Source organism: Salmo salar, chromosome 24 (assembly GCF_965601325.2).
Source record: "Salmo salar chromosome 24, fSalSal1, whole genome shotgun sequence".
Classification (NCBI taxonomy): Eukaryota; Metazoa; Chordata; class Actinopteri; order Salmoniformes; family Salmonidae; genus Salmo; species Salmo salar.
The window spans coordinates 12,195,887-12,322,857 of record NC_138314.1 but is presented as its reverse complement, the minus strand read 5'-3'; the positions used below and the strand labels follow the sequence as shown (position 1 = coordinate 12,322,857).

Genomic DNA, 126,971 nt, shown 5'->3' with positions numbered 1-126,971 from the left:
ACAGAGTTTGAAGGTAGGCCATGAAATACATCCACAGGTACACCTCCAATAGGCTAATTAACATCATTTGAGTCAATCAGAAGCCTCTAAAGCCATGACATCATTTTCTGGAATTTTCCAAGCTATTTAAAGGCACAGTCAACTTAGTTACCTGAACTTATGACCCTCTGGAATTGTGATACAGTGAATTATAAGTGAAATAATCTGTCTGTAAACAATTGTTGGAGAAATTACTTGTGTCATGCACAAAGTAGATGTCCTAACCGACTTGCCAAAACTATAGTTTGTTAACAAGAAATTTGTGGAGTGGTTGAAAAACGTTTTTTAATGACTCCAACCTAAGTGTATGTCAACTTCCGACTTCAACTGTACCTGCTATGTTTGGCTGTTCACACATCGCATATACCCCTCCTGTGGGTATTGTTTTGCTTTTGCTGTGATAGATATTGATATTTTATGATTTATATGTTTTGTTATTATTATTGTATATTGTGCAATGATTTGTGTTAAATTGTATTTGATTTAGGAAACCGTTTGAAGTTGTACATTCTTGATAATGCCAGAAAATGTGCTTTGCCTTTCAGTAAATACCCTGTTCATGTTAGATGGCATGATCTGTGTGCGTGTGTTCTTCCCTGTATCTCTGAACTTCCCTGTTTTCTTATCTGCTAACAGTTCCAGTTATTATTAGCCCTCTAGAGTCGATTGACGCATTGGTGCATCAATCTAAGTAACATAATAAAAGAATCTCCCCCATCAAAATCCGTCATTTTATGCTGGAGATATCTGGGGGGGGGGGGTTCGTTGGATGCGTCTCAATCCACTGCATCCACCGATGTCGCACTTCCGCATCTCCGGTGAAAGGAGGCAGAGCTAGAGCGGTGTTTGTCAGACCATGAGACATCCCGAAAAATATATTATTATCTACTACTATTATGACCACTCTATGGAAAGGGGAAACACTCCCGAACACGATGACAGGTGTCACGGGACTCTTCTGAAGGTAACCGGTACCAGTTAAAAACATGATGGAAGTATGACGGTAGTTTTGTGCCTACCCAAAAACGGGGTTCAATATTTGTTAACAAATTATATATATACAGTACCAGTAAAAAGTTTGGACCAACCTACTCATTCAAGGGTTTTTCTTTATTTTTTACTAACTTCTACATTGTAGAGTAATAGTGAAGACATCAAAACTATGAAATAAAACATTGAATCATGTAGTAACCAAAAAAGTGTTAAACAAATCAAAATATATTTTATATTTGAGATTCTTCAAAGTAGCCACCCTTTGCCTTGATGACAGCTTTGCACACTCTTGACATTTTCTCAACCAGCTTCATGAGGTAGTGACCTGGAATGCATTTCAATTAACAGGTGTGCCTTGTTAAAATGTAATTTGTGGAATTTCTTTCCTTTTTAATGCGTTTCAGCCAATCAGTTGTGATGTGACAAGGTAGGGGTGGTATACAGAAGATAGCCCTCTTTGGTACAAGACCAAGTCTATATTATGGCAATAACAGCTCAAATAAGCAAAGAGAAACGATAGGCCAACATTAGTTTAAGACATGAAGATCAGTCAATGTGGAAAATTTCAAGGACTTTGGAAGTTTCTTCAAGTGCAGTCACAGAAAACATCAAGCGCTATGAAACTGGCTCTCATGAGGACCGCCACAAGAAACAAAGACCCAGAGTTACCTCTGCTGCAGAGGATAAGTTCATTAGAGTTACCAGGCTTAAAAATTGCAGCCCAAATAAATGCTTCACAGAGTTCAAGTAACAGACACATCTCAACATCAACTGTTCAGAGGAGACTGCGTGAATCAGTCTTTTATGGTCGAATTGTTGCAAAGAAACCACTACTAAAGGACACCAATAAGAAGATGAGACTTGCTTGGGCCAAGAAACATGAGCAATGGACATTAGACTAGTGGAAATCTGTCCTTTGGTCTGATGAGTCCAAATTGGAGATTTTCGGTTCCAACCGCCCTGTCTTTGTGAGATGCAGAGTATGTCAAATCAAATCAAATGTATTTATATAGCCCTTCTTACATCAGCTGATATCTCAAAGTGCTATACAGAAACCCAGCCTAAAACCCCAAACAGCAAGTAATGCAGGTGTAGAAGCATGGTGGCAAGGAAAAACTCCCTAGAAAGGCCAAAACTTAGGAAGAAACCTAGAGAGGGACCAGGCTATGAGGGGTGGCCAGTCCTCTTCTGGCTGTGCCGGGTGGAGATTATAACAGAACATGGCCAAGATGTTCAAATGTTCATAAATGACCAGCATGGTCAAATAATAATATTCACAGTAGTTGTCGAGGGTGCAACAAGTCAGCACCTCAAGAGTAAATGTCAGTTGACTTTTCATAGCCGATCATTGAGAATATCTCTAAGACAGGAGAAATACTCCAGATATAACAGACTGACCCTAGCCCCCTGACACATAAACTACTGCAGCATAAATACTGGAGGCTGAGACAGGAGGGGTCAGGAGACACTTTGGCCCCATCCAATGATACCCCTGGACAGGGCCAAACAGGCAGGATATAACCCCACCCACTTTGCCAAAGCACAGCCCCCACACCACTAGAGGGATAACTTCAACCACCAACTTACCATCCTGAGACAAGGCCGAGTATAGCCCACAAAGATCTCCGCCACGGCACAACCCAAGGGGGGGCGCCAACCCAGACAGGAAGACCACATCAGTGACTCAACCCAATCAAATGACGCACCCCTCCTAGGGACGGCATGGAAGAACTCCATTAAGCCAGTGACTCAGCCCCTGTAATAGGGTTAGAGGCAGAGAATCCCAGTGGAGAAAAGGGAACCGGCCAGGCAGAGACAGCAAGGGCGGTTCGTTGCTCCAGTGCCTTTCCGTTCACCTTCACACTCCTGGACCAGACTACACTCAATCATAGGACCTACTGAAGAGATGAGTCTTCAGTAAAGACTTAAGGTTGAGACCGAGTCAGCGTCTCCCACATGGGTAGGCAGACCATTCCATAAAAATGGAGCTCTATAGGAGAAAGCCCTGCCTCCAGCTGTTTGCTTAGAAATTCTAGGGACAATTAGAAGGCCTGCGTCTTGTGACCGTAGCGTACGTGTATGCATGTATGGCAGGACCAAATATGTGAATGGATGATCTTCGCATGTGTGGTTCCCACCGTGAAGCATGGAGGAGGAGGTGTGATAGTGTGGGGGTGCTCTGCTGGTGAGATTGTCTGTGATTTATTTAGAATTCAAGGCACACTTAACCAGCATGTCTACCACAGCAATCTGCAGCAATACACCATCCAATCTGGTTTGCGCTTAGTGGGACTATCATTTGTTTTTCAACAGGACAATGACCCAACACACCTCCAGGCTGTGTAAAGGCTATTTGACCAACAAGGAGAGTGATGGAGTGCTGCATCAGATGACCTGTCCTCCACAATCACCCAACCTCAACCCAATTGAGATGGTTTGGGATGAGTTGGACTGCAGAGGGATGGAAGAGCAGCCAACAAATCAAATCAAACTTGATTTGCCACATGTGCCGAATACAACAAGTGTAGACTTTACCGTGAAATGCTTACTTACAAGCCCTTAACTATCAGTGCAGTTCAAGAAGAAGAAAATATTTACCAAGTAGGCTAAAATAAAAAGTAATAATAAAAATGAACACAATAAGAATAAAAATAATGAGGCTATATACAGGGGGCACCGGTACCGAGTCAGTGTGCAGGGGTACAGGCTAGTTGAGGTAATCTGTACATGGAGGTGGGGGCGAAGTGACTATGCATAGTTAACAAACAAACAGCAAGTAGCAGCAGTGTACGGGGGGGTCAATGTAAATTGTCCGGTGGGGGTTTTTATGAGTTGTTCAGCAGTCTAATGGCTTGGGGGTAGAAGCTGTTGAGGAGCCTTTTGGTCCTAGACTTGGCGCTCCGGTACCGCTTGCCGTGCAGTAGCAGAGAAAACAGTCTATAACTTGGGTGACTGGAGTCTCTGACAATTTTATGGGCTTTCTTCTGACACTGCCTATTATATAGGTCCTGGATGGCAGGAATCTTGGCCCCAAACTTAATGATGGTGTTGGAGTCGTGTTTGGCCACGCAGTCGTGGGTGAACAGGGAATACAGGAGGGGACTAAGTACACACCCCTGAGGGGCCCCAGTGTTAAGGATCAGTGTGGCAGACGTATTGTTGCCTACTCTTACCACCTGGGGGTCGGCCCGTCAGGAAGTACAGGATTCAGTTGTAGAGGGAGGTGTTTAGTTCCAGAGTCCTTAGCTAAGTGATGAGCTTCGTGGACACTATGGTGTTGAACACTGAGCTGTAGTCGATGAACAGCATTCTCACATAGGTGTTCCTTTTGTCCAGGTGAGAAAGGGCGGTGTGGAGTGCGATTATGATTGCGTCATCTGTGGATCTGTCGTGGCGGTATGCGAACAACTGCTTAGCATATGTGGGGAACTCCTTCAAGACTGTTGGAAAAGCATTCCAGGTGAAGCTGGTTGAGTGAATGCCAAGAGTGTGCAAAGCTGTCATCGAGGCAAAGGTTGGCTACTTTGAAGAATCTAAAATCTAAAATATATTTTGATTTGTTTAACACTTTTTTGATTACTACATGATTCCATATGTGTTATTTCATAGTTTTACTCTACAATGTAGAAAATAGTAAAAATAAAGAAAAACCCTTGAATGAGTAGGTGCGTCCAAACTTTTGACTGGTACTGTGTATATATATATTATTATTATATATATTTATTTTCTTGAGCTTTCTTAAATCTCCTAGATATAGGACAAAAACTTCAAAACCGTGTTTCTTATTATGTATTTTCTGACTGTCTTTTGCCATTAATGAATATGTTATTTAATGAGTTTCTCTGGGCTACAGTAGTAAAGGCCAAATTCAATATTTTATCAAATCCTTTTATATATATTTTTTTATACATAAATGGGTCCTAAAATGTCAAATCAAATAGCTAAATGATTTATAGTATGACCATCTTAAAACAATTCTATATGTCAACTTGGAACCGCAATAGCTTAGACTTTTAAGAATGAATACTGTATCTTTGAATGAGGCAGGAACATTATAGCCTACTTTCACCCCTGCCTATAGTTTTCCTCAGAGTGTGTTGGGCTGTGGTTCTCATTTGGGCAGTTTTGTAATATATTAATCAGTGCATAAATTCTAAAATAAATCACCAACGCTATAACAGCAAGCCACAATGTTACAATTTTAGATGCAAAAAATCTAGTTGAAATGTATGGCTGTGAACACATACCGTAGGCTGCATGTTGCCGGTAAGCGACATTGCCACAGCTTGAAGAGACTGCAACCCAGAAACGAAACCCACTTCCTCCTGAGAGAGAATAAAGGGAGACCAGTGGTTAAGTGACACTGGTGAATGGTTCGTCATTTGAAACCTTCTATCGTAGAGCACTTGCTATGATATACCTACCTGGAGAGGGGAGTATTTACAGTGCGGTGCAGTATTAGAATAGCAGAACATGTATCTAGAGGGAAGTAGAGGGAACATGAAAGAACGTGTTTTGACATGTTGAAAAAGATAGATTAGTAGCTATACAGGAAGTAGGAAGTCAGATACAGAAAGGTTTAGTGTGACAGACAGACTGGAGATCTACAGCAAAACCCCTCATACATGTGTGTGTGCTGTGTGTACATATGTGAGTGTGTGTGCGTGAGTGTGTGTGTATGTGTGCGTGTGTTGTGAAGTGAGATACTGATCTTTTCTATGAAGGAGGAATAATGTCTCTCAAGCTACCTCGGAACTGGGACTTCAGCACCCTCAAAGCTGAAACAGCTAGAATAGGTAAGTTACTGGATGTTATCCTAAACATTAAGCTATTCTTGGGAGTCATTGCGTTTGCGTAAATAGGAAAATGTGTTGTTGTATCATCAGTAGCATTGTACACTAGTGCATGTGTGTTACATGCGTCTATGAAGAGGTATAGAGACTGGACCTGTGGGTTTAACGGCCCAGTGCAGTCAAAAATTGGATTTTCTAAAGTTATATTTCCACACTTTGCGGTTGGAATAATAACAATTACTGTGAAATTGTGAAAATGTAGATAAAAACGCTTAAAATTTCAGCCTGTTTTGGTGGGATGGAGTTTTGGCTTGCCTGGTGACATCACCAGGCAGTACATTAGCTACTAGACCAATAAGAGAGTTCTAAACCTCTCTGCCAATAACAGCAAATGTTCCGTTTTCCCCTCCCCACTCAGACCATTCCCAGAGTCCGTGCAAAATTCTTGCTTGAGAAATTGCTCTTTCCTAAGAAGCTACTTTTGTTTCTTTTTGACCAGTTTAATTTAAAACAGACAATCACATTAAGGTGCTTAATTGTTACTCAGAAATGATTTGATATTGAGATAAAAATGGCTGCATTGGACCTTTAAATTTGTTCCATCTGAGTGGGTAAGACCACAAGTCATGAGGACACACCAAATGCACTTGATGGATCCTTTCTGTCTTCTTCTAAAGCTTCTTAAAAGGAAAGTAATCCAATATAACTGAAAGTAATCAGATTACGTTACTGAGTTTGGGTATTCCAAAAGTTAAGGCTCTAATTACAATTTTGGACAGCTAACTAGAAACTATAATGGATTACATTTACAAAGTAACCCAGCCATCCCTAGACATGAGGTTGACTGTGGCACTGTGTGTGCCAGCAGCATACTGAGAGTGTTTTATATAGACTGTTGTTCTTATACTTGGTTATATTTCTGTGTTAAGCTGTGTTTGTGGTCCAGGGCCATGGCTTACAGAAGGATCATGCACCTGATTACAGCAGGTGTGGTGCACCTATAACTTAACAAAACAGTGCATGAGTGCATGTGAATACATATATAGCCGACATAGCCTTATATGGGGCGGCAGGGTAGCCTAGTGGTTAGAGTGTTGGACTAGTAACTGAAAGGTTGCAAGTTCAAATCCCTGAGCTGACAAGGTACAAATCTGTCGTTCTGCCCCTGAACAGGCAATTAACCCACTGTTTGTTCCTAGGCGTCATTGAAAATAAGAATTTGTTCTAAACTGACTTGCCTACTAAAATAAAAAAATGGCAATGTCAAGACTTCATACTAAAACTATTAGTGGAATGGTGCAGTTGTCATTGAAAACAGTGTGGATACTTCTATTTATGATGACAGGTTTATGTAGTTTAGTGGGTACACATCAGCATGGCTGGGAAACAAGTTCCTTATTATTTCTATGAAAAGAAGTGACTTCTTATGCTACGAGGGCCACTCCTCATAGCCTGGTTCCTCTCTAGGTTTCTTCCTAGGTTTCCGGCCTTTCTAGGGAGTTTTTCCTAGCCACTGTGCTTCTACACCTGCATTACTTGCTGTCTGGGGTTTTAGGCTGGGTTTCTGTACAGCCGTTTGTGACATCAGCTGATGTAAGAAGGGCTTTATAAATACATTTGATTGATTGATTGACTTCTATGATTGTTTAATTTATCGCACAGTATACTTTACCAGTCAGTTACTCACAACCCTGAGAACTTAACCCCAGTCCTCATCTCAAGAAAATGTAGTGCTATAGTTCAGGCAGCAAGGCGTTTCTCATTTTCTCTGTGCCCTTTGGGTACTTTCAGCAGGAAGTTGATGAAATGTCAGAACAGTAGCTGTGACTCTGCAGACTCGTGTGTGTGTGTGTGTGTGTGTGTGTGTGTTTGGGTGTGAGAGCGACTGTGTGAGAAGGCCTGATGACTTCTATAATTTCCCTTACACCAGTACACTGTACACACATTTTATCTACGGCATGGCTACCTTCGATTGTTCATCAGAGATTCAAAAGCCATACATGTCAATGACATTATATCGGGATAGGAAATATGTACACAGAATTAATATGTATAGTCACACAACTGAATGGGGCCAGTGTGTTCTGTCATTTCAACTGCTGAAGTTAGAACACTATTCCCTATTTAGTACCCTACTTTTGATCAGGGCCCATAAAGCTCTGGTCAAAAGTAGTGTACTACATAGGGAATAGGGTGCCATTTAGGACTGGTCTCTAGGGGTTAAATATTCACGTAATTGAGATCCTTATTTGGAACTACATCTATTCTGCTGGCTCTTTGTACACTCAATAGGATTGTGCCACGGCCACGCACTTTCAACCCCTCACTATTCCCACTGATGTGAAAGAGCTGGCGTTCTTTCAACAAGCTCTGTTTGATTGAGAAGTTGAACATTTTCATTCATGCTTCCATTGGGACTCCTTAGTCTAGAAGGTCCTGGGTCCAGTTGAAAAGTTCCTCAAGGGTCTGTGTCCGTCTTTCCTTTTTTTGTGGCGTCTCATACTTCACTGTGTGTGGGCCAGAGGTTCGTCCAGAGTCCTTTGACATGGCCCTCTTCAAGGGATGACGCTATTAAAACAGACCAAAGGGTCTGCGTTTTAGGTGGGGGGCCTTCAAAGTGTTTCTCCCGTCGATGCAGCCACTTCCTGTTTATATAGCCGGGCTCATCTTCTTCTCTTCTTTCATCTGGCCTGGGAGGTCACGGTGAATTACACAACAAGTGAGCGAACGCTCTCAATCACAATCACACCATCTGTCCGGCAAGCTACAGTACCACCCTGCGTGCCAATCCATGCATGGTTTTCTCTCTCCATCGTGTGCCACGTAGCATACAACTCTACCCCCATCTCCATCCTTTCGTCATACTCTTCCGTTTATCTCTCTCATGCTCTCTTCTGAGATCATCCACAGACAACTTAGACATTAAGTCATCATGTTGTTGAGCAATGACTGGCCTGTTAGCAAAGGACAAATAACTCAACTTTGTTTACATTTAGGCCTAGTTGAGACCAAGTACTGTATTATTATTCCTGTGTTGCCCTTCCCTGTAGTCTATTGTACATGATTGTTGAAAGCACATTGTGTTTGTAGGTCAATATTTTCCTACCATTGAACAATCACGACTAGAATCTAGAAGCATGCACCTTAAACAGGAAGCTTGGCAGGTCAGACAGTGGCGGCCTGTTTCCTGCCAGGCCACCACTTCTATCTACTGCAAGTCAGATTGATGCATGTTCAAATTAATAAAAGAGGAAGACCTGACTTGACGGATGTTGAGAGCCTTGTTTACATCCTGGCTGTGTTTAGTGAAGTGTCTCTTAATAAGGCTCTCTTTAACAGCACGGCTGTTCTGTTTGTTTCCACTCTGCGGCAGCGCGGTCTAAGAGTGTGATGCCTGGAGAGGGCAGCCCAGGGTTAGGCTCGCCTGGCTCCACCAGGAGGTCCATGGACAGGCCTCTGAAGGCTGGCTGGCTGAAGAAACAGAGGTCCATCGTAAAGAACTGGCAGCTGCGCTACTTTGTGCTGAGAGGAAGCACACTGACCTACCATAAAGACGAAAAGGAGGGGACTGTCCAGGTGAGAGATGGGGTAGAGAAGAATGCAGATAGGTCTGAGCTCTAGTTATAGCCTTTAACTTTGGCTTTTCCTGATCTGGTCATGTGGTTAGGAAAACCTTTAAGCATCCAAACAACACTACTGCTGTCAATATTCAGTTTCCATCTTTATTGAAGTCCTTCCCTGTGTTTCCTGTAGCCTAGACATGTATGCGTTGTTTACTAAGATGTTAGTGACAGTCTGTCTCTCTGTCCCCAGGGTGTAATCCAGCTGAGGTTCAGTAAAGTCAACGAGCTCCCACAGAATCAAGATGACCCAGGGAAATTCCTCTTTGAGATTATACCACGTAAGCAGAAGACAGTCTGTCTGTCTGTCTGTCTGTCTGTCTGTCTGTCTGTCTGTCTGTCTGTCTGTGTCTGTCTGTCTGTCTGTCTGTCTGTCTGTCTGTCTGTCTGTCTGTCTGTCTGTCTGTCTGTCTCTGACTCTGAGTCTGTCTCTGACTCTGACTCTGACTCTGTCTCTGTCTCTGACTCTGACTCTGTCTCTGTCTCTGTCTCTCTGTCTCTCTCTCTCTCTCTCTCTCATTCTCTCTCTCTTTCCCTCCATCTCACCATCTCTCTCTTGTCCTCCATCTCACCATGTCTCTCTCTCTTGTCCTCCATCTCACCATGTCTCTCTCTTGCCCTCCATCTCACCATGTCTCTCTCTTGCCCTCCATCTCACCATGTCTCTCTCTTGCCCTCCATCTCACCATGTCTCTCTCTTGCCCTCCATCTCACCATGTCTCTCTCTTGCCCTCCATCTCACCATGTCTCTCTCTCTTGCCCTCCATCTCACCATGTCTCTCTCTTGCCCTCCATCTCACCATGACTCTCTCTCAGCCTCTATCTCACCATGTCTCTCTCTCAGCCTCCATCTCACCATGTCTCTCTCTCTTGCCCTCCATCTCACCATGTCTCTCTCTCTCCCTCCATCTCACCATGTCTCTCTCTCTTGCCCTCCATCTCACCATGTCTCTCTCTTGCCCTCCATCTCACCATGTCTCTCTCTCTTGCCCTCCATCTCACCATGTCTCTCTCTCAGCCTCCATCTCACCATGTCTCTCTCTTGTCTCTCTATTGAGAGAGGAATTAAAGATATACCTTTCAATCTATGTATGATGTATCCCAGTATGTTGGAGAGTCATACCCTCTCTGTATTCCAGGCAGCAGTGGTGATAGGGAGCGGTACCCGTACGTCCTCATGGCCAACTCCCACAGTGAGATGGAGGAGTGGGTCCGCACGTTGCGCAGGGTGGTTGGATCACCCTCTAGTGGAGGTACAGATAGTCTTCTGACATTAAAGGACAAGAGTTTTCCCTGACCAAGAGACATGACCAGGAAAAAAACATAGAACTAGGACCCAGAATATGTTTTTCCTGGTCAGGTCACATGGTCAGGAAAAAGCGGGTCTCTAGTCATCTGAACTTATTTTCTTGACTTTTGGTTCAAGGACTCTTTTTGGAATTGTCTTCGGGCCCATGACATAAAGCCGCAACCCATGAGGAACTAGCCACAAACTTGAAAAACCCTGTCTCTGATTCTCCAGTTTGGGCTGTGACTTACTCTAACCGCTCTCCTTCCCTCTCAGCGATATTTGGCAAGAGCCTGGGTGATACGGTAACCTACGAGCAGCGGTTCGGCCCCCACATGGTGCCCATCCTGGTGCAGAAGTGTGCGGAGTTCATCAGAGAACACGGACTAAGCGAGGAAGGCATCTTCAGACTGCCGGGACAAGACAACACAGTCAAACAGTTTAGGGACGCGTTCAACGCCGGAGAGAGACCTTCCTTCCCAATGTGAGACGCCTCAGCGCTAAACTAAGCTAAGCTAACTTACATAAGAGCGTTTGAAGGAACGTTCAAGGGCGCCAACGTACAAACAGACAATTATTACGCCCTTTTTATACAAACTGAAATCCCGTTGGCTTCTTTTCTAAAGGTTGTATAGTAAGATGAGAGAGATGCAGTGAGGATGATAGTACAGAGATGCCTGATACACTTTTCTGCTGTTAGTGCTCTGTGGCTTACACCACATCCTGTCCTAGTAGACAGAGAAAGACAGTTTTATAAGAACCTTCTGCCCATGCTGAACTCTCTATTGTGACAAATTTGTTGAAAAGGGGGACAAACTGATTTGTAGCTGGATTCAACACAAAATAGAAATATACTCAGCACAACTGTATGTTTTTGTTTGTGTGTGTGTGCGTGTGTGTGTGCATGTGTATGCATGTGTGCATGCACGCGTGTGCGCGTGCGACTGTGTGGGTGTGCTCGTGCACTGTTTCTGACAGTTTTGTGCCCTGCAGTGACACAGATGTCCACACAGTGGCGTCGTTGCTCAAGCTGTACCTGCGGGAGCTGCCTGAGCCGGTGGTTCCTTGGACACAGTACCAAGACTTCCTGGACTGCAGCCCCATGCTGGACCCCAACAGTGCTGCAGTAGGAACTAATATTTACTTCAATAACGAAGTTAGCCAAATATTCTTATAAATAAACATGTCCTCTAGGCTACAATTTGTGATTTAGCTCTATATCTGTCAACTGTGCCAAAATGAGTATGTACTGGATCAAAGGGTTTTGACTTCCTTTAATGATGACCATAACCAAATGTTCTTGGACATATTTTTTTTCACAATCATTTGAAATGTAGCTTTATTTCTATCAACTGTGCCAAAATGACTACATGCAGGCCTGCTGAGTACATTTACATTTACATTTACGTCATTTGAGTAAGAGTGTGTTAGTTGAACTTTGTATATTCCAACTCACTTTCCACCCAGGGTCGTGAGAGACTGGAGGAGCAGATCAGTCTCCTTCCTAGAACCAACTACAACCTCCTCAGCTACATATGCAGGTGAGCTGACACTTACCCAATCACAGATCAGGGTAGTGAATATTCAATTGAATGACATATCATAGAACCTATTGACGAAACGAGCTTCTATTGAAACATTTGAAAAGCAATTTGATTACTACCCTGTAATGATTAGTCTACAGCTTGCTCATACAGCATTTTGTGTTTGATTAAAAAATAAATAAAATAATCTGCATGGTGAGGGATTCTAAGTCCTATAAATAGGGAACGTTATAAGGTATAATTTGGTACTCACCCTGTGTGACTTTGCTGTCTAAACGTTCTGTCTGTGAAGGTTCTTATTTGAAGTGCAGCAGAACTCCAAGGTGAACAAGATGAGTGTTGAAAACCTGGCCACGGTCATTGGGATCAACCTGCTCAAGCCCCAGATTGAGGACCCCATCACTATGATGAAGGGTGAGACCAGACCATTGCCTGTCAGGATCATCTTAAGCCATGTTAAGGATAGCCCTGGGCTAAGAAATTGCAGTGTGAAACCGGGTTGACGTTAATTCCATTTCAATTCCAGTCAATTCAGAAAGTAAACCAAATTCCAATTCCAAAATCTCCGTCATTGAAAACAATTGAAAATAATTTGAATTTCAGTGGACTTCCTGAATTGACTGGAATTCAAATGGTTTTGACCCCAACCCTGGTGTGAAAAGGCCTTTAGTGCATACTGTAACAGGGTGGTATTGTCATTATCAGCAGTAGGCCTATGCTTTTATTTTGAAAGTCATACCTTTATTTTGACATACTGTTGCAGTGACAAACTGACCTTACTGTACAGTTTGATTATTTATGAAATGAAGATGCATAGATACAGTATAATTTATATCAACAAATTGTTTCTGTATCCTCATTCCCTTCCAGATCTGTCTTTTGTGTGAACAGACTGTGCGCTTGGCTTTGTCTCTCCTCACAGGTACTCCTCAGATTCAGAAGCTGATGACAGTGATGATCAGACAACATGAGGCTCTGTTTCCTCCGTCTAAAGACGTGGCTCCTTCGTCCCCCGTCGGGAAGAGTGACAGCAGGAAGAACAGCGCTCCACGCAGCTTTGTGGGCTGGGAGTCTGCTGAGGTAACAACATCACACAGTTATTTTCAACGCAGCCCATAGGGCTCTGGTCAAATGCAGTGCGCTATAAAGGGAATAGGGTACTATTTGGGACGCAACCTTAAAGTGGTTCTTCTCTTATTTCCTACCGTGAACGTGGTATAATACATGCGCAATTAAAGGAGTAATACATTGAGTACACCAAACATTAGGAACACCTTCTTGATACACACGGGGAAATTTGAGCGTGAAAAACCCAACAGCGTTGCAGTTCTTGACACATACTGGTGCATCTGACACCTACTACCATGCCCTGCTCAAAGGCACTTAGATCTTGTGTCTTGCCCATTCACCCTCTGAATGGCCCACATACACAATCCATGTCTCAATTGTCTCACGGCTTAAAAATCCTTTAACCTGTCTCCTCCCCTTCATCTACACTGATTGAAGTGGATTTAACAAGTGACATCAATAAGTGTTCATAGCTTTCACCTGGATTCAACTGGTTAGTCATGTTTTGTATACTCAGTGTATATTATGATACATTATTATATCAGTAAGCATTGCATAGCTACACTTCTGTAAATGTTCATGTGTGTTGCAGTTTGTAAGAACACTTTAAGCAAAGCTTGATTCGATTTCAGAATGTTTTGGAGAAGAAATTGATATCTCTCTCTCATTTTAGTTCTGTGGTCTAAATCCCCATTCTGTCTGTCCCTGCAGTGTGAGGGGTCTCTGTCAGAGTCTCCAGAGGAGGAAGAGGACACAGGCACTCTGGGGCCAGATCCAGTGACCATCTCCATCCCCCAGGTAGGGCCCCAGCAGCCCCACGCCCCCTCCTCATCCTCAGCCATGGACCCCTGGTCCGGGAGCCCCCGCAAACGCACCCAGACCCTGCCCACCCTGAACTGCCCAGTCCCCGGGATGGCCGGCAAGCTGGAGGCCATAAAGTGCTGGAGCCACATCAAAGAGTGCAGCGAGGAGAAAAGGGAGAAGGGGGAGAAGACTCTCTCAGAGGACATCTTTAAGATCCTGGACCTACAGAGGACCTCTCTGTTCGGAGAGGTCCAGAAGAAGGACTGGGGGGACAGAGGGACGGCCAGGAGCGGAAGTGACATCACAGTCACCTATGATGACATCACAGCCCCCTCTTCCAAACCCAGCAGTGACCCCCAGCAGAAGTCTCAGCCAGCGACCCATGAGAAGAAGACAGAGGCCAGTAGAGCTGGGGTTTCACCTTCAGCCCAGCAACCAGACAGTAAGGTTGAACAGCAGGAGGACAGCCGAGGAGACACAGAGCACCTCGTTACCAGGTCTGTATTATGGAATACTGTCTGTGTCCCAAATGACACCCTATTCCCTATATTGTGCACTACTTTGACTAGGGCTATAGGGAATAGGGTGTCATTTAGGATGCGGAATACTCTTTTATTGGAAAGGACACCACGTCAACACTAGTGTACTGTACTCTGCATTCATAAATGCAATCTCTCTCCCTCTCCCCTCCCATGCAGCCTGCAGCAGAGGAACAGAGAGCTGAGTGCCACAGTAGCGGAGCTGCAGTCAGCCCTGGATACAGAGAAGCGCTGTGTGTCCGCTCTGGAGATCCGGCTGAGGAACGCAGAACGCAGCCGAGACGAGGCCCAGAGACGCAACCAGGAGCTGGACCAGGAGATAAAGCAGTTCCTCACCAGAGAACCACGAAGGCCAACTTAGAACCACAAGGGGGCCAACCTAGATCCAGTAGTTCCCCACCAGAGAACCACGAGGGCCAACCTAGAACCTAGAACTGCCTTTACTCTTAAGTTATCAAAGAGATCCCTCAATACAGTATATGGATATTTAACATAGAGATCTCTAAACAAGGGAGAGAGGTAGAGAGTCAGTGTCTTGGCCAGAGCTGTAACCCTGGCTGGGACCTGTAAAATGTTGCTAGCTTGTCAGTTTGTTTGGTGGGAAAACCCATGTAGAAACTCTTTATCTAAAGCAGGTGTTGACTACACTTCACATGCATAGACATAAAATGAGGAATGCTGCAACTGTATGTGAATGGCCTTTGCTTGGTGTAGCTGATTATGGATGTGATGTGTGTATTATCCTATAAAATGTTGATGGTATGTGACCATGCAGGTGCTGTTACATTTCTATTGTTGGATAACATACAGCATGTAAATGCAATAGCTACTGGTGCATAGTGTCCAGGACACTTGGACTATAATGGACTGTATTAGTATTTTGGCTGTGATTCAATTCATAGCGCAGCGCGCTGGACAGCCAACAATACGGCTTTTAAAGGCATTTTGCCAACGTTCGCCGAGATCACATTCATGGTAAAACGCTGCGCATGTCGGTTCAATTGTTAAGGTTCCAATCATGTTTATATTTGTTTGATCAGCAAATGAATAAAGAAGAACAGGTTAAGTTGACTGACCAACGATCTGCACAGTTTGTCATTGTTATGGTTGAACTACAACCTTTTAAGAGGGATTGCATGTGATATGTGTAGTATGCACGTGAGATAGAGTGAGAGAGACAGAAAGAATGAATGAGATCAGGGCCAAAGAGAATGTCGTCACACACTGAAGGGGTCAGAAGAAAGATAGTGTAAGGCCAGGGGGAAAAATGGCTGGAATGTGTGCGTATGTGTGCGTATGTGCGTGCGTGTGCAAGTCTGTTTGGGCATTCGTGTGTGTGGGAGCACGTTTGAGCGGGCATGTCTGTGCTTGTGAGAAAAACAGGGAGCGAGTGAAAGTGGGACACTGGTGTTATCAAGCATTCTTCAGCATTGCAGGAAGATTGAAGAGAGATGGGGACTGGCAGTGCACAAAGGAGGCATTGCGTAAAAGGGACCGTAGGGGAGATAACAGCACGTCTGTCAACTGTCACCCCGGAGGATGAGGAACAGGGGGGGGGGGAGGAAGATCCTGTTCCTTCCCATGTCATCTCCTCCTCACTATCAAGAATGTCTCTTTGCAGGTCACTGTCAGAGACTCAGGAGTGAGGACCCCTGAATGAATGTGGAAACAAACAGTAGCAGCCATACAGATTCTAAAAGTGCAGTTAAATTATACGTCCGAATTGAGAATCTGCAACTGACGGTAACATGAATTCATCTAGCGGAGTCCATCTTTAAAGGCAAATCTGAGATGACGAGGTGTTGTGATGAGGTATTGAGGGGATGCCCAGGTTCTGGAATCACTCATTAAAATACCGTTCATGCGTTCATCTTAAAAAGAGAGAGTGGGCACGTGACTTTAAATGGGAGGTTAGTGTAGATTACTCCTCTGGTCATTGGTCAGTGGAGATGTGTTCTAGCTTGAGTCATCCATCCAGGTTCTAGTTCCATTGTCACCTTTGACTCCATGCTGTCTCCCTAATCACAGTGGAATGCAAGGAGACTAGTCTGCCCTTACAAAGCATGGAGTCTGCTGTTGCAAAGCCCTCTCCCTCCTGCACTCCATTCTGGGCTGTGGAATCTGGACTAAAGCTGACCTCAGAACCACTGTACTGATGTCTGACGGACATGTGAGGGCACAGCGCAGAGCACACTGGAAACTGTACGTCTTGACTCCTGTGCATTCAATAGGCAGTTGGGCCTCTTAGTCAGACATTCAGACAGAGATAACCCATTTCCAACACTCCAGTGAGATCCGCAACGTGTTCGCCAACTAAAAGAGGAAGTGCACTTAAGTGCTGCAAACTTTGAAACACAAGTGGGTAATAAGGAGATTATGGAAAAGTTGTGTTGTGTAGTCGACTTTGTTTCCACAACAGACGAAGAAACAACTTTTTATTCTTGCTCTCATAATATAACTTTTTCTCTCCAACTGAAATATATGCTTTCCAAGTTTTTAGTTTTTAAATATTACAACTTATGTCATAAAATACTAATGAAATGCACGGTCATCTGCGCAGTGCTGTTCTCATCAGCTGATCTCAGTCGGTTTGTTATGTGTTCTTCAGACTTGCAGAAGTCCATCATTTGTCATCGCTGCCCATTACATCTCACACCTCATTACATTTCAATTTCATTTGGGAAGGCACTGCCCAACAGACATATCATGTAGCATTCAACATCAATAGACCCTTTATGGATTTGTCAAAAATAAATGGTCAATGGAGCAAATTCCTGTTTCTGCAGCTCCCCCATTTACCAAACAAATAAACACATGAACAATCTCATCCTTGCCTAGTGCTCCGACACAAAACAAAATATCCATTTTACAAGGAACAGGCTACAGGACAATGTTTACAAAGTCCTCATTAAGGAAGTGGTGAGATAACACACACAGACACACACACACACTCACACGCACACAGGGACACACAAACACAGGGACACAAACACTGAGAAATGCAGAGCTTACCATATCATAGATAACAGACAGAAAGAAAGAGAGCTAGAGAGAGAGAGAGAGAGAGAGAGAGAGAGAGAGAGAGAGAGAGAGAGAGAACAGAGGGAGAAACTGAGAGAAAAAACACAAGGGATGCCTCCTTTGGACACAGCAAAGCCACCCTCTAGCTGGAACTTCAACTCTTTAGAAAACAACATCAAAAGGTGTGCATTAGGATAAATGGCATGAGATCTGGAATGAGAGTCGTTTATCAGGGTTCCACACACAGCAAGAGGAACACACAGGGAGAGCTACAGAACACAGACCTCCTCACTGGTCAACTCCAAGGGTCAACAGAACCTTTTGAGTCACCAGAGAAGCGACAAGATAAAACAAGATAAAGCAAGATAAAAACACGGTTGTTGTTTCTCACCCTTCATCAAGCTGAATCCAACCTCCAGTGGACTATTTGATAGATACAATTCTGTTCAATCTCAACACTGGATAGTCCCTGTGGATTTACCATACAACACAAGAACAGTAGCACTCCTCTCCATGGCGGACAATGGGCTCTCCAGGTTAGAGGCTACCTCTATCACCAGAACTCCCTTCCCCCTGCTCCCCTTGCTGCTCCTGATGTGGCCCCTGTCTGGGCAGGGCAGCCCCATCTCCCTGGCCCCAGAGAGACATCGCCCTGCTCCAGGTCTGGGGGACGGCCACGGGGGCGTCATAGACCCATCTCTGTTGGAGCAGGACAGGGATGTGGACATGCAGAGCCTGCTGGAGAGCCTCCGGACCTTCAATTTGTCTGGCCTGGGCCCTCCTGCCCAGGCACCTGGCAGTGTCCGTGTGGAGCCGCCCGAGTACATGATGGAGCTGTACAACCGCTTCGCCAACGACCACACCGCCATGCCCACCGCCAACATCATCCGCAGCTTCAAGAACGAAGGTAGAGAGCCACTATACTGTACTCTGTGTCCTTATGCCGTACTAGCTTCACATTATGCTGTGGTGTTCTTTGCTTTGGAATTTTTTTAATTAATGTACTGTAAGCCCTTTATCCCTGTGTAATGAGAGTATTAATTTCAGAACTGTTCATCAGAAATGTATTACGTATCAAAATGTACCTGTAGAAGGTCAACATACATAGTGTAAAAACAAGTATAAGTATAATTTATGCATTTTCATTTACGTTTGTTTTTCATCTTACAAATACTGTAGCACCTTACATTTTTGAGAGTCAGCACTGTGCAAATAACAAAAAAACGTTTTTTTCTTTATTTGGACGAGAATATGAAACTGTGAATTTCTCATTATTCATTTAGATTTTTTACAATGATATATTCATTCAACTTGATCTAGTTTAATGTTAATTTGGATGCTACAATTGCCTCGGAAGTGTTTTGGACAAAGTCTTGGCTTTTGCTGTACTATCAATTCTGCAGTGTAGTACACTGGCAATCTATTTAAAACATCAAAATGGAGAGCTACTGATGAATTAACAGCCTTTATCTCTGTGTATTCCTCTCCCCCAGACTCGTCTCCCTGCAGTTTGGGTAGTAGAGGGGTGAGACAACACCCTCTGCTCTTCAACGTATCCATACCCCACAATGAGCGTATCACCGCCGCAGAGCTGCGTCTCTATACTTTGGTCCAGACAGATCGCAACCTCTACGCTGGGGTCGACCGCAAGGTGACCATCTACGAGCTGGAGCAGCACGACGGAACAGGAGAGGACAACAGAACAGCGAAGGACACCGAGAGAGGAGGAGCAGGAGGAAGAGGTGGAGGACGGGAGGAGTTAGTAGAGCTGGCATCACGGCAGGTCTATGGTACTGATAACAGCTGGGAGGCCTTTGACCTAACTACTGCTGTCCAACACTGGCGCAAGTCAGAGTACAGCACCACCCACAGGCTGGAGGTCCACATAGCAAGCCTGGCCTCCGAGGGGGAAAGAGGGCAGACACTAGCAGACGGTGAGGGAGAAGGAGAGGGGAGGAGGATATTCAGGGGAGACATGGAGATAGACACCAGCCCAGATGACAAACACAAACCCCTGATGATTATCTTCTCCGACGACCAGAGCGGTGATCACCGCGATGACAAGCGGGAGCTGAACGAGATGATTGGACACGAGACCTCGGAAGCGGTGCTTCAGGGTGACCTGGAGCTGAATAGGCTGTGGGGGGAGCTGGGCCGGGCGGGGGGCGTGGAAGAGGAGGAAGAGGAGGAGGAGCAGGACGAAGAGGCCCTGCTCCAGATGCGCTCCAATCTGATCTATGACACGGCCTCCAGAATCCGCCGCAACGCCAAGGTCAACCAGTGTAAGAAGCAGTCGCTGTACGTGGAGTTTAAAGACATCGGCTGGGACAGCTGGATCCTAGCGCCTGCCGGGTACGAGGCCTTTGAGTGCAGTGGCATCTGCACATACCCGCTGACCAAACACGTGACGCCCACCAAGCACGCCATCGTCCAGACACTGGTGAGCATGAAGAGCCCACAGAAGGTGACACGGGCCTGCTGCGTGCCAACCAAACTGGATCCCATCTCCCTGCTTTACATGGATGACACCGGAGTAGTCACGTACAAGTATAAGTTTGAGGGCATGGTGGTGGCAGAGTGTGGCTGCAGATAGCTCGTCCACCCTGCTGGTTATATGGACATGGAGAGACACATTCGTGAAGAGAAATGACAGGGTGCGGATGGAACAAAGCAAAGACTTCATTTTTTTTTCAAGCAGGATTGGTTTTAGAATAGATGGACTCTGAAATGAATCTAGAATCACCGTTGAGAACAGTTGACAAGAAAAACAGCTATGACATGTATGTGTATATAAGATGAATCTAAACTAAACAGTTTGTACATTGTGTATGTATATTTTGTATTTCAGGAAAATGTAGATTTTATTTTGTACAGTAAAATATCTATGATACCAATTCATAATTCTGTAATAGAAGCAGTTGGATGCCATTTGAAGCTAAATAACACATTTGGAATTTGCAAAAAAATTGAGGAAAAAAGTTTGGACCTTTAAAAATAAACTATCCTTAGGTCTCTCAAAGGGTTCCGGCAATACAGTAACCAGCCATACAGTGATGTCCAATAGGCCTAGCTGGTGGGACCACATAGGGCTCTCCACAGTTAGCTCTCCACTGACATTGATCTCCTGTCTTCCTCTCCACTTATCTCTGTTTTCCCCCTCACTGGACGCTAACACTAATCCACACCTCATTTAGCATGTCTCCCAAACAGCAACAGGCCTCCCAAGGAAACACAAACCTGACTGGACTGGACTTCTGGTAGGGGCCTGCCCTCATCTTCATCCCCACCACCTCCCCCTGGCATTTAGGACAGTGGGCTGAGGTCAGGGCAGCAGTTAGGGTGGGCTGGGTTATCTCCCTCGAGCCCTCACCCACCTTCCCACATCGGCCTCAGAGTCAGTCACATGCCGTGCGAGCCGCTTTCTCCCACTCCTCCGCACCGTGCCGATAAGGAGGTGTTGGCGGTGAGAAACATGTGCTCCACCACTCAGGGCTGGAGGTGCTGGGGGAGCGGAGGGGGGAGTAGAGGGGGGGGGGATGGCCTGTCAAGATTCCATGGGTACTAATAGAAACAGATTCTACTGGCTCAACTCACTGACCTACCCCATCACGTGCCCCCTCCAACCTCCTCTCCCTCCCTTTGTTTCTTTACCTTCCATACATCCTTCTCCCCCTGGCCCTGAAATCCTTCACGTTTAAGGAAAAGATTTCCATATATTTGGCCTGTTATCATGAACAGGCTGAGAAGATGAGTGGAGAGTATGGCACTTCATGTCTCTCCTCCCCTCCTCTGAGAGTTCTGTGTGGAGTCCTCTCTTGTTGTTCTGTGTTCTTGTGATACAAATGTAATACAGTTCTCTGCTGCTTGGGTAACGTGAAAGCCTATTTATTGATTAATTTATTGATTTTACTATGACAAGTAGGTGATTATGTAAAATTGTACAACATGGATATGCATACAGAGGGTGAACATACAGTACATACCCTGACCATATTGTAGAATATGTCTTTAATTTATAAATATTTTATGAATATTATATTTTGTTACCTGTTGTTGTGGTTCCTTTGTGAATCCTTTTGTAAAATACTGAAGCAGCGAAACTTAAACTTAGTGTGCATAAAAGGCTTAACAAATCATTATATTTTCATACAATGAATACTTTAAAAAAGGACTATTGTACATATATTATCATAATAACATCTGTATCAGAAACCATAATCCATTTCTCTCCTGGCCCGACAACTATAAACAGGTTGCAAAACTGAACCTCCCTACTAGGCCTAATTATCTTTAGAAAAGAGCCCAGTTAGCACATTTGGTTCCTTGTAAGTTGTGGGAATGTATGTTTTTGGTTTCCTGACCAGTAAAACTGAAAGATTTTTAAACGTTCTGAGAACAGAAGTTAAAATTTTGCCTGTTCTGGGAACTTTTATTTTTATGTTGCAGGGAGGTTCTGATAATATTTGACTCTGGTTATTTGAACGTTTTCCTGGGAGGTTTTATTAGCGTTCTGAGAACGGAAATTATAGGTTATTCAGAGGCTTTTGAATAATTTCCTTAACGTTTCTCACTTTTAATAACACTGGTAACTTATTTTGGGTTAACTTTTTAGAACTCCAAGCACAGATAGGACACATGGAAATGAATTTCCTGAGGTATTAATCATTATTATAATGTTTTATTGTGACACGTCATCAGTGCGATTCAAACCTATAATCTTCTGATCTCTATCCATGGAATTATGAAGTGCGCTGCGGCACCAGGCTGGAGCTAGCATGCCATGTTTGAACTTTTAGGAAACGTTCTATTGAAATACCAAGAAAAAAAAAGTTTTCTTATGTTACGTTTTTTATATGTGCTGAGAATGTGCTAAAGCCAAGGAATTATTCTGCATCATTCTCAGAAAGTTGTGGGAAGGTTGTATGCAAAATAACCATATGACAACCACGCTCTCAGCAGGCTTTAATAAACATATGGTTCTCAGAACGTTATGTGCTAGCAGGGGGGCTTTCAGGGCTGGGGGTATGACTAGGATGCATAACTCTGAGGTTGGGACTGTTGTGTACCATAGTATCAGCTCACGGGCCATAGTTTACACATGTCACACAAACACAGTGGGAAACTGACTGGAAGCCCAGCTAATGAACACAATGGATGGTCTTCCTGATGATCTGCCTGCCGTTCGCTATAACAAACTGCAGATGCGGACAGCTGGTTTGGATGGAAAACCTGTTCTTTACCTTTTTTTTGAGCGCTTAAAAAAAGAGAGAAAAATGAACTATAAACATGTTTCCTTCGCTTCCAATGCTCTTCCAAAAACATGCCTGATGGACTTATATCAACAACAGCAACAGTGCCAAGGAGTGTTGACACTACACAAAGTGAATGTAAATAAAAAGCATGTGCTCCAAAACACTGTGTAAAGATGCATGACTTTTACTTGGTAGACTGTAGTAGTAGGATGTAGTAGCAGGATGTAGAAGTAGGATGTAGCAGTTGGATACAGTAGTGGGATGTAGTAGTATGATGTAGTAGTAGGCTGTAGTAGTAGGACATAGTAATAGGATGTAGTAGTAGGATGTAGTAGTAGGATGTGGTAGTAGGCTGTAGTAGTAGGCTGTAGTAGTAGCATGTAGCAGTAGCCTGTAGTAGTAGGATGTAGCAGTAGGATATAGTAGTAGGCTGTAGTAGTTGGATGTAGTAGTAGACTGTAGTAGTAGGATTTATTAGTAGGATGTAGCAGTAGGATGTAGCAGTGGGATGTAGTAGTGGGATGTAGTAGTAAACTGTAGTAGTAGGATGTAGTAGTAGGATGTGGTAGTAGGCTGTAGTAGTAGGCTGTAGTAGTAGGATGTAGTAGTATTATGTAGTAGTAGGTTGTAGTAGTAGGATGTAGTAGTAGGCTGTAGTAGTATGATGTAGTGGTAGGCTGTAGTAGTAGGATGTAGTAGTAGGACGTAGTAGTAGGCTGTAGTAGTAGGCTGTAGTAGTAGAATTTTGCAGTAGGATATAGTAGTAGGCTGTAGTAGTAGGCTGTAGTAGTAGGATGAAGTAGTAGACTGTAGTAGTAGGCTGTAGTAGTAGGAATATGTAGTAGTAGGATGTAATAGTAGGGTGTAGCAGCAGGACGTAACAGTCGGCTGTAGTAGTAGGGTGTACTAGTAGGATGTAGTAGTAGACTGTCGTAGTAGGATGTAGTAGTAGCCTGTAGTAGTAGGCTGTAGTAGTAGGATGTAGCAGTAGGATATAGTAGTAGGCTATAGTAATAGGATGTAGTAGTAGGCTGTAGCAGTTGGATGTAGTAGTAGGCTGTAGTAGGCTGTAGTAGTAGGCTGTAGTAGTAGGATGTAGTAGTATTATGTAGTAGTAGGTTGTAGTAGTAGGATGTAGTAGTAGGCTGTAGTAGTATGATGTAGTGGTAGGCTGTAGTAGTAGGATGTAGTAGTAGGACGTAGTAGTAGGCTGTAGTAGTAGGCTGTAGTAGTAGAATTTTGCAGTAGGATATAGTAGTAGGCTGTAGTAGTAGGCTGTAGTAGTAGGATGAAGTAGTAGACTGTAGTAGTAGGCTGTAGTAGTAGGAATATGTAGTAGTAGGATGTAATAGTAGGGTGTAGCAGCAGGACGTAACAGTCGGCTGTAGTAGTAGGGTGTACTAGTAGGATGTAGTAGTAGACTGTCGTAGTAGGATGTAGTAGTAGCCTGTAGTAGTAGGCTGTAGTAGTAGGATGTAGCAGTAGGATATAGTAGTAGGCTATAGTAATAGGATGTAGTAGTAGGCTGTAGCAGTTGGATGTAGCAGTAGGCTGTAGTAGTAGGCTGTAGTTGTAGGCTGTAGTAGTAGGATGTAGTAGTATGATATAGTAGTAGGCTGTAGTAGTGGGATGTAGCAGTAGCCTGTAATAATAGGATGTAGTAGTAGGCTGTAGTAGTAGGACTTATTAGTAGGACGTAGCAGTAGGCTGTAGTAGTATTATGTAGTAGTAGGCTGTAGTAGTAGGATGTAGTAGTGGGATGTAGTAGTATGCTGTAGTAGTATGCTGTAGTAGTATGCTGTAGTAGTCAATCAAATCAAATCAAATGTTATTTGTCACATGCACCGAATACAACAGGTGTAGACCTTACTGTGAAACAGGGCCGTAATTATAATATATATTACTACAGGTCAACATTAAAATATGCTATAAATGTCCCCCACAATATATTGATATAAAAAATAGAAATCTATATATTTTGTGCTATGCTACTACAGGCAACCACGCACCGCCGTCCGAAATAATCATTAGCAAATGTTCATAATCATAACTAAACTTAACAAATTGCCATTATTATTACTACCGGTTCTAGTATTACGGTGTACTGCAGTTCTGCGTGTAGTTTGTCCAAGTGAAGTTGCCATACCCCAGCAGAAGCCGTTGCTCGACTGTTGTGGGTATGTACAATCAGTGTCAAACACTGTACTGTCACTCTATTTCATTACTTTCAAATGTATTAAAAAGTAGAAAACTCGAATGTAATATGAGTGTTGCGTAGGCTATATCACTGTCGATTGTGATAGTTTTAACGTCAACACGCAATTTTGCGCCGGAACTGTAATTGTAGAAATAAAGAATATTTTGCTAAAAAGTGTCAGTAAATGCATGTAGTGGAAACAAACGTTTTTGGTGAAAACGGGCCGATTTGCGAGTGCCAATCAAACAACCATCACTAACGTTAGCTATCATAGTTGAAGTTACCTCGAAAGTTAACTAGCCACACATTCACCCAGCGACCATCAATGGTGGAGTCAATCACTACCTTCCGGAGACACCTGAAACCCCACCTCTCTAAGGAATACCTGGGATAGGATAAAGTAATCCTTCTAACCCCCCCTTAAAAGATTTAGATGCACTATTGTAAAGTGGTTGTTCCACTGGATATTATAAGGTGAATACACCAATTTGTAAGTCGCTCTGGATAAGAGCGTCTGCTAAATGACTTAAATGTAAAATGTAAATGTGCCCACCGGCGTATTCAACTAATGTTAATGTCTTTATCAGGTTATTTTGTCAGAAAGCCCAGGTGAAGTCTGAGTAAAGTGTCAATCATTTATGTTGCGCTGCATGTGTAATTTATGTAAACAGTAGTAGCTTTAATTTATTGCTTATTCGTATAGTATACTGTACTTTATTATGATAAATAGCATTATTAGTGTTTGTTTGATTAAAGTGCAAGTGTAACAGTGTAGGTTCCGTCCCTCTCTTCGCCCCAACCTGGGCTCGAACCAGGGACCCTTGCACACATCAACAACTGACGCCCACGAAGCATCGTTACCCATCGCGCCACAAAAGCCGCGGGTCCTTGCAACGCAAGGGGAATAACCACTTCAGGTCTCAGGGCGAGTGACGTCACTGATTGAAATGATATTAGCGCGCACCACCGCTGACTAACTAGCCATTTCACATCGGTTACACAAGCGGTTTTATTAGTCAGCTTTCATTCACAGTGAGTGTCATCATGAGCAAGAGGAAGGGTGGCAGTGATATTAGTCAGTTTTTTGGGCAGCCTCAGAAAAGAAGAAAAGTAAGTTGAGAGCGGTGAGCAAAAGATTACCAGTCAGATGATAGAAGTATACAGTAATAGAAGAGATGAGTCAATGTTTCTTGATATAATAGAAATGGTTAGTAATCCATTCCTGAACATCATGGCAAGAAACACCACTTGTTTACTGATAATATTTCTTTCATGTTCACTCTGGTGCGTTCAGAGTAAAGAGAGAGAGAGAGCACGAGGACGCCGACAGGGCAGGGAGAGCAGGTGACATGGAGGTGAGTGAGAAAAGGAGCAAATATTGATGGTTTAGACCGAATAATGACATCACAACAGTCTAGTCCGAATGTTCATTTAAGCTGAGATATTCCTCTAAGTATGCCTTCTTGTGTGTATTTCAGATAATACAATCAAGCAGGGAGAGTGAGTCTGAGACAATGACAGACAGACAGAGAGGGAGAGCAGACAGGCAGGCGAAGATGAAGGTGCAGGAGAGGGAGGTGAGGAGCGTGGACCTCGCCCAAATCATCCAAATGTGAATGTCATACTTAGTCAAACCCTATCAAATTCCACAAGCTACAGCAGCTTGAAAATGTGCTGCTACGCGGAGACCTGGACAAGGTGGTAGACGTGTATCCTGAATTGAATTCAAGACTACTGCAGGTGCAGCTGGGCATGTTTGGGGCTAATTACACATATCAAACGAACTCAGATGTTGCTAGCGTTATTTGGGAAATGGTGCCAGAGGTGAGAGGTCTCTTCAGTCAGGTGGAAGCTTTAGTAAGGCTTCTGCTGGTCATCCCTGACCCAGCAGACTTGGACCAGCTCCGCAACGCCAAGGAGCCACCATTGGTAGACACGAGGAGTTGCTTCGCGGTCTGATGGAAGGGTTCCAGGCCGTGGCCGAATGGCACGACCTAGCATTGAACACATTGCGGGAGCAATTCCGTGGGTTGTCTACTAGGCAGCCTACCACGACGGTAACCTCCCAGCCCCTCAGTAACCCGGCTGGTAGCAGCGCCGTCACCCCGGTTTCCCGGGAATCCTGCACCTGTCGGGCTTTCTCGCTCAGTGTTCCCTCGTCATGGAACTGCAGCCTTCCTCCTTCCCCTCGGACCACTCTAAGATAGCGTACCTCATCACGCTGCTGTCCGGGAGGGCCCTTGCCTGGGCTACGGCCATTTGGGAACAACAGTTGGCCGTATGCTTCAATCTGGAGGGATTGGTGGCAGAAGTGAAAAAAGTTTGAGGCATCGGTGTCTGGGAGAGAGGCTGCCAGAAGCTACTCCAGTTTCGGCAGGACTCCCTCAGTGCGGATTATCTGAGGAAGTAAAGGACGAGCTTGCTACCGACGGATCTCGGGAACTACCGACGGATCTCGACTCACTAATCGCCTTAACCATCCGGATCAATGGACGGCTACGGGAACGTAGGAGGGAGAAGAGGTCTGATTGCGGTCCCAATCACTCACTCAAGGATCCCTCCTTGGATCTGATGAACTCCGGAAGTCCCCAGCGTCTACGTCCCCGAGAGGATCCGAGCTTACCCGAGTTCCTCCAAGAGCCTCCGAAGACTGACGATTTACCTCTTCCCGAGCCGATGCAGCTCGGCAGGGCTAGGCTGTCTCCAGCCGAACGCGTACGCAGACTTAACACCCAGAGTTGTCTGTATTGCGGTACTGCCGGTCATTATGTGTCTACCTGTCCCTTCTTGAGACCTAGCTCATTTGTGGGAATGAGTACTCTGGTGGGTCTTAAGGATAATTTTACTTCTCACCTTACTCGCCCCCCTCTCCATGCCACCCTGCTGTGGGGCGACCAGTCCAAGTCTCTCCAGATACTCATTGACTCGGGGGCCGATAGGAGTCTTATGGACATTACCCTGGCGTCCGAGCTGGGCATCCCCACCCAACCCCGCTCCATTCCCATGGATGTTAGAGCGCTGGACGGGTGCGCTATAGGCCGGGTCACCAACCATACCACCCCCATCAACCTACGAGTGTCGGGAACCACAGCAAGATGATCCAATTCCTGCTAATTGAGTCCCTGCAGGTTCACGTGGTATTGGGATTCTCTTGGCTCCAGCAACACAATCCCTCTATTGGCTGGTCTACTGGTGCCATTGTGGGCTGGAGCCTGTTCTGCCACACTCATTGCCTGAAGTCAGCTCTGCCTGTCCCGGGACGTCTTCCTGGGGGCTTGGAAATTGCCCCGGACCTCTCCGCCATTCACGCGGAGTACCAGGACCTCCGGGAGGGGTTCAGTAAGGCCCAGGCCACTTCGCTTCTGCAACACCGACCGGTACCCAAGAATGTCAAGCCTGAATGGCACGCCGCTATAGCCCCGCAGCTACCCCTCTGGAAGCCAAGACCATTCTCCCCTGCTCCAAGATCATTAGCACCTCTGCTCTTCGTTCTCTGTTGCCCCGTACCCTCCGTATACTTTCTATTTTACATGTGTCTAGATGTAAACCCATGTCTCACAGCCCTTTGTTTCCTGTTTCCACCCCCCTCCAGGTGTCTCCCATCTTCCCCATTATCCCCAGTGTATTTATACCTGTGCTGTATGTGATCAGTTCGTTTTGTTTCGTCAAGCCTACCAGCGTTTTCCCCTCTGTTCCTGTCTCTTGATTGTTCCCGTTTCTCCTGGTTTTGAACTTCTCTGCCCGCCCTGACCCTGCCGGCCGTGCTGTACCTTTGCCTGACCTGACCCTGAGCCTGCCTGCCGTCCTGTACCTGTAAATTATGTATTCAACATAGACAAGAAAAATACAATAATTTGTGTATTAGTTTAAGCACAATGTGTTTAGCTATGGTTGTGACTTAGACGAAGATCAGATCAAATTTTATGACAAATTTATGCATAAATCCAGGTAATTCCAAAGGGTTCACATACTTCTTCTTGCCGGTACCGAGTCAATGTGCAGGGATACAGGTTCGTTAAGGTAATTTGTAAAGTGACTATGCATAGATAATAAACAGTGAGTAGCAGCAGTGTAAAAACAAAGGGGGGGGGGGGGGGGCTTTTGATCCTAGACTTGGTGCTCCGGTACCGCTTGCAGTGCGGTAACAGAGAGAACAGTCTATGACTTGGGTGACTGGAGTCTTTGACAATTTTTTGGGCCTTCCTCTTACACTGCGGTGTATAGAGGTCCTGGATGTCAGGAAGCTTGGCCCCATTGATGTGCTGTAACGCCTTACGGTCAGATGCTGAGCAGATGCCATACCAGGCGGTGATGCAACCAGTCAGGATGCTTTCGATGGTGCAGCTGTAGACATTTTTGAGGATCCAGTAGCTACGTACTGTAGTAGGCTGTAGTAGTAGGATGTAGTAGTAGGCCTACCGTACCCAGCTAAAAAGTACCCAGAACACTGACACAGTGCAAGGGCCAGTTGACTGTATGCCAGGCTGTGTTGGCATGGTGTCTCCTTCTCTGAGAGGGCTAGTGTCACCCATGTCAACACACTGAGGAGGGACACACACAGATAAGTAGAAACATGGAGGAGCTATTGGCTTTCCCAAGCAGCATGCCACATGCCTTAAACTGCCAGAAGACAAGCATACTACCAGTTTAAACCCTGTGATAAAAAAAAATACATAACACAGAGTATAAAAGCAGTGGTGGAAAAAGTACCCAATTGTCATACTTGAGTAAAAGTAAAGATACCTTAACAGAAAATGACTCACCTAAAAATGTAAGTCACCCAGTAAAATACTTCTTAAGTAAAATAATACAAGTATTTGGTTTTAAATATACTTAAGTATCAAAAGTAAAGGTGATTGCTAAACTAAACTTAAGTATCAAACGTAAAAGTATAAATCATTTCACATTACTTATATTAAGTAAACCAGACAGCACAATTTTATTTTTTTAAATTCCTAATTTCCTTTTAAATTCCTTTCCGGATAGCCTGGGGCACACTACAACACATAATTTACAAACGAAGCACTTTTGTTTAATGGGTCCGCCAGATCAGAGGCAGTAGGGATGACCAGGGATGTTCTCTTGATAAGTTTGTGAATTGGATGATTTTCCTGTCCTGTTCAGCATTTAAAATGTAACGAGTACTTTTGGGTATCAGAGAAAACATATGGAGTAAAAAGTAAAAGTTGTCAAAAATATACAGTAAATAGTAAAGTACAGTTATCCAAAAACCTTTAAAGCATTTTTATTTAAGTACTTTACACCACTGTATTAAAGGACATGGCCCTACTCTCTCTTGCTCCACCTCGCTCTCTCTCTCTCTTTTACAAAACCTCTGTTTTTCTTTATCTATGCATCTAATATTTATTATCTCTCTGCTGCTAACTTGTGCTTTTCCTATGAGATAGATAATTACACAAAATGAAATATTTACACAAGGATTTGTTCACCAATACACATAAAACTTGGATTTGACAAAACCATTAATCAAAGACAAGTAACCTAGTGGTTAGCGTGTTGGACCAGTAACTGAAAGGTTGCTAGTTTGAGTCCCCGAGCTGACTAGTTGAAAAATCTGTCGATCTGCCCTTGAAAAAGACACTTAATCCTAATTGCTCCAAGGCTGCTGTCAATAATGGCTGATCCCTGGCCATGACCCCACTCTCTGAGGGCAGGGGGAGTGGGATATGCAAAAAACACATGTCCATTTCTCACCACACACTTGTAGACGTGTGAAAGAGGACAAATATAAGCACCACCAATTTGACCTTGATGTCAAAAACTCATTAGTTGCAAAATATGAAAAGTTAAGTCACATCGACCCACTTTTTTTGAAGAGTCCTATACCATAGAACTAAGTGCATGTGTCTAAGTTATTCACAACCATATACACAGCTATTTGGCATTACCATACTAATGACAAATGCACTGCAATGTTTTGGGAAGTAAACTATGAGATCAGTGACCTCTGTCATCTCGTGTTAGATGAGAGCAGAGGTCATCTATAAATAGTCTTAGACCAGAAGGCAAGGAACCTAACCAATTACTGGACGACTGGACATCAACAGGCTGGCATTCAAGCCTCTGTGTGGGAGATCACTAATTGAATATTTACAGAAACCGCTGAAAATATGAGTCTGGCCACTGTCAACTAATGCCAAAGTCTAAGGAGCATGTTGAAATAGGAAGTCTTAAGTGTTTGTGCTGATGATAGGACATGAATGTGGAAAAATCTGTGCTTTCTCTGGCTACTTCTCACATTACAAAATGACACGGTACTCAAAACATGCATCGTAATTACGCATCGATTGCCTTGTCGAGACTATTATACAAATACGTATTTTACCCATTGTGTATGCTCATGCCAGAGTTTGTGGCAACACTTTTTTTTTCTGGATGTGGTACATACTTAGTCATAACTGAGAAATTACTATGCATAGGTTAGACATTACAGATGAGTTTGAGATAATGCTGGAAAGGGTGCTTCGATGTGTCATCCTGCCCTGCCTTTGCTCTGACGTGGGATAGCTCCCATCATATCCCTCCCTCTGAATCCCTCAGGCCCATATCAGGCCGTGTGTGGGTTTGTGGGTGTTCTTTCCAGCTGTCATTTTGTGTAATTATCTATCCATGTTCATAGGCAAAGCACAAGTGAAGAAATGCTAGATTCACAGATAAAGAAGAACAGATGTTTCATACAAGAGAGAGTGGCAGAATGCGAGAAAGAGCAAAATGGAGAGAGATGGATAGAGAGAGAGACAGAGCAAGAAAGAAAGAGGGAGGGAGTGTGAGATGTAAGGAACCATCAAACGTGGGTATTTACATGGGAGGAAATGTACTAATTGCCTGTAATGGGGACAGGGGAAGGTGTGGCGTAGGGTCAAGGACGCTGCCCTCCATCCAGCCAGATCTCTGCCCCACAGCCCGTGCTGATCATGGAGATAGCTGGCACGCTTTTGGGCAGAGCCCCAGAGTCCAATTGTCCTGAGGAAGCTGTGCTGAAGTCACACTACCATGTGGACTAGCTGTGTGGCAAGGAGCTACGTGTGTGTCTGCATCCCCTAGGGATGGCCCCCGACCTTTTCTTCCCCCTTCTACTCCCACCCGTGTTCATTACAGCTGGGGTGAGCCACACCTCAGCAGGAATAAACACTACTGTCCTGTAGCTCAACCAGGAGCTCTGGTGGATGCACTTCTGTAGAGTGTAATGAAGTCTGGAACTTTCTGCACATTGCCACTCTCTGCACAGAGGCTTGGTATTCCAGCTGTGCTCTATGCTGGCCAGGGCTTTGCTATTGGACTATTATTAACTTTCATCTCCTCCATCAGTGTTAAACTGACTATCAATGATATGGGGGAAATGGGGGTGGGCTGTAGGGGGTTTGAGGACCTTTTTTGGGGGGACAATGTGCCAAATGTTTGTCATTGGTAGCCTCAACACTCACACACTAGACTATTGTGCTCGGAAACGCATTTCCTGTGTCTATGATTCATAGTTTATTTCTCAGTGTACTATCTGTTTTCCCCAACCACTGAGACTACTGAGTAGCCTACATGTTGCAATTCATTGACTTGAGGCCCTTTTGCCACAACCAGTCAAACTTATAATATTGACTCAATGAAGACATCTTGTGGCCTTTCAGGGTATTTATGGACTTACACACACGGATTTATGGATTTATTAACATGTAATTTCCAGGAACACAATGCATTGTATTTTCTGTCATAGTATTACGTAACGTTCTGTCTTGTTTACTTAGATATTGTAGCTACATTTACAGTAGTTAACTGCAGATCTGTGTTTTTCTACAATAGGGTGGTGTTTGCCTATGATTGACTAAACAAAGTTTCCCCAGTTTGTCTTACCCTTCTTACAAAATTATGCAGTCAGACATTTTAAGGTCTCGCTTCAGTTTGAAAACAGTGATAGTTCGATTATGTACTGTAAACCTAATGTACTAGGAAAACATAGGTATATTTGGTTTAGCTTTGTACAGATATAGTACATAATAGCAAATGAGGACATACAAGTTAAATACAGTAGATGCTTGTTTGGAACTGGTAATTTTGTCATTATCGGGGAGTTACTTTACAAAGGGAATTGCCATTATGACATTGTTATGAAAGCTGAGTAGTAAGCCAGTGAAAATGATCTGTGATCGAGTCGACTTAGGTTGGAATCATTAAAACTAGTTTTTCAACCACTCCACAAATTTCTTGATAACAAACTATAGTTTTGGCAAGTTGGTTAGGACATCTACTTTGTGCATGACAAAAGTAATTTTTCCAACAATTGTTTACAGACAGATTATTTCACATATAATTCACTGTATCACAATTCCAGTTGGTCAGAAGTTTACATACACTAAGTTGACTGTGCCTTTTAATGGCTTGGAAAATTCCAGAAAATTTTGTCATGGCTTTAGAAGCTTCTGATAGGCTAATTGACATCATTTGAGTCAATTGGAGGTGTACCTGTGGATGTATTTCAAGGCCTACCTTCATACTCAGTGCCTCTTTGCTTGACATCATGGGAAAATCAAAAGAAATCAGCCAAGACCTCAGAAAAAATGGTAGATCTCCACAAGTCTGGTTTATCCTTGGGAGACATTTCCAAACGCCTGAAGGTACCACGTTCATCTGTACAAACAATAGTACGCAAGTATAAACACCATGGGACCACGCAGCCGTCATACCGCTCAGGAAGGAGACGCATTCTGTCTCCTAGAGATGAACATACATTGGTGCGAAAAGTGCAAATCAATACCAGAACAACAGCAAAGGACCTTGTGAAGATGTTTGAGGAAACAGGTACAAAAGTATCTATATCCACAGTAAAACGAGTCCTATATCGACATAACCTGAAAGGCCGCTCAGCAAGGAAGAAGCCACTGCTCAAAAATCACCATAAAAAAGCCAGACTACGGTTTGCAACTACACATGGGGACAAAAATCATACTTTTTGGAGAAATGTCCTCTGGTCTGATGAAACAACAATAGAACTGTTTGGCCATAATGACCATCATTATGATTGGAGGAAAAGGGGGGAGGCTTGCAAGCCGAAGAACACCATCCCAACCTGAAGCACATGGGTGGCAGCATGATGTTGTGGGGGTGCCTTGCTGCAGGAGGGACTGGGGCACTTCACAAAATAGATGGCATCATGAGGAAAGAAAATTATGTGGATATATTGAAGCAACATCTCAAGACATCAGTCAGGAAGTTAAAGCTTGGTCGCAAATGGGTCTTCCAAATGGACAATGACCCCAAGCATACTTCCAAAGTTGTGGCAAAATGGCTTAAGGACAACAAAGTCAAGGTATTGGAGTGGCCATCACAAAGCCCTGACCTCAATCCCATAGAACATTTTTGGGCAGAACTGAAAAAGTGTGTGCGAGCAAGGAGGACTACAAACCTGACTCGGTTACATCAACTCTGTCTGGAGGAATGGGCCAAAATTCACCCAACTTATTGTGGGAAGCTTGTGGAAGGCTACCCGAAACATTTGCTGCGCAAATGTAGCCTGTCATTACAGCCATTAATGGTGTAAATGGTGATGCATTTTCAAAATGTAAGATACAGAAATAAACTACGTTTTATACCTACATTTTGAGCTGAAAGTCATTCAAGTTAGCAGTCAATATCAAATAGGGAAATGTCACATTGTGACTTCTCTGGAATATGTTACAACTTCATCCCATAAGTATAGAAGATAGTGAGATGTCACAGCTATCTTTAGACATATAGCCAGTACCACCACTGAGGTATATTAATTATAACCCACCCAAACTAAGCCTATCTGAAGTATGAAAATGATCAATGAAATCAACAGTTAGGTTGCCTATTGTTGTTGCAAAGATGAGTCCATAGCAGATTGCTAAAATGGTAGCCTACTTTATATGGATAATATTAATGTAGCAGTAGAGGCTCTTCAGAGGAGGAAGTGGAGGACCATCCTCAGTGAATTTCAAAAAAATAAAAATGGTGAAACATTACAAAATGTATCCTTTATAGATAAAACTATACAAAATATATTCACATCACCAAATCATTTATTAAATCACACAGTTTTGTTATGAAGGTCTATAGTAGCTTCAACAGCACTCTGTAGGGTAACACCATGTTGTTGGTGAGGCTCATGGTTCTCACCCCTTCCATAGACCTACACAGTAATCATGACAACTTCCAGAGGATGTCCTCCAATCTATCAGAGCTCTTGCAGCATGAACTGACATGCTGTCCACCAAATCAAAGGATGAGAGAATTAATGTAGTACTGAAAGCATAAGCTAAATTTAGCTATCACTGCATAAAATGTGGTGAGTAGTTGACACAAAAAGAGAGAAAGACAATAGTTGAACACATTCATTTCTTCAAAAATAAAGGAGAGGCGAGAGAGAGAGAGAGAGAGAGCTATCCTTGTCCCATCGCGCACTAGCAACTCCTGTGGCGGGCTGGGCGCAGTGCACGCTGAAACGGTTGCCAGGTGTATGGTGTTTCCTCCGACACATTGGTACGGCTGGCTTCCGGGTTAAGTGGGCATTGTGTCAAGAAGCAGTGCAGCTTGGGAGTTGCAGTGATGAGACAAGACTGTAACTACCAATTGGGGAGAAAAATGAGTAAAGAATGTACAAAATGTAATTAAAAAAAGAATAAGCAAAGGTATAAATGTAAAATACAAATGTTAGGCTAGCCTACTGGTATATGTAGTCTAGAAAAATATGTATGAAAAAAATATAGGCCTACTGTCAACCCCCCAAAGCATTCTCACTGCTCTAGCTCACTGACCTGTGTTGATTGATAGCTTGCTGGTCTAATCAGAGTGCTGAATGGGAATTTTACTAGCCAATCAGTTTTTTTGCAAGTGCAATACTCTCTCTGGCTGTGTGGAGAGTAATCCACAGAGACTCCGTACCACAAAATAAATGACAAAACATTTCTAAAAGTCAAAGTCGAGTTCCGAGTCTTGAGGCTCCAAGTCAAGTCTCAAGTTATTTTATTTTCAATCAAGTTGAGTCTCAAGTCATCAAATTTGTGACTGGAGTCAGACTCGAGTCCAAGTCATGTGACTCGAGTCCACACCTCTGGAAATAGACCATTCCCTTATTTTCATTATACTTACATTTTAGTCATTTGAGGAAGCGTGACTAACTTAAAACCTCAATATTGTTTTCCCTTCATAAAATGTGAGTTGGCAATGGCTGGAATTCAAGCTCGCAAAATGCCAAGTGAAATTGCTGAATGAGAGGCCCTCATGAGCAGGCTGATATTAGTTCCCCAATATAGTTTTCATAATTGTAGATTACTGTCACGCCTGCTCCTGCTCTCTCTCTCTGGCACTCGAGGGCGCCAGGGTGCCCTTCATTACGCACACCTGTGTCGTGTCTGGACTATCATTATATGTGAACACTTATTTATATCAAATCAGTTCTCTAGGTTTCATTATTACGTGATTAAACTAATCATTTAAACATTAATTAACTAGGAAGTTGGGGCACCACGGAAAATATTGCGATTTAGAGTTATAATTTTCCGAATATAACTCTTCAGATATTTTCATATCTGATCAATTACAGTCATTTTCATTAATGTATTGTTATTACCTCATAAGTTCTCATTACTGAACGTCGCAAACGCTTGGATATCTGCACGAAGCTTAATGAATCAGCAATATACAAATTGGCTTAATTATTTATTTACTAACTAACTAAACAATCACAGAAATACATAACAAACAAATAGTAGATATTGGTTACTAACAATGATATAATAGTCCCTAATGGGCTAAGCGACAAAGGAAAGGGGTGGGGACTGACAAAGAGCGGGAAAGACAAAATGGATTCACTACACACAGTGGATAATTGTAATCATTGAAATGCTAATCCTTTGCACATGAATGGCCACATATTCGAGAATAATTGCAATGTATATATTTACGCCCGTATGTCCTTGTTGTCTTCTCTGTTGGAATCCGGTCTGTCTGCTGGAGAGTCAATCATCAGAGAGTCTCTGGTTAACTTCCCCAGAATTCACAATGTCCTTTGTGGTTGTAGGTGGTTAGAATGGCTACTTCAGAGTACCATTCGGAAATGTTCTCATAGAATAGATGCTTCGGCGGTTGGCGGTATTCTCGTTCTAGACTTACGTAATTTCGAGCTACAGATTAGTAATTATATGTCTAAGATTTGCTCTTATTCTGTAGTAGTCTCAGAGTTTAACCATTTCCAATCGTGTAGCCAAAACTACAGCTGTATGGTCTAATGATCTATAGAATTGTAGCCATTCCAACGTGGGGACTCTGTCCTGGCGTTCTCTGACTTAATGTAGATTTTGTAGGAAGTGGGTTTTATACTCTGTGGAAGAAGGGGCGGTTCCATGACGCCGAATTAATGTCTATGCTCACGTGGGCGTGACCACTGATTTTGTTAACTTTATATGAAAACACATATTTTGTTATTTAGAAAGTTAACATCACATTACATCTTTTCACAAATAGTTTCATGTTTAATCACATACATTTCACAATACTTATATGTAAACCTGACAGCTGGGAAATGTACACTTTAAGAGATACAGTTATGTGTGTTTCCTGGCCTTCCTGATTGCACAAAATAAAACAACTTCGACAGGATTGTTCTTTAAATACCCGCACACCATTCCCAATTTTTCAAAAATAGAAACATTGTTTAATCCTCCGAATTTGGGGATTAGGAGTTGGACATTCTCTCTCCATCAATACTGCATGTCCAAAGGGGAGAGGGTCCCTTCAAAGAATTTACGACCTGTCGTTAAGTCATAAAACTGTGGAGAGAGAGAGAGGGGTGCCTATGATACTTCCCCAAGGACAGTCATGACACCTGTCACCATCATTACGTGCAGCAGCGCTCATTGGACTCACCTGGACTCCTTCCCTTCGTTGATTGCCCCGTCTATAACTGTCTGCTCCCCCGTTTGTTCCCTGTGTCTGCATTAATGTCGTTATGTGTTTATGTCCAGACGCTGTCCTGTCCTGTTCCATGTCCGTCGCCATTAAATGTTCACTCCCTGTACCTGCTTCTTGTCACTACCAGTGTCGATCCTCACAGATTACTACTGATTACTTAACCTACAATTGAAGTCAGAAGTTTACATACACCTTAGCCAAATACATTTAAACTCTGTTTTTCACAATTCCTGACATTTAATCCTAGTAAAAATTCCCTATTTTAGGCCACTTTATTTTAAGAATGTGAAATGTCAGAATAATAGTGGAGAGAATGATTTATTTCAGCTTTTATTTCTTTCATCACATTCCCAGTGGGTCAGAAGTTTACATACACTCAATAAGACGAAATCGAGTGGTTTGTGTAACAGCTGTCGTAGAGAGGGGACCAAAGCGCAGTGTGTTGATTGCTCATGATTAATATTTATTATTTACTCAGAACACTAAAGAAAAATAACAAAGCGAAAAACGAACACGCACAGTTCTATCAGGTACTTAAACTAAACAGAAGACAACTACCCACAAACACAGGTGGAGAAAAAAAACCTACTTAAGTATGATCTCCAATTAGAGACGAGGACCAGCTGCCTCTAATTGGAGATCTTCCCCCCCAAAAAACATAGAAATATAAAAACTAGAACCTAAACATAGATATACAAAACATAGAAAAACACAAAACACCCCCTGTCACGCCCTGACCTACTCTAACATAGAAAATAACATCTTACTATGGTCAGGACGTGACAGTCGAGTTAGGTGCAACAACTTGACTTACTCAGTTGTGGCCCACTTTTTGGAAGCAAACCACTCGATTTTGTCTCTACGTTATATTGGCATCGAACATGTCACCCTCCCAAGGAGAGGGGGTGACCACGATAATTTATTGTTAAAACGAGAGGCTGCCTGGATCTTTAATTTAAAGACCCTTGCTCCCTTCGGTTTCAACGTAGACTTTGATCTGAAGCCATTATTGTGATTTTGCTATTGTAAATGTTTGTAGGCTTATGTAGCCAAATTGTATTTATGATCATACGCTATCCATTTATGTTTTTTGTATGCTATTTTAATATATGAGAATTAATCAATGATATCAGGCCACACCAGGCCATGATTACAGACACCTGTGTGTGTCTTTTGACACTATATAAACGAGTCATCCCACAGTGTTTGTCATTATACCCTGATGAAGACAGCTTGTCTGTAAAATGTTGGACATTACATTTTTGCATCTGAGCTCCTAGAGTGTGCGGCTGTCCTTTATTTTCAAATTTAGCCAAATTACCAGCATTGTCTCTTTATATCTAATGCTCGTCAAATATTCCATATGAGTCAACATATAACCACTTGTAATTTACAAACACATGTACACATAACCCATGCGTTAGCCTGTACTGACTGTACTAATGATGCTACCAAACATGTCAGTTATTTGTTTGCTTCATAGATTACATTCATTTTAACACATGCAAGCCTGTGCGCACACACAGTCAGATCCAAGGCTCTTCTTTCTTCTCCTTCTCCTCATTGTCCTCCCTCCATGTTTACTCCGAGCCTCCTCCCTTACCCCCAGGTAGGTCCCACAGAGCCAGTCCCAGTGCCTGAAGTAGGGGGCATAGTTCCCCCTGTAGATGTGGTGGTGTGCCTGGTGGAAGGGGGCCCCGCCGAAGCAGGGCAGTAGTCTATGGATGGCCCAGGGCAGGTCGTAGCCACAGTGGTCCTCTATGGCCAGCCAGGTGTTGAGCAGGTGGAACAGGGCCTCACTTAGAGGGTGGCAGCCCACCACCCAGGCACTGCTCAGGGCCAGCATCTGCAGGGAGAGTAGCTCAGCCGGGCTGGCGTCCTGGGCAGTCAGGGCGAAGGTGATCCGGTTCTGGTGATGAGTCTGGTGGACCCTCCGATACAGCCAGGGAACCCTGGAAACCATACAGACAGAACTTTTGTGTTTGGTAGGCAGCCAGGGACAAACCTTATGTGCTCCTTCTAGACTCTCTACATGAGGGTCGTCCGAGTTAAAGGAGAATTTTGCTTTTTTACAATAAAATCTCTATTTTTCATGTAAATAGCATGTTATAAAACGGTCCGATTTAATTTGTTTTTGAGAAACTTGGTGTTTTTCCACCCAACTGACTGCAGATAAAAATCAGTGCGTGATGATGTAGTGCACACAACATTTTATTTTCGCTTAAGTTTTCATTGTACTTAATAAAAATCTAAAAGTTCAGTGTGTTTCCATTGCATTTTCAACTCCACCGATAGTTGTGTCACAAAAACTGTTTCGTTGAATAGCAAATTTGCCTATTCTGGTCTTGGCACGTGTGCACTAGCCAAGAGCTCACCGATACAGTGCGGGTACGCTATGCTGGTAGACTAGTCTACATGATGAGATTATTATAGATAAGAGAATATTTTTATTTGTCAAACTGCAGTCAAGCATCGATCATCATGTCACCAGAAAATGACCCTCGATACCAGGCGGTGTCTGAGGAAGGCCCTAAAAATTGTCAAAGACCCCAGCCACCCTAGTCATAGACTGTTCTCTCTGCTACCGCCCGGCAAGCGGTACCGGAGCGACAAGTCTAGGTCCAAGAGGCTTCTAAATAGCTTCTACCCCCAAGCCATAAGACTCCTGAACATCTAGTCAAATGGCTACCCAGACTATTTGTATTGCCCCCCCTCCCCTCTCCACACCACTGCCACTCTCTGTTGTCATCTATGCATAGTCACTTTAATAACTCTACCTACATGTACAGTTGAAGTCGGAAGTTCACATACACTTAGGTTGGAGTTATTAAAACTCGTTTTTCAACCACTCCAAAAATTTATTGTTAACAAACTATAGTTTTGGAACGTCAGTTAGGACTACTTTGTGCATGACAAGTCATTTTTCCAACAATTGTTTACAGACAGATTATTTCACTTATAATTCACTGTATCACAATTCCAGTGGGTTAGAAGTTTACATACACTAAGTTGACTGTGCCTTTAAACAGATTGGAAAATTCCAGAAAATGATGTCATGGCTTTAGAAGCTTCTGATAGGCTAATTGACATCATTTGAGTCAATTGGAGGTGTACCTTTGGATGTATTTCAAGGCCTACCTTCAAACTCAGTGCCTCTTTGCTTGACATCATGGGAAAATCAAAAGAAATCAGCCAAGACCACAGAAAAAAAATTTGTAGACCTCCACAAGTCTGGTTCATCCTTGGGAGCAATTTCCAAATGCCTGAAGGTACCACGTTCATCTGTACAAACAATAGTACGCAAGTATAAACACCATGGGACCATGCAGCCGTCATACTGTTTAGGAAGGATACGCGTCCTGTCTCCTAGAGATGAATGTACTTTGGTGCGAAAAGTGCAAATCAATCCCAGAACAACAGCAAAGGATCTTGTGAAGATGCTGGAGGAAACAGGTACAAAAGTATCTATATCCACAGTAAAACGAGTCCTATTTCGACATAACCTGAAAGGCCGCTCAGCAAGGAAGAAGCCATTGCTCCAAAACCGCCATAAAAAAGCCAGACTACGGTTTGCAACTGGGGACAAAGATCATACTTTTTGGAGAAATGTCCTCTGGTCTGATGAAACAAAAATAGAACTGTTTGGCCATAATGACCATTGCTATGTTTGGAGGAAAAAAGAGGGAAGCTTGGAAGCTGAAGAACACCATCCAAACCGTGAAGCACGGGGGTGGCAGCATTATGTTGTAGACCTCCACAAGTCTGGTTCATCCTTGGGAGCAATTTCCAAATGCCTGAAGGTACCACGTTCATCTGTACAAACAATAGTACGCAAGTATAAACACCATGGGACCACGCAGCTGTCATACCACTTTGCTGCAGGAGGGACTGGTGCACTTCACAAAATAGATGTCATCATGAGGAAAGAAAATTACGTTCATATATTGAAGCAACATCTCAAGACATCAGTCAGGAAGTTAAAGCTTGGTCGCAAATGGGTCTTCCAAATCGACAATGACCCCAAGCATACTTCCAAAGTTGTGGCAAAATGGCTTAAGGACAACAAAGTCAAGGTATTGGAGTGGCCATCACAAAGCCCTGACCTCCATCCTATAGGAAATTTGTGGGCAGAACTGAAAAAGCGTGTGTGAGCAAGGAGGCCTACAAACCTGACTCAGTTACACCAGCTCTGTCAGGAGGAATGGGACAAAATTCACCCAACTTATTGTTGGAAGCTTGTGGAAGGCTACCCGAAACGTTTGACCCAAGTTAAACAATTTAAAGGCAATGCTACCAAATACTAATTGAGTTTATGTAAACTTCTGACCCACTGGGAATGTGACGAAAGAAATAAAAGCTGAAATAAATCATTCTCTCAACTATTATTCTGACATTTCACATTCTTAAAGTAAAGTGGTGATCCTAACTGACCTAAGACAGGGACTTTTTACTAGGATTAAATGTCAGGAATTGTGAAAAACTGAGTTTAAATATATTTGGCTAAGGTGTATGTAAACTTCTGACTTCAACTGTACATACTACCTCAACTAACCGGTGCCCCCGCACATTGACTCTGTACCGGCACCCCCCTGTATATATTGTTATTTTTTACTGCTGCTCTTTAATTACTTGTTACTTTTATCTCTTATTCATATCCATATTTTTTAAAACTGCACTGTTGGTTAGGTGCTCGTAAGTAAGCATTTCACTGTAAGGTCTACACCTGTTGTATTCGGAGCATGTGACTAATAAAATTTCATTTTTATTGGAAAGGAGCATCAAGATCCCCATGCACTTTCACCACCCTGTGAAGTTCATCATAACTTTTTTCATCTGTAGCCTAATAAACTGCATGGTATCCCAAATCATAGTGGGAGGACCACACATTATATAATCATGTGACTCCAAGTTTACTTCGATATGATGGTTATTATATCAATATTTGTGCATAAAGGTGTTGCCACCACCATTTCTCGCATTATTAATTTTACATACACAAAAAGATCCCACCATGTCGAACGAACAAATGATCTGTCGGCATTTACAAAATTGTACTGAAACTACCCGTTTCTATCACAGCTGTCGTGATTTAAAATGTTTTATACGGTATGACTTTACTTGCATAAAAACTGTTGATGGAAACGTGGTTAGTAATGGAATTTTAATGTTGTTTGACTTGGTTTGTGTATTACCAAATTTGCTTGAGATGATTTTAATGCAACACTGCTCACTGCATCCAAGTTACTTGACATAAACGTTTCAAAAAGCTGTCAGTCAAGGCGAGGCCATGAATATAAGCTCCCCAGATGGGTATGGGTGATATTTTAGACACTCAAAAGGCTATTTTACATGGGAATCAGAATGACTGTTCGGGACATCTAGTGTATTTTAATTCTATTACCAATATTACAGGTGCAGAAGAGGTTTGGCGCATGCACACTTGGTCAAAAACAATACTTAGATTTTTTCCAGACAATAAAAAAAATATTTTACCTTTAACTTTCCAGACAATGCATCTTAAATCAGTTGCATATGTGACTTTTTATTTAGAGTTTTTTTTGGAAGTACATAGGTGTACTGGCCGTTACGGCGGTAATGACAATAGTTGTTCAACGAAACTCCATCCTTTTGTAATTACCGAAAGTATTATTACATTATCCAGCTTGAAAAGCTGGTGAATCTTCATTTTCAATGTCTCCTGAGTCCAGTGGAGGCTGCTGAGGGGAGGACGGCTCATACTAATGGCTGGAACGGAGTAAATGGAATGGCATCAAACACATGGAAATCATGGGTTTGATACCATTCCATTTATTCCACTCCAGCCATTACCACGAGCCAGTCCTCCCAAATGAATGCGCCACCAACCTCCTGTGCTGTAAACCCAGATTCTGGTTCAAGCTTACCGATGCATGGAATAATGCCATATAAAGAACAGAGCATCAAATAAAAGTAGGCACGCGATAACCTCCCCAATGAGCAGGCTGCATGATGGCGCGAGTTCGGGAAATCTTGGAATCCTAACTCTTTGATAAAGCGCGGTGGCAGGGAGAACAGTTGTCAGGTATTTCAGAAAAATCCTCCAACAGCAGTCAACCCATCGCTGCAAACACAACAGCAACGGTTCAGCGGTCCTCGAGATCCTGTAGAGATCTATCCGTGGCCAGAAACATCCCAGCGCTTCAAAGGCTAGAAAAGGTGCGCTGAGGAGAAGGTGGATGAGGAAAGCGAAGCATGCGGGCAGGAAAGGTGACGTGAGGAACTCCCGTTGTGCTCGCAGATCATCCCACAGCGCCTGGAGCAGCAGTCCATCTGGGTTCCCATGTTTTAGAAATGTACTAATATTCATAATACCAGCATACGAAGGGTTATTTTTTTAATCAAACCAAAAATGACCATCATGAAGTGTTCTCAGCATTTATCCAAGTGTGTTGGCTACTACTTTGTAATAACGTAGTCCCCGATGTAGTTTCTTAAATTCCCTCTCTCCAGCTGAAGGTACGCATTTAGTTTATGCTCGAGTTCTTAATTAAATACTTATTTTCTCTTCCCCAATGGTTGACAGAACACGCTTGTCTGTCGTTTGGTGGGATAGATCCACAGAAGCAGTAAAAGTAAAACAAAATCACATTCCAATTTATACAAGTCAGCAGCACAGCCTGGTCTCATAGACTATAGGTAACATAGTAAATGTAAATCTGTCTCTCCATTTAGTATTGCACAGTATGTTACATTTCATATGGCATGCATTAATTTGTGGATGTCCATCATCCATTTTTAAAAATAATAGTTAGGAGTAGGTAACATAGTAAATCTGCCTCCCTCCATTTAGTATGATATGTTACGAATTCCATTTTTTTGTGGCTAACGTTAGCTAGGTGGCTGACATTAGACGAACTAGACGTTCACGTTACATGCCCACTCATCCACCCTGACCAACTACCCTCCTTTAGTTTTTGCCTTAAGTAACCTTCTGTCTTATGTAACCCTACCAAACGTAACATATACTAATTTCAGTGTCCTGTATTTTCATTTACTATGACACGTCTAGTGTATGATACCATGCTGGAGTCAGATGGTTTCACATAAACATCTTGTGTGGGGCCCCTCTGGAGGGATATCTGAGTCTAGTCATTGTGTTCCCAATGTGTTTCATTCAAACTAAAAGCCTGTGATAATTTTATGGGAGTAAAGCAATTCATGTCATAGACCCAACTTCAGATAAAGATATTAGCTTTGTCATTATATTGTTTATTTTAAAATCATCTTATTTTATAATTTTTTATATTTTACATTTTATATGACCACATGGAGTGCCAGAGATAATTACAGACACCTGTGATAATCTGATGTATCCAATAAGGCCACTAGATTTCATGTGATCGAATTTTAAAAAAACTTGAAAGTTACCAAAGTTCTGGTAGTTTACCGGTAGCTTCGAAAGTTACCAGTAATATACCCTCCCTTTGCAATCCTAGACATGTCTCATGCTTGAAATTACCTCTACAAGCCTGAATCTGAAGCAGGGATATTGGCACCTTGGGTCCTGCCTACGCAGTCACAGACTTCTGACTGCACATCCGGCATACCTGATTGGGAATCTAGGGGGTTTCTCACAGGAGATAACAGGTGATTGAACTGTCAGCACTTGACAGTGTACACCAGGTTATCAAGTCATCTTGAGGCGGCAGGTAGACTAGTGATTAGCGCATTGGGCCAGTAACCAAAAGTGTTGCTAGATCGAATCCCCGAGCTGACAAGGTAAAAATCTGTCGTTCTGCCTCTGAACAAGGCAGTTAACCCACTGTTCCTAGGCCGTCATTGTAAATAAGAATGTGTTCTTAACTGACTTGAATAGTTAAACATTTTTGACAAAAATCTTAGTGCTACATTATGAAATACTATACTTACATTTTAAATGTTACTGTCACATCTTCTCCTGGACTTCATTCCCTTCATCATTTCCTCCCCTTTATATGTCACTCCCTTATGTTTTCTCACCAGGTGGTATTGTTCTTGTTTACCGGCGTGTAGCCTTACGGAATTGTCTCATTACTGGTTGTTGTTGTTTTATTAAACATTTCACCTGCACCTGAAATTGGGTAACTTCTCTTCTCCATAACTTCTGAAATCCAGTCCATATGGTGTGCAATAGTCTGAATGTCAGTGAAGATGTGAATAAGCAGATAATAAATATAATCTTTCTAATAGGCTGTGTTATGTAACCGTCTACCCCTACTAAATTGCAAAATCAAGATTCATCAGTCTTTCTTGTTTGACAGATGTGAAAGGGCAATGTAAGAAAAAGGCAATAAAAAGTACCTAGTCGTCAAAGAAAAACACATTTTATTGTGTAAATTACAAAATTCTGGATTTCTGATTCACAATTTAACATCAGTGAGCGAGTGCAAAAGAGTCTCCTTCAAGTCATAATCAGTCAAGTCAACCTGAGAGAGTCTAAACAAACCGTTTATACAGGTTGTCACTCACACAGCTAACAAAGCTAACTCAGCCAGAACAAACCAGTGTTACGTTGAGAGAACAGTTTAATGGATACAACACAAGTGCCTCTCAAATGAGTTGTCAATGCTTTAGTCAAAGCGTTGGTGAAAAACATACAAATGATTCACCCCAAATGAACTCGGTCTAAGACGACACTGAGGGCACCAGTGTGTGAAAGACTCAGAAAGCTGCTGTTGCATTTTTCATGAAAACCCCATTGCATGTTTATACCATTGACTCATCCTACCAATAAGAATGCTTTTGTTTGCTTTTCTGTAAAGAAATCACTGTAATAAAAAAATAAAAAAACACAATTGGGATTTTATCTGGTCCAATCTTCAAGAAACATGCGTCACAATGACGAGATTAATATCTATGGACATGATCTGTCATGAACCGCAGACAAAGGACTAATTAGAATAAAATGTACTGCTAAAGCACGCACCTGTAATGCTCTTAATATCCAATATCAAGGGGGGAAAAAATAAATCATGAAATGCCTAGCAGATAGAAATAAAAATAGCAACTTTTGTCTCTTTCTCGAATTCTGAACTGGGAGTGGTTGGACAGGCCATCAGACTGTTAAATAGCGCTCTCTAACCGGCTTCCACCCGGTTACTCAACCCTGTACCTTACGAGACTGCTGCCCTATGTACATAGACATGGAGTCACTGGTCACTTTAACAATGTTTACATACTGCTTTACTAATTTCATATGTATATACTGTATTCTATTCTACTGTATTTTAGTCAATGCCACTCCGACATTGGTCATCCTAATATTGATTTATTTCTTAATTCCATTCTTTTACTTTTAGATGTGTGTGTATTGTTGTGAATTGTTAAGATACTACTGCACTGTTGGAGCTAGGAACACAAGCATTTCACTACACCCGCAATAACATCTGCTAAATATGTGTATGTTACCAATAGAATTGGATTTGGTTGGTATCACCCCTTCACCAAATCATGGGGATAGGCAATAACAGAGGGTTAAGATGGTTAATCAATGAGTGTGAGGCTTGTATTTTATGTAGAACTTTTTGTATAATGTACAATTAGATTATGTCACAAATCCACAATTCCCAGAAAGATTTGATGCGGAAGATAAACCTCATCCCTTTTCTGATGTCACCCCCCTTCCCTTTCCTTCCCAATCAAAACAAGACCAGGAGAGTTTCAGCCCACAGTCTGCCTCAGTTTCAGAAAAGGTATCCATCTGTGTAGTTCAGTGCCATTCCTACAACATTTGTAGTCAATACCAGGAAATAAAATGGGATGGTTTAAAACAAGTGGCAAAGCATGAGACCAAACACCACTAGTAGAAAGTGCTTTGAGTGGAGTGTGGTTTGTCAAGGTGTCGTTATCAGAGTTGTTCATCTGTATTCGTCATACTATGACTACTACTGACTGAGAAGCCATTGCGCTCTCTGTTCCAGCATGGGATAATGTTCCCACTCAAGGAGAAGCTGGTTTCTCAACATCTCAATTCTAACAGATACTCTCTGTTGTGTCTAGGACACTCTCTCAAGAGCAGACATGAATATAATGGCCTTTTGTCCAGCATAATTATAGATAATTGAGAGAAAAACAAGTCAACCTTGACTTTTCTTCAGTCCAAAAATGATTGAACATCAATGCTCACTCTCTGAAACGGAGGTAAAGTAATATTCATTCATTGGGCTAGTCAAGATCTGTTACATCTGCTATTGTGATAAGATCCTGGTGAGAAAAGGTAAAGACAGTCAGCCAATTCATATGGGAAAGGGATCTGTATGAAGAAACAAGGTATTCCAAACAATGTATTGTGTATGATTAAGTAAATTAATCATTAATAATGTAGTTAATCATACACAACTATATCTCTCATACACTTACAGTATTATGAGCTATGCAACACATAGAAAAGACATGAAAGCGCTACCAATGAAATCAAGTTACAAAACATACATCATACACTTGCAAAAGTTCAATTCATGTTTAAAATGTCCCAAACCACACTGTTACATTCAATATATCATTGTTTCGCCTACGGTCTTAGGATAGTCTGTTGTAGGGCTAGTAAAACCTCCGGTCCAGGGTAGCATCCCAAAAGGCACCCTATTCCCTATATAGTGTACTATTTTTGACCAGAGCCTTATGGGTAGTAGTGCACTTATGGGTAGGGGTTCTACTAAGCTGACATGGAATTGGTCAAACCATGGATTAGTTAGCCATTTGATTTGGAATTTTAAGCCCCTGTAGGTATCAAAAAAATATATACAAAAATTTGATTAAATATTTAATTTGGGCTTTAGAAATGCACTGAATAACACATTCATAAATGGAAAAAAGACAGGAAATCATAAGGAATAAGGTATTGAAGTGTCTGTCCTATCTAGGAGATATAAGAAAGTTCAGGAAATATTTAGGTTTTTTTGGACACATATTTAACCCCTTTTTCTTTTTGCACAAAACTACCTCCATACTTCCATTCATTTTTTAATCCGGTACCGGGTTACCTGCTAATGGGCTGGTATGTCTCACTGTCTGGGTGTTCTGCAGTAGGATTGGATAGAGGCAATCACCGCAGCTGTGTAACCCTGTGTTAGTGGGCAAGTGAGCATTGTCGAAATCAAAACCCAACCCTTAAGTAAGTCATAAAGAACTCACTTACAAAACTCAGTTTTGGACAAGACTGACTTTATGAACAAAATGATCCTATTTACACTTCGTAGTAAATTTTGACACTAGAATAAAAGTTTGACTAATATAGATGCCACATATGCCATTTTCTATTCGAGAAGTTGTTTGCCTTCAGTTGCGCTTTAAAAAGGCAATCAGGAGTAGAAAAAACATGTAATGTTTGGTAAAAAGATGAGGGATGGAAGAATGTAACCACTAAAATGAATAAACAGAGCTATGGGTCATGTTGAGGCTATATAGTGTTTGTTTACATTTACTTTGTTAACAAACACTGGAGCAAAACAAGCGTATATTTTGGGTTCTGATGGTGTACGGCAGCTGACCTAAGCTCATGAGGCATTTCTAAGTTATATTCTTCAATAATCCATAGGTACATATCATTAATGTATAAATCCAAAAATGAATGTAGCAACTGCTGATTGCCTCTTTAAAGTATCTGTGTACCAGACTTCTATGAAATACGACCTATAATTAATAACAATATGAGTGAAATAGTTTTCCTTCCAAAAAATGGCAATTAAGTATGTCAAAAAGCAGTTTTCCTGTGTTTGAATGGTGTGGGCGTAACCCAACAACAGAATGGTGTGGCCGTATACTGGTCATTAAAAATATTCTTGCTAGTAGACCGCTCATTGGCCAACTCAGCCAATAAGCCAACATGACATCATGTTCTATAAGGAAATAGCAAGCATTTATTTTATTTCTTTAAACAGACTGTTTGAGGTGGGGTTTTTGAAGTGTTTTTTTAATTTTAAATGTATAAAGTTTTTTGGTCACAAATATGAATAAGACAAGTCAAAAACATTTTGGTATGAGTTAACAGAATATTAACTTTTAAAACTAAGATTTTCACTGGCCAGATACTTCAAAAATAGTAGTGCACTATATAGGGAAGAGGGTTCCATTTGGGACACATAACCCAAGGCTCATCTTTCACCCCACCTTGTGGCTGGCATGGGCCCAGCTCCATAGCTCCAGCCCTGGGATGGGTCTCTTCTCTCTACTCCTTTCCATCCCTCCATCAGTCTAGGTCCAGGAACTGTCCAGTTAGGACGTCCATGGCATCAGAGGCCTTAGTGGAGGAGGGGCCAGAGTCAACAAACATCTGGGGGATCTTACTCCCAAAGTAGATCTTACTGTTAGCTGCTATGGCCTGGAACTTCATAAGCTGCAGATACTCTGGCGTCAGCTTCAACTGGGAGTGGAGAGAGAGAGGGGGGAGAGAAAGAAAGTGAGGGTGGAGATGGAGGGAGAGAGGAGAGAGAGAGAAGGCAGAAGCCAGTGATGGCTGTCCTGTGATGCTGTTAGATTGTAGCCTGAGGGGCAGTGTGTTCTCTCTCTCCCACTGTTCCAGCCAGTCTGAATTCACTCCCTACCACCTCCCCTTGGCTCGACGCCTTGGATATTTGTAGAACTGCTTGGAGGAAGCAACATGGAGGGAGCGGAGAGATCTTTCACTACCCTGATTATACAGATCCTTCAGATCTGCAAATGTGGAAGGGTTAGGGCCAAGGAGGACCGGCTGTTCCTCTCAGTATGTTCCTCTCACCTTATTGGCCTCGGCCGCTCTCTCTGCTGTGTAGAACTCTGCATCGGCCCTGGCCTTCATCTTAGCCAAGAATGCTCCGTCTGCAACCCAGGGGTTAGACGTCAAATTGTGTTGACGCCATCTAAAATATTATTTCCACCTAGTATGATCATTTTAACATATTGGACCAAGCATATAGCCTATGTATGGTCCATATTATCAGGTATGCTATTAGCATTAATACCTGTAGCCCAACTGATGCAGCATAGTGGCTATAAATAAATAGGCTGAAGCATGGGGTTGCCCATCTGCATTTACCCTATTGGGCCAATCGTTAGTATAGTTCTGCATCGGGTCAGATATCCACGGTTCCCGGCGGGTGAGTCGCAAAAACAATCAGCTGGCAGGTAGAATGAAAACAATATTTCAACCGGTGGGTTGGCCGCGGTTCAGAATTACATTGTGGGTCGGAAACATTTTAAAATCAAGATAATACTTTTAAAAACCCAGGAGCTTGTTGTGTTACGAATTCCGTTCTGTGAGTGGCGAGGCAGACATAAGGCTACCAGCCACGCATTGAGAGTGTGTGGAGCCGGGAACTGTCCCGTATTTGTGTTGTGCTAAAACGTTCCAATTTGTCTATGCCAGAGCTTATGTTCCCTCTCCCCATGTGAGAATACGACAAGTTTACTTTCCATGGATAGCCTAGCACATGCGAAAATGGCTAAATGTATTGCACTTAAGCTTTGAGCTCCCATAGTCAATCCTCAGGAGACTCCTCTTTCTACCATCAAGACCCACAGGGAAAAGGACAAAAATGTCCTTTAAAAGCCCTGTTATGCCAGCATGCCATTTCACTGACCAGTGGCCTAATGACAATTATAAACTGGGTGGTTAGAGCCCTGAATGCTGATATGGGTATGACAAAAGCATGTATTTTTACTGCTCTAATTACGTTGGTAACCAGTTTATAATAGCAATAAGGCACCCTTGGGGTTTGCTGTATATTGCCAATATACCACGGCTCTGTATCCAGGCACTCCGTGTTGCAAAGAACAGCCCTTAGCCGTGGTATATTGGCCATATACCACACCCCCCCGGCCTTATTGTTTAAATATACCGTCTTATTGTTTTGCCAAACACACATACACACCTTCAATTTCAGAGATCCTTTTCTCTGTTTCTTTCTCCATGACTTTCTGGCTAAACTTGATTTCAGCCACTTGAGCCAACTTCTCTGCCTCTGTAGAGCAGCACAGGGAGGAGACAGGAAGTGAGCCTTACATTCTGGGATTTAATGACAAAACAGGCAGAATTCCTCTTAAAAATGAGTTCAACAAAACAGACTTACAGTCATTTGTTTATAAATGTCTATAAATGTACTATTATAAAATGTCAGTTTAATATTTTTTTCAGTGAAAAGGTAAAGGTCATAGTGCGTTAGTGTCTGACCAATCACATGACTGACCGATCACAGCCCTCTTCCGCTCTGTCTCCGCCTCCTTCTCCACCACCTTCTGAGTCTGAGCAGAAATCAGAAGCTTTGTCTTCTCAGCCTCCCTAAACACACACCACACACACACACACACACACACACACACACTTAAAGGTGCATGCTAAAAGTTGGTTAATATCTTTCTCCAATCCCACAGCATGTGTCCCATCCCTCACCAGAACATCCTAAAACAACAACAGCCAGGTAATAGCATGTTAACATGGAAAAAATACCATCATCAGTCCATTACTAAAGCCCTCCAGATGGAAGTGGCGAGTGTCCCAAATAGCATACTATTCCCTATGCAGTGCACTTGTCAAAGATCATGCACTATAGAGGGAATAGGGTGCCATTTGGGATACAACCGGGTTTGAGGAGAATATGAATACAGGACGGAAGTGTTCTAGAATGTTTCAGTGTTACACAGCCAACTGTTTTACTCACATCATCTCGTAGTTCCTCCGAATGCTCTCAGGGATGTTGGGCTTCGTGACTCGGACCGCCTGTGGTCAAGATTGCCGAACCACAACCATGAAAAAGAGGGGTGACGGAGAGATGATCGAGATCATAATGAACATTTGTTTGACTTTGGAACTGCCAGTCATTACATGGCAATAAGAGGCATTCCATCACCAGGGAATCATCTAGGCAAATGCCAAAACGACACAGTATTCCCTTTGTAGTGCACTACCTCTGACCTGGCCCCATAGGGCTCTGGTCATGGGAATAGGGTGCCTTTTGGGGCACAGACCTGGTTCAATTTGGGAGCACAAAAGAACAAATGGAATCTTACTCCTCCACAAACTCTCTCTGAAGTGAGCTGTACTGTAGTATTATTCATTCCTGGCAGAATCTACAGCTGTTATAGTTTCCTCTAGAGGATTAATGAGGACAAAAAGCTAAGTGTTTAAACCCAGAGGGGCCTTAAAACTGGAAAGGAATGAGCAGAGGTGGGGTTGGGGAGGAAATGATTATTTCTCTCCCTCCTCCCTCTTTCTCCATCTCGCTCTCTCATTTTTGAGTCAGACAGAATCTCTCATCGTTTTCCAGTCCAGATATTGCAACATGGGATCTGTTCTGTTTATTGTCTTTCATTAAGTTTTAGCTAGTAACTGAAGTCCACCCAGGACCGCTTAGCAGCCCACTCATCACCTGGCATTCATTATCACAATATGGAGCCTCATAAAGTTGAAGTGCAGTATTCTACTTTAACCTTACACATTACTTTAGAAACTTAACCCTGTTTCCTGTCTGCCATTCAACCCCCTGTGTGCATGTGGCTCTACCTGGATCACACAAGGATAAGCGGAGTATCAACCCGAATCAGAAATCAATACGAGGTAATCCTTGTATATAAAAACAGTTATGAAAGGTGAGTACTCACATAACATGGGCAGTTTCAATGTTCAAACTGCTCATGATATTGTTAAATGAGTATTAACCATAAATAACATATTTATAAGCAAGGATTCTCTAGAATTCCATCTTCCCATTGCTCCCTCTCCCAGTCACACAAGGATAAGTGGCGTATCAAGTAAATCAAATCAATCATCGGGATTCCTTGCATATAAACCTTTAATAAACATATTTATACTGGTATGCAAGGATTCTCTAAGATTGGTTTGTTGTCTCTTCCCCCTTCCATGTCTCCTTCCCAGTCTCAGTACCTGTATGATGAGTCCAGGAGCCATGGAGGTCAGATCCTCCTGTAGGGTCAGCTTCAGGTTTTCATCTATCTGGTCTGAGGAGGGAAACCACCGCACGCACGCACGCACACAAGCACGCACAAACACATACAATTAAGACAGGCTGCATCCCACACACCACCCTATTCACTATACAGTATAGTACTTTTGCAGTAGTAGTGCACTATGTAGGGAATTGGATGCCATTTGGGACCACCCAGACACAACACTAGGCCTCTGAAACCCTTTGAATATAGATGAGTTACCAAACAAGCCGATGTAGACCTCCTGTAGAGAGTGGACGCTGCAGAACTGGTTGAGCTCATGGTGAACCTTGTTGAATATCAGGGCCTTGTCGTAATCCGCTGTGAAGTTCCTCACTATATCATACACTGTAGAAGAGAGGCGAAAGAGTTGCTGTAAAGTTCCTCACTATACCATACACTGCAGAGAAAGGACAAAGAAGAATGGCTACAGCACAGGAGGTTGGTGGCACCTTAATTGGGGAGAACGGGCTCGTGGCAATGACTGGAGCGGAATTGGTGGAATGGTATCAAATACATCAAACACATTGTTTCCATGTGTTTGATGCCATTCCATTTACTCCGCTCCGGACATTATTATGAGCCGTCCTCCCCTCCTGTGGGCTACAGTAATATCCCTTTCACACCAAGACGTTTTTCCGCCAACTTCACCATACCGCCAACTTTTTTCCCGCCTTTTCTTTATATCTGAAAGGTATTCAATATTACATTTTTTTTATTTATTTTTCGATACAGTACCGTAAATCCTATGTGAAAGCAGTATAAAGTAAGTAAGTAGTAGTGGCTACAGTAAATACGGAGCTTGGTCCGAGCCAGAACGGTCCATAGGGCAGAAGCGTCCTGTCTCCTGTTTCTTAGCATCAGGCAGCTTGATGTACAAGTAACACCCCTTGGACCGGAAGCTAGTCTATCGCAGGGTTACAGTAAGCTGTGTTCAAAATGGTTGCCAAGTACTAGTGTTGTGTTCAAGACCACCTGAAGCGAGACTGATTCAAGACCGGAGCAAATAGTGTCAGAGTCAAGATCGAGACTGGAGGGGGATAGTAAATTGGGTCAAATTGCCAGCATAAGAGTTCAAAATGTCCAGTATTTCTGTGTTCGTATTTTACAACAACATATCGATTCTTTAGAAATTCAGAATGGTGAGAAGAAAAAGAGACCGGTCTTAATTACTACAACACTGCTAAGTACACAACCATCCCCACGCCAGGCTGCCCCTCGCCCCCTCGCCCCCCCACCCCTTACATCTGTTTATAACAAAAGAGACTTGGAGCACACTGAGAGAACATGGAGTAAACACAGTGTTTAAATGTGTCCAGACGCCTTTCACTAACAAAACCAGTGACTTACTAAACAATTGTTTTATTTTACTCAAACACAAGTTGGAAAATGATCCTCCCTTTGAAATGATGGTGCAGCGGACAACACACTCTTACAATACATGGGTTACACTGGTTTTGAAACAATATAGCGTATATACTAAGGAGGGATTTGAACATCAGACATGTTATGTCACAAGTAAGATCAGTTTTAGTTTTGCGTTGAGAGACAAAACTTGAGCACCTTGTCAAAATTGCTCCAATGTTTGATGCATTGGCTTATGACTTTACCTGCTGAGGGTACCAGGTAGTTCACCACTTCTATCCGGTCAAAGTAAATCATCACTCCCCCACTGAACAAATAAAACAGAATGTAACTAGACATACATGCAATACATTTTCAAGAATGCAGATAAAAGTAGCTGGTAATCTTTCCATCCATGAAGTTTATTTTGGGCAGTGACGACAGACAATCCTACCTTGTGCCACATGGTACATTCTTCACTTCATCTGTTTGTAGAGTGGTCTACAAAGAACAGAAAGAGAAGGCGTTGTACACTCGACAGATCCATCATTTCTGCAAGGCTCAATTCAATAAAACCTACATTGTAGTATGTATTAGTAGTATTTACACAGTAGTTATTTTTCCCATGGCCAAAAAACTCTTCTGGCAGGTCTTTGGGTGGAAGGTAGCCTAGCGGTTAAGAGTGTTGGGCCAGTAACCGAAAGATAGTTGGTTCGAATACCCGAGCCGACGAGGTGAAAAATCGGAGCAAGGCACATAACCCTAATCTGCCCCAGGGGTACTACTATGGCTGACCCTGTAAAACAACACATTTCACTGCACTTATCCGGTGTATGTGACAATACCACTGTATGAAAACCTGCAAACCTACCAGGGGTGTATTCATTAGTAGCACACTCGTAGCAAAATGTTCTGTAACAGAAACCGTAACCTAGATTTACTATTAGACAAATATAGGCAGGTCCCTCCCCGTTTGGTTCCTAGTGAATAGACTCCCATCATAGATCTGCTGTCACTTTTCAACATAAGAAGTGTGCGGGCACAGGGTGACCTTTGTAAACAAAGGAACTGCCTAAACTTTGCAGTTTGATTGAAGTCCAGCCTCAGCCTTTGCCCTAGTACATTTCACCTCAGAAACCTCTCAGACCAGTCAGGTCTCAGTTCCTCTCTTTGTTCAACTACATTTCAGCCTAAACCCCAGTGAGACCAGTCATGCCCAGGGCCTAAGACACCAGTCTTACCTGCACAGACTTGAAGTTAGTGATGAAAGGCATCATGAGGTGGAACCCAGGGTTACTGGTGGTGGTCAGGAGAGCTCCTCCCCTGTGGAACACACAAGTCAAGGACGCGTTTAGGAGGGAGCAACATAACAGATAGATCTGCCACAAATAGAGATGATATGATTCTTTACTATGCATGCATGTCGAAGAGACATGTTTGTGCTACATAAAAATAGATCAATTTAAATGAAGACATAACATAAATCTGACCTGTAGTAAACTCCAGTGTGTCCCTCCTCAATCTTGTGTACAGAGGCGAAGAGAGCTGCGCCTCCAATCGCACAGATTATTGAGGCAATGGCACCCAAATGTGCCATCCTGGGAAGAAGAGGAAGAATAAACAATTTGTTTTTAAAGGATTGGCATGCACAATTTTGGACATAGAAGATGGATGAATTAAATATTAATCAAGCTTACAGTGCATTCGTAAAGTATTCAGACCCCTTGACTTTTTCCACATTTTGTTATGTTATGTTATTCTAAAATGCATTAAATCGTTTTTTCCCCCTAATCAATTTACACACAATACCCCATAATGACAAAGAAAAAACAGGTTTTTATAAATTTTTGCAAAATTTATATATGTATATATATATATATATATATATATATATATATATAATTCAGACCCTTCACTCAGTACTTTGTTGAAGCACCTTTGGCAGCGATTACAGCCTCGAATCTTCTTGGGTATGACGTTACAAGCTTGGCACACCTGTATTTGGGGAGTTTCTCCCATTCTTCTCTGCAGATCCTCTCAAGCTCTGTCAAGTTGGATGGGGAGCGTCGCTGCACAGCTATTTTCAGTTTGATTGGGTTCGATCGGGTTCAAGTCCGGGCTCAGGTTTGATCGGGTTCAAGTCTGGGCTCTGGCTGGGCCACTCAAGGACATTCAGAGAGCTTCAACCCAGTCTGAGGTCCTGAGCAGGTTTTTATCAAGGATCTCTTTGTACTTTACTCCGATCATCTTTCCCTTGATCCTGACTAGTCTCTCAGTCCATGTTTTGAAATGTTTTGGTACCCTTCCCTAGAACTGTGCCTCGACACAATCTTGTCTTGGAGCTCAACGGACAATTCCTTCTGTCTCGGAGCTCTACAGACAATTCCTTTGACATCATGGCTTGGTTTTTGCTCTGACATGCACTGTCAACTGTGGGACCTTATACAGACAGGTGTGTGCCTTTCCAAATCATGTCCAATCAATTGAATTTACCACAGGTGGACTCCAATCAAGTTGTAGAAACATCTCAAGGATGATCAATGGAAACAGGATTCACCGGAGCTCAATTACGATTCTCATAGCCAAGGTATTTCTGTTATAAAATGTAATAGATTTGCAGACATTTATATTTAAAAAAAACTGTTTTTGCTTTGTCATTATGGGGTACTGTGTGTAGATTGATGAGATTATTTTATTTAATCCATTTTAGAATAAGGCTATAGCATAACAAAATGTGGAAAAGCGAAGGGGTCTGAATACTTTCCGAATGCACTGTTGATACCTTTCACTGAAGAGTTGAAGTCTAATCTAATACATGACCGTACAAATATTCTACCGCTTTTACAAAAATGTTGTTTTAGTGTAGTAAATAGTAATCTTGCAAGTTCTGGATGTTAGGACAGTTGATTAGAATAGAATCAGCTGCATGTAGTTTAAAACAACATCTGAGCAGAGAGGCTCTGGATGTGAGATCATTCAGCTGGCAAAAGAAACTATGTTGTAAAACATTAATAAAACGTTCTGTGCCAGCTAGGCATGCTGCTGTCAAGTTAAACTCCTATTAGTCAGGAAGAAGAAGCTTAGCTGAGACATCAGCAGGGACTGACCTTACAACATTATAAGAGGATTGACCAAGAAAGGCATGGAAACTTCTCGCCTGCCTCACCTCACCCCGAAAACATCAACAACTGAAGCCTGCCACAAGTTATTAGTCTGTACACAGCTACAACAAGAATCATATAAATCTACTATAGTGATCTTGTCTAGACGACAAGTCAGTCAATCAATCAATGACAGCATGCAGGCTTTTCATACCAGGTCGTGAAACTTGAGCTCGCACGTGAAGGTTCAGTCATCTTTGGTTCAGTATCTTTGGTTCCACTTTCTAAGTCTAACATGGAGAAGTTGTTTCACTTTCAATTGACAGAATGCGGACAGCTAAACATGAATTACCTAGCTAAGCGCCCAGTCTTGGATTTACTCATACACCCCTCCCAGTAAGGCAAAACAAGTTAAGCCAACTACGTAACAGGCATTGTGCAACAACAGTTTAACGTTAGTTTGTTAAGCTATCTTTAGTTCCTACAGAGGATGGTATCTAACCTACATTGACTAAATATTTCACATACATTATTGTTGTTGCATGTAACGTTAAATACTTGAAAAGGCCATTGATAAAAGTGTACTCGAAACCCGTATTATTACCTGTATTATTACACGAGGTGCCTCCTCCACGGTAAAAAAAAATAAATAAATACAACATTTGCTAACACCTACTACAAAGTTCACTTCCTCATTTTGCGTCATGCGTCATCAGCTGGGCGTTCTTCAGTTCCTTTAGAGGAAATATCCTTCAAAACCGGTAGAGGGCAACAAAGACTATATCAAAGAAAGCTAAATATTGTGACTGTTATGTAGAAGTTGTTTCTGTGATTTTTTAAAATCAAATATCTAGGTTTATGATTTTTCTATTAATTGTGGCATTTATATTATGCATTTATACAAGTGTACTGATAGGTAAATTGCTACACTGTTTGTTTTGATACAATAGGGCAGAGTTGCTTTTATATTACTGTAACAATGTAGGAACCATAGTTTTGGTCAGTGCTTCACAGAGGATCATAATTAGTGGGGAACATGTAATGGTATAAAACCACCCCTAAATCCAGTATGCAGATGAGAGTGTTGTAATGGAAGGTCCTGTGTGGTAATATAGACTGTCCAGTGCGGGGATTCGAGTAATGCCCTGGGCCAGTGTTGATTGCATTCGTTTTGGAACCGGGCTGCCTCCCGGGCATGAGCTCGGTGCCCCGTTTTGTCCGAAGTGATGTAAAAGGGATGTAGGCTAAGCACGTGGGGTAATGAGTAGGATTCTGTGCTTCACATGCAAAAGTGATTGTTTTTGATAAAAAGGCTTTATCTGCCTTCCCAAAAGGACTACTTTGAAAATTCAAACATACACTACCATTCAAAAGTTTGAGGTCACTTAGAAATGTCCTTGTTTTTGAAAGACAATCATTTTTTTTGTCCAATTAAAATAACATAAAATTGATCAGAAATACAGTGTAGACATTGTTAATGTTGTAAATGACTACTGTAGCTGGAAACGGCAGATTTTTTATGGAATATCTACGTAGGCGTACAGAGGCCCATTATCAGCAACCATCACTCCTGTGTTCCAATGGCATGTTGTGTTAGCTAATCCAAGTTTATCATTTTAAAAGGCTAATTGATCATTAGAAAACCCTTTTGCAATTATGTTAGCACCGCTGAAAACTGTTGTTCTGATTAAAGAAGCAATAAAACTGGCCTTTAGTCTAGTTGAGTATCTGGAGCATCAGCATTTGTGGGTTCGATTACAGGCTCAATATGGCCAAAAACAAATAACTGTCTTCTGAAACTCGTCAGTCTATTCTTGTTCTGAGAAATGAAGGCTATTGCATGCGAGAAATTGCCAAGAAACTGAAGATCTCGTACAACGCTGTGTACTATTCCCTTCACAGAAGAGCGCAAACTGGCTCTAACCAGAATAGAAAGAGGAGTGGGAGGCTCCGGTGTACAACTGAGCAAGAGGACAAGTACATTAGAGTGTCTCGTTTGAGAAACAGACGCCTCACAAGTCCTCAACTGGCAACTTCAGTAAATAGTGCCCGCAAAACACCAGTCTCAACGTCAACAGTGAAGAGGCGACTCTGAGATGCTGGCCTTCTTGGCAGAGTTCCAAAGAAAAAGCGTTATCTCTGTCCAGTGTCTGTGTTCTTTTGCCCATCTTAATCTTTTATTTTTATTGGCCAGTCTGAGATATGGCTTTTCCTTTGCAACTCTGACTAGAAGGCCAGCATCCGGGAGTCGCCTCTTCACTGTTGACATTGAAACTTTCAAAAACAAGGACATTTCCAAGTGATCCCAAACTTTTGAACAGTAGTGTATATTTTATGAAAAAGAGACGTGTGTTTCTAAACGATGCATCATGCTGCCTTGTTGACAACATGACCGAGCGGCGCAGATTATCGTTCGATTTGAGAAGGGTGATCCTCCCTCACCACTTTTGCCCATTCACATCATAGGCCATAGCCTGGTTCACTTTATCAAACTCCCTCATTGTCATTTGTTTGAGAGCCATTTGATGACCAATGTTGTCTTGAACATTTTGGGGGTGTCCAAATATTTATATAAAGTTATGCCACGGTAGCCTTCAAATAGTTTCAGTTGATTATAAGGAGTTCCGAACCAACTTGGCTATTATGTGATTCTTCTGGCGTTTATCTTTATCGCGACAGTACCTCTTCCCTCTACGGAGGTTGAAAAGATTTGGCATGGACTCTCAAATCCTCAAAAGTTCTACAGCTACACCATTGAGAGCACCTTGACTGGCTGCGTCAATGCTTGGTATGGCAACTGCACCGGTCTTGATCGGAGGGCGCTACAGAGGGTGGTGCGAATAGCCCAGTACATCACTGGGCCTGAGCTCCCTGCCATCCAGGACCTCTATATCAGGCAGTGTGAAAGGAAGACCCAGAAAATCGTTAAAGACTCCAGCCACCCAAGCAATATACTGTTCTCTCTGCTTCTGCACGGCAAGCAGTACCAGAGCGTCAAGTCTGACACCAACAGGCTCCTGAACAGCTTCTATCCCCAAGCCATAAGACTGCTAAATAGCTAATGAAATGGTTACACGGACTATCTGCATTGACCCTTCTATTTTATTTATATTTTTGCACTGACTCTATGCACATTCTACACACTCACTCACTCACTCACTCACTCACTCACACACACTCACACTGACACTCCAACACACACAAACACACACACCATTTGCTCGCACACACATACCACGCACACACATTCATACTGACTCTAGACACACGCGCACACAAACTCACATACAATCATCATATACGCTGCTGATACTCTGTTTATCATACATCCTGGTGCCTAGACACCTTACCCCTATACATATCTAACCCTACCACTCTAGTGTCCCTGCACATTGTAAATATGGTATTGACACTGACCCTGGAACTGACCCTGGAACGAACTGACTCTGTAACTGACCCTGTAACTGACCCTGGAACGAACTGACTCTGTATATAGCTTACTTATCTTCTTGTGTTGTTTTTATTTATATTTCTTGTGTTTTTGTTCGACTTAAATATATATATATTTTTTTGTTGTAATTTTAATATATATATATTTTTTATAGTACTACTGCATTGTTGGGAAAGAGCTAGAACGGCATTTCACTGTACTAGTGCACGTGACAATAAAAACTTGAAAACTGATTCCATGTGCTGGACTGCCTAAATTAGCTGATGATGGTGCTCCGGTACCGCTTGCCGTGCAGAAGCAGAGAGAACAGGCGGCAGCGTAGCCTAGTGGTTAGAGCGTTGGACCAGTAACCCAAAGGTCGCAAGATCGAACCCCCGAGCTGACAAGGTACAAATCTGTTGTTCTACCCCTGAACAAGGCCGTTAACCCACTGTTCCTTGGCCGCCATTGAAAATAAGAATTTCTTCTTAACTGACTTGCCTAGTTAAATAAAGGTTTTTAAAAAATGGTGAGAGTAGTGGTGGACTGCAGCAATGGCAGAACTCACAGCGAGTACAAAATATTATTTTAGATGATCTAGCTACATTATAGTTAGGATACATTTGATTATATATTGTGCAGCTCACAAGGTAGAGTGATAACACCTCATCAAGCTTGAAAGACATCTGATTTATGTGTTGATGCTTCCTCACTTCCAAAACGAGCCTTTCATAGCCCTCGATCAGTCGCTTTAGACATATGAAAAGCCAGCCCTAACCCCTAGGTGCCGCAGTGCATGGCAGATCTGTGCTGTGCATTTTAAACGGGGAAAGAAAAAAAGGAACAACAGAGCGAGGGAAAATAAGTTTGTCAGAGTTCATTAAGTATCAAGGGAACATCGCTGGAACTGGCAACGTAAGCCGCACCGGGGCCCTACCATTAATCACGACTGACAAGGAACCAGGGGCCAGGGGAGGAGGGGGGAGGGAAGGGGGGGGGAGTGCACGGGTGCTGCTGCCAGAGACTCTGGTAGTGATTATAGCATGGGGTCTACACACAGAGCGAAGGTGTTGAAGGTAGAACAGACGAGACCACAGCCTAAAACTCATTGTCCAGGTATGTTTCCACAGTCTGAACAACAAGGAGCCCACCATTGTGACATTATCACTGTTTTCCCTGTACTGTTTCCTTACCGTTACTCTTTTCAGAAGATTATATAAATCACACCACGCCCGTGTAACATTAATAATATACAGTGTGTAGCAGCAGTAAAGGGTGGCATGGTGCTCAGAGTTTTGCCTGTGGCTGTTTTGTGTGAAGTCCGGCTTAATAGTGTGCATGAGGTAGCGAAGAGTGTAAATGAAAGAGAGCGTCCTCCGTATATCGCTGTCTGCTTTGCCCTGCCTTGTTCTCTCAGTACCCCAGCAGGGCTCTCATGGCTGTTAGCCCTCTCTACACTGCCACTCCAGAAGAGAAAATAAATGGGAGAGAGAGGAAAAGGACCCTGTGACTCGTGAAGATGGAGGCCTCTGTTAAGTGCTGTTCTTGAAAGCACGTCTGGCCTCATTAGCTGTCAGTTGTAACAATACTGAACTGGCAGCGAAGACTGCTCTGAATCTAGCAACCATAAATCACAGCCTGACAGCCCTCTGACAGGCTGGGAACCAGCACACATGCAAGCCTTGCTCCTGCTCCTGCTCACACACAAACGTACACCGCACAGCACATCTACAGACAGCCCAACCCACACACTCCAAAACACACCCTCACTAACACACATGCCCACTGCAGCACTGTCTTACCTTCCAGAACAGGCGAGGTTGAGAAGCGAGGTTTGGACTGGAAATGTCTGAATTATTCCCTGGAGCTTTGTGTCTTGTGTGTGTGTGTGTGTGTGTGTGTGTGTGTGTGTGTGTGTGTGTGTGTGTGTGTGTGTGTGTGTGTGTGTGTGTGTGTGTGTGTGTGTGTGTGTGTGTGTGTGTGTGTGTGTGTGTGTATGTCCATGTGTTGTACCTAGAAACCTCCAGTCTATTGCTGTGGCCTGGTGGGGGTTGCTCGAGTATCAATCTGCCGGCGTCCATTAAGTTGACGCGTGACGGTGAGTGTGACATGGCTGGAAAGAAAGGAAGCAGCAGAAACAAGGCCTGTGGGTCATTAATCACAGGGCCCTGACACACACATACCAGGAGGCCAGGGGCACTGTCGGTGAGCTCACAGCTGGGACAAACTCAACAAATACAGGCTCTCTCTCTCACACACACACACACACACACACACACACACACACACACACACACACACACACACACACACACACACACACACACACACACACACACACATAGGTACAGGCACACGGGTGTACACACATACAGACTCTCAGACAGCCAAGAAGGCCATGGCACCATGAGTGAGCTTACAGCTGGGCAAGACACCACTCAACTCACAAGACATGCCGGCCAACTACTCATACTCATACCCTGCATTCCCCCCCTCCCTTCCTGCCTCTCTCCCTACCTCTCTCCGTCCCAGATTCCAAGCTCTCTCCATCTGACGTCCCCCCCCCCCTTTAGGATAAATCACCATAGCCTCACAATGGCTAAGACACCTGACACAAAGTTAAGCAGGAAGGAAATAAGTCAAGATATTACTTTTAGCTTTTGGAAACTGATGTTCTGCTACCTTTCCCCTCTACTCTATTTCGGTGCCATTTAATATCATTACTGTTTGTGCTCCAGGTCTTGGATGTCCTCCTCTCCTCTCTGCTGACAGAAGTGGTCCCAGTGCAGAGTAACACAAGCTTGACCTATCTCTCTCTCTTTCTCTCCCTCTCCCCCCTATATCCCTCACAATACCCTCTATCTCACTCTCTCTCTGTCTCTCCCTCCCTCTCTCCCTCCCTCACTCTCTCTCACACACTCTCTCTCTCCCTCTCCCTCTCTCTCTTCCTCTCCATCCCGTCTATCTCTCTCTTTTCTCTCTCTCTCTCTCTCTCTCTCTCTCTCTCTCTCTCTCGCTCTCTCTCTCTCTCTCCAGCAACACATTAATCTTCTCCTCGTTGCTGAGATCTCCATTTAACACCTTCCTCTTCATCTGAAGAGTTATGAGAGGGCTCAGTGTGTGTGTGCAGTGTGTGTGCGTGGGCGGGGTAAAATGGTCCTGTGAATGTGCATAAGTATATTTGTGGTACATAGAGACACAGTGTGTGCGCTGCTGTGGGGGTGTGGGAAAGGCTCTTCGAATGGCTTCAGCGGGGCATTGGAAGAATGAGAAAATTCCTGATAGACAGCCCCTCATGCATCTGCTGGAGGAACTAGATAGAGGCTGTAAGGCTAACAGCTGCTAGCCATCTATCTGGCCTCGCTGGAAGGAAAAGGGTGGTCTGCAGGGACTCATCAATAGGCAATGGGGAGTTTGTATGGTAAACCTGTGGCCCACAGGACTCTGGTCAAAAGTAGTACACTATTATAGGGAATAGGGTACCATTTGGGATTGGGACACGTTCCAGAACCTTTGGATAAACCAGTTGGGGGTTTTGATGAATGCATTGATGGATTTTTGTTATCGTCTTAGTCATATCCATTGAGAGTTGTACTGTAGAGGTGTTACACTTGACAGTGCAAATCCCATGTCTTAGGAACCATGTTGTACATGTATGCACAGTTGTGACATGAAGTCTCACCCTGATTAATGGAAAAATAACTGGTTTTGTTGTCCCTTTCTCACTTAAAGGGGATTTATAGTATAATCTATTGTTTTGAGTGCAGGTCTATTAATTCATTCATTCAAAAAAAGGCAGCTTGACAGGTTTGTTGATTTATTGCGTGGGGGATTTAATTGACATTGAAAATGTGACAACATTTTTCTTTCATAACACCAAAAATATGAAAGTAGAACTGGAAATCCTACTCTTGACATGTTGCGTTCTAAAACCAAGGGGCAAAAGTTTGTCAGAGTCACAGTATTTACTTGGCTGTTTCTGCCTCCCCCCCTCCATCCCTCCCTTCCTCTCCTTTATCCCTCCCTAACTCTCTACCTCCTGTGCCCTAATGCTCCCTCACCACAAATCCCTTCCCTCGCTCCTCGCCATCCTGCCTCTCCCCTCCTCCCCCTCCCTCTCCCAGCACTCCCCTAACCCCACTATGGCCTCACACACCAGGCCTGCCATAAATCAATGGGCAGGATCGTGTCTGCCAGTTAGACTAAACAAGAGCATTTGTGAGGATTTTGCTCCACCCCATTAATCATCTTGACAGTTTGAAAAACACATTTCCCCTTTAATGACTGTATTTGGATAATCAGCTCTGTTTCCCCTCCTGGCTTTCCCAGCCCCTCCCCTCTTATCCCCTCCCTCTTTTTCTTTCCGCCCCAAGCAACATCACAGGCAGCTGGGTTGGCTTATTACAGGACAGAGGCCTGCGTCCCAAATGGCACCCTGTTCCCTATAAAGTGCATGACTTTTGCCCAGGGCCCATAGGGCTCTGTGCACTATATAGTGACTAGGGTGCCATTTGGGACGCACACGGAGAGGAGGGGGTGAAGAAGGAGTGAGGGAGGGGTCTCTCTCAGGCTTCTAACAGGGGCTCAAGTAAAAAAGTGAAAAATAATTACAGCTAGGGCCTCTGGAGGGAATTTGTTTTTTTCACCGTCTCTCAAGAAACCGCTATGACTCTCCTAATGTAAAGTCCCATATGTGAACACACTCTCACAGTCCCGCTGAATTAAAATACACACAACACATGGATGGGCATGAGATGCCAACACAAGACAACTCTGTAATGTAGTGCTATAGGGGCAACAAGAACTATGGAGACGCGTGGGACAATATATCTATCCACTAGCTAAATACAAGGGCTCATTAGAGTCACTGTGATGGAATCAGGCCACAGTGTCAGTTTGGACCAACTGTGTTCACTGTGTCTTACTCAGAGCTGTCACTGCCTAAGGGGGACATGAAAGCTGAAGCTTAGGTATGGGAATGAGAAGGGGAACTCTCGCTCTGTGTGTGTGTGTGTGTGTGTGTGTGTGTGTGTGTGTGTGTGTGTGTGTGTGTGTGTGTGTGTGTGTGTGTGTGTGTGCTTGCGTACATTTGTGTGTGGTGGGGGTGGGGGTGGGGTGGGGGGGGGGGGGGGCTCCGGCAGTGTGTTGACACCTGGAATTATGTCTCTGTTTGAACAGTTGCGAGAAGACAATACCATCCCCTGAATACACTCTCTACCGATGAGTGAACATGGCACACAGAGACACACAACACTGTTTGCTCTAGAGGCAGCGCTCATACGCTACAGTCAACCAATCATTCTTTCTCGTTACCTACAGTCTGAAGAAGTTCAGTCCTCACATACTGGTATTCCTATAGAGTCTGACTGTGTAATAGATGAATAGATGGTTACTCATCAAGACGGTTCACATCCTTTTATTTCAACATGTGGTTTCAATTTCACATGTCAGATAAGTTCACCCTAGGCCCAAATATAAGTGTATAAGATAACCTTGATTTTGCCTCTGATAAGAATACGAATTTGGGATTGATTAGACTTTGAAGTTCATGACTTTGCAAAATTCAGACCAGCTGCATTGAAGGTATGACCTAAATAACTTCTCTCTAGCTAGACATTTTGACTAAAGAGTGCGTCTGGGTTTGGACAGACTCTTTGATTTGAGAGAGACAGCAGAGGCAGAAACCATAAGGGTTGTTCCACCAATTTGTAACCTTTTGAGAAGTGTAACTTGGTCAAAAAAACTTTTGATTTCACCTAATTTTAACATTCTGTCATCAAGAGCACATGTTAAATTTTTTCAAAAAACACGTCTTCCCATCTCAAGAAGTTGAATAACAAAATGACTATAGTATGTACCTATAAGTGCCAAATAAAATCAGGATTGACCGACCGTAACAGGGTTAATGATCTCATCTTAAATCAGGAATAAATCCCCTCATGAGGGGGAATGGAAGCTTGTTGTGTGCAAGCTTCACAAAAAAATGAAATTGCTAAAACCTTTTTGGCCTGTCCATCTATTGGTAACAGGGTTGACGTGTTATGTTTGACCTGCAGTTTTCCACCACAAAAGGTCAGAAAATGACCAAAAAGAGTAGAACCAGCTCACCTGTTTTTACACTATGATTTGACTATTAGATGTTCAATGTATTTTTTTTACAAAAATATTTAAAAAGGAATATTTTCACCATATTAAAATGAGAGTTCAGTGCACATAACAGGGTTGACCTTGAAAAGAGGGACATAAATACATGAATCATTAATCACATTATATAAATAATAATCAACAGGGTTGACATAGGGACATGCTGAATTTTGCCACTTTTAAAAAAAAATCTGAATAATGGAATTTCCCATGTGTTCTATAAAATACCACTTCATTTAATATAACAGGCATTTAAAATTCAAAATTGGTGCACAACTTTTACTGAAAATATCAAAGGGACGCGAAGATACACTCTTTTCGTGGAACGATCCATAAATACTAAGTGAACGGGGAAAAAAATGGCATACCTAGCCAATAATGGCAAGTAGCAGGGCCAACGCTCATTCCTTGCCAAGGCACCTTCTCCTGTGCAACACCGTGATTGTGACATCCCCGCCAAGCTCTCCCAGCGCACAAACAAATGGAATCCAGCTGCAATAGCGGTATGCGCGTTATTAGCGGTGCGCCATAATTGCGATGTACTTTTCTGCTCCGGGGTTACCGGGTGTATGTTTATTAACCGCGCACACGCATGCAATAGGACAAACGAGATTGGGGCAGAGCAGAAGAGGTGGTGGTTCAAACGAGTTTGGCCTCCCTTGGGGCGCCATGTGCTTTATTTCTTTGTTATTGCTTTAAAGACTGGCATTATGCTGTGCTTAAATTCGGGTGTGAATGAGATGATAGGTTGATTTGAAGCATGTAGAGAGAGGCATTCCTCTGTTTTTATTTGGAAATAAAGCAGGAACTGTGTGATTGCTTAATGGCCCTGATGAAGGATGTGTTTTACCATCTGGTTTGCTTTACAGTGTGGTCACTGTTGGAAAGAGTAGAGCTCTGCATTGTGTCCTGTTCTGAATGAAGCTCAACATAGAGGTCAGAGTCATGGAAGTTGAAGTTAACATTTGGTTTTGTTTGACTGTTTGTTTGTGTATATGAGAGAGAGAGAGTGTAAGTGAGAGAAATAGAGAGAGAAGGAGAGAAAGAGAGAAATAGTGTGTGTATATGAGAGCGAGGATGCCTCTCTCTCTCTCTCTCTCTCTCTCTCTCTCTCTCTCTCTCTCTCTGCCATGGCTGTCAGCATGGTAAGCCAGTGTGGACTTGGCGTCTAATTGAGGAGCAGCTCCACACCCTGTCATTAATCACTGGGGCCGTCTGCCCAGGACCCCACAGTGACATGCAGCCAGGCAAGCAGGCAGGCAGGCAACACAGCTCTCTTTCAGCCTGAGAGAGAGGCTACAATCTCCCTTGTTGTGTCCCAAATGGCACCCGACTCCCTTTATAGAGCACTACTTTTGACCAGGGTCCAAACGGTTCTGGTAAAACATAGTACACTATGTAGAGAATTGGGACGCAACTGGGACGCTGCCAATCGGGAAGCAACCTCTGTCTGTCCATCCCTGTCCCCACCACACCCAGGAAGTAGGGACAGGACAGGGAGATCAATCTATCTCAGGTGTGGGCCCTCCTTGGAGGACAGCAGCTGGAGACTTTATGAATTGCCCTCCTCACCCCTCCTTCTCTTCGCCCAGCCAGCCTGCAGAGCAGAGGCGACAGAAATGGAGAATCTGGGTGTTGACTCAGCTGGAGCAGTGAGAGGGGAGAAAGATAGATGGAGAGTGAGATTGATGAGAGTACTTGGATGGAAAGAATAGTGAGGCATTTGATGAACGAGTGTAAATAGCGACAGCGGAATTAATTCCTCCCTGTGGACAAGATTGAAAGTTTTGCCCTCAGTTTGACCTCTGGTTCTAGGCCCCTCTCTAATACACTAGTGTGAGGCTGATCTGTCACAAGTATTTTAAGGGCCAGTGCCAGCCTCACCCAGGACATTAACTTCATATTTAAACTCTGACGTTTACTACTACATTTACACAGGGACCCGGATATACAAAGTCAATAGCCATGTACAACATGGCAAAGAGTAATAAGTAGTACAGTACTCAGTCAAATATATCATCTTTACTTCTACAACAGACCCATAGGTGGCAACACAAACCAGGATATGACCCAGTTTAGTGGACCGCTTTTAAACAGTTTAACATTCTTCAATATAAAAGTTCTTCTTATTTACAGTACAACCTCAAAACAACAATTTCTCTGTCCTAGTTTTGATTCCAACCTCTGATCCAACCCTGAAATCAGGTAGAGAACCCAGATAAACCATATGTGTGGCAGACAGTCCCATCCCCCTCTGCTGTGGGCCTTAGCTTGTTCCTGGGGATGAAAAATGTGTCCGCTGGGCATCCCTCCTGATGAGTTCCTGTGCTCAGCTCTCAGGGCAGAGTGATCTTGATGGTCTGGAGCTGGCCAGCCCACCATGGTTTGGGAGGGTGATCTATTTTGTTAATGGCCCTGTCAAGTGACACCTGCGCTCGCCTCTCTCTCTCTCTCCCCCCTGTCTGGAGTGCTAATGAACCGAGAGTGCTTCTCTTGCTAGGGGAGTCTGGGTCAATAGCCGCCCCTGAGACAGACTACTAGCCTTTTTACTCCTGGATAAACCTCCTATACTATACACTGTCAGACAGTTAAAGGCTGGAGAAAAAACCATTATTTAACCAAGATCCAAACCACTGGAATTGCTGAACTGTGGTGTTGTTGTTACCTAGGCTTACATTCTCTTTCCTGAATATTAGTATCTAACAAATACTAAAAACAGAGAAATCTGACCTCAGATTATACATAATACAGTTTTGTATTTATTAACCTACAAAATGCTTTCCCCCACCAGGAGAGAGCCGTAGAACGCATCCCAAATGGCACCCTATTCCCATAGAGCTCTGGTCCAAAGTAGTGTCCTACATAGAGAATAGGGTGCTATTTGGGACGCACATAGCCTTTTTGTTCGCGCTGCCTGGTTTAAAGGCTGTACTCCTCTCTGGGAGGACAAAATGTCAAGAGCTTTGATTAATATTTCTCTATTTACCGCTTGCATTGTCAGTCCTGGCCTTTGTGCAGCAGGGCCATGCATCAGACAGGGAGGGGAGCCAGGGTTGGCATCCCTCTCTCTAGTCATTATTGAAATCCCACTGACCCAGCAGCCATTCAGAGACAGCTAGCAAGCCACAGTGCTGCTGAGACAGCTATTCTGGCCCGCTAACAAACAAGCATCAGCAATTAAACCCTGCACTCCCAACAGCCAACATTATGGTGGCGGTAGAGGGAGAAGGGGAGGAAGGAGGGATAGTTGTCTTTAGAAAGAAGCTGGGTAAAATGTGAGTTGACCTGATCTGCCTTCTCTGAGACACTAAAATCCTGTCAACTGCTATTATTTATTCTGAATTATAAACTGGGTAGTTTGGGTCCTAGATGATGATTGGCTAAAAGCCGTGGTATATCAGACAATATACCATGGGTATAGGCTGTATCCCAACTGGCCATGATTGGGAGTCCCATAGGGCAGCGCACAATTGGCCAAGTGTCATCTGGGTTTGGCCGGTGTAGGTCTTCATAGTAAATAAGAATTTGTTCTTAACCGACTTGCCTAGTTATATAAAGCTTACACATGACGCAAAAATACTTGTTTGTGATATATGGCCAATATACCACGGCTAAGGGCTGTCTCCAGGCACTCCGCGTTGCGTTGTGCTTAAGAACAGCCTTTAGACGTGGTATATTGGCCATATACCACACCACCTCGGGCCTTATCGCTTAAATATAACACATAGCCATATAGCTGTAGTCTATCACTAAATCATTACTATACTGGTCCATAGAGATAACTGCAGTGCAACAGCTAAATGTAATTACATTTAACAGATAAATGACCCTCTTATACCCATGATGAAAACTAGTTTTACATTAGGGCATTATATAAACATTTAATTAAGACAAAACAACTTTAAATGCAATCAAGTATCATTTATTAAACAAAATAAGACATTTCCCTGTCAGATGGATAGCACTGCCATCGTTGTGTTTTTATTTTGTTTCGATTTAATCTCGTCCTCTTTCAATGACAGTCAGCAACCCCAACGGGCTCACACAATAACACTTGAAAAAATATGACATCTCTGCTTACAAATAGAAAATAAATGGCAATTTATCAAGAAGACTTTCACCGTCAGGACATGCGATACTCCCTCAGAGTGTGAATAGCAGATGAAAAAAACAGCGGAAATGGAAAGATACAGAAGAAATGTTAAAAAGTAGGCTTATTCCTCCAGAAAAAAAACATCAGTCCATCTTTGCCATGGTGCAAAACTTTATTTAAAGAGTGTATGATAGACATAATGCTATGATTCAAATCATTTTTTTCTATTAGAATATTTATGAACAATTCATTTGGATAGTAAACTTCCCCCAGTTTGAATGCCAAGCGCTCAAGTGAAAAATAAATACACGTTTTCATTCCTAGGAGGGAGCGGGAAAAAAAATCATCATCTAAAATCAAAAACCAATCTAAATTCCACCATCTCATCCAATCAAATTCAAGCTCCTTTCTGTTCCCAGGCAGGTGTCTGGCCCACACACCAATGTCTCTGGGCCTGTACTGCTGGCCAGCCATCACCACTGGGTCTCTTGCCATTGCAATGCCATTCAGAATCCTGTGGCAACAGGTGGTATTCCAGACAGGCAGGGTGAGGCACCCTTGTTGTAGTGACTGGCAGAGACCCCTCCTGTCCAGACGGGGCCTGGTTCATCCATCCACTGTGCATGTCTGAGGTGCCTGTTCTGTTGTCTCTGTGTCCTCAGACATCACTGGTAGCCCAGGGCAGAGGCTGAGCCCAGTCTCTGGCTGTAGAGGGCATAGGGGGAGTAGTAGGGCGAGGAGGCCTGTAGAGAATGCATGGACAGGCCTGGGGCTCCGGGCAGGTGGGCCTTGGTGTAGGGGTGGTAGCGGGCCAGGCCTAAGCCAGGTGACCCCCGCAGGGAGAAGGAGCTGGGCATGGTGCCAGGGCTGCCGGGCTGGGGAAGGTGGAGGTGGCAGGAGGCGGCTGAGGAGACAGAGGAGGGGTAGGCAGAGAGGAGCTTACTGTCCAGCCCACCAGAGAGAGCTGTGTGAGTACGCAGGTGGGCCAGCAGCTCCTCTGACGTGGAGAAACGTTTGTCACACGGCCCTCCTACTGACACCCAGTTACAGGCGTGTGGCTGGGGCTCGTTCTGCAGCATGTAGCCGTAGGTGTAGAGCGGGTGGGACAGGGTGGGGGTGGTGGAGGATAGAGAGCTGGGGTGGAGGGAGTGGAGGTGGTGAGATGGATACATGATTTGGAAACCTGATTTTAGGGAAGAGGGGTCGTGGACACACGTATTGCAGTTGCTGCCCCCTAGATGGGGGTGGTTGGGATAGGTCAAACAGTATGGGTCCCTGCATAGACCCTGCATGAGGGACGGAGGTGAGGCCCCGGTGAGGGGGCTGGAGCCAGGGTGCTTCCCTGGGATCCCCATCCCTAGACTAGACTTGGTATGATCCAGGAACTGAGAGGGGTAGCCTGCATAGGCGCCCACTATGGAGCCATGGTAGCCCATGGAGGCGGGGGGCATGGGGAAGACGGAGTGTCCTGGTTTGAAGGGGGAGACAGGGGCGATGTGTCCAGAGCCTAGCCCAGGCTGAGAGGACTGTGGGTCAGCCTTGCTCTCCGGCCGCGGGCTGCTAGCGGAGCTGGCATTGCTTGAGTTGGCGCTAGCCCGCATGTGACTGGAGTTAGCTAGCTGGGCCCCATCCAGCCTCTCCTTGCTGTGATCTGAGTCTTTCTTCCCTGTGCTGCTGTTGCTGTCTGAGCTGGCCTGGTCTGAGCTCACTGGCTTTTTGTCCATGTGCAGGGCCTGAGAGTGTGATGTCTGCTGCTGTGTGGAGGGGGACTGGGTCTGTCTGTGGGACTGGCCTTGGGAGTGCAGGGGAGGGGAGCTGGAGCTAGGAGAGGTGGAGTGTGAGGGGAAGGAAGGGCAAGAGCCGCCGCTCCCGGATCCACCACTGGGCACTCTGAAGCCAGCTTTGTCTGTAGCACCCTTGGTCAACAGCCCATCCTTGCGGGATTCCCCTCCGGCCTTGTTGTAAGGCTTGAAGCTAGACTTATCCTCCAGAGACTGGTGCTGGTCTCCAGACTTGTGGCCGGAGCTGGAGGAGCGTCCGGATGGGTCCTTGTCACTGAGGCTGCCGGAGGAGAGGGAGCCCAGTTTGGACGAGGACGGGGGGTCTGGTTTGCCGATCTGAGAGCAGGTCTGAGCCAGCAGGGCCAGGGGACTCTTCTTAGCATCCAGCTGAGGGGGCGACACACACAGAGACAGGATGAGAGCACTGCCACGTTAAAAACACTCTATATTCACACTCTATACTAGACTTACATTGGATGGTCATTTGGTAAGTATTGGGGTAATTCTGTAATTATTTGGTTACTATTCTGTAACTATTTGGTTACTATTCTGTAACTATTTGGTTACTATTCTGTAACTATTTGGTTACTATTCTGTAGTATTTGTGCCTGAGTGTCGTATTTCCACTAGAAATCTATTTCAGCCACTATCATTTAATAGGGCAAATAAAATACATGGATGTGATTTCCATCCAATAAATGTCATCACAACGAGGTGCAGTAAAATGTGTTATAAATGTTAGTCATAAATTAGCCCATGAGTCATATATCCGCAGAGGGAAGGAAACATAATTCTGTTCGAGAGTTGTATGTCCCTGTGTATTCAGTTTGAAAATCCCCAATAGAAAGAACGATTTATGACTGCAATGTTGGCACGGGGTAAACAGCATCTGTTCTATTTGGAGAAAACGAAGGAAACGATGAGCTATTTCTGTTTCCTTCTTTTGAAGACAATTACGCACAATATCTATCTGAGAGTTATTTACGTAGTCTAAAAAAGTCGACTCAATAATAGGCTACTAATTTGAGAGATTCATTCAGTGTAATTCGTTGGCTCATGTTTGTATTATCTAAGAACAAAACTTAAAAGGGGAAATAAATATAAACAGCATTGTAATGTAAACTGTTGACTCATTAGCGACAATTTGATGCGTAGCTTGATGCGTAATTCATGATTCATCTCGTAAACTACATGGGAAGATTTCGAAATATATGTAGACATTTCCAAACATTAACACGGTAGATGATGATTGAACAATTAGACAGTTTTAGAAGATGTGCTTCGCTTACCTCAATGCTCACTGGCGCGGACGTCAGGGGTTGGAGATATTCCGGGTGTAGCAAGTGGCTGCTGTGTGCGCTCAACATCTTTAGAATCCGAATGGGCAGCCTTTTAGCCTGGCGTGTTGGATCTGAGGGAGAAGGTACGGAAACCAGCGGTGTTTTCGCTCCTCTCTGGGGTGAATTACCGCTGTTGTTACCGGTGCGCTCGGGGGACGGACTGCGTAAATGCGCTTCAGATCCGTGGGGAGAATCGTTCATCTGGATCGAGGCGGCGCAGAGTTCAGGCGAGGGCAGCGAACGTGTTGGTGCAAGTCGAAATACATTTATGTACACACCGTATTATGCGCAAATCAATAATCAATGATAAGTACCCGGTTTGTTTAATCCAAATATACCAACGCTAGCATGGGTTCCCTGAATCAGATCAAATTATTGTCTTTAAAGAGGAAGATTTATCTCAAATGTCATCATTCCTTGATCCGCTCTTCTGTCCCTTCAAAATACTTTCCTTAGAATGGAGCAGAAAGATCATCAGTAGTCAGTTATCACAAGAACAGAATAAAAAAGGACTAAATCGAATATCGCCGTAGAGGATATGGTCAGGCTGCTCCGTCGATGTCCCACTGTCTCTCTCCGTTCACACAACAGCTAGTACCATGCTCATTTCACATACTAAAGATCTAAGGACGAGGAATTTCAAAGCAAGAAGCCGCCGCCCAATAGCGAGTTCCCGCATTCAATAAGGAGGAAGACTCTCTCCATGTAGAGGCGTGGCCTGCCTATGCCCACACCCTTACACTCTCTGTAGCAATGTGGTAAAGTATGGCCTATGTTCTTTTTTGTTGTAATTTTATTTAACCTTTATTTAACTAGGCAAGCCAGTTAAGAACCAATTCAAATTCGTATTTACAATGACAGCCTACCCCAGCCAAACCCGGACGACGCTGGGCCAAGTGTGTGCCGCCCTATGGGACTCCCAATCACGGCCGAATGTGATACAGCCTGGATTCGAACCAGGGACTGTAGTGACACCTCTTGCACTGAGATGCAGTGCCTTAGACTGCAGCTCAACTCGGGAGCCCAAGACATATAGACATATTATTATGATAACTGTCATTAAGTCGTTTTTTATTGACATAAAAAGTATCTCTATCATATATAGCGCGTAGCCACAGAACAGGCTGATGGTTTCCTGAAGAGGTCATTTTTTTTATATAGCCCATCCATTCCCCTTGTAAATAAGTTAAGTGCATTCGAAATAACAGCCGTATGTTCGTGTCTGGGTACAATTCTGGAATGTTAATGACTTCATTGCATTGCTGCTATCTGAATCGCCAATTAGGTAATTTAACTAATCTAATTGCGCAATGAATTGGTTGTATTATTGGAAAATTAGTCCTGACAGATGCTATTAAGCTCGGGCTGAAAGAAATAAACTTTGATGCTGAGGGTACTCTGCTCCTCCAATGGTCATAAATTGTGTCTGGTATGATAGTTCTCATTTCTCTCCCAGATGCCACGTCACCTCTTGTTATAGCGGCCATATAATACCCGCCGTTGTCTCCATTGAGGTTATACATTAGAATGACACGCTTGTGTCTAGAGATGCCCGTCATGACAACACAACAGCAACTGTCTGACAACACAGCAACAAAATGAGTCACTATTCAACAGATATTATCCAACAATCAAAAAATCTAGTTATTACACAAATTGATTTTTTTCCCTTATTCAGATATAAAAATCGAAACATTTTGCTTCTCAGGCCAGTTGAGATGAGTAACAAGTCAACACATCTGTAGCAAATGTATGTGTTCTACAGTATCTTCCTAAACAACAGCTGTATCTACTGTGCATATGGAAATTATTCAGACCCTTTCCTTTTTTCACATTCTGTTACGTTTCAGCCTTATTCTAAAATGGATTAAATGAAAAAAATCCTCATCAATCTACACACAAACCCAATAATGTCAAAGCGACATCAGGTTTTTATACATTTTTGCACATTTATTAAAAATATAAAAACAGAAATACCTTATTTACATAAGTTTTCAGACCCTTTGTTAAGAGACTCGAAATTGAGCTCAGGTGCATCCTGTTTCCATCCTTGAGATGTTTCTACAACTTGAACACATCTGTCTATATAAGGTCCCACAGTTAACAGTGCATGTCAGAGCAAAAACCAAGCCATGAGGTTGAAGGAATTGTCCATAGAGCTCTGAGACAGGATTGTGTCGAGGCACAGATCTGGGGAAGGGTACCAAAACATTTCTGCAGCATTGAAGGTCCCCAAGAACACAACGGCCTCCGTCATTCTTAAATGGAAGAGGTTTGGAACCACCAAGACTCTTCCTAAAGCTGAGCAATCGGGGGAGAAGGGCCTTGGTCAGGGAGGTGATCAAGAACCCGATGGTCACCCTGAAAGAGCTCCAGAGTTCCTCTGTGGAGATGGGAGAACCTTCCAGAAGGACAACCATCTCCGCAGCGCTCCACCAATCAGGCCTTTATGGTAGAGTGGCCAGACGGAAGCCACTCCTCAGTAAAAGTCACATGACAGCCTGCTTGGAGTTTGCCAAATGGAACCTAAAGACTCACAGACCATGAGAAACAAGATTCTCTGGTCTGATGAAACCAAGATTGAACTCTTTGGCCTGAATGCCAAGCCTCACATCTGGAGGAAACCTGGCACCATCCCTATGGTGAAGCATGGCGGTGGCAGCTTCATGCTGTGGGGATGTTTTTCAGTGGCAGGGACTGGAAGACTAGTCAGAATTGAGGGAAGGATTAACAGAGCAAAGTACAGAGAGATCCTTGATTAAAACCTGCTCCAGAGCACTCAAGACCTCAGACTGGGGCAAAGGTTTACCTTGCAACAGGACAACGACCCTAAGCACACAGCTAAGACAATGCAGGAGTGGCTTCGGGACAAGTCTCTGAATGTCCATGATTGGCCCAGCCAGAGCCCGGACTTGAACCCGATTAAACATCACTGGAGAGACCTGAAAATGGCTGTGCAGCAATGCTCCCCATCCAACCTGACAGAGCTTGAGAGGATCTGCATAAAAGAATTGGAGAAACTCCCCAAATACAGGTGTGCCAAGCTTGTCGTGTCATACCCAAGAAGTCTCAATAAAGGTGCTTCAACTAAGTACTGAGTAAAGGATTTGAATACTTATGTAAATGTTATCTTTCAGTATTATTATTTATTTGATCCATTTGCAAAAATGTCTAAAAACCTGTTTTTGCTTTGTCATTATGTGGGATTGTGTGTAGATTGATGGGTGGGTGGGGGGGGGGGGGGGGGACAATTTAATACATTTTAGAATAAGGCTGTAACGTAACAAAATGTGGAAATAGTCAAGGGGTCTGAATACTTTCCAAATGCACTGTACATGTCTGTTCGGTTCTAAACAACACCATGCTGTTCATTCAACCTTGTTAAACTGAGAACACTAAGCTAGCTGACAGACTCAATGACTCAAGAGAACAATAAATAAGGGATTTTCCTGTGCTGCTTTAAAAAAAAAAAATAGGACATAGAAAGTCTGTGACAGTGCTTATCAAGTGTTGTCAGCAGTGGAGTCCTTGACTATAATGACTAATGCCATTTATCTGCAGTTAAGAGGAAAGGGAGTGGGAAGCTGGCTGGCTGAATGGCTGGCTGGGGGTGGATAGATGAAGTCACTTCTTCTGCCTCACTCAACAGGATCACTGTCTGACTTGTCATCGTTAGCCTTTAGCCATCACTTCTCACCTACACACTGCAGCTAACACTCAAATAACCTGCCGAGATCCAAGAACATGTGTATGCAGATGTACTCAGGGTTAAGTGTGATGTGATCTTCCTTTTGAATGTGTCTGTCTGTCTGTCTGTCTGTCTGTGTGTTTGTTTTATTCTGTCTCCACCGTGGGATGGAAGATGTATAAACAGATGATGCATACGCGGGTTGGTGATTCTGTTCACAGGCCAATTCAAGAGTAGGCTAGGCTATGAGGCAGGCAAGAATTGAATGAGCTTCAAATAGATTTTTTTACTCGGTGTCTACTTCTGATCTAAAGCTTTGAAAAATGTCACAAGGAAACGTGCCATGCTTATAACTCAAGTCATTCACTGACATAACTCATTTCTCCATTTCCAAGGGGGTCGGTGGGTTGAGAGAGAGGATAAGTGTGGGTGGGGCGGGTTAAAGAAGGAGGGGGTAGAAAGGAGCCCTGGAGGAGGGCAAGAGAGGAAAAAGACACAAAGAGCGAGAGAAAGAAAAAAGGGGAGGGCTGAAACAACGGGGAGTAGTTCCTTTCATGTCTTGCATTGAAGTGGGGCTTGTAACAGCTGTTGTGGCGTGTTGGTGACTGATGGCCACTTCCTGTTGTTGATATTTAAGGGGCAGGTTTTCCGTCAAGAGGGTGCTCAGGAGTAGAAATTCCTTTGGCCCTGGAGGCATTTGCCTTTGCATGGCCATATCAAAGCAAGAGGTCTTTACTAGAACAGCAGCCTAACAAAACGCCCTGTCCTGTGGCTATATGGAGCTGGGGCTACATGGCTAGGTAACTGAGAGTAGAGGACCCCACAGACATGCCCCTCTGTCTGTAATCCTGTGATTTATAGACCCACTGAGGCCTGAAATGGATGCCTAGCTTCATGGCAGGCCTTATTCATTTAAGTGGTGAAAGGCTGGTGTTTGACTCAGTTGAGTGTAGAGTGTAATGGTACAGTTGAAGTCGGAAGTTTACATACACCTTAGCCAATACATTTAAACTCAGTTTCTCACAATTCCTGACATTTAATCCTAGTAAACATTCCCTGTCTTAGGTCAGTTAGGATCACCACTTTATTTTAAGAATGTGAAATGTCAGAATAATAGTAGAGAGAATGATTTATTTCAGCTTTTATTTCTTTCATCACATTCCCAGTGGGTCAGAAGTTTACATACACTCAATTAGTATTTGGTAGCATTGCCTTTAAATTGTTTAATTTGGGTCAAACGTTTCAGGTAGCCTTCCACAAGCTTCCCACAATAAGTTGGGGGAATTTTGGCCCATTCCTCCTGACAGAGCTGGTGTAACTGAATCAGGTTTGTAGGCCTCCATGCTCGCACACAGTTTTTCAGTTCTGCCCACAAATGTTCTATAGGATTGAGGTCAGGGCTTTGTGATGGCCACTCCAATACTTTGACTTTGTTGTCCTTAAGTCATTTTGCCACAACTTTGGAAGTATGCTTGGGGTCATTGTACATTTGGAAGACCGATTTGCGACCAAGCTTTAACATCCTGACTGATGTCTTGAGATGTTGCTTCAATATATCCACATAATTTTCTTTCCTCATGATGCCATCTATTTTGTGAAGTGCACCAGTCCCTCCTGCAGCAAAGCACCCCCACAACATGATGCTGCCACTCCCGTGCTTCACGGTTGGTATGGTGTTCTTCGGCTTGCAAGCCTCCCCCTTTTTCCTACAAACATACAATGGTCATTATGGCCAAACAGTTCTATTTTTGTTTCATCAGACCAGAGGACATTTCTCCAAAAAGTACGATCTTTGTCCCCATGTGCAGTTGCAAACCGTAGTCTGGCTTTTTTTATGGCGGTTTTGGAGCAGTGGCTTCTTCCTTGCTGAGCGGCCTTTCAGGTTATGTCGAAATAGGACTCGTTTTACTGTGGATATAGATACTTTTGTACCTGTTTCCTCCAGCATCTTCACAAGGTCCTTTGCTATTGTTCTGAGATTGATTTGCACTTTTCGCACCAAAGTACATTCTTCTCTAGGAGACAGAACGCGTCTCCTTCATGAGCGGTATGGTGGCTGCGTGGTCTCATGGTGTTTATACTTGCGTACTATTGTTTGTACAGATGAACGTGGCACCTTCAGGCGTTTGGAAATTGCTACCAAGGATGAACCAGACTTGTGGAGGTCTACCATTTATTTTCTGAGGTCTTGGCTGATTTCTTTTGATTTTCCAATGATGTCAAGCAAAGAGGCACTGAGTTTGAAGGTAGGCCTTCAAATACATCCACAGGTACACCTCCAATTGACTCAAATTATGTCAATTAGCCTATCAGAAGCTTATAAAGTCATGACATCATTTTCTGGAATTTTAAAGTACCTGTCATGCACAAAGTAGATGTCCTAACCGACTTGCCAAAACTATAGTTTGTTAACAAGGAGTGTGTGGAGTGGTTGAAAAACGAGTTTTAATGACTCCAACCTAAGTGTATGTAAACTTCCGATTTCAACTGTATATATATATAGATCAGCTGAATATTTTAAACTACAGTGGACGGATTGCTCATCCTGTCAATTGTAGAATTTCTTCTTGTAAGAGTAAAATGAAGTTTGAGGCACACGTGAGGATGTTCGCTTGTGAGTTGGTTGAGTTGCAAGTTCATATTTGGTTGAGTTGCAAGTTCATAGTTGGTTGAGTTGCAAGTTCATAGTTGGTTGAGTTGCAAGTTCATAGTTGGTTGAGTTGCAAGTTCATAGTTGGTTGAGTTGCAAGTTCATATTTCAAGGGGCTTTCAGGTTGTTATCAGACCATGTCCATGTCTATAGCCTTCTGATTGTATCAATGAAGCGTAAATGGAGAGAAACTACTGACTGATTGAGTGTAGTGTAATACTGGCTGCATCCCAAATGGCACCCTATTCCCTATATAGTGCACTACTTTTGAGCATTTCCCCATGGGCCATGGTCAAAGCAGTGCAATTAATGGGAATAGCGAGCCATTTGGTACGCATCTACTGTATGCTGCAGGCACAGAGAGGAGAAGGATAAAGGGTCTGAGGGGCAGAGGAGAAGAAATGAATGTAAATAACTCCTATTTACTTATCTGTGACTGATTTATGGGGTGTGTGGAATGGGAATACAGGCCTGAGGCTGGGGCTCTGCTGATCTAGCCCTGTCTGTGGGTTCTCCAAAAATAATACAGCCAAAGACTGTTTCATGGGGTGTAGCAGACATGCCATTTAGGCTTCAAACACTTAAAAGAGGAAAACCCTAGAAGCTAACATTCCATCCTGGACAAATAGTTTAAAATATGAATTTTCCTTGGGTCTGGTTTTAAACATTCACAAAAAAAAGTATCTACATACAGGGTTCTCTCTTTAAAATCATTTTGTCTCTCTCTTTCTCTCTCTCTCTCTCTCTCTCTCTCTCTCTCACTCACTCACTCACTCACTCTTTCTCACTCACTCACTCACTCGCACACATGCACACGTGCACACACATACGATAAGATCTAAGAAGTGGGATATTTACATATTTCTGTTACATTGTAATGTATCTGTGTGTCAGTACTACCGCTGTGGCTGATATACTTATCTCTCCAGTTTAGGGGTTTAGATTGTCTCTGTTGTCAGCTCAGTCTGTCTCTCCAACACAGCTCTCCTCTTATCTACCCTGCCTGCCTACCTGTCATCTATCTGTCTGCTCTGCCTGATCATCACACCAGGATAATGGGTTCTGTCCCAAATGGCACGATTCCCTGTATAGTGCACTACTTTTGACCGGGGCTGATAGTAGGGCTCTGTTCAAAAGTAGTGCACTATGAAGGGATTAGGGTGCCATTTGGTATGCAGCTATGGACTTTCCTCACAGCGTTAATGGTGGATTGCCACTTTTATTTCCTAGGAAAAGTGATCCTCGTATGATCCCCGGTTCCACTTTTAACATACACCTGTACAAAAGCACAGACACAGATGCACATAAGCATGACAGACACCCACACGCGTGCAATCTCAAATTCTTCCCCGCTAAGATACGAAACAAAAGCAGCTATTGTTCTCCACATGGAGAAGTTATCAGGAATAGTGGGTGTGGGTGGGGGAATGCCAAGGAAGAAAAGACAGACTGACTCACTGCCCGACCACATCTGACTCAAATCAGATTGTCCTACATTGTTGTGTGAAATTTCAGCTGACATCAAAAGGTGTTTTTCCATTGGTCCAGTGAGGGCATTTTATAGCAGTACAATCGAGGCATTCACAGGACCCATGACAGGTTCCAGGGCAGTGAACGCTTGGGGTTTGCATCCCAAAGCACCCTATTTCCTATATAGTCCACCACTTTTGACCTATGGGCCCTGATCATAAGTAGTGGACTATATAGGGAATAGGGTGCTATTTGAGACAGCCTCTGTGCAAATGAAATCTCCTGCACATTCCTCACGCTTGTTAAACTCACTGCTGCTTCCTCTCCTCACACTCACAGTCACAGGCTCACAATATCTTCATCACGCTACTCCTTTCTGTAACACCAAGGACACAAACATAACAAACACACTCACACGCATGCACACGCAAACAAAGGAGCATTTGATTTCTCCATGTATCCTTCCACTTCATTGCAAAACAAACAAAACATTATATTATAAATGGTTATTTATCAAACCTGATTACAAAAGAACATCAGCTTCCACATCTATCAAATACATCTGCACATTTGTTGGCTTCTAAAAGTGATAAAATACAGATGTTCTCTATTCCCAATAGACCCTACATTCATGAATCAACAGCCTAACCCAGATAAAAATGATGATTGCATCTTTTAGGAAAATAAAGTAAAAATGTTCTCCGACTGCACATAGTGGTGTAAATAATGTAGCCATGGTTTTGTAAGAAGAAAATAAGTAATCAGAAAGACTTTTATTGGCCATCTAGATTTCATGTTAAGGACTTTTTGTGACAATACACTTCCCATGCTCATTTGCATGTGAGAGGGAAAATTCAGTGAGAGATGTGTGAGTGACAGTCAGGTAATAGATAATTACAAAGTCTCGAAAATAGTTATAATAATATGGTCATAGCCTGTCAATAGCAATAACCCTACATTTAAAATCCCCACAAGACAGTGTGAGAATCCTGTGGGTATATAGGCCAACAATCCAGACTTGCCTACAGCATCATTGCAGTCCCGCGTTTTTAGTTTGCCTTTGCGGCGATTCCTGCATATCCTGAATCTACGTGGTGGTGGGAGGAGAAGGGAAAAGTTTGGCATCACAGCAGTAGGCTACCTGTCAGTCATCAAGGCCCGGAGTGAGAGGGGGAACCTTGTCGGTTGCCCTGCCTTTGATGTGACGAAGGATGGAGCCGCTCAATTAAAAGCCTATCAATGTGTAAGTAAATCAACGCCTATCAGTCTTGTCACATCAAACAAACGGTTATTGCACTGGTCCGCCCACCCCATTAATCTCCCAGCGTGTTGCTTGCCAACCCTGGGTCATGATGCCACAACGAAATCCCGGGATGGAGTCAGAAAATGGAAAATACATTTTTTCCATACTTTATTATTTTGGATAATTCACAAATGTTTGACTTTATCAAAAGATAAAGGTAGAAAATAGTTGCTATTGAACATTTTCATCTTATGTTCACCATCTTGATATTCCAGAATTATTCTTTTTGCACTTTTTGAGTCCCACATGGGAAAGCGATATTCTGTAGGCTGTGTTATAGACATACATCACTCAGTGTAGCTACAGTGCACTTGCAATAGTCCTATTCTATAAAGGCTATATAGCCTGTCACCTTCAAAAGATGACAGATAAATAATATGTCTTCTCAGATGAGTGTGCTGAAAACATATCATTTGCTTGACACATATATTGCCAGAACATAGACCCTATTCCCTTCTGCTGTCCATGTGTATGAGTCTAGGAACAGATCCAGATTGACAGTCATTGATGATTCACAATGACATTTAAATCCACCACTAGTCACTATAATTCATTTCTCACTTTAAGGAAACCATTTGGTTGAAAAACAAAACTATAAAAAGCTGCATTCCAAACGTAGTGGAGGACATACGATTAGTCTTGTAGCCTGGGTCCTTGTGGTAGTGACAAAGCACTCTGCCAGACCACGGGTGTAATTCACAGGCTGGAGATGAATACATGAAAGTGAAGCAGTCCCATACATCACCGTAACCCCCCCTCTACGGTCATGTGTGCCCCAGAAAGTCACATGCCTACTGCCGTTTGTCATCGGAGCGTGCATTCTCATTTGGAACTTTGTGTTAAGCGCTGTGGGCCAAGCTGACACTTATGAAATATTTCCCCTGCTGACCCCGGCTACCGCTGCAGCCCAGTCATTAATCCTTGCTCTGCAGACAAACAGCGAGAGGGGTAGAGAGAGGGGAAGCGAGAGAGGGGGAGGGGGCACAGAGAGAGAAAGGGAGGGACGGAGGGAAAGAGAGAGAGAGAGAGAGAGAGAGAGAGAGAGAGAGAGAGAGAGAGAGAGAGAGGAGACTCCAACAACAATCACACAGCCTTCATGGGAGGCCCTCACATAACACAACACCGACAGCTTTTCTATAGAAATCGATACTTCTATTGATTACCGGGAGGATTATGTAGCTTTATAAGTTCCCCTCCTCTCATCTACAGTCTGTTTCTCTGTTGTGCTGCTTTCCCATAATAGGGTAATTTTCCACTTTATCCTTCTTTTTTTTAGTGTGCCTTTCCTTTGAGCTCTACATTTTCATCCAGTCGATCTGTTTCGTCCTTCCTTTCCCTGGCCCAGTGCATGTGTGCAGCACCCCAATAACTAAGTTTGGGCCTTATAAAGGTTATTTAGTTGCCAGGAGAAAGAGCAAGCTGCTTCTGCATGACCTGCCAGAAGGTTACACTCCCGGTGCAGAAGGTTACACTCCCGGTGCATCGTAAATTACACACGACAGGCAACAACAGGGGAGCAGAGAGGAAGAGAGAGGGGTTGAAGGTTACACTCCCGGTGCAGAAGGTTACACTCCCGGTGCATCGTAAATTACACACGACAGGCAACAACAGGGGAGCAGAGAGACGAAGAGAGAGGGGTTGAAGGTTACACTCCCGGTGCATCGTAAATTACACACGACAGGCAACAACAGGGGAGCAGAGAGGAAGAGAGAGGGGTTGAAGGTTACACTCCCGGTGCATCGTAAATTACACACGACAGGCAACAACAGGGGAGCAGAGAGACGAAGAGAGAGGGGTTGAAGGTTACACTCCCGGTGCATCGTAAATTACACACGACAGGCAACAACAGGGGAGCAGAGAGGAAGAGAGAGGGGTTGAAGGTTACACTCCCGGTGCATCGTAAATTACACACGACAGGCAACAACAGGGGAGCAGAGAGGAAGAGAGAGGGGTTGAAGGTTACACTCCCGGTGCATCGTAAATTACACACGACAGGCAACAACAGGGGAGCAGAGAGGAAGAGAGAGGGGTTGAAGGTTACACTCCCGGTGCATCGTAAATTACACACGACAGGCAACAACAGGGGAGCAGAGAGGAAGAGAGAGGGGTTGAAGGTTACACTCCCGGTGCATCGTAAATTACACACGACAGGCAACAACAGGGGAGCAGAGAGGAAGAGAGAGGGGTTGAAGGTTACACTCCCGGTGCATCGTAAATTACACACGACAGGCAACAACAGGGGAGCAGAGAGACGAAGAGAGAGGGGTTGAAGTGAAGACGCAAGTGCAGTTTTCTTTCTGGTCTGACTTGATGAATGAGTTTCAGAACAAGGCAGAAAATACATCATATCACCTTTAATGGGTACAGATTTCTGCAGTAATAACTCAACGTTAAAAATGGAGAGAAAAAAAACGGTGAAATATGGCTTCGCTTATTCCTCCCAATGACACTTTTACGAGCCCTCCCTGCAGTATAAAGGCATTGATTGCTATTTCAAAGTACTGTGTTGGACCCAATACTGAGTACAAACAGCTGTCACAGTGGAGGTAGTGGTAGGGAGGGAGGGAGGGAGGGAGGGAGGGAGGGAGGGAGGGAGGGAGGGAGGGAGGGAGGGAGGGGACGCTGAGAGGACTTATGGCTCTCGCAAATTTAGGGCCTCTTTTCACAGTCGTTCACAGCTGTAAATTTACAGTGTTTGTGCTAACTGTTATTAAAACCAAATCCATGGCCTGGCCAATGTCATCCACTTTAGGAGAGCAGTTGGGGAGAATTCTTGAGCTGACAGCCTGTCCCTATGGTGAAGGTGAAAGAGCCCATATAATAAAATGAAAAGGTAACGTGTGTGTGTGTGTGTGTGTGTGTGTGTTTGTGCTTGCATATGGAGAGATGAACTATCTCTGCTTGTCTTTATGTGTGCGTCAACATTATGTCTTGTCCAGACCAGTCATCTTCTCCATCTTGCTCTAAGAAACTCTGTTCTTCTCTCCTTCTCTCGCTCTCTCTCCTGTTTTCCGTGGTGTGTACTTCGTTACTTTTACGAGAGCTCTGACCTTATGAAGTATGCTATAACTATTTGTGCTTACACTGTGTGACCTAAGCCAGTCCTGCTATAAACCAGGCGTAAGTAACATGTGTGTCTCTCTCTGTGAGCCCGGAGATGTCAGCGGCTTGGGGGATTTCATTACTGTTGAGTACACTAGACATGATGGGAAACACAGGGAGCACAGACCATTACTCTCTGCTTATGGAGTTTGGTCAGTGTCCTTGGTGTTTTTTTCATTATCTATTGAAAGTCAAGGCTCCCTGGATTCAATTTGAGGCCTTTATGAATATCTCTACCTTTTGCCAAACTAAGATGAGATGAGGAGGCTTCATGTTCTCTTTGTCCTCTCTCTCTCTCTCTCTCTCTCTCTCTCTCTCTCTCTCTCTCTCTCTCTCTCTCTCTCTCTCTCTCTCTCTCTCGTACTCCTTTCTCTCTCTCTCTCGTACTCCTTTCTCTCACTGTCTCCCTTACACACTCTCTTTTGCAGCCCAGTCTATTAAAACCTATTCTGGACTCTTGCCACCTGCACATCATTTATTTCAGCTGAGGCCAAGAAGAATTATTGATGTGTAAATCCTAAAGCCTTTTAGGAAATCAAAGTTCCAAGACATAAATCACATTTCCTTGAAAATCCAATAGTCTTTCTCACTCACTCACTCACTCACTCACTCACTCACTCACTCACTCACTCACTCACTCACTCACTCACTCACTCACTCACTCACTCACTCACTCACTCACTCACTCACTCACTCACTCACTCACTCACTCACTCACTCACTCACTCACTCACTCACACTAACACAGAGAGAGGGTGAGGGAGTCTCTGGACTCCTTCCTATCTATCCCCCCTTCTTTCTTCAGGCTCATGAGGGAAAAGTTCAGGCCTCATCCTTTCCTCCCTCTGTCTAGCTGTCTCATCCCTCTTTTCTCTGTTTGTACTTTACACCTCCACATTTGACTCTGCTCTCCATCCCCCAACACAGTAACACATATACTCATTGTTCTCTTATTCCACTGCTAAACTTCTGATCTCTCTTTTATTTTACAGCTTTCATTTTTCATTTCTATCCCTTTCCCACATATCCACTTTATGGATCTCTCTCTCTCTCTCTCTCTCTCTCTCTCTCTCTCTCTCTCTCTCTCTCTCTCTCTCCTCTCTCTCTCTCTCTCTCATATCCCTGTGTCTCTCTCCCTCTCTCTCATATCCCTGTCTCTCTCTGTCTCTCTCTCTCTCTCTCTCTCTCTCCCTCTCTCATATCCCTGTTTCTCTCTCTCTCTCTCTCTCTCTCTCTCTCTCTCTCTCTCTCTCTCTCTCTCTCTCTCTCTCTCTCTCTCTCTCTCTCTCTCTCTCACTCTTCATATCCCTGTGTGCAGGTGCTGGGATGACTTCTCCTGGTGGCTGACTGCGCCTTTATTGAGCACTAAATAAAACAAGAGGACGATTTAACTCTTCATCAGATCAAGTTGCAGAAATAGAGAAAAGAGAAAACACTGTAAACAATGTTAAGGGAAGGTGTGAGGTGTTAGCGCTCAATTTCTCTTCCTCTCCTTTTACAGGTAAAAGACGGTAAAGCTAGAACAGCTAGCAGAACTGTCATTTCACAATGTGTGGGCCAGGCCTACTTAAGAACATGATAGGTTGGGGACTTTCTCATCGATTTCCATGTCATTCTTTTAAATCACTGCTCTTCATTTTGCCATGAAAACCGTACAATGGTGAAAATAAGAATGGTGCGGCATAGAATCAATGTTTTCCTGTAGAGCTGAAGCACACTGCGCCACCATAACACAGAGGAGTGCTATATGTTATGGTGACATCCCTTTACGGAGTGGTGGTGGGGAGCCTCTGCTTTTTGATATGTGATCCACCAGGGTTGGCTTGCACTGGCTGGCAGATTGTATCAGCAAACAAGGCAGGCATATGTGCAGGAAGACTAAATAAAAAAAGGGGGTTAGTGATAAAACTGTGAAGGATTATCTGCCATTTGCCCGGCCCAGTGATTTGCTGTCAAAACGGATTTGGTAGAGATGGAATGACAGAGAGGAAGATGATGGAAGGGAAGGGGGGGGGGGGGGGGGTCATACAGGGAGGATTTTGTTTTCTGTTTAATTTCTTGTCTTCCTCTCCTGACACCCTCTACCCATGCATTGTGTGTCACTCACATCTGAACTTGCCGAGCAAATTCTGTGGAATGATTGGAGCTGTCACTCAAATGTAATTTGTTGTGTGCCTAGAGAGAGAGAGAGAGAGAGAGAGAGAGAGAGAGGCTAGGAAAGGTGTAGTCTGTCTATAGTAACTCACTCTGTTCATGCTTCAGATCACAGATGATAACTTTAAAGGCGACAAGATAAATGTCTGTAAACGCAGGTGGTCTCACTACACAAACATCACCTATGTTATCCAGCACTGAAGGGATATTACAACTTGACTGTTCTCAAACACTCCAACTCCAGAGGGCAAACCAAGGGCACGATAGAATAGTGTTCTATTTCTTTTTCAGCTCCTCCATACTCAGATACAATACATTGTTTTGTGTCGAGGCTCGTCTCTAAATTCATCTGGCAACCATGTATTTTATGAAGATTGAACTGAAAGAAAACGGAACATTAGAACATAGAGCTGTCGTTGAATCGAGGTCATTTGAATGGAGAGAAAGCACATTATTTCAGACCCATACGACTTTTTTTTCTCGGTAATATTGTGTTTGGTGGCAGTCTAAACTATTCAGTCAGTACCATGGCAACAACAGCATAATTGACTCAGTTGATTCTCTTTAACATGACCAAAATATTCTCTCCGGCCAAATGCCCCATTGTGCTAAAGTTGCCACCCCGTTGACAAGCTAATATCCTAATTCCTGACTGCTGAGTAGTAGTCTCAGGGAGTTTAAAGAGAGGTGTGACTTGAGCCACCTTGGCTCATCAAAGTCATTACACACATTTCTCAAGCTGCCACTTTCAGCGCGCTGGGTTATTGAGCTCTTGAGATGATTTTATAGCACCCAGCTGGCTACTGCCTATTCAGGGAGTTGACACCGGGGTTAGAAAAATACCCCCTAGGAGTGAGCTGGGGCCCAGGGGTCTCACCTGTTGACTGTCAATGGATGGTATATTAGAGAAGTAGCAACTGTTGTGGGATGTAGCAGAGGCGTGTGGTGGATGCAGCTTATGTACAAGGGACAGTTAGAGTTCCAGAGAACCTGCTGGTTTTTATGTAACATTAGTGTACGACTTTTTTTCCTACCTGTCTGTGGGCTCTCTGTTACAAGAACAGACAGAATAGCTCCCACGCTCTGGGCTTCCTTTGCACAGCGAAACACTCTAAAAGAGATAGAGGGAGGGAGGAAAATAGGGAGGGGTATAGAGGTGTAATTAATGTTTCACAAACCCAATATTTCCCCTCAGGGCCATACACATTCTCCATCTCGCCAATCTTTCTCGCTTTCTCTTTTCACCAAATTCAATGATACTTTTCTCCTATGTTTTTCTCTGTCACTTTGGTCTCTAAACTTTGAGGATTAGGGTGTAAGAGGTGGGGATGGAGGGCTGGCATGTTGTGGCTGTGGCTGCAGGCTTCTGCAAGGGAGATATCCTCAGGTTTCGCTGATAGATACCCTGTCTATCACCCCGAGGCGACAGGGAGATGTCATCATGTGTCAGAGCCTGTCTGTCATTTCAGTCCTGTCAGCGCGGCTCTGCCGCGTTCCATCACGGCTCTGTCACTCTGAGTTTCCTCCACGCCTGTGATCTGAGAGGCCCAGACAATGCAACTGCCTGCTCTGCACTCCCCTCTCTGCACTCCCCTCTCAGCTCAGCTCACCTCTCCTGATCTGCTCCCCTCTCAGTGCAGTGAAACCTACCGCTTACATGACACAACAGATGCAAGGTCAAGGTCTCTGTTGAGTTTCTGTTCTCTCTCAGGTGTGTTGTTGCGGTTGCCAATGCATGGAAGTCAATGAGGAGTGTGAGTGTGTCAGTGTGCGAGCGAGGCGAGGCAGGCGTTGTGTGTTTGAGTGACAGTGTGAGTGAGGTGCAGCCAGGCGGCGGCTCTTTGTAAGAAGTGCTGCCTACCTTCTCTTCTCACAAGTCCCTCCCGGCAACAAACTGTCATGGCTGACAGCTTCCACAAAGGAGGAGATGGAGGGAGAGGCAGGGGGTACAGGGATTAAAAAAAGTTGAAGAGATGAAATTAAAGCAAAGAAGGAACCTGACAGCACCTTGAGAAGAGGTATTGTCTGTGGGGGAAATGTATCTGTGAGAACAGGCTTTGATCACTGGAGGATGAGAAAGGGAAGTGCTTGTAAAGACGGCTCCCTAAGCTCATTGAAAAGAATGGAGGAAAGAAACCAGACCTGCAATTACTCCTCTCTCAGTGACTCAGGCAGGCCAGAGGAAACCACAACACTAAGGGGTAATGGTTCTACAAAACACAACCTGGAAGGTCAAGGTTGAGACATACTTGACCCTGTCGGTTGTGCAGCGGGCCGTGTTGAATGGTGACAGTTGTAGTTCTGTTCGTCGAGGGTGTGTTTCGTCTACTTCCCTTCTCTGTTATTCAATGCGTTGCAAAAACTGCTGAGTTTGCACTATTCACAAGACTCAGTAAATGCAAAAAGACAGATGAAACGTAGCTACAGCATTGAAGTAAAAAGACAAAAACCCTTCCCCAAGAGGAAAACAAAAAGACAAAGGATTGTAGGAAAAGAAGCTTCACTTCAAAGGGGGAAGATTTTAATACATGAAGGAGAATGAACTCTGAGAGGGAGAAAGGAGGGAGAGGCAGTTGGAGGTGGACGGAGGAGGGGGGTGGAGCAGTGGAGATAATCACCTTTATTTGGTGATTCGGAGGAGAGGAGGCCAGGGCACCGCCCCAGCTCCATGTGTATGGGAAGAGGAGTGCAGCTCCACTGCCCCCACTATGCTCTACTATGCCCCAACAGCACTTTGATAGACAAAGCAGCCCAGTGAAGGGGAACTTCATGCTGGCAGGATCTGAGGAGACTGTTTACAGAAGAGCTTGTCTGATGTAGGCCCTGTTCCCGCCCTTGTATGGAAAGCAGTGTAGGGAGCCCGGCTTTGATGTCTCTCTCTTTCTGTTTCTCTATGTTCTGTTTCCCTCCTTTATCTCTCTCTCCCTCTCTCTTTCTCCGTCAATTACCTCGTACCCCTGCACATCAACTCGGTATTGTGTATATACCCTGTGTAATAGCCGAGAGAGAGAGAGAGAGAGAGAGAGAGAGAGAGAGAGAGAGAGAGAGAGAGAGAGAGAGAGAGAGAGAGAGAGAGAGAGAGAGAGAGAGAGAGAGAGAGAGAGAGAGAGAGAGAGAGAGAGAGAGAGAGAGAGAGAGAGAGAGAGAGAGAGAGAGAGAGAGAGGAGAGAGAGAGAGAGAGAGAGAGAGAGAGAGAGAGAGAGAGAGAGAGAGAGAGAGAGAGAGAGTACCTCAAATAAAATAACGTTTGTCCCATGCTTCGTAAACAACAGGTGTGGACTAACAGTGAAATGCTTCCTTACGGGCCCTTCCCAACTATGCAGAAAGAAAGAAAATAGAGAAATAAAAGGAAAGTAATAACATTTACTAATAAAAGTAATAATAAATAAACAATGAGTAATGACAACTTGGCTATATACACGGGGTACCAGTACCGAGTTGATGTGCAGGGGTACGAGGTAATTGAGGTAGATACAGTGCATTCGGAAAGTATTCAGACCTCTTGACCTTTTCCACATTTCGTTACGTTACAGCCGTATTCTAATATTGATTAAAAAAATGTTTTCCCTTATCTAGCTTCACACAATGCACCATAATGACAAAGCTTTCTCATTATGGGGTATTGTGTGTAGATTGATGAGGGAAAAAATGTATTTAATGAATTTTAGAAGAAGGCTGTAACGTAACAAAATGTGGAACATTTTGCTAACACTTTAGAAATATAATTTTTGCACAAGTATTCAGACCCTTTATTCAATACTTTGTTGAAGTACCTTTGGCAGCGATTACAGCCTTGAGTCTTCTTGGGTATGACGCTACAAGCTTGGCACATCTGTATTTGGGGAGTTTCTTCCATTCTTCTCTGCGGATCCTCTCAAGTTCTGTCAGGTTGGATGGGGAGCGTCACTGCACAGCTATTTTCAGGTCTCTCCAGAGATGTTCGATCAGGTTCAAGTCCGGGCTCTGGCTGGGCCAATCAAGGACATTCAGAGACTTGTTCCGAAGCCACTCCTGCGTTGTCTTGGCTGTGTGCTTAGGGTCGTTGTCCTGTTGGAAGGTGAACTGTCACCCCAGTCTAAGGTCCTGAGCGCTCTGGAGCAGGTTTTCATCAAGGATCTCTCTGTACTTTGCTCCGTTCATCTTTCCCTCGATCCTGATTAGTCTCACAGTCCCTGCCGCTGAAAAACATCCCCACAGCATGATGCTGCCACCACCATGCTTCACCGTAGAGATGGTGCCATGTTGCCTCCAGACCTGACGTTTCATCAGACCAGAGAATTTTGTTTCTCATGGTCTGAGAGTCCTTTAGGTGCCTTTTGGCAAACTCAAAGCGGGCTGTCATGTGCCTTTCACTCAGGAGTTGCTTCCGTCTGGCCACTCTACCATAAAGGCCTGATTGGTGGAGCGCTGCGGAGATGGTTGTCCTTCTGGAAGGTTCTTCCATCTCCACAGAAGAACTCTGGAGCTCTGTCAGAGTGACTATTGACTTCTTGGTCACCTCGCTGACCAAGGCCCTTCTCCCCTGATTGCTCAGTTTGGCCGGGCAGCCAGCTCTAGGAAGAGTCTTGGTGGTTCCAAACTTCTTCCATTTAAGAATGATGGAGGCCCCTGTGTTCTTGGGGACCTTCCATACTGTAGACATTTTTTGTTACCCTTCCCCAGATCTGTGCCTCGACACAATCCTGTCTCTGAGCTCTACAGACAATTCCTTCGACCTCATGGCTTGCTGTTTCCTCTGACATGCACTGTCATCTGTGGGACCTTTTATAGACAGGTGTGTGCCTTTCCAAATCATATCCAATCAATTGAACTTACCACAGATGGACACCAATCAAGTTGTAGAAACATCTCAAGGATGAGCAATAGAAACAGGATGCACCTGAGCTCAATTTTGAGTCTCATAGCAAAGGGTCTGAATACTTACGTTAAAAAGCTGTTTCAGGTTTTTTTATATATGCATTTGCAGAAATGTAAAAAAAATGGTTTTGCTTAGTCGTTATAGGGTAATTGTCATAGGCGTCGTAAGGATAGGACCAAGGCGCAGCGGGTAAAGTGCTCATACTTAATTTATTTGATGAAACGACGAAAAACAGTTCCATAAGGCACACAGGCTATACAGAAAATAACCACCCACAAAACACAAGTGAAACAAACCTCAACTAAATATGGCCTCCAATTAGAGTCAAGGACAACCAGCTGCCTCTAATTGGAGGTCCTACCAAAAACCCAACATAGAAATAGAAAACTAGATTTAAACATAGAAATAGAAAACATAGAACCTAAACCAAATACACCGAAACACACAAAACAAACACCCCCTGCCACGCCCTACACCAAACTACAATGACAAATAACCCCTTTTACTGGTCAGGACGTGACAGGTATTGTGTGTAGATTGATGAGGAAAAACATGTATTTAATAAATGTTTTAAAAGGCTGTAACATAACAAAATGTGGAAAAAGGGAAGGGGTCTGAAAACTTTCTGAATGTACTGTATGTACAGTTGAAGTCAGACGTTTACATACACCTTAGTCAAATACATTTAAACTCAGTTTTTCACAATTCCTGACATTTAATCCAAGAAACAATTTCCTGTCTTAGGTCAGTTAGGATCACCACTTTATTTTAAGAATGTGAAATGTCAGAATAATAGTAGAGAGAATGATTTATTTCAGCTTTTATTTCTTTCATCACATTCTCAGTGTGTCAGAAGTTTACATACACTCAATTAGTATTCGGTAGCATTGCCTTTAAATTGTTTAACTTGGGTCAAATGTTTCGGGTAGCCTTCCACAAGCGTCCCACAATAAGTTGGGTGAATTTTGGCCCATTCCTCCTGACAGAGCTAGTGTAACTGAATCAGGTTTGTAGGCCTCCTTGCTCGGACACACTCAGTTCTGCCCACAAATATTCTATGGGATCAAGCTTTAACTTCCTGACTGATGTCTTGAGATGCTGCTTCAAAATAACCACATCATTTTCCTCCCTCATGCTGCCATCTATTTTGTGAAGTGCACCAGTTCCTCCTGCAGCAAAGCACCCCCACAACATGATGCTGCCACCCCCGTGCTTCACGGTTGGGATGGTGTTCTTCGTCTTGCAAGCATCCCCCTTTTTCCTCCAAACATAACGGTGGTCATTATGGACAAACAGTTTTATTTTGGTTTCATCAGACCGGAGGACATTTCTCCATTAAGTATGATTTTTGTCCCCATGTGCAGTTGCAAATGGTAGTCTAGCTTTTTTATGGCGGTTTTGGAGCAGTGGCTTCTTCCTTGCTGAGCGGCCTTTCAGGTTATGTTGATATAGGACTCGTTTTACTGTGGATATAGATACTTTTGTACCTGTTTCCTCCAGCATCTTCACAAGGTCCTTTGCTGTTGTTCTGGTATTGATTTGCACTTTTCGCACCAAAGTATGTTCATCTCTAGGAGACAGAACGCGTCTCCTTCCTGAGCGGTATGACGGCTGCGTGGTCCCATGGTGTTTATACTTGCGTACTATTGTTTGTACAGATGAACGTGGTACCTTCAGGCGTTTGGAAATTGCTCCCAAGGATGAACCAGACTTGTGGAGGTCTACAATATCTTTTCTGAGGTCTTGGCTGATTTCTTTTGATTTTCCCATGATTTCAAGCAAAGAGGAGTTTGATACATCCATAGGTACACCTCCAATTGACTCAATTAGTCAATTAGCCTATCAGAAGCTTCTAAAGCCATGACATCATTTTCTGGAGTTTTCCAAGCTGTTTAAAGGCACAGTCAACTTAGTGTATGTAAAATTCTGAAATAATGGAATTGTGATACAATGAATTATAAGTGAAATAATCTGTCTGTAAACAATTCTTGGAAAGATTACTTGTGTCATGCACAAAGTAGATGTCCTAACCGACTTGCCAAAACTATAGTTTGTTAACAAGAAATTAGTGGATTGGTGGAAAAATGTGTTTTAATGACTCCAACCTAGTGTATGTAAACTTCCGACTTCAACTGTACATATAGCTAGGAATATAGTGACTAGTCAACAGGACAGATAATAAACAGTAGCAGCAGCATATGTGATATATGTGAGTAAAAAAAGTTTGTGCAGAAATGGTCAGTGCAGATAGTCCGTTTAACTATTTGGTTAACTATTTAGCAGTCTTATGGCTTGGGAGTAGAAGCTGTTCAGGGTCATGTTGGTTCCAGATTGGTACCGCTTGTAGTGCGGTAGCAGAGAGAACAGTCTATGACTTGGGTGACTGGGGTCTTTGACAATTTTTAGGGCCTTCCTCTGATATTGCCTGGTATAGAGGTTCTGGATGGCTGGGAACTCAATCTCAGTGATGTACTGGGCCGTATGCACTACCCACTGTAGCGCCTTGCCAAGCAGTTGCCATGCCAAGCAGTGATGCAGCCAGTTAAGATGTTCTCAATGGTGCAGTTGTAGAACTTTTTGAGGATCTGAGGGCCCTTGCCAAATCTTTTCAGCCTCCTGCCCTCTTCTCGACTGTGTTGCTGTGTGTGGACCATGATAGATCCTTAGTGATGTGGACACTGAGGAAATTGAAGCTCTCGACCCGTTCCAATTCAGCCCGGTCGATGTGAATGGGGGCATGCTCGGCCCTCCGTTTCCTGTAGTCCACGATCACCTCCTTTGTTTTGCTGACGATTACGGAGAGGTTGTTGTCCTGGCACGACACTGCCAGGTCTCTGACGTCCTCCCTATAGAGTGTCTCATCATCGACGGTGATCAGGCCTACACCATCGTGTCGTCAGCAAACTTAATGATGGCGATGGAATTGTTAGCAGCCATGCAGTCATGGATGAAATAGGGAGTACAGGAGGGGACTAAGCACGCACCCCTGAGGGGCCCTTGTGTTGAGGGTCAGCGTGGTGGATGTGTTGTTGCCTACCCTTTCCACCTGGGGGTGGCCCATCAGGAAGTCCAGGAACCAGTTGCAGAGGGAGGTGTTCAGTCCCTGGGTCCTTAGTTTAGTGGTGAGCTTGGAGGGCACTATGGTGTTGAACACTGAGCTGTAGGCAATGAAGAGCATTCTCACATAAGTGTTCTGCTTGTCCAGGTGGGAAAAGGCAGTGTGGAGTGCAACAGAGATTGCGTCATCTGTAGATCTGTTGGAGCGGTTTGCGAATTGGAGTGTGTCCAGGGTGTCTGGGATGATGGTGTTGATGTGAACCATGACCAGCCTTTCAAAGCATTTCATAGCTACAGATGTGAGTGCTATGGGGCGATAGTCATTTAGACAACCATTTCCTGCAGTCGAATGACTAAAGAGGGTGTATTGTTATTAATATTTTTCATAATTTCATAGATAAACTTTAATTTTTTTATTACGCCGAAAATCTGGTGTTTCTATGTCAAACGGTTTTATTATCTTTCGGTCTTCTGTGATGTACAGTACAAGTCAAATGTTTGGACACACCTACTCATTCCAGGGTTTTTCTTTATTTTTACTATTTTCTACATTGTAGAATAATAGTGAAGACATCAAATCTATGAAATAACACATATGGAATCATGTAGTAACTAAAAGAATGTTATACAAATCAAAATATATTTTACATTTGAGAATCTTCAAAGTAGCCACCCTTTGCCTTGATGACAGCTTTGCACACTCTTGGCATTCTCTCAACCAGCTTCATGAGGTAGTCACCTGGAATGCATTTCAATTAACAGGTGTGCCTTGTTAAAAGTTAATTTGTGGAATTTCTTTCCTTCTTAATGCGTTTGAGCTAATCAGTTGTGTTGTGACAAGGTAGGGGTGGTATACAGAAGATAGCCCTATTTGGTAAAGACCAAGTCCATATTATGTCAAGAACAGCTCAAATAAGCAAAGAGAAACAACAGTCCATCATTACTTTAAGACATGAAGGTCAGACAATACGGAGCATTTCAAGAACTTTGAACTTTTCTTCAAATGCAGTCGCAAAAAACATCAAGCGCTATGATGAAACTGGCTCTCAGGAGGACCGCCACAGGAAAAAAAGTCCCAGAGTTACCTCTGCTGCAGAGGATATGTTCATTAGAGTTAACTGCACCTTAGATTGCAGCCCAAATAAATACTTCACAGAGTTCAAGTAACAGACATCAACTGTTCAGAGGAGACTGCGTGAATCAGGCCTTCATGGTCGAATTGCTTGCAAAGTGTCACGTTCCTCGTATTCTCCCTCATCGGAAGATATGTCGAAATCACTCGATGACCAATACGCAGCAGGTTGACTGTTCCACATCATATTTATTTTAGATGGAAACGACAAAACAAAATAAACACGCAAAGGAGAAAGGTGACAGTTTCACAGGTGAAACGAAACACAGTGCAAAATTACAATTACCCACAAAAATCAAACACAAACACACCCCACTATATGGGACTCTCAATCAAAGGCAGATAGACAACACCTGCCTTCAACTGAGAGTCCCAACCCCAATTAACCAAACAGACATACACTCACTAAACTCCACATAGAAATACCTAACCTAGAACCTACCCCAACACTCACAACCCCACTATACCATAACCAAACATAACTGCCACGTCCTGACCAAATATAATACAAAAAAACCTAAGTATATGGTCAGGACGTGACATTACCCCCCCCTAAAGGTGCATACACTGAATGCACAAAACCAACAGAAAAAAAAAAAAAAAAAAAAACAACAACACACAATTAACCTCCTAACTAAAGGGAGGGAAGGGAGGGTGGCTGCCGTCAACGACGGCACAGTGCTACACCCCCCCTCCCCAACCCACCTATATTGGAGGTGGCTCCGGTTCTGGCCTACTGTCCAACAGACCGTAGACAGACCTGTTGGGCTTAGGACAGTAGGCAGACTTCTTTGGTTCTGGTTCGTAAGGCTGTAAGCAGACTCCTTCGGTTCTGGGTTGTAGGCAGAATCATCACAGTCATAGTTAATCAACTTTATTTTAGAATTGTGACCAGACTCACCCGGTTCTGGGTCACAGGCAGCTCCCCTCAGTCCCGGGTCGCAAGAGGTTGTCGGATACTCTGGTCCGCACCCCGGTGTCGGATCCTCTGGGCTGCACCCCGGTGTCGGATCCTCCGACGGCCCTGACCCAGGATTCACCAGGCTGGGGAGACATGATGGATGCCTGGCCCTGGGCACAGGCACAGGACTCACCAGGCTGGGGAGACATGACAGAGGCCTGGCCCTAGGCGTAGGCACAGGACTCACCGGGCTGGCGGGCGTCCCTGGCCACTCTGGCAGTTCAGGGCAGTCTGGCCACTCTGGCAGTTCAGCGCAGTCTGGCCACTCCGGCAGTTCAGCGCAGTCTGGCCACTCCGGCAGTTCAGCGCAGTCTGGCCACTCCGGCAGTTCAGCGCAGTCTGGCCACTCCGGCAGTTCAGCGCAGTCTGGCCAGTCCGGCAGTTCAGCGCAGTCTGGCCACTCCGGCAGTTCAGCGCAGTCTGGCCACTCCGGCAGTTCAGCGCAGTCTGACCTCTCTGGCGACTGTTGACTGGCGGGCAGCTCTGGCGACTGTTGACTGGCGGGCAGCTCTGGCGACTGTTGACTGGCGGGCAGCTCTGACGACTGTTGACTGGCGGGCAGCTCTGACGACTGTTGACTGGCGGGCAGCTCTGACGACTGTTGACTGGCGGGCAGCTCTGACGACTGTTGACTGGCGAGACCCACTGGAGGCCTAGTCCTGGGAGGTGGCACAGGACGGACCAGGATGGGGAGACCCACTGGAGGCCTGGTCCTGGGAGGTGGCACAGGATGAACCAGGATGGGGAGACCCACTGAAGGCCTGGTCCTGGGAGGTGGCACAGGATGAACCAGGATGGGGAGACCCACTGGAGGCCTGGTCCGAGGAGGAGGCACAGGATAAACCGGGCTGTGGGGGAGCACTGGAGTTCTGGTACGGACACTCTTTACCCACACTCCAGGCTGAATGCCCACTTTGGCCCGGCACGGGCGGAGAGCAGGCATTGGGCGAACTAGACCCTCCCAGCGCTCTGGAGACACAGTGCGCAACGCCGGCGCAGGATAACCTGGACCGAGGAGGCGCACTGGAGACCAGACGCGCTGAGCTGGCACCATCCGCCCTGGCTCGATGCCTGCACTCGCATAGCACTTGCGGTGGGCTGGTATGTAGCGCACCGGGCTTTGAACGCGCACTGGGGACACCGTGCGCTCCACAGCATAACACGGTGTCTTACCAGTACCACGCTGCTTCCGGTAAGCACGGGGAGTTGGCTTAGGTCTACCACCTGACTCCGCCAATCTCCCCGTGTGCCCCCCCCCAAAAAAATTGTGGGGCTGCCTCCCGTGTCCGTTGCGCTCCCTCTCCTCATACCAGCGCCTCTCAGCTGTCGCCGCCTCGATCTCCCACTGCGGGCGGCGATAATCCCCAGCTTGAGCCCATGGACCTTTCCCATCCAGGATTTCCTCCCAAGTACATGACTCCAGAATGCTTTTCTCCTGGTGCCTCTCCTTGTGCTGCTCCTTCCTCTGCTGCTTGGTCCGTTGTTGGTGGGTAATTCTGTCACGTTCCTCGTATTCTCCCTCATCGGAAGATATGTCGAAATCACTCGATGACCAATACGCAGCAGGTTGACTGTTCCACATCATATTTATTTTAGATGGAAACGACAAAACAAAATAAACACGCAAAGGAGAAAGGTGACAGTTTCACAGGTGAAACGAAACACAGTGCAAAATTACAATTACCCACAAAAATCAAACACAAACACACCCCACTATATGGGACTCTCAATCAAAGGCAGATAGACAACACCTGCCTTCAACTGAGAGTCCCAACCCCAATTAACCAAACAGACATACACTCACTAAACTCCACATAGAAATACCTAACCTAGAACCTACCCCAACACTCACAACCCCACTATACCATAACCAAACATAACTGCCACGTCCTGACCAAATATAATACAAAAAAACCTAAGTATATGGTCAGGACGTGACACAAAGAAACCAATACTAAAGGACACCAATAAGACGAAGAGAGTTGCTTGGGCCAAGAACCATGAGCAATGGACATTAGACCGGTGGAAATGTGTAATTTCATCTGATGAGTCCAAATTTGAGATTTTTGGTTCCAACCGCTGTGTCTTTGTGAGACGCAGACTAGGTGAACGGATGATCTCTGCATGTGTGGTTCCCTCAGTGAAGCATGGAGGAGGAGGTGTGATGGTGTAGGGGAGCTTTGCTGGTGATTTATTTAAAATAAAGGCACACTTAACCAGCATGGCTACCACAACATTCTACAACGTACACCATCCCATCTGGTTTGCGCTTAGTGGGAGTATCATTTGTTTTCAACAGGACAATGACCCAACACAACTCCAGGCTGTGTAAGGGCTATTTGACCAAGAAGGAGAGTGATGGAGTGCTGCATCAGATGACCTGGCCTACACAATCACCCGACCTCAACCCAATTGAGATGGTTTGGGATGAGTTGGACTGCAGTGTGAAGGAAAAGCAGCAAACATGTGTTCAACATATGTGGGAACTCCTTCAAGACTGCTGGAAAAGCATTCCAGGTGAAGCTGGTTGAGAGAATGCCAAGAGTGTGCAAAACTGTCAGCAAGGCAAAGGGTGGCTACTTTGAAGAATCTGAAATCCTTTTTTGGTTACTGCATGATTCTATCTGTGTTATTTCATAGTTTTGATGCCTTCACTATTATTCTAAAATGGAGAAAATTGTGAAAATAAAGAAAAACCCTTGAATGAGTAGGTGTGTCCAAATATTTGACTGGTACTGTATATAAAGTGTAATATTGGGATGCAAATTCAACATTGAATACATTTCAACTCTATGTCTGACATGGTAAAGGTGTCTTCTTTTTTTAAGCCCATAACTATGTGTGTGAGGTCTAATCTTTTGTATAAAAGTAGATTTGTTTTAGAATACCAAGAAACACTCTGTGTGACCATGATTTAGCCCACTGCCGTAAAAGGCTAACTTGAAGTTTTTGGGCTCAGGCACTATGCCTGTCTGCTTGAAAGATGTAGGTTTTACAGACTGGGTCAGGGAGAGGTTGAAAATGTCAGTGAAGACAATTGCCAGTGGGTCAGCGCATGCTCTGTGTACGCGTCCTGGTAATCCGTCTGGCCCTGCGGCCTTGTGAATGTTAACCTGTTTAAAGGTCTTACTCTCATCGGCTACGACGAGCGTGATCCTACAAGTGTGTGCATGTGCATATGCGTCTGTATGTGTGCGTGCGTGTGCATGCATGTGCGTGCGTGCATACCTGCGCACGTGTGTGTGTGTTCTGATAGAGTCAAATAGGTCCTGTCAACAGCATGGTTGCTTTAATGTGACATATTAATGTGGCCTGCCAGTGCCAATAACTCACCACAAGCAGCACATTTGTGCATATTTATAAGAGTCCATCATTTCAGCCCCCTCATAAAAATTAAATCTCTACTTGTGCTGGTGCTGGGAACTGCTGAATGCGTTCATAAACCATTGAGAAAGCTTTTCATTCACTACCTGAGGTAGATTTGTGTGTATGGCCGGGAGAGGAGATGATAGAGAACATATTTATCAATGATCTAGCTGAAACAAATGTACAGTTGAAGTCAGAAGTTTACATACACCTTAGCCAAATACATTTAAACTCAGTTTTTCACAATTCCTGACATTAATCCTGGTAAGAATTCCCTGTTTTTGGTCAGTTAGGATCACCACTTTATTTTAAGAATGTGAAATGTCAGAATAATAGTAGAGAGAATGATTTATTTCAGCTTTTATTTCTTTCATCACAATCCACAGTGGGTCAGAAGTTTACATACACTCAATTAGTATTTGGTAGCATTGCCTTTAAATTGTTTAACTTGTGTCAAACGTTTCGGGTAGCCTTCCACAAGCTTCCCACAATAAGTTGGGGGAATTTTGGCCCATTCCTCCTGGTGTAACTGAGTCAGGTTTGTAGGCCTCCCTGTTCGCACACGCTTTTTCAGTTATGCCCACAAATTTTCTATAGGATTGAGGTCAAGGCTTTGTGATGGCCACTCCAATACCTTGACTTTGTTGTCCTTAAGCCATTTTATCACAACTTTGGAAGTATGCTAGGGGTCATTGTCCATTTGGAAGTCGCATTTGCGACCAAGCTTTAACTTCCTGACTGATGTCTTGAGATGTTGCTTCAATATATCCACATAATTTCCTCATGATGCCATCTATTTTGTGACGTGCACCAGTCCCTCCTGCAGCAAAGCACCCCCACAACATGATGCTGCCACCCCCGTGCTTCACAGTTGGGATGGTGCTCTTCGTCTAGTAAGCCTCCACCTTTTTCCTCCAAACATAATGATGGTCATTATGGCCAAACAGTTCTATTTTTGTTTCATCAGACAAGAGGACATTTCTCCAAAAAGTACGATCTTTGTCCATATGTGTAGTTGCAAACCATAGTCTGGCTTTTTATGGCGGTTTTGTAGCAGTGGCTTCTTCCTTGCTGAGCGGCCTTTCAGGTTATGTCGATATAGGACTCGTTTTACGGTGGATATAGATAATTTTGTACCTGTTTCCTCCAGAATCTTCACAAGGTCCTTTGCTGTTGTTCTGGGATTGATTTGCACTTTTCGCACCAAAGTACGTTCATCTTTAGGAGACAGAATGCGTCTCCTTCCTGAGCGGTATGACGGCTGCATGGTCCCATGATGTTTATACTTGCGTACTATTGTTTGTACAGATGAACGTGGTACATTCAGGCGTTTGGAAATTGCTCCCAAGGATGAACCAGACTTGTGGAGGTCTACAATTTCTTTTCTGAGGTCTTGGCTGATTTCTTTTGATTTTCCCATGATGTCAAGCAAAGAAGCACTGAGTTTGAAGGTAGGCCATGAAATACATCCACAGGTACACCTCCAATTGACTCAAATGATGTCAATTAGCCTATCAGAAGCTTCTAAATCCATGACATCATTTTCTGGAATTTTCCAAGCTGTTTAAAGGCACAGTCAACTCAGTGTATGTAAACTTCTTACCAACTGGAATTGTGATACAGTGAATTAATTATAAGTGAAATAATCTGTAGTATAGTCTGTTAAAAGTTGTTGGAAAAATTACTTGTGTCATGCACAAAGTAGATGTCCTAACCGACTTACCAAAACTATAGTTTGTTAACAAGAAATTTGTGGAGTGGTTGAAAAACGAGTTTTAATGATTCCAACCTAGGTGTATGTAAACTTCTGACTTCAACTGTAGCACATTCATCATACTGTGATTCATTCTGTCAAATTATCTCTTATTTTGCTTTAATCTATGTGTTCCAAAATGGCACCCTATCTCCTATATAGTGCACCACTTTTGACCAGAGCCCTATAGGTCATGGTCAAAAATAGTGTACTATATAGGGAGTAGGGTGCCATTTAGGATGAACACTATGTACTTTATTTATAGAGGATTTATTGTGTTTCTCCTACGAGCTGCTGAATATAAATGAAGTGTGAAAAATGTATCCATAAGTTAATTATTCTATACACAGTACTAAAATGTTGCAGCATAATAAAATGTACTTGCTCTAATTGCTATTATTTTTGCCTCTGTACTTCCTATGGCGGCTTTAGTCACTAGAGACAATCAGGTCTTTCCTTTATAGTTTCGCTCTCTACACACTGCATGTCGCAGTATTATCTGCATGTCACAGCATTATCTGCATGTCTCTGGTATTATATGTGCATCGCAGCATTATCTGCATGTCGCTGCATTATCCATATGTCGCGGCATTATCTGCATGTCACGGCATTATCTGCATATCACAGCATTATCTGCATGTCACAGCATTACATTATCTGCATGTCATAGCATTATCTGCATGCTGCAGCATTATCTGCACCCCTTATCCCTTATAGGGTGCACTACTACTGACCATTGCCCATTCTGGTAAACCATTGGTACGTTGGACCATTGTAACATTTGTTCCTGCTTTATCCGCCAGCATGGCATGTCAGTGAAAAGAAAATAACTGTGATACTGGGTTGCTTACCCTTCTGGTCTAGGCTTGTTGATATGCCTGGAGGAATGTATTGGAACTGGGAGCTGGAAGCTGGCTCAGGTGTGGGCCGGGGGACAGGCCTCTGGCACTCACTGCCATTCAGCATTCACAGCTTAGAAGAGATTTAGATAAAAAGGCATTAAAAATGACAGCAATCGGCACACACATTTCCTGCTGGAAATATCCAGCTTTTGGCCATAACTGAGGGCCTCTGTCTGTCTGTCTCTTTAGAGAGCAGCAGAAACTGAAACTGTAGCCTTGTCTGGATAGCTGAGAGCCTGAGGCCTTAGCAGCTTTCTGGGTATTATCATCACATGGTGATCTATTGGACAGAGATAGAAGAGAGAGAAACGTGAGGGGTGGGAAGAGCGAGCGAGGGGGGGAGAGCGCTCATCCACGGGCTGCTCTGGGGAAGTGTGATATGAATGGCTACAAAAACGGGCCCTTCAGTTAGGAAAAACAGAGGGTTTAAACTCTCACTCTCTCAAATGATTCATTTCTAAACAAAAGAGCTCCAACTCCTACCAATTCCTCTGAGTCATTCCACTCAGTTGGAGTACAATTGATTTTGACTGCTCAAGTGTAATGGGCCTACACTTTCCCCCCTCCTCCTTCTTGTCTTTTCATATCTCCTCAGTTTACTTTGCTCAAGGCATAGAAGCATAGAGTGACTGGCTGCATACACTTTTCCAGTGAACTGAACTAAATGCAGGGCTTTTATCTCCGACATGGTCTCCTTACAGAGTGGGACAGATTGGTAGACACGTGACAGGGGTTCAAATATAAGACAAGAGTGAGATTAGACCTGTGACTCGGTATGAAGAGGGTCACAAGTGCTGGTTGTTCCCCATCCTTGCCCCCTCCACCCCCCACCTCCATCTCCCTCACCAACACTAATTGTAAACATATGATCGCCGCTGCAGATGCAGAGTGCCTCCACTCCTGCTTTACGCCCAGTTTCAGTCTGTGTCCCAAATTGCATATTATTCCCTGTATAGTGCACAATTTTTTTGCCAAAACCCTATGCACCCTGGTCAAAAGTAGTGCACTGCTTAGGGAAGAGATTGCCAGGGAATAGATTGCCATTTGGGATGCAGACCCAGTGACTTGATGCTATCTATTCCCAATCAAAATAGAAGTATGAAGTAAAGGCCCGTCTAGAGCCCTACAGTGGGGTGGCTGAAATTGAAAGTGACAGGTTGACACATACATAATATGGCACCTGTAATGTGATTAGGCCAGCTGCATGGTGCTCCTTTCTCTAAACCCAGAGAATGGTTGGAGGGATGTGAGTCCCAAATGGCACCCTATTCCCTATGTAGTGCACTACTTCTGACTAGCCTCCTATAGGCCTTGGTGCACTATATTTAGGGAATAGGGTGCCATTTGGGACGTAAACCGACTTGTGTCCAGCAATGCCAAACACACTTAAACTCTTACCACTAAAAGGCAAAAAGGTTAGGCCCCCCCCCCCCACACACACTTTAGTTGGTCTTGTGATTCTTCATGCTTTGAGACGAATTGAGAGGATGCTGTAGTTGAATCATAACTCCTGGAGGGGAATTACAAACACATGTGGACGGGGGGTTTGGGTCTGACTGGGTTTAGTACATTGCGAGCCATCAACAGAGAGAGAGAGATGGAAGGTAGGGTACGACGGGAAAAGATTAGGTCAGGCATGATCAGGAGTTGTGCTGGCCCAAGTGAGTGTGTCATGCAGTGCCTTTGATGTGAATGAGAAATGACATGACAATTAATGATATCACAGGTGTAAAATGGAGCTTATCTCACGTCTCATAAAGTTGAGTCTCATTGGTATAATATAGATGCTATTTGATTTCTAAAAGTGTCTAGGTGAGGATAGGAAAATCAAATGGAAATGAATGCAGGGAGGAAGGGTTGAAGGGAGCCTAGGGAGTGACCATTGCAAAAATATAGTAACTAAGAGAGTTTCAAGTTTTAATGTCACAAGTACAGTGAAATGCCTTTCTTGCAAACTCAAAACCCAACAATGCAATAATCAATAACAATGTAATACTAGAAAAAAAACACACACGAGAAATAAGAAAAAATATGAAGAACACAATAAGTAAGTAAGCATACTATATATAGGGTCAGTTCCAATACCATATGTACAATGTGAAGGGATACTAGAGTGATGGAAGTAGATATGTATAAGGGTATGGTGACTAAGCATCAGGATATAAGATAAACAGAGTAGGAGCAGCTTGTATTTGAGTGTGTGTGTGTGTGTGTGTAGAGTCAGTGTAAATGTATGTGCATGTTATGTGTGAGTGAGCAGATGATGGAGTGAGTGTGTGTGTGAGTGTGTATAGGGCCCTGTGAGTATGCATAGAGACTGCAGAAATAAAGGTCAATGAGGAACCAAGGTTAACACAGATAGTCGCTGTAGCTATTATGAAGCTGTTTGTGCCAGACTTGATGCACCGGTACCGCTTGCCGTGTGGAAGCAGAGAGAATATTCTATGGCTTGGGAGGTTGGAGTCTTTAATGATTGTCCTGGCCTTCCCACCACACTGCCTGATATAGATGTCCTGGATGGCAGGGAGGTCGGCCCCAGTGATGTACTGGGCTGTCCGCACCACCCTCTGTAGTGCCATGCGATCAAGGGCGGTGCTATTGGCATTCCAGGCAGTGATGCAGCCAGTCAAAATGCTCTCAATGGTGCAGCTGTATAACTTTTTGAGGATTTGAAGGCCTTGCCAAACTTTTTCAACCTCCTGGCTGTGTGCATGTGCTTGGAACTTGAAGTTCTCGACCTGCTCCTCTGCGGCCCCGTTGAGGTTGATGAGGGCATGCAGCCCCCTCCCCCCACCACCCAGCTGGACAGAATGGACCATGGAGCTAGAAAGAATGGACCATGGAGCTGGACAGAATGGCCATGGAGCTGGACAGAATGAACTGTGGAGCTGGGTCCAGCAGGAAATTCAATCAAAACTCCTCAAAAGTCTGAGGCTGACTGTGAAAAATAGCCAAATTATAAAATTGAGCTGAAAGAAAAATATAAATAATTATTGCAGTTGGCACGCACAAGGGGAGCCGGAGCCCAGGGCCACATTTCCAAATGAGCCGTTAGTGTGGAAGGAGAGCACGTCAGTACTCCTCTTACCTTCACAATTACGTTTCTGTTTCCCAGGGGATTCCCTGACTGTCGATCTAGCGATGACAAGATGAAAGATGGAGAGAGAGGGACTGAAGAAATGGAGCATGGACTTGCCTGGGCTAGGAAATTAAGAGATGGTAGACAGCAGTATGAGAGGGTATTGGGACTGCATTGCTTTGCCAAACACAGTAAAATTGAAATGCCTTGGGTTTCCAGAATTAGGGTAATTCTTCAACTGTGTTTAAAAATGTGACAACGAGCAGGGAGATGGAGTAACATTTACAGCTCTTCTTGACTTCTGCCCCTCTTATACACCTCCTTCTAACTCCAAACTGAAATGTAAATACGTCTTTGTTTTGATTATTGCGCTGCGCCGGACGCCAAAGCCTACAACGTGGGAATCATCATAAAAGTAAATGAATGTTATCCATCATTCTCCCCCCACTAAGTAGACCTAAAGACTGACTCCATCTCCACTCTGTCTCCTCTATCTCCCTCTTTCTTCACTGGGCCTTTGAGTTGAAGAAAAGCCTGTCGAGGGGAATCAAGTCCAGCCAAAGACATTGTTGAGCGTATGTGACAGGCTGAAAGCAGCTAAAATGGCCTTATAATGATACTAATAATGGGGTGGGTAAGCATCATTTACCAGCACTGGACCGGGAGGTAGGAGGGATGGAGGGAGGGATGGAGGGAGGGAGCCAGGCTGCAGTAGTGATGATGATGCAGATCTGTCCTCATTCACAGTGGCATGGTGGCTGTGTTCCAAATGCATCCCAAATGGCACCCTATTCCCAATAAAATGCACTGCTTTTGACCAGTGCCCATACGCTATGGGAATAGAGTGCCATTTGGGACGCAGGTGATGGGATGGAACAGAAGGAAAGGTGGAGCAGCTCCAAGCCCACCAGTCTCTCTGTGGGCCAGCCCCAGCCGTTGCCTCTACCCAGCCCTGTCCCTGTGCTGCTCCACGCGAGGCAGCCTGCTAGTCAGAGCGCACTGGGCTGGAAAATCAGAGCTGACTGGTTTTATTCCAGGGTTTGCAGCCGCAGTCTCCTTTGAAACGGGGATCTGGGTGACCTCACGCTGCTGCGGGAGCACATGTTAACCATTCCCCTCTCCCCTGGGGGACCAGGGAGGGCGGGGGAGGCTATGACAGGCAGTCATCACGGGCCGCTCCCACAGGGTCACACGCACACAAACACACACAGGCAGAGAGAGAGACACACACACACACACACACGTCCTTGCCTTTATCCATGTAGTGTGACATGGTGCTGGGGATAGTAAAGGTGGTTGGTTACCTCAGCCCTCAGGTCTCTCACTGGCCTCTGAGGTAGCTTGGTCACAGACAGACTGGGGCCTCTATTCTCCTTCATCTCTGTGCCCTTCACTGTGAATGCCACGGTTCTCATTATAGCATGGACAGTACCAGGACATCAGTGCGCACACCCGCATCAGACACACTCATCTGTGTAAATTGAAATAGTTGTGTATTTGCGAGAAGGGGAAATATGCGTTTCCCCCTCTCACCAAAACAATGATGCTAACCCCTTAGATTGTGTTTGTGGATGTGTGTGCCCAAGTGTGAATGTCTCTGGATGGCCAACAGGGGAGGAAACAGAGCATAGTGTTAGGGAGACAGCTGTCAGGACCAACAGCGTGTCAGGACAGAGGCAGGTAGATGTGTGGGCTCTGTGCCTTGGCTGCCATCCACCTCGTCAAAGCCACTTTCCCAAACTCACAGTGACGCACGCTTGCCCCGGGCCGCATGGCTTATGTTACAGTACCAGTCAAAGAGATAATGACTTCATATTTGGCATTTAAGATAACATCTAGCTAACTTAACCTGTGCCCTGCTCCCTCTCTCTCTGAGTTCAGAGCTCTCTCTCTCTCTCTCTCTCTCTCTCTCTCTCTCTCTCTCGTATGCAGGGCACACTGTGTTGTCCCAGTGTGTTTGCTAGTTTAAGTGTGTCTGATGGTTAAACTAAGAAGACAGCCTGCTGACAGGCCTTATGCCAGGGCTACGTATGCCAAAATACTGGGAAATGAATGAAAATATGCTGTGTGTCATTTCTCCTAAAAACCTAACTTGTCATGAAGGTTCTGTGTGTGTGTGTGTGTGTGTGTGTGTGTGTGTGTGTGTGTAAGAGAGAGAGAGAGAGAGTGACCTATGTGTGTGTCATTATAGGAAAGTCTGTAAAAGTTGGATCCAAACGGCAGAATCTGCCTACTCTGCACAGCCAATAGAGCATTTTAACCTCCCTGCTGAAAAAAACAGCATAGACCAGCCTAAATTTCAAACTGGTCCATGGTGGTCAGTGCTGGTCTGATGCTGGTCAAGCTGGTTAGGTTGGTTGACTAGATGGTCAAGCTGATGATGCTGGTGACCAACTCTTGCTGGTATGCTCATGCTGGTGATGCTGGTACGCTGGTGACGAAGCTGGTCCATGCTGGTCCAGTATATGCTGGTCCAGCATGGTCTAGCTCAGGGATGGGCAACTATGATGGGGGTGGGGGCCACAAAAAATCTGAACTCATCATAAGGGGCTACAGTGGCTCGAGAATCTGCTACCCACATCCATACTCACACATGCAGTCAGAGCGGCCCTAGCCTATTGGGGGCCCTAAGTGAATTTTGCTGGGCTCCCCCTTGCGAGCAAAACATTTTAGAGGCCCCCCTCTTGACAGCGGAGAGAACAAATGTACGTTTTAGAGTTCATTTCCAGCAATTCTACACATTTTGCATGTGATGCAATGAAAATGTTGCAGTTTTAATGCAAATTTGCTGCAATTCTACACATTTTGCTATGGGGCGGAGAGAAAAATGTGCGGTTTTACAGCTATTTTCCTGCAATTCTACACATTTTGCCATAGGATGGAGACATTTTTGCATTTTTTTTATATGATATCTGAGTGAGAGTGACTAATAAAATCAATGGGGGCCCACTGGTCAGTAATTCGACCATGATTACTTCAAGTTTAGATAGCTGGCTAGACTAATTTAGCAATATAAAACATGTTAAGTGAGTGACTATCAGTGATTGACATAACAAGAGAAAAACTGCTTATGCGTACAGTAAGTTGAGACCTAGTCCCCCCCCCCCAACAAAAAAAACCTTTATTATTATTTTATTTTTGGGGGAAAATGTATCTATCCGCGGGCCTACAAAGGGCCACCAGCTGGTTAAGGTGGTCTGCAAAACCACGTCCATAATTATCATATTTCCCAGCAGGTTTGATTTTAAGAATTGTTTGTTTCAATGTCTGTGTTTTTGATAGTTTTTTTCATTGATTGATTAATTAATGGTTTAGATAGTCTCATGTATTAGTCTTTCTAACCCTGCCATTCATTGTAAATGCAGATTGTGGGTAAATAAAAGTTATAGTTGTTGGATGTCCCTAATCTGTCTGGATTCAATTAAACATAATTAAACATCACTTTACAAGCCAGCATAATGTGACCTGTTGCTGGTTTTGCTGGTGACCAGCTTATGCTAGTCACCATTATCCAAAACACAGCGAAGCCTGTTCACAAGCAAAAGCACAGCGAAGGCTGGTGACCAGCATGACCAGCTGGTCTATGCAGTTTTTTTCAGCAGTGTTAAAGCCAGTGTTTTTGATCCCACAAGTTCTTCTCGGTGAGGGCGCTCATCAAAGCTCCTCCAAATCTACTCCAATTTCATTTTGATCCCTGCTTTTGGAATGTGAAGTGAACAATAACATTTCTTGTGAAGCCAAAACGGAAACGGAAATAGCCTCAAGCCTAACACGAAACATGTTGGCTGTCAGCGCTCAGCATTAATTTAATGCCACTGTCTTTAGAGGCTCGGCAGTTGAGTTTAATCTGGTGGAGCGGTGGAAATGAGTGTTGGTGACAGGGATGTCAACAGCGGTTTGTTTCGCGGGCTGCAGGAGAACAGTACCTGCCTGTGTCTTTGTGTTATCCAACCAGCCCAGTCTTCTCCCCTTGTGTGCCCAAGTCAACCCACGTTACTGTCAATCACCGAAACCAACAGTGACACGCTTAATCACCCCATCAGTTAGCTGCACTCAGCGCTTTCTATGGCGGCATCCCAAATGGCACCCTATTCCCTATATAGTGCACTACTTTTGACCAGAGCCCCATAGCCACTATATAGGGAATAGGGTGCAATTTGGGATGTGGCCTAAACCTTCGCCTGCCTGTCTGTCTGTGTATATGTATAAATAGAATTTTAACATGCCACAGTGGAAGTTTCTAAATAACTGAACTATGTTGAGATATTATGTTTTCATTTGGACGGCGTCCATCCACTCCACAGTTAAAATGGCTGCCTGACACAAAAACAGGTATGACAGCTGATTTCGATCCTGGTGCCTGAGCTGAACTGGCAGTTGGTTGCTCTGGCAGTTTATCCAGGGTCATGTCAGCTCGTGTGACTTTACAGATGTTGAACTCTCTTACGCTCTTGTGTTGTCTGACCTCATAACTTCACTCTCCCTCACCCCTCCTCACCCCCTCGCCCCTATAATTCCCTCTAGCTGTCAATCACCCCCAGGGCCCAGCAGTAAAGGGCTCATACAGCTTTAAGAGAGTTGTAGCAGATGCACCGCGACGAGATTTCAATGTATGTACAGTAATACACTGAGGATACAACACATTAAAAACACCTACTGTAGCTTTCCATGACATTGACTGACCAGGTGAATCCAGGTGAAAGCTATGATCCCTTATTGATGTCACTTATTAAATCCACTTCAATCGGTGTTGTTGAAGTGGAGGAGACAGATTAAAGATGGATTTTTTTAGCCTTGAGACAATTGAGACATGGACTGTGTATGCGTGCCATTCAGAGGGTGAATGGGCAAGACAAAAGATGTAGGTGCCAGGCATACGGGTTTGAGTGTGTCGAGAACTGCAACGCTGCTGGGTTGTTCACGCTCAACAGTTTCCCGTGTGTATCGAGAATGATCCACCATCCAAAGGACATCCAGCCAACTTGACACCACCGTGGGAAGCATTGGAGTCAACACGGGCCAGCATCCCTGTGAGACGCTTTCGACACCTTGTTGAGCGCGCCCCGACAAATGAAGGCTGTTCTGAGGGCATCTCAATATTAGGAAGGTATTCCTAATGTTTAGTATACTCAGTGCATGTACAGTGCCTTGCGAAAGTATTCGGCCCCCTTGAACTTTTCGACCTTTTGCCACATTTCAGGCTTCAAACAAAGATATAAAACTGTAATTTTTTGTGAAGAATCAACAAGAAGTGGGACACAATCATGAAGTGGAACGAAATTTATTGGATATTTCAAACTTTTTTAACAAATAAAAAAACTGAAAAATTGGGCGTGCAAAATTATTCAGCCCCCTTAAGTTAATACTTTGTAGCGCCACCTTTTGCTGCGATTACAGCTGTAAGTCGCTTGGGGTATGTCTCTATCAGTTTTGCACATCGAGAGACTGACATTTTTGCCCATTCCTCCTTGCAAAACAGCTCGAGCTCAGTGAGGTTGAATGGAGAGCGTTTGTGAACAGCAGTTTTCAGTTCTTTCCACAGATTCTCGATTGGATTCAGGTCTGGACTTTGACTTGGCCATTCTAACACCTGGATATGTTTATTTGTGAACCATTCCATTGTAGATTTTGCTTTATGCTTTGGATCATTGTCTTGTTGGAAGACAAATCTCCGTCCCAGTCTCAGGTCTTTTGCAGACTCCATCAGGTTTTCTTCCAGAATGGTCCTGTATTTGGCTCCATCCATCTTCCCATCAATTTTAACCATCTTCCCTGCCCCTGCAGGGCCAAACCATGATGCTGCCACCACCATGTTTGACAGTGGGGATGGTGTGTTCAGGGTCATGAGCTGTGTTGCTTTTACGCCAAACATAACGTTTTGCATTGTTGCCAAAAAGTTCGATTTTGGTTTCATCTGACCAGAGCACCTTCTTCCACATGTTTGGTGTGTCTCCCAGGTGGCTAGTGGCAAACTTTAAACGACACTTTTTATGGATATCTTTAAGAAATGGCTTTCTTCTTGCCACTCTTCCATAAAGGCCAGATTTGTGCAGTATACGACTGATTGTTGTCCTATGGACAGAGTCTCCTACCTCAGCTGTAGATCTCTGCAGTTCATCCAGAGTGATCATGGGCCTCTTGGCTGCATCTCTGATCAGTCTTCTCCTTGTATGAGCTGAAAGTTTAGAGGGACGGCCGGGTCTTCGTAGATTTGCAGTGGTCTGATACTCCTTCCATTTCAATATTATCGCTTGCACAGTGCTCCTTGGGATGTTTAAAGCTTTGGAAATCGTTTTGTATCCAAATCCGGCTAGAACTTCTCCACAACAGTATCTCGGACCTGCCTGGTGTGTTCCTTGTTCTTCATGATGCTCTCTGCGCTTTAAACGGACCTCTGAGACTATCACAGAGCAGGTGCATTTATACGGAGACTTGATTACACACAGGTGGATTCTATTTATCATCATTAGTCATTTAGGTCAACATTGGATCATTCAGAGATCCTCACTGAACTTCTGGAGAGAGTTTGCTGCACTGAAAGTAAAGGTGCTGAATAATTTTGCACGGCCAATTTTTCAGTTTTTTATTTGTTAAAAAAGTTTGAAATATCCAATACATTTCGTTCCACTTCATAATTGTGTCCCACTTGTTGATTCTTCACAAAAAATTACAGTTTTATATCTTTATGTTTGAAGCCTGAAATGTGTCAAAAGGTCGAAAAGTTCAAGGGGGCCGAATACTTTCGCAAGGCACTGTACATAACCTTGTTCATTTACATTACATCCTTACCTTACCTTTCATTGTGGCTGGCAATGTGACCTTTTTGCTCTGCAGCTCCAAAATGACCTGAAATATCACAGTAGTCACTAACCAGTAGGCATGCAAACTATTCAACAACGCAAGCAACTTTTCATCTGAAACATATTACACTCTTGAATAATGCAACCAAACTTTATTACACTCTTGTATAACGCAGCAATTCACAATCAAAGGGTTTATTTTCTTGTTACGTTTAGCCTGCAAGACAATAGCGCAGCTAGCTATAGCTATGCTATACATTAAAATGGCATTATGTGAACTTTTCTATAGTAGCTGCTAGAGCATATGGCTTTTTGCCTGGATAGTGGCTCAGTTCAGCCAAGGGAGGGGGAAAAAAAACACTGTTGAGATTCCTTTTCTTAAAGGGGAACTGCACCTGCTGATTTGGCCTCATTTCTTGGTGTGTTCCTCAAGAAATTCTGGCGGCCATGACAGAAGCCAAACGTGAGTTGGCTTGGGGGTGTGTTTTGTTGTGGCTGTTTTTTGAGTGTGTCCTTGCCACCACCAAGACACGTCCATCTGTCAGAACCTTGCTTTCCCCCCACTCAATCACAACAAACAAACCTCCTGCAGGTTGAGTTAAAAAACTACAGGCAGATGTATGGTGAGATGGTGTAAGAAGGTTTGGACAGGTCGGTAGCCTACAGAGTAATACGAGAAGAATGCAATTGCTGAATTTATGTTGATATTCAAAAACAAAGTGTTTTGCTAACTTTCAAATGTAGTAACAGGTCCATGTAGAATAAACAACCCTCTACATAATACCATAGAAGCAGTGTTCTGCTAATATAACAATGTGCACTTTTCACCTTTCGTTGTCATTCCCAGCCGATACAGATACCGTGCCTATCAACATTTTGTCTGGTGGTAATTGGGCTACCTTGGCAAACATGTCAGAGTGCTCATACCTTCTTGTGTGGTGTCCTGTAAACAACAGGAGTTCGCTGATCCTGGTGTAGAATACACATGGTTTCTCCCTGACCATATTGACAGATACCCTTAAAAAAAAGACAAAAAAAGACAATACAAGTAAAAGTTGTGTCTAGCAACATTTTAATGTCAAGTGCCAGGTCTCTCTCCATTTGGAGACATCAGTATCAAGCCCATCTGTCAGTCTGGACTCCATCACATCATCTTGAAAGTATTCCAAGTGCTGGCTCCCTAGAGTCACTGTTCTATTACCAATGGCAGTTAGGATAGAATATGTTTGTTTGACAGATATCACCTATGTTGAAGTTCGAACAGGTCAGAGTAAATCTGCCTAATTCTGGTCTCTCCATTGATAACCAGGCAATAGGTTTTTTACATTTAACCTTTATTGAACTAGGCAGGTCAGTTAAGAACAAATTCTTATTTACAATGACAGCCTACCAGGGAACAGTGGGTTAACTTCCTCGTTCAGGGGCAGAATGACAGATTTTTACCTTGTCAGCTCAGAGATTCAATCCAGCAACCTTTTGGTACTGGCCCAACGCTTTAACCACTAGGCTACCTGCCGCCCCAAGTGCAGCTGGAGGTGAAGTATTTATCCCAGAGCCCCATTGATAAAATAAAGGTTAAATAAAAGTTAAGTAATTAAAAAAAATTTAAAAATGTAAATGATGGGCATGGCAGCGTAGATCAGCTCCTGGCCCCTCATTAAAGATACTGGTTGGTCACACACAAACACACACGCAGAGCACTGATTACATGATCAATAGTGGTTATGATTAGGATGGTGGAACCAATCTGATCGCTGTATTCACGCTGCTTTCTATTTTACTTCAGACGTCATGATATGTAATGGTAAACGCAGCGATCAGGCTGGTTCCACCATGCTAGGTTATGAAGGTGAATTGAGACAAAACTCAAAACAGTTTTGGCCTTTGACCAGGTCAAATGTCACCAACCTGATTCAAGTGTCCTCCCTGTTCCATTTATAGGAATGCTCACCGCAAGGGCTTGTCTGTGTCATGCTGAGGGTCCCCTTGCAGGTCTTCTCTATGTTGCATGTTCGGCTGCAAACTGGAAATCTCTCGAACAACTGCAGCAGGCAATCCTCATAAACGATGTACTTCCTCATCTTATGAGGTTGTCTGACAGGGTGATACAATAGACAGCCAAGTAGTACATTGTATTTTGTTATATAGAAAGGACAAAGGTTTTTGATAATGCTCAGCACAACCAAAATTACTTTACTACTTGTATCTGCTTGACTGGGTAATTACCCTACTAGTTTATCAAACCGGGTATTTTTTTATACAACTTTTCACAACACATATTAGCATTGTTGATGAAGCCTTCTGTGTCATCAGGGCAGTAACTCAGGTCAAGCTAATTCTAGGTTGTCACTAGTTACCACAGGCACAAAGTCATAAAGCCTGCCTATTTCAAAAATGTATCTTCTTAAAATGTAATTTTAAACTCTAACCTTAACCACACTGCTCAACTTATGCCTAACCCTAACCTTAAATTACCTCCAAAAACAAATTCATGAATGTTTACGATATATCCAATTTTGACTTTGTGGCTGTGGTAACTAGTGGAAATCCTAATTCTATTTATTTTTTTTATTTTATTTCACCTTTATTTAACCAGGTAGGCTAGTTGAGAACAAGTTCTCATTTGCAACTGCGACCTGGCCAAGATAAATCATAGCAATTCAACACATACAGCACAGAGTTACACATGGAATAAACAAAACATACAGTCAATAATACAGTAGAAAAAAAGAAAACAAAAAGTCTATATACAGTGAGTGCAAATGAGGTAAGATAAGGGAGTTAAGGCAATAAATAGGCCATGGGGGCGAAGTAATTACAATATAGCAATTAAACACTGGAATGGTAGATGTGCAGAAGATGAATGTGCAAGTAGAGATACTAGGGTGCAAAGGAGCAAGATAAATAAATAAATACAGTATGGGGATGAGGTAGATAGATGGGCTGTTTACAGATGGGCTATGTACAGGTGCAGTGATCTGTGAGCTGCTCTGACAGCTGGTGCTTAAAGCTAGAGAGGGAGATATGAATCTCCAGCTTCAGTGATTTTTGCAGTTCGTTCCAGTCATTGGCAGCAGAGAACTGGAAGGAAAGGCGACCAAAGGAGGAATTGGCTTTGGAGGTGACCAGTGAGATAGACCTGCTGGAGCGCGTGCTACGAGTGGGTGCTGCTATGGTGACCAGTGAGCTGAGATAAGGCGGGGCTTTACCTAGCAGAGACTTGTAGATGACCTGTAGCCAGTGGGTTTGGCGACGAGTATGAAGCGAGGGCCAACCCACGAGAGCGTACAGGTCGCAGTGGTGGGTAGTGTATGGGGATTTAGTGACATAACGGATGGCACTGTAATAGACTGCATCCAATTTGTTGAGTAGAGTGTTGGAGGCTGTTTTATAGATGGCATCGCCAAAGTCGAGGATCGGTAGGATGGTCAGTTTTACGAGGGTATGTTTGGCAGCATGAGTGAAGGATGCTTTGTTGCGATATAGGAAGCCGATTCTAGATTTAATTTTGGATTGGAGATGCTTAATGTGAGTCTGGAAGGAGAGTTTACAGTCTAACCAGACACCCAGGTATTTGTAGTTGTCAACGTATTCTAAGTCAGAGCCGTCCAGAGTAGTGATGCTGGATGGGCGGGCAGGTGCGGGCAGTGATCGATTGAATAGCATGCATTTAGTTTTATTTGCACACGGAAGGAGAGTTGTATGGCATTGAAGCTCGTCTGGAGGTTAGTTAACACAGTGTCCAAAGAGGGGCCAGAAGTATACAGAATGGTTTCGTCTGCGTAGAGGTGGATCAGAGAATCACCAGCAGCAAGAGCTATGCTTTACAGATGTAGACTGACAAGGCTCCAGATTGGATTCGATTCAGGCCGGTGACGCCGTTATGGTTTGTTGCTCCTAGTTCACTGTATTAATCAGACATGAGTTAGTTAGGTTCCATCATAGTTGCATTATTTAGTTTTGTCCGTAGACTATACAGAATATACTTGTATGAACTATGAACTAACTTGCAAATCCGACTTGTAGGCTAACATTAGCAAGCTAGCTAGCTAGCCTGCCTCGCTAGCATAATCAAATGAAATGTTTCTGACTCATCGATTTTTGAAAGGGATAAGTTGCTTTTTAGTGGCAGTCGCTCTTTAAACTAGCCAACACTATCAAAATGTAAAAATATAAGGAAAATGTCAATATACATTTAAGTTGTTTCAAAGATATTGCTCTGCTATTACCATTTTAACTGTATGAGGTTTGGGCTCAACGTGACAACTCTGTTTACACTGCCCTGTTTGGAAGGGGGCAACTGTCGAGCGAGTGTCGTGCACTCCGTCCAGAGGTAACGGTCGAGACTTGACAAGTTCGGACGTTTACATTACAGTAAATGGTCTAGCCGAGGGTATTTTCTCATAATCTGAGAATAGGCCCAAAGATGTGGGCCTGTAGGTAGCAGCCTGGGTTCAGGAGTTCACGGAAAGCTGAGAAGAGAGGTGTGTGTGCTTTGAGTTGAAGGCTGGGTCGAAGTGTGTGTGTGTGTGTTTGTGTGTGTGTATACGTGTGTATACGTGTGTGTGTGTGTGTGTGTGCTTGCACGTATGCATGTGTGTGTCTGTGTGCGAGCATTTTTGTGTGTGTGTATGTGTGTGTGAGAGAAAAGGGAGAGGTTTTGGCACTATTGTGGCAAGGGTAGGAGGAAAGGAGGGGAAATGCTTGCACAGGAAACCAGAAGCAGCGCAGGGCAGATATTCCAGTGAGACAGTGAATGTGATTCATCCTGATCAAAGGAAGCTGTCAGTGACAAAGGGACGTTTGTTTTGCCTAAGCATGACATGTATCGGAGACACATAAATTAGAGGAGGCATTAGAGGGAGGCTTGGTGGATTTCATGCTCGTGTGGCTGCTGTGGCTTCGTCCCAAATGGAACGTTATTCCCTGTATAGTGCATTACTTTTGGTCAAAAGTAGTGCACCTTACAGTGTTCCATTTGGGACGCATCCTCTGTTTGGTTGGTTGAATCGCTCTCTGCTTCGCTCTGCTTGCTGAGCCATGGAGGGAGGTTGGGTAGGAAGGGGGCCTAGACAACTGAATCCTCAGATGAGAGACACACGTGGGTGGGGAGGGAAAATGTATCTCCATGTTTGGCTCTTCAAAGCCTCCGATGAGAGATGAGAGCTGGCATGTGTTTGGCCCAGAATGAGAGGATTGAGAGAGAGGAGTAGGAGAGACAGAAAAGAAGGAGGATGAGGGTGGGGGTGAGGAGCGTGCAGTATCTGTGACCCTGGGAGTGACAGTGTGTCTGCTCAGACTATCAGTGTGTCCTTTTAATATGCATAAATAACGAGAGGAACAAGGGAGAGATCTCACTGACCGATTAGAGCCGTGGGGTTGAGATCAGCCTTTTGAACCCCCTGCCCTCTGTTACAACTGATCATTGATTTAGCTCTAGAGCAGCTCACTCTCTCTGCATGCGGTTTAACGAGACATTTGTTTGTCCATCTGGATTTACTGGCTCTGCTGAACTAGCATGTTCGGCAACATCTTCTCAATGGCAACATATCATTCAAACAAGGAAGTAGAAGATGACTGTTGTTGTTGTTACAGTTACATTTACATTTTAGTCATTTAGCAGACACTCTTATCCAGAGCGACTTACAGTAGTGGATACATACACTGAGTGTACAAAACACTAGGAACGCCTTCCTAATATTGAGTTGTACCCCTTTCGCCCTCAGAACAGCCTTAATTCAATAGAGCATGGACTACAAGGTGTCGAAAGCGTTCCACAGGGATGCTGGCCCATGTTGACTCCAATGCCTCCCACCGTTGTGTCAAGTTGGCTGGTGGACCATTCTTGAAACACACAGGAAATTGTTGAGTGTGGAAAAACCCAGCAGTGTTGCAGTTCTTGACACACTCAAACTGGTGCACCTGGCACCTACTACCATACCCTGTTCAAAGGTACTTAAATATTTTGTCTTGACAATTCACCCTCTGAATGGCATAAATACACATCTCAATCTGTCTTCTTCCCTTCATCTACACTGATAGAGGTGGATTTAACAAGTGATGTCAATAATGGATTATAGCTTTCACCTGGATTGCCCTGGTCAGTCTATGTCATGGAAAGAGCAGGTGTTTTGTACACTCAGTGTATATTTTCAAACCTTTCCACACTGGTCCACTGTGGGAATCAAACCCACAACCCTGGCATTGCCAGCGCCATGCTCTACCAACTGAGCCACAGTTGTCGTTGATGACGATGTTGAATCAGTTGTAGTAGTGATTATCAGAGTAAAACAAGTTTATGAGACATTTATAACTTATATTTGTCAAGAATCAACGGGAATATATAATTCATTTAAAAGTAAAAACACGTATGTACCAATTTCAGATTGCCCCTTTAATTTGGCAATAATTACTCAACACAACCTCCAAAATAATCACATTAAATAACATCTGACATCTCATTATCTCCAAGCCTGCAAAGAAAATAGTCCTGTGGAGTTTGGGCTTACTCTTGGTTTGGACCAGACAGAGTCCTCTGCGAGACTAGTAATCCTTGACAATCAGCAATCTGATCTGTTTTGATCCATCATGCCTGCTAGGAAATTAATTTACTGCCTGGTGTGTAATCCAAACCGATTAATGGATAGAGTTTCATACAGTTCTTGGCAAAACCTCACACCTTTCCTTCATATAGGGACACAACTTTTTGTATTAGTTTCAGACAAACTCTCAGAATGAACCGCTGTGTAACTGTGAAAATAAAATATGACCACCACATTTCTGGAGCCGAGCCCCCTTCTTTTTTAAAAGAAAGAAAAACTGCTGTAATGAATTTAAATGACGGGGAAAAAAGCAAGCGAGATTTGACAAATTAGTTTGACTGTCAAGCCATTAATTTATGACTTTGCAAACTTCCAAGTGTTTGGCTTGGCTATTGAACACAGAGGCCCATAGCTCTGGGAGGTGACTGTAAAATGAAATATGGCAGCGTTGCTATTTATTTATTTATTTCCATGCCTGAGGCTTTCATGGGCCTATTTGTTTTAATCCTCCAGAGTGTTGTAGGAGAAGCCAATTCCTGTTCACATTAATAAAAATAATATTTTGCAGAGCACGGTCTAATGGTCGAAATGTCACATCTACCACTCTCCCTTTTCCACCCCAAAGCCGTAACTCAACAAATCACTATTTTATTCACTCGCTTCAAACTCGTGAAAGAAAAAATCCCCCTGTTACTTTTTGTTTGCACTTCATACACATATGAGGTGGTCCAAATGTCATCCTGTGTGTTTGATGGAAAAATATGAGTTTTATCTTTAGCTCGGGTTATATTGGAATTGTTTTTGCTTCATGTATCTACTCACATGGATCTCATTGCCTTTCTGTATATGTCTGCTCCCCCTCCTCCCCTCCCTCCCTTTCTCCATCCCTCCCCGCCTCCCCTCTCTCTCTCCCTCCCTCCCTCCCCACAGAATTCTTTGACTGAAAACATGCGCTCTTTAATCACCGAGGTGACAGTCCCTGCCCTGTGTTTGCCTCTACCCTGCTGCAATAATAAAGGCAGGGTCACGCTCAGTGTCAGCTCCAGGCGTGATGTTTGAAGTAGGGAGGGATGAGAATGAAAGAGAGTCAGGCAGGAACTGAGGGAAGAGGGGAAGGCACTGTGTGAGTTGCATTTTATTCATGTCTGCAAAATAAAGAATTACAGAGAGTTTGAAAGTCAACAGGATACAGTGTGTGAGGGGAAACTTAGTAGCTGAAAGTATTGAGTCCCCACAGGGCTGGTTAGCCAAATGATAGGTTAGCCAAATGATAGTCCCCTCAGGGCAGGTTAGCCAAATGATTGTCCCCACAGGGCTGGTTAGCCAAAGGATACAGCAGTAGTGAGTGTTTTGGCTCTTTTAAACAGGGAGAGTGTAAAGTCTGCTTCCAACTCACACTCTCAAACACGTAGATCCCCTTAACACAGCTCACTTTCCAGCCCACTTTCCAGCAAACACTCAAACACATAGATCCCCTGAACGCAGCTCACTCTCCAGATCCCAATCACCTGAATTCTAATCACCTGTTCACACACCTGTATGTCATTATCACACACTATTTAGTTCAGTTCTTTGCACCCCATGTGACACACTTCTTTTGGAGTGCTGTTTTTCCCATGATTTACTCCTCCCATGTATGATAGTTTTTGCCTGCATCACTAACGATGCCTTTTGCCAATTCCCTGCCTGTACTCAGATTTCCTATTATTTACCCCTTGCCTGATCTCCCAGACTATGTTACTAGCCTTTCCCCTGCCTGTACTGTTGCCCTTTTGGACCCCCTGTGTATGACCTTCTGCCTGCCCCTGGACCCAGCTACCTGCCTCCTCCTGTGGTCCTTAGCAATAAACACCTGCTGCACCCTGCGCTTGAAACCAGCTCTCTATCTCCCCTCGTGTTCATTACAGAGAGTGTGCATCCCAGTAGCACCCTTTCACTCTATAGTGCACTATATAGGGAAGAAGGTGCCATTTGTACCGGTTTGAGTGTGTCAAGAACTGCAACAGTGCTGGGTTTTCCATGTCTATCAAAAATGATCCACCACCCAAAGGACATCCAGCCAACTTGACACAATTGTGGAAAGCATTGGAGTCAAAATGGGCCAGCATTCCCGTGGAACGCTTTCGACACATTGTTGTCCATGCCCCATTGAATTAAGGCCGTTATGACGGCAAAATGGGGTGCAGCTGAATATTAGGAAGGGGTTCCTAATGTTTTGTACACTCAGTGTATGCGTGCGTATGTGCCTGTGTGTGTATTTCCATGAGCGTGTGTGTGTGTGTGTGTGTGTGTGTGTGTGTGTGTGTGTGTGTGAGTGAGTGAGGGCTGAATTCCTGTGCAGTTCACGGTGAGGCCAGGCCCCATGGCAGATTGCTGGCCATGAGGGGAGGGGAGAGGCCATTAATTACAGTGCTGTGACACGGGTACTGCCGAGTAATTGATGCCTCCTGTGCAGCAAGAGAGGAGGGGGGGAGAGGAGGGGGGGAGAGGAGGGAGGAGAGGAGAGGCGCTCAGTCAAGCAGTGAAAGGGTCACCTCAGCCAGGCCGGGGGGGGGTGGGGCGGGCACACCGCACCCACCAAAAACAAGTAAAGGCTTCCGTATTCTTCCCGTCCGAAACAGTTCGGAACAGTATGTGCATATATTATGACGACATTTTGTGACATTTTGGTCCGTTTTGGTCTTCGGCAAGGGTTTTCGGCTGTTCGTGCACACTCCATTTTTTCTTGAGGCAAGCCGAAGTTCGGGAGTCGAAGTCAAAAATGTATTTTTTTTGTTTTTTTTAATGTCACATGCGCCAAATACAACAGGTTACCTTACCGTGAAATGCTTACTTACAATTCCTTAACCAACAATGCAGTTTTAAGAAAATAGAGTAAAACATTGTACTAAGTAAACTAAAATTAAAAATAAAACATTTCAAAAAGTTACACAATAAAATAACAGTAATGAGGCAATATACAGGGGGTACCGGTACCAAGTCAATGTGCAGGGGTACAGGTTAGTTGAGGCAATTTGTACATGTAGGTAGGGGTAAAGTGACAATGCATAGATATTAAACAGCCTACGCCCTTTCGTCAGTCATTGGTCAACAGTAAGTAAGTGTTTATTGTCATTCAATGATAGACAACTCGTTTTCATGCACATTCTTTCACTTGAGAAATACTGCACCAGACATCTTAGTTAAATGTAAAATTGCGGGACTAAGATCTCCTTGGCAAAAACTTAATTCTGACTATTTTGAGGAAGTTACTGACTACGACGTCTCAAGACAAACCGAAGCATGTGGAAGCCTTAACTCTCTCATGAGCCTGCACCTCCACTAGCTAGCAGGAGGATGGCTTTCTTATGCACAGTTCTTGGTTGTTCTCTCTTTATTAAATGTACCTTCTTAAATAATAGTTGAGATAGAAAACTTTTGAAAAGGAATACGTTGGTTTGGTTCTGTCTAGGTATTATCTGACTTTTGTAAGATTAATGACAGATATTGTCTCCATTATGGCACATTAAAAGTTCCAATAATGTTAGCTCCAGATGTGTTGATCTATTTCAGCCGTTTAGCAGATAAGTCAGATAAGTGAAACCAGATCAGAGCGGTTTGATAACAAGGAGACTGAAGCAACCACATAACACATGCATTGTTAAAGTTTTTTGTAACAACTAACAACTAGAATGCAAAGAGAAAGAGTACGTTTCAAAGTATGCCCTTGCCTTGCATGTGTCAGTTGAGGATGAGCAATGGCCTGTCAAACAGAGGATGGACTCCTACCTGTCAGGGTCCTTTCAGCTCCTGGGGCCACCCTTTGATCTGCCTGATGAATAATGAATAACGAATGAAGGGCTGGGCGGGTCGACAGAGGTGTGTGTGTGTGTATGTGTGTGTAATGTATGAGAGAGAACCTTACACGCTTCGTGGGGGTCCGTCTATTTCTTCTTTCAGGGTGTGGGAGGCCCCCCTGGCCTGCTCTCCTGTTGAAGGGGCCAGGACACACACACACACACACACACACACACACACACACACACACACACACACACACACACACACACACACACACACACACACACACACACACACACACACACAGGGGATAGAGGGCAGCAGGAGAGGTGAAGGGAGAGGTAGGTGTCTGAGGAGACAGGCCTGGTGGAGAGGGGACAAAGGAAAGGTCACCGGGAGGGCATCTGGATTGGAGAGGAGACACTCAGTAACCTACATAACAGGTTGACAGCAAGGACAGGACAGTTAGGAGGATTTATAACCCACTGAACTCACCAGCTAACCTCAGAAAAAAATGAATCTTCGGTAACAGTTTACTTAAAGTGTAGGTATAGTGCTTTACTACTTGTTTTAGCATTTACAGTTGAAGTCGGAAGTTTGCATACACTTAGGTTGGAGTCATTAAAACTCGTTTTTCAACAATTCCACAAATTTCTTGTTAACAAACTATAATTTTGGCAAGTCGGTAGGATATCTACTTTGTGCATGAAAAGTAATTTTTCCAACAATTGTTTACAGACAGATTATTTCACTTATAATTCACTGTATCACAATTCCAGTGGGTCAGAAGTTTATATACACTAAGTTGACTGCAAGTATAAACACCATGGGACCACGCAGCCGTCAAACCGCTCAGGAAGGAGATGCCTTCTGTCTCCTAGAGATGAACGTACTTTGGTGCGAAAAGTGCAAATCAATCCCAGAACAATAGCAAAGGACCTTGTGAAGATGCTGGAGGAAACAGGTACAAAAATATCTATATCCACAGTAAAATTAGTCCTATATCGACATAACCTGAAAGGCCGATCAGCAAGGAAGAAACCACTGCTCCAAAACCGGCATAATAATACCAGACTACGGTTTGTAACTGCACATGGGGACAAAG

General features: G+C 43.8%; 5 protein-coding genes and 1 long non-coding RNA gene across 9 annotated transcripts; 3 read left to right on the top strand and 3 right to left on the bottom strand.

Annotated features, from left to right (window-relative positions):
- Positions 1-5,390: 5,390 nt before the first annotated feature.
- Positions 5,391-15,768, top strand: LOC106585107 (rho GTPase-activating protein 25). 2 transcript variants are annotated; one of them, XM_014170949.3, is made up of 11 exons: positions 5,391-5,828; positions 9,199-9,401; positions 9,639-9,726; positions 10,585-10,698; positions 11,010-11,217; positions 11,727-11,859; positions 12,201-12,274; positions 12,570-12,691; positions 13,200-13,357; positions 14,057-14,646; positions 14,848-15,768. In XM_014170949.3, exons 1-11 carry the CDS (start codon positions 5,765-5,767, stop codon positions 15,047-15,049), a joined length of 1,956 nt encoding a protein of 651 aa, XP_014026424.1. In that variant the 5' UTR covers positions 5,391-5,764; the 3' UTR covers positions 15,050-15,768. The 2 variants fall into 2 exon arrangements, with proteins under 2 accessions (XP_014026424.1, XP_045562820.1); XM_045706864.2 differs by having other exon boundaries at positions 9,165-9,401.
- A 2,018-nt stretch (positions 15,769-17,786) lies between these two features.
- Positions 17,787-21,745, top strand: LOC106585109 (bone morphogenetic protein 10-like). The gene is made up of 2 exons (XM_014170951.3): positions 17,787-18,616; positions 19,203-21,745. Exons 1-2 carry the CDS (start codon positions 18,223-18,225, stop codon positions 20,300-20,302), a joined length of 1,494 nt encoding a protein of 497 aa, XP_014026426.3. The 5' UTR covers positions 17,787-18,222; the 3' UTR covers positions 20,303-21,745.
- A 3,322-nt stretch (positions 21,746-25,067) lies between these two features.
- LOC145863940 (uncharacterized) lies at positions 25,068-33,362 on the top strand. Its single transcript, XR_014382503.1, has 3 exons — positions 25,068-25,138; positions 26,453-26,513; positions 26,637-33,362. It is a non-coding gene; the product is annotated as an uncharacterized LOC145863940 (long non-coding RNA).
- A 5,180-nt stretch (positions 33,363-38,542) lies between these two features.
- Positions 38,543-44,713, bottom strand: ch25hl3 (cholesterol 25-hydroxylase like 3). Its single transcript, XM_014170952.3, has 2 exons — positions 44,004-44,713; positions 38,543-40,052 (listed from the first exon to the last, which is right to left on the bottom strand). Exons 1-2 carry the CDS (start codon positions 44,444-44,446, stop codon positions 39,596-39,598), a joined length of 900 nt encoding a protein of 299 aa, XP_014026427.3. The 5' UTR covers positions 44,447-44,713; the 3' UTR covers positions 38,543-39,595.
- A 1,713-nt stretch (positions 44,714-46,426) lies between these two features.
- LOC106585112 (erlin-2) lies at positions 46,427-59,207 on the bottom strand. 3 transcript variants are annotated; one of them, XR_006761734.2, is made up of 13 exons: positions 59,086-59,186; positions 58,696-58,771; positions 56,871-56,978; positions 56,622-56,703; positions 55,835-55,881; positions 55,647-55,708; positions 54,259-54,384; positions 53,975-54,048; positions 52,752-52,810; positions 52,281-52,372; positions 51,966-52,099; positions 50,834-50,913; positions 46,427-50,479 (listed from the first exon to the last, which is right to left on the bottom strand). XR_006761734.2 is itself a non-coding variant. In XM_014170955.3 (13 exons), the coding sequence occupies exons 1-13, from the start codon at positions 59,141-59,143 to the stop codon at positions 50,306-50,308; spliced, it is 1,128 nt and encodes a 375-aa protein (XP_014026430.2). In that variant the 5' UTR covers positions 59,144-59,186; the 3' UTR covers positions 46,427-50,305. The 3 variants fall into 3 exon arrangements, 2 of the variants coding, with proteins under 2 accessions (XP_014026430.2, XP_014026431.1); XM_014170955.3 differs by having other exon boundaries at positions 51,966-52,055; XM_014170956.3 differs by lacking the exon at positions 58,696-58,771 and having other exon boundaries at positions 51,966-52,055; positions 59,086-59,207.
- A 12,754-nt stretch (positions 59,208-71,961) lies between these two features.
- On the bottom strand, positions 71,962-75,864 carry LOC106585113 (zinc finger protein 703). Its single transcript, XM_014170957.3, has 2 exons — positions 75,219-75,864; positions 71,962-74,316 (listed from the first exon to the last, which is right to left on the bottom strand). The coding sequence occupies exons 1-2, from the start codon at positions 75,468-75,470 to the stop codon at positions 72,814-72,816; spliced, it is 1,755 nt and encodes a 584-aa protein (XP_014026432.1). The 5' UTR covers positions 75,471-75,864; the 3' UTR covers positions 71,962-72,813.
- Positions 75,865-126,971: the final 51,107 nt, after the last annotated feature.

What these genes read in the sequence shown, in the direction of transcription:
- LOC106585113 (XM_014170957.3), bottom strand. Translation starts at nt 75,470, where the DNA reads ATGAACGATTCTCCCCACGGATCTGAAGCGCATTTACGCAGTCCGTCC. An exon ending in CCGCGCCAGTGAGCATTGAG is followed by an intron (nt 74,317 to 75,218) that starts GTAAGCGAAGCA and finishes TCGCCCCCTCAG; the next exon opens with CTGGATGCTAAGAAGAGTCC.
- LOC106585112 (XM_014170955.3), bottom strand. Translation starts at nt 59,143, where the DNA reads ATGTTGTATTTATTTATTTTTTTTTACCGTGGAGGAGGCACCTCGTGT. An exon ending in CTACCTGGTACCCTCAGCAG is followed by an intron (nt 54,385 to 55,646) that starts GTAAAGTCATAA and finishes TCTCTTCTACAG; the next exon opens with TGTATGATATAGTGAGGAAC. An exon ending in CTCCTGGACTCATCATACAG is followed by an intron (nt 52,811 to 53,974) that starts GTACTGAGACTG and finishes TCTTGACCACAG; the next exon opens with GCGGTCCGAGTCACGAAGCC.
- LOC106585109 (XM_014170951.3), top strand. Translation starts at nt 18,223, where the DNA reads ATGGCGGACAATGGGCTCTCCAGGTTAGAGGCTACCTCTATCACCAGA. An exon ending in CCGCAGCTTCAAGAACGAAG is followed by an intron (nt 18,617 to 19,202) that starts GTAGAGAGCCAC and finishes CCTCTCCCCCAG; the next exon opens with ACTCGTCTCCCTGCAGTTTG.
- LOC106585107 (XM_014170949.3), top strand. Translation starts at nt 5,765, where the DNA reads ATGTCTCTCAAGCTACCTCGGAACTGGGACTTCAGCACCCTCAAAGCT. An exon ending in TGGATCACCCTCTAGTGGAG is followed by an intron (nt 10,699 to 11,009) that starts GTACAGATAGTC and finishes CTTCCCTCTCAG; the next exon opens with CGATATTTGGCAAGAGCCTG. An exon ending in CTCCTCAGCTACATATGCAG is followed by an intron (nt 12,275 to 12,569) that starts GTGAGCTGACAC and finishes CTGTCTGTGAAG; the next exon opens with GTTCTTATTTGAAGTGCAGC.
- ch25hl3 (XM_014170952.3), bottom strand. Translation starts at nt 44,446, where the DNA reads ATGAATATTAGTACATTTCTAAAACATGGGAACCCAGATGGACTGCTG. An exon ending in TGGCATTATTCCATGCATCG is followed by an intron (nt 40,053 to 44,003) that starts GTAAGCTTGAAC and finishes TATGGTTTCCAG; the next exon opens with GGTTCCCTGGCTGTATCGGA.